The sequence below is a fragment of the Lytechinus pictus genome, chromosome 12, assembly GCF_037042905.1.
Source record: "Lytechinus pictus isolate F3 Inbred chromosome 12, Lp3.0, whole genome shotgun sequence".
NCBI lineage: Eukaryota > Metazoa > Echinodermata > Echinoidea > Temnopleuroida > Toxopneustidae > Lytechinus > Lytechinus pictus.
The window spans coordinates 6,191,722-6,335,900 of NC_087256.1; the positions used below are offsets into that span (position 1 = coordinate 6,191,722).

Below are 144,179 nucleotides of genomic sequence, written 5' to 3' on the forward strand. Positions count from 1 at the left end.
CTTCTTTTTAAACATACATTATCTGTCTGTATGTCTTTCTTTATATCCATCTTTTTTCTTTCTCTCTTCATTTATTTGTTGTTTTTTCCTCCATCGCTCGATACCCATATCTCCCCCGTCCCCGCCCTCTCTCATCTTGCCTATACATATTCCCACGTTTTCCCCATCAGCCCTCTCTTATTATAGACCCCCTCACACTCACTTTACCTTCCCCTGAACGGTCCTTTGGGATTAGATCTTCAAGCATTTCTCACCTACTGTCCAGTAGGCAATATAAACCGTGTTCTCTCTTTTTTTTTCTTTAGACACACTTTCGAAACCACAAGCTAATTCATGTCAATAGGACAAGTGCTTGGAAACCGTATGTGTCTGTTTGCTTAAAATAAATCCTATTTTACCACAATAGATACAAATCCTGTACCGAGCTATCCAAAGCATGCGAAATACATATATCATTATGTACCGTTAGATAATATTATATCCACATAGGCTTAAATCAGCCTTCTTTGGCTATACACATATATGATTTACCCCTAAACCAGGTAAACTCTAAAAAACACTATTTAAACGTGGATATTTTTAGATTAGCTGTCCTATTAAGTTTCTAATGCTGTTGGTAGGTTAATTAATGTTCATCATTTTACACTGTTTAGTAGCTGTTTACAAGAAGCCCTTCAAATTATTAGCATACACAACAGCATCATCGTCCATGTTCGTCCTTTATATATATATATATATCATATATAAATATATATATTGGCACAATAATTAGATTAATCAATTAATTTGATGAAATAAAAATTTAGTTTAAAAAATACAATTGTAAGTGACCGAAATGGTGGAAATCTGACAGTTCCGTCGTAAAAAAAACACCCGAATTAAATGTATATGTTTATTATTTTTTCAAATATTGTGTCGAAATCTAGTACAAATCAGATTTCCATTTCAAAATGGTCAAATAAATTCACTTAATCGCTTCGCTCTCTTGCAGCTTTGTACAAACTTTGCCTCTTATTCAACATGTTGTAGTGCCCCCTAAAATATATGGTTTATTGCGCCACTGACGCGGACAGGGCCAAGAGTGGAACTGGTACCTATCATGCCTATATTAAAAGTGGGGAAAATATAATTTTCTATTTATAAGGAGATGTGCATACAGAGGAACTCGCCTGAGAGGAGGCGACAGGAGCTGTGGAACAGGAAGCGGGGACTGGGGTCTAAAACCGTGTCTTTCCAAAAACGTAAAAGATGACCGTCTCGATTTGATTTTTTTTCGCATTGTCCCCCCCCCCCAACCCTTCAAAACTAATTCGCGGCCCCTGGTGTATATGAACTCCTTGGATCTACTCGAATGTAATGCACGAATCTAATTTTGATCGGCACTTCTGGTAGGATATATTAGTTCAGGGCCCCGTGTTACGGAGAGTTAAGATATATGAAAATCAAACTGGGAGTGCTTTGTGTCGTAATAAATCAATAAAATGTCATTTTCTAAAAAAAAATGATTGTTTTTCTTTATTTTATATCACATGACTTTTGACGTCACAAGCCAAAGACTTTGAATTTTAATATTTTTCTTAATCTTTCCTGGATTTTGCCTCAAACCTTCACCAATGTATTTTTATTATTTTTTTCGAAATTTTTACAACAAACTGTTCGTCAGGGTGAGTTTCCTTTTTAAGACTGGGTCCAGGAAGGTTATTCGAAGCCAGATAACACGATACTTGGCAGTGAAGGCGTGGCAGGGAGTTGAAGATACAAGATATCTCGTTTTCCCCGTCATCATACAATCGGCTTGATAAAATACGGGATCATGACTTGACTAAAGTGACCAGACGGGGTCAATCTTGTCCTCTCTATATCAAGTTAACGGAAATACAAAATCTTGTTTTTTTTCTCGATATGACCTCATCCTCTGGCACTCTAGTCAAGTCGATGTTGTCTTTTTGTCTTATTAGCCTAGCCAGGGTGACTTGACTCTTGATCGTTTTCGGGTTCTCGGTCGGTCAATAATTATAATGAAATATACTTAGTCCTTTGATATTTCACCTGAATTTGAGTTAACGAGATCCAGTATTTTTTTCTCGTCATAAGCTGACTTAAAGAAATGTGATATCGTTGCCTTTTCGTCCTCGTTAAGTCGATTTATCGACATATTTTTTTTCTTCTTGTTTCTCGTCCACCTTATGTCGACATGACCATGTTGACGAGGTCATGTCTTCTCGTTCAGAATTTAGTTTTATTATCTCCTCGTCCTCTCAAAGTTGACTTTCGAGATTCTGGAACTTGTCTTTTGTTTTAGATTATATTATGGGTTTTTTAGTTAGCGAAGACGACTTGTACGACTTATCTTTTTTCTCTCGTCGTGAAACTTCTCGTTATGTCGGTGTACTTAAACTTACCGTGTATGACCCACTGTCAGTGGTATGACCCACTCTCCTGCAAATAGACATCCTTGACATCCTTCTTGTCCCGCGCGCGCTAGAGGGGGCGCACTCTACATTTCTAATGAAACTGACATCAATCGAAATAAAAGCTATTGCTGAAGTTTACAAGTAAGATCTATCTATTATTGGTTATGATAATCTTGGCAATAATTGTAAATGTGTGAATCATTCAATGATGATTAATCTGATATATTTCAACAGGTGTTAATATATACGTATGCTTACCTCAATAAAAGGCAAAGGCATGATTTTTGCTTAAATTTGTAGATTTGATTCACTTCAATTCACTTATTTCACTCGATAAAATAACATACTGTATACAGGTAAATACGAAATTACATAATGGCAAGATAGAGCGATAATACATAGTTACGAAAATGGCAATACAGTAATTTAATGTACAAAACAGACTTCGAATGTGGACTGACATTAAATATCAGGGGGGTGTTTCACAAAGATTTGAGTATGACTTATACCGTGTTTACACTTAATCGGCTTTTGGCTCAGAACCAAAAGCCGATGCAGATGCCGATTTGGCTCAGAACCAAAAGCCGATGCAGAATCGGTTTTTGGTTTATCTTGCACCGCGTTTACACGCTGTTACATCTCGCGGTTCAGAATCGGCTCGGGTGTCAAAAACCTGAAATGATACGCACACCAACAACATACGCCATAATACAGACAACGCTGGATCCGTGCGCTTACAATTACGTCACAATGAAATGCGTACCAATTGCCGATGCAGAATCGGCTTTCTGTACACCGTCGTAGTAAAAAAAGCCGATTCTGCATCGGCTCGCGGTTCTGGGGGCGTTTCATGAAAAGACTTGTCGGACGTTTTATCCGACAAGTCCCATTTCATCCGACAGTTACCATAGTAACAGTACCTCTCAGCCAATCAACATCAGAGAAAGATGTCAGATCTGACAACTTGTCGGATGAAAATGTTGATGAAACACTCCCCTGAACCTACTACTTTGGTGGTGCAAAATTGCCGGTTCTGAACCGCGAGCCGGTGCAAGTTAATCGCGTTTACACGCTATGAAAAAGCCGATGCTGCATCGGCTCGCGGTTCAGAACCAATTAATGGAGAAATCAATGAAGAATCAATGAAGCGGTTCAGAACCGCGAGCCGATGCTTTGTGCGTGGTATAAAAGCCATGACAGCATTGGTCAGATCATGCAAAGAGGACGCGCACTATTGCGTATTGATCAATTAGTACCGTGTTTACACTTAATCGGCGTTTGCATCGGCTTTTTCATAGCGTGTAAACGCAATTAACTTGCATCGGCTCGCGGTTCAGAACCGGCAATTTGCACCACCAAAGTAGTAGGTTCTGAACCGCGAGCCGATGCAGAATCGGCTTTTTTACTACGTGTAAACAGAAAGCCGATTCTGCATCGGCAATTGGTGCACATTTCATTTACTTTACCATTGTGATGTAATTGTAAGCGCACGGATCCAGCGATGTCTTTATTATAACAAGAAAAAACGAATTAAGTCAAGGTCAAACGCCTTTGAGGTCAACAAACTTTTGAATTCATGAAATAAATGGATTTTTTCTCTCTTTTCAAATAATCTTTTCAAGGTCATTTCAGACAAAATAACTTATAAGAATTTTTAATTTGTATATTATTTCAAAACTTGTATGAAATATTAATGGATATCAGCATTCTATGAAATGAATAACAAGTTCATAAGTCAATGTCGGAATCTATTTGGCATACCTTTTACTATTTGTATTACAAAGTCAGCAGCACTGCTCCTGAATCCATAGGGTTCATAATCTCTCATAGCGCTCCACACCCTGCTCAATCCACTGCGGTCATGGTGGTCATCGTCGAAGCCTTGGTCATCATCGAATTTCACTTGCTCCTATACCAGTGTCTCGAGTCAGCGGGGGAGTCATTGATATCCCCCAGGGCGTGGTCGACATAGGGGATCTAAATTTACAGGCTAATACAATTTTAGAGGCCAAAACCGAGAAGAAAATGATAATTAAGAAATTTCAATTAATGGAGAAATCAATGAAAAAGTTATTTTGGGTTAGCTTTAATCAGCACCATACCAGCGCCAGGCCCGCGTGGCAGAGTTTTTTTTAATGGTGATCGTAAAAGTAGCTCGGCTCTGCTATAGTTTTCTGAACGCATTTTTTATTGTGTGGTGCGGACTATTTTAGCGCGAGCCTGCAGGTTCGGACCAAAATTTAAAAATCATGAGTTACTGAAAACGGTATTAGACCAGTCGGCCGGCGCCACGAAACCTCCAAATCATTTTGGAAGTGCGCCCTCTTCAAACATTATAAGGGTAGATGAATCAGATAATCTGGACAAAAGGTAAACAAACCTTAACTGGTTGTCTCGAATCCCTTATTAATGTTAAATTTCAGGATTTTATAAGGGGCTTAGACTTTGAACCCAAATTTATTTGTTTCATATATTTCATCGTTTTATGAATGTATGTTTTTCGTTATTTTGGAACATATTCTGGAACTATTTTGCGCAAGACATTAAAATGCAAAGTTGGAAAGCGACAGAGGTAGAGTTGGAAAGCGACAGGGGTAGTCGTGAAATTCGTCGAAGGGTTAATAAATATGAGGGTTAATGTGTGTGTGTGTTTTTTAATGTAATGCCACAATAGGACTTGACCTCATGGTTGTCCTGAGACTTTGATCCTCAGGGCCTAGTGCAGGTCTTCTAAAACTTAAGGGACATCAATATATTCTTAATTTCAGGGCACTTTCAAGATTAGATTAATCGGGCTGTCCCCATTCCCTATCTTTTTGTCAATCATTTGGGTTTTGGGGACAAATAATTTTTTAAACCAAGATGCTTATGTTACTAGCATGGTGCTCACTCACTTCTACTGTATGAAATTTCAATTTACTTCACCGTGGCACCTTGCGCTTAGTGATACAAAGAATGTTTCAAACGATTTCGAGCTGCTGAACGAGATTATTGTTTATGGTTCAAGGTTCATTAAATGTAATAATAGGCAATTTAGTGATGATGAATGTCGAGGATAGAATAATAATTGATAAATATTAATTAATTTACTTATTTAGAATTTCTTCATATACCTATGCACAATAAAATATCAACGATATGCATAAACTGAATTTATCTAAGGACATTAAACACGTGAATCAAAAAAAATATTTTACTTTCCAGAAACCTGCTCCAGGTCAGTCGACTTATTCCATTTAGTTTTGATTTACACGTACGCATTCTTTGTCTGGAAAACAGATCTATTTAAATGATTTATCTTACCTATACACAGTCCACTCGTTGCTTTATCTTGCAAGCTGAAAATTTACACTGCAGGCGTCTAACGCTTGATAAATTGAAATAAAAATTGAAGGGTTTTGCCAACACCAATATAATATCTGTCGGTTTTCTTTCTTGTCATAATTTTGTTTACACTCAAGTAGCCCCCGGCCTCGGACGACTACATGGATTGCGAATCAGTCGTTCGAGCATAGCTCCATGGTTCGAGCTAGCTTCCACTCAAAGCCCTTATTCATGTTCTACATTCCTCGTGTGCATGTTTATCTAAAAGCATTATATTTACGTGCACTGTCTCTATTATTGCGAGGGAGAAATCAAATTTCCCGCCATTGTGCGCTCGTGTCGCCTCAGTGCGCATTACGTAATCGCCAAGTTCAGCGCCAGACAAGAGCACCGCTAATCTGTTTACAAGTCCACCCCAACAAGCATAACACTGAAAATTTCATCAAAATCGGATGAAAAATAAGAAAGTTATGACATTTTTAATTTTTGCTTAATTTCACAAAACAATTATATGCACATCCCGGTGTGTATGCAAATGAGAAGACTGATGACGTCATCCATGCACTCACTTTTCCTTTTCTATTTTAGTATATGAAATAGGGAATATTCTATTGATTCCTCCCTAAACATGTGGAATGAGCAATGTTTAATACTATATGATTAAGTCAAATTGGTCCTTATTGTCAAATCTATAAAAATGAAATATTGTATAATTAAAACAATAAGAAACAAAAGAAATAGTGAGTGATGGACATCATCGACTGTCTCACTTGAGTTGTGCATATCGCTGTTTTGTGAAAAATAAGTAAAACTTTGAAATGTCATAACTTTCTTATTTTACATCCGATTTCGATGAAATTTCCAGTGTTATGTTTGTTAGATTTTTCTCTATTTATTCAAATCAACACTTTTCTAGGGTGGACTTGACCTTTAAGTTCGGTAAAAATTCGATTTCGGCTATTTTATAACATTTCGTAAATTCATGATGAATGATAATATAAAACTTCAACAATTATTTATCAGTGGCAGATCCAGGCGGTATGTAAGGAAGGCGCCTCCTCTATTTATTACTCATGGACAATTTTGGTCAAATGACCTTTCATTTCTTTCATTATGATAGGCAGATTTCAAAGCAAGATATTACGTAAGCTTGCCTTACATAGCAGGATGAAGAAATTGAATAGACCAGGTGACTAGAATAGCACACCAATGAACACTTTATGAACTTTTGTTGCATTCCTACTTTGAATGCATAATTTATCATAGCATGTTGCACAATGTACTTGGCAAACTGTGAAATACCAGTCGTTCGTCATGTTCGTGGACGCATTGTTGTTTTTTGTGGATGTAAATGAAAACCACAATTCAAAAGAATACATGAATAATCAAGACATCAAAGTTGGTGCTTATCTCATTAGATTTTAAACCACCATGTCACTTTAGTGGTTCCATGACAATTGCTCCGCCGACATTTGCTCCGCCGACAATTGCTACGCAAAATACGACAACTGCTCCGCCGACAATTGCTCCGGACAGTTGCTCCGTCGACACTTGCTCCGCCGATATTTGCTCCGCCGACATTTGCTCCGCCGACATCTGCTCCGCCGATATCTGCTCCGCCGATATTTGCTCCGCCTACATCTGCTCCGATTATACGACAATTGCTCCGCCGAAAATTGCTCCGATTATACGACAATTGCTCTGCGACAATTGCTCCGCAGATATTTGCTCCGCCGAAAATTGCTCGGCCGACTTTTGCTCCGATTATACGACAATTGTTCCCCAACAATTGCTCCGCCGATAATTGCTCCTCCGACATGTGCTCCGATAATACGGCAATTGCATGAAACATCTTATTTCTCCAAGTTGGTCTCTGTTAAATGATAAGAAATACATCCTGATAGAAATTGTTTTGTTGTTGTTTTGTTCTTGTTATTCGTTAATGTTTTATTTAATTTATTCTCCCCCTATCATCACAGCTTTCTGCTTTAAAAAAAAAACAAATCGGTCTCCCTGCCACCCCACAAATTGTAACGGAGAAGGGGAATGACACACTCCCCATTGAAATTGTGAATCTGGATTTTTGTTCATAATTGTTTCACTCCGGTCTTGAGCGGGGAGAGATATTTTTTTTTTTTTTTTTTTTTTTTGGGGGGGGGGATGGTGCTAGACACAATATCTCTTCTGCTTTCCAGCAACTTACAGGGGCGGATCCAGCTTTCGCCAATAGGGGGGGGGGGGCAAAAAAAAATTACCCATATTTTCCCCTATCTGCCGCTCAAAGTTGATTTTTATTTGTTTCTTTGAAGAGTAGTCTTAACAGTCACGTCTTTGCTTTATTCTCATAAAACATGAATAAATAATGTCATATAAGCGCTAATTGAAAAGTACGAGCTAATTTTTTACGGAAATTTCATGTATTTTGTCCGGAAAATTGAACATTCTTAGCAATGATTGTGATCGTGAACAAGCTGTGTATGTAACTAAATAATTACTGCGAGCGCGAATTGCTAGCAGCAATTTTATAATATACGTTTTGGCCTGATGGAAAAAAGACCGTAAGAACTGTTTGCAGTTACCCATGAAAACAATACACTATTTCAACAATCAAATAATGCGAGCGCGAAGCGCGAGCTGAAAATTTATGACATTTTGACCTAAAAATTTGACATTCTAAGCACTTTTTGTAATCATATACAAAATAGGTATATACCTAAACATTTCATGCGAGCGCGAAGCGAGAGTGAAAAAAAATTGAAGGCGTTCTGAAGAGGGTCAATTTAAGCACTATTTCAAGCATCGTAGGAAAATTGTAAAGTGGATATGGATCGTACTTGAATGATGCGAGCGCGAAGCGCGAGCCGATTTAAAAAAAAATATTATTTAGACCAAGCACCCGGCAAATTGTAAGGACATTTTATCATCATATGAAAATGAATATTTTTCCTATTCCTCTTCCTAATCGTGAGATGAAACTTGTCGATATCGATATTCCATTCTGAAAAAAGTGACGATTTCATTATTAGGAATTCATGAAACTGTAATTACCTTATTTATCAATCTAATATTAATGAGAGCTCGGAATCTAGCGGGAATGCATTGATAAATCAACTCTCCTGGCAAACTATTGACCAACTTCGATATTATTTTCTAGCTATTCTCATGTAGTGTGTAAGGGGCCTTGCCCCTCCCCGCTTATCAAATGAAATTAAAATGTACTTCGATCGCCATGGCATGAACACTAGGAATGCAAATTCACTAAATGTAGTATTACCCAAACGTAACATATCCCTATTTAAACAATCCTTTAAATATGCCGGAGCAGTAACTTGGAACAAACTCCCGCAAGATATCCAGAATGCCATTTCTGTTGAAAGTTTCAAATATCATTACAAGAAATTTCGCTTAAATCAATAAGAATTATTTAACTGTTCTATATTGGAGTGGAGGGGCCGTGGTGTAGTGGTTCTGACTCTCGCCTTGTAAACAGAGGGTTCGAATCCCACCGCGGTCTGGCGTCCTTTGGAAAGGCGTTAATCCACACTTTGCCACTCTCGACCCAGGTGCTAAATGGGTACCTGGTAGGATGTGAAAGTCATTGTAGCTTGTCCAGTACTGTGTGCGCCTCACCGGCGACTGACTGGAATACTCCCCAGGGAGTGGAGGATGTGCACACATTGTGTGCGGGAATGACTGATTGAATCCGATGACCGGGGTAATAATATATTTGTAAAGCGCTTAGACACGTCGTTCCGATGTATTAAGCGCTATATAAAAAATGGATTATTATTATTATTATTGGTCCATATATATTTATAGTATTATTATTAGCATGATTACCCAATAATACACATCTACTTATTATCGATTATTATGATTTCCTATCAGTATTGATATTGTTACAATTCTTTAAATTGAGGCCCATTCCTGTTTTAACTTGATATCGATGTATAAAACCTCTTTCTTTTTCCTTCACTTCTTTATCTTACTATAAGATAAATCTTGCTATTTGTTCTTTTTTTCTGATGTTTCACTTAAAGCATTATTTGTATTTTAGTTTTGCTGTATATAATTACATTTATTCCTAATTATTTGTTATCTTTTCTTTTTATATGTGTATAATTATATCTTCTTTGTGCAGGACCATTATGTGAAACAGCCTGCGAGCTGATTAATGTTTTATCCTGTTGAAAGATGTTTTAATAAATAAATAAATAAATGAATATAAAACTAGACTTCGGTTGTATTTTTTCTATTCTGTGCAAGAGCGACAACTTATAAATATATTTTGACAAATGAATTATGTATGTATCTCTCTCTTAACGTCTAGACAAATAATGCTATTTTCAAAAAAAATATATTATATATACCAGTAATAATATAGTTACAAATTCATGAAACCCAATACGCATCTCACTGAATTTATAATGCGAGCACGAAGCGCGAGCTGTTATTGACCTGGAAAAGGGACATTCATATGCATTTTTAAAATTGTAAACATGAAGCATATCTCGGGGGGGGGGGTATATTTACCAGAAAAGGGACAATATGTGATCGTGAACTTGAGACTCTTACAAGGAGTGGACCAAATTTCGCCAATAGGGTTGGGGGGAAACGTTTTCATCCACATTTTCGCCGATCAGCCGCTAAAAGCGGATTTTTATTATTATTCTTTTTATGGTTAGTCCTAACTAAAGACTTTAGTTTAAAGTGGAAGCGTCGTGGTGTGGTGTAGCGGTTCTGACTCTTGGTTTGTACTTAAAGGGTCGTGTTTTCGAATCCCACCGCGGTGTAGCATCCTTTATTGGCAAGCCGTTAATCCACATTTGTCATTCTCAACCCAGGTGCTAAATTGTAAGATGTGAAAGTCATTGTAGCTTGTACTGCATTGTGTGCGCCTCCTCGGTGACAGGCTGGAATACACCCCCAGGGAGTGGAGGATATGCATACGTTGTGTGCGGGAATAGCTGATTAAAATGATGACCGGGGTGATAAAGATGTAAGCGCTTAGATACAAACAATGTCTTAAGCGCATTATAGATAACCAGATGATTGTTATTATTATTATCATTACTATTATTATTACTATTATTATTTCATTATTATTATTATTATCATTACTATTATTATTATTATTACTATTATTATTTCATTATTATTATTATCATCATTATTGCTATTAGTAGTAGTAGTAGTATTTGTATTATATTTCATTCTCCTTCCTTTCATTTTAAAAAAATATTTCAAAATACTTTGATATCCGTTCCAGAAATTAATTTAAAAGGAAAAGGTTCCATTTCATTTTCTTTCTTGTTCTCTTTTTTCTTGGTCGTGAAACATTTGGGGGCACATGGCTTCCCAAGCCGCCCTCATTATAACATCATAATGAATATAATTCGACTATTGGCGGACCATATGGATTTTATTTTTGGATTACAAAAAAAAATAATTATCCTTTTTCTATCAGGGAAGAAAACAATCATGGTCAACATAAAACACAAAAGCAACTCAATATTTATATATTATCATATTTATCTAAAAACCTACTATACGGTGTATATGACATGATGTGGATGTGGAGACCAGAGCACTGTGTATACGAGAGGATATGAAAACCAGAGTGGGGGGGGGGGGTGTGCCGAGAAGGTGACACGACATGTAGCCTTTCACAAGTTGGTATTTTCGTGAATATTAATTTTTACTTTATCTTGGTCATGTTCGTGTGGGACAAAATTTGCCGACAGTTAAAATTTTGCGTGACTACAGTACAGGTTTTCGACAAATAATACCTTGGTCACATTTGCTCTACGGCGGCCGTGCGGCGAGTCGAAAACAGCCGTTTTTTTTACCAACTACATATAGGTGGTTTGAATTAAAATTAATAAAACGGCTGTTTTCGACTCGCCGTAGAGCAAATGTGACCAAGGTATAAGGTGGGGTACCGTTGAATTTCACCTGAAGCAAATATCTCCACTTCGGAGCATGTTTCGCCAGAGCGATTTTGACGCTAACAATGGGCGCAGTGGCGTAACTACGGGGGTGGCATGGGGGGGGGGGAAGAAAAACGTAGTGGGAAAGAAGAAATTATTGTTCATTATAATGTTATATTATATTATATGTATGTTGTTATATTACATGAAAAACATTTTTTTTTTCATAACTTTATGAAACATAATTTGCTCAGGGCCTTTGTCTTCATTGTTCCTGGTGCTCGCATTGTCTGTTTAACGAGATATATAACCCTGTTGTACTAATACCTCCCGTTTTTAAGTCAATATACACCAATATATTTCCTTGCACTTCGAGTTAATATTGTTTTATGTACAATAGACTGCTTCTTTTTCCTGACTACTTAAAGTGATTGCCCCATTTAAAGGTCTTAATATAAAACATTTCCTGTCCGTGCTTACGTTCGCATATTAGTGGATTGGTGAGATATGTCCCCTTTTTTATCTGAATATCAAAACTTTTCAGCTCGCGCTTCGCGCTCGCTTCATTTGTTTAGTGAAATACGTATGGTGTAAGTGAATTCCTCCAACAAGCCTTAGAATGCCCCCTTTGAGGTCTTAATTTCCTAAATTTTCAGCTCGCGCTTCGCGCTCGCAATATTTAATTAGTGAGATGCGTATGTTAATAATCATGATTACAATGATTCAAGTGCTTCATGTGTTTAGGTGTAATTCTAACAAAATCAGCAAGCGCTTGGCACTCGCATTAAATGACTATGGTGATATATGTATACTCTTAATGGATTCCTAAAATATAGTCCTTGAAATCTCCGTTTGGGGTCAATATATACAAAAATTTCAGCTCGCGCTTCGCGCTCGCATTGTTTAGCGAGACCGGTACGTATCAAGATTTAAAAAATTGGATTATAATGTCCCTTTTTAGGTCTGAATATCCAAAATTTTAATTTCATGATTACAATGATTCAAGTGTTTCATGTGTTTAGATGTAATTCTCTAACAAAATCAGCAAGCGCTTGGCACTCGCAATAGATGACTATGGTGAGATATGTATACTCTTAATGGATTCCTAAAATATAGTCCTTGAGAATCTCCGTTTGGGGTCAATATATACCAAAATTTCAGCTCGCGCTTTGCGCTCGCATTGTTTAGCGAGACCGGTACGTATCAAGATTAAAAAAATTGATTATGATGTCCCTTTTTAGGTCTGAATATCCAAAATTTTAAGCTCCCGCTTCGCGATCGCATTATTTGATCAGTGAGATACATATTCGTTTAATGGCACTGTCCTTAAAATGTCTTTATTAGGTCAGTATACCTGGCAATAAGTGACTCAAATTTTTGCTGGTGCCCCCCCCCCCCCCCATGCCGTGACCCACGGTACGCCACTGCAATGGGGTATATCTAAGATTTTTGTACTGTCATAACAATAAGCCAGTTCGTAGTTCCTTTCTGCGCATGATCAAAAGATTCTACGCATGATCAGAGGAAGGTCATTTGTACTAAAGTGACATGGTGGTTTAAAATCTAATGAGATAAGCACCAACTTTGATGTTTTGATTATTCATATATTTTTTTGAATAGTGGTTTTCATTTACATCCACAAAAAGCAACAATGCGTCCACGAACGACTGGTATTTTACAGTTTGCCAAGTACATTGTGCAACATGCTATGATATGCATTCAAAGTAGGAATGCAACAAATACCTTCATAAAGTGTTCATTGGTGTGCTATTCTAGTCACCTGGTCTATTCAATTTCTTCATCCTGCTATGTAAGGCAAGCTTACGTAATATCTTGCTTTGAAATATGCCTATCATAATGAAAGAAATGAAAGGTCATTTGACCAAAACTGTCCATGAAGTAACTACGAACTGGTCTATTACATGAGAACGCGTTTTTTTTTTCATTTTAATTACCAGGCACGTAATAAGACTTTCACAAATGTTCCCCCACGAAAGAGAATTAGGAATATATATCCCTCCTTTGTGCTTATCCCCTTTTTTCTTTTTCTTTCTATGTTATGTATCAGGGGCCGCGGAACCAAGGACTGGGGGGCTTCACCCCCCCCCCCCCCACTTATTTCCAAAACCGTGTACAAAAACTTAAAAATGACCATATGATTGTGATTTTTAGCATGGTTAGCCCCCCACTTTTGACTCAGCCCCCCAATTCCGCGGCCCCTGTGTATGTCATGTAATATATCATGCAAGCATAGTTTACTTTGCAATAATTATTATAATATACAAATTTGTAAATTGACGCCTTCAGCCTGTGCTACAATTGTTATGCACATGAAAGTACGAATAAATTGTCGCATTATCGGAGCAATTTACGGCGGAGCAGATGTCGGCGGAGCAAATATCGGCGGAGCAAATGTCGGCGGAGCAAGTGTCAACGAAGCAACTGTCGGCGGAGCAATTGTCGACGGAGCAAATGTCGGCGGAGCAAGTGTCAACGGAGCAAATGTCGGCGGAGCAATTGTCGTATAATCGGAGCAAATATCGGCGGAGCAATTGTCGTATAATCGGAGCAGATGTCGGCGGAGCAATTTTCGGCGGAGCAGATGTCGACGGAGCAAATATCGGCTGAGCAAATATCGGCGGAGCAGATGTCGGCGGAGCAAATATCGGCGGAGCAAATATCGGCGGAGCAAGTGTCGACGGAGCAAATGTCGGCGGAGCAAGTGTCAACGGAGCAACTGTCGGCGGAGCAATTGTCTTATTTTGCGTAGCAAATGTCGGCGGAGCAGATGTCGGCGAAGCAATTGTCGGGTCACCCACTTTAGTACAAATGACCTTCCTCTGATCATGCGTAGAAACTTTTGATCATGCGCAGAAAGGAACTACGAACTGGCTTATTGGGCACGTCATTGAGTGCGATTACTTGCACGGATTATTTCCGTGATTGCTTGTCATGACATTGTGTGCGCCCTCTATTTTGAAATCCTGGATCGTCCACTATTCTCTCATCCAAGTATACAAACTCGGAGTTAAATGCTGAGTAATTATCCTTGTCAAAGATATAAAAATGTGCAAATTATGTCAATTAGCAAACAGATATTTCATATGATTCTCTCGATTGGTCTGAATTTTGAAATATTATCTTTTTTTCTCGATATGATGTGAAACATGTTGTGATCCCTCCCTGAGCGTGTGGAACTGCCATTGATGTGATCTATTTATATTCAGAAAACTGTATATATATGTATATCATTCTGCAAAAGTGATTGGTTCATACAATGAAATACAAGATAAAGAGTGCATATGTGACATAAAGTCTCTCATTTTCATATAACTGCAATGTTATTGTTTTGTGAAAATTAACCGAAACTTGTGAATTTCACAACTTCTTGTTCTAAATCTGATTTGATTAAATTTTCGGCAATGTGGTTATTTGATTTTTCTCTTTTTATTGAAGTCAACGTTTTGTTGGAGTGGACCTGCCCTTCAGTTATCATCGTGGATTATTGCCAGTTATGTTTCTACAATGCAGTTCCTGATCAACACAATACACATTAGGGACGGATTTAATTGACGACTAACCACGCCCATAATCCACTTCTCGCATCGCCTCATCTCTCTGCCCCCCCCCCACTCTCTCTCTCTCTCTTTCTCTCTTCTGCCCCCTCTCAATGATAATTTTTTATCTCCACGGGCCCTTGTCTAATTGTGATATGGTGCGTATCTCTGTACAATTGTATTACAGATAAAATTAATGTAATATCTAGCAATCCACATGTCAACACGTACATGTATATCATGGGAAAGGACCTTAAAATGCTAATGACACTCGGTGCTGTATTTTTGGAAATATAGAGTTCCAAAACCAATCTTTGGGAATGATGTATAACTTTCACGGTACCCAACTCTAGTATTTATTTTTATGTTAAATAAATACTCATTGTACTTATCGCTCTAGTCACACCCCACTTTTCCACAGTCTTTCAAAATTGCACTCTTGTCATGCTTGTAGAACTCACTTCACTCAACTCTATTTCACCCCCCCCCCTCTCTCTCTCTCGGTCTCTCTCTCTCTCCCTTTCCTTCTTCCCAAGCTCTTTCTTTCTCTTGGTCTTATCTCCATCTAACCCTCTCTTTTCTCTCTGTCTCCCTTGCTTCTTTCTCACTATCCAACTCTATCCTCTAACTCTATGATTACATCTTTTAAATGATAGACTCAATATACACTGGAATCAATTACTTTGTAGACATTCAGCTATTTATTGCCCATGAATCTTTATAGTATATCAGCTATCACTAATAAGGCTGTAGCTAGAACACTGAAATGAACATATGTCTTCCGTTTTCAATCTAAACGCAATTTTCGAAGATTAAAGACACGTTAACTTTCATTAGTTTGAAAATTGTATGTTACCCTCGTCCGGGTCTTAAAAAAAATATATAATTCTGCTCAATCATGCTTGCTAGATTTCATTATGATCAAGCAGTCATTCCCAGCAGTTTATAAGATAGATTTAAGGGACAATAAAATATTACAACTATCAATACTTATCACAATGCAATACAAAAATATAGAGATGATATTTTCAATTTTTGGTTTCAAATTTATATTGAAATCGTGCTCTCACGCCACGACGGAAATAACATCCTTATTACTAGTTGCATAACAGTGCTATGGGCATGTTCGTTGAATTTAGTTCATAGCTCATTTTATACAAAGATAAAATAATATATATATTTACAATTTCGTTGCAATTATTTACACTGTACATCATCACACACGCAAAATAATGAACCACTTCCCAATTAATAAAAAATACACCATGTGTGGAATATCATCAATTAAAAATTAAAGAAAAACATTTATATTTTTTTTAAAGAAAGTCTTAAAAAATGAAGTGGATGCGAAAGACATAAGGGTTTCGACTATAATCATAATTGTGAATTTCTAGCAAAGCACATACATTTCAGTGAAAATTATTAAATAGTCATGGTGCGCTGGCAAACATTTGACACAACATGCTTACAATTCTCACCGATAAAAGGAATCCATGATGGATTTAAAAAATATTTATTTAATTGGAATGTAACGACATCTCATTCAAGTACTTGCCGATTCTTTACAAAAATGTATCAAGATTCATTCCTACGATCAAAATACCTATTTATTGCATTTGAACAGGTCTGACAATGGTAATTAGAAAAATACAGAATAAATTAACAGCTCTGCATCTCTACAAATAATGTCCAATACAGAAGGTTATCTATTTTAAAAATCGGATTTTTTAAAATCTGTGCTAGTAACAAGCCTCCACGAAATCTAACATAATTTCACTTTTTCACTATCTGTAGAACTTTGGGGTGAAAGGTTTCAAACATTCCGATGAATTTTCGACATGAGAAATTATTTTATCAAATAGAAATGAAATCAACATTAACAAGAGGCCGAAAATTTGTGCTCATTTAGCATAAATCGAACATTACATGTCGCTATGTTAGACAGGGCTCAGCGATTCCCTAAGAATACAAAAAAGGGCGAATAAACTTGATTATATTTGGTGACTGAAAAAAAAAATCACATTCCATTTATTGTTCATCTTTAATACCGAACTTGAGTTTTTATCAATAATATGTTTAGTAAATATCTGACGGACAAGATGCGTGGGAGCTTAGATCTAAGGGTAATTTGGAATTCGTAATAGAGGAGAATATATATATATATATATATATCATTTATTTTCATAATTGGTCTTTTTTTAGTAATCGATGTTAAAAAAGTGTAGATGAAATGAAAGCATCTCTCGTAAAATTAAATGCCGAGCCCTGTATTGATTTCACTTTTTAAAACTTCAATATCAATTACGAACCAGCACGAATATTCTTAGTCCGTGACAATTGTCAAGGAGTCAGATCGGCGTTCATTCTTTCTTCATTTTCAGCCCTTGTACCATGTGACAACGATAAGGCATCCCTTTGGCTATATTGCATGCTGTCATAACCTTTCGAATTCGCTGCTCTCGCGGCGATGGACGGACATCTTGAGAAATAGACGAACAGCAATACAGCAGCCCTGTCTTCAGTTTCATTCCAATGCAAGGCCGAGCTAACCCACCGGTGACGTCGTGGGCGGACGAAGAAGTTTTGAATTTGATAAGAGGCCGTCATTTGGAGAATGGAAACGCTAATTCAGGGCTAGCCTAATTCATGTTCGAATATTGTTCATGAGTTTTTATCTGTGCAAGTCCAGTATCATCTACGATGAAGTTAAGTACGCCAGCAACGTTGATACAAGGAGAGCGATAAAGCTGATTCTAGCCACACATCCTGTTGGAGAAATCGAAAAAAAATATTGCGTTATAAATCAAATCAGACAGAGGTATTATCCATTCACTTCTAGAATAATCATTTTATTCATAACAGCAGGGTAAACTAAGAACTGAACGACTATCATTCACTTATATCAATATTACTTAAATATTAATCTAAACGAGACGCATCTCAAATAAATGAGACAAAAATATCGTGTAGGTAGAGAGGGTGAAATTCAAGTAAAGCAACGATTGATCTATAGGGCCTAAGAATTAAGATTCAAATTAAACAAATATATGTAAATAACAATACAACCTCATTTTAATCCTCTAAACAATGACATAAGACAAGATCACGAAATCTTCTACTAAAACCTTATACTTCCTGTAATTGATTTAAACAATAAAGAATAGTTTTCTCACCTGAACATTCCAGCGTACCAGTGTACCCTTCTGCAACATCACCAAAGCTTAGACAATAGTAGTTATTGGTTGAACTGTCATCAGTGTAAGAAGCTCCCGAAGCCTTTGAGATCTCGATACAAACGTAGCCATTTTCGTAGGATGAGCAATCTTCGGAAGCGACGTTGATCATGGTGTGGACGTTTTCGATGACGATAGATCCTCCGGCAACGATCCCGGCATCGAGGTTGGTGGCTGACGTCAGCAGAGGTGTGATATCCTGGGTTGTCGCGCTGCTTGACGTCGGGTCGGCGTTATCGCTGACCACGATGAGGAGGCTGTAGAGGTCGGAGCTGGTGGCTGTGATGTCGGTTCCTCCGGCGTTCTTGATGGTGACGTTGTAGGTGACGATGTTGTCGACATCCAGTGTGAACTCGCTGAAGCTGTTAGTGATGACGAGACCGAATGCCTGAATATCTGTTGAGAAACAAAGCAATCGAAATGTTGAAAAGCAATTTCAACGTTGGGCTTTGGACTAATAAATTATGATAACAGGTCGTATCGATTAGGCCGATACTGTGTTGCGTACGAGGCCCACAAGTTCTTTGTAATCCGTAACCACGATTTCACTTCGAATGCCGAAACATAGATGAATGTCGGGATAAACATGATGGTGAAATAAGAATACTTTGTATCTATATCTCATTTCTTTTTTAGGTGCTCCTCATATAACCCATTACCCCCGACTAAGCTATAGGCTACCAATTGCGGTGCTCTAAGTTTTCTGATGAATTCCTCACTGCCGGTAACTCTAGCATGCCCAGTAAAATGATATTCCAAGATTTACAAGTTAACCAAAACGATGACAATCTTGAAAAAAAAAAAAAAAAAATCTAATTACCTGATGGGTCTGACTCGCCATCAGTCACCACTTCGGTGACGACCTCAGTGACGTCAGTGAACATGGATTCCGTTCCAGAGCCATCCCCTGATCCGTCGTCTTGACAATATCCTGAAAACAAAAGAAGAACACGAATGTATAAAGCATAAATGAAAATTCTTAGCTGTCTTTCTTGGGCATATGTCTGCATTGGACATTATTGTAAATAAATACATACCAAGTATGATGATAATCCCGTTAAGAAAAACTATTTATGCAATATTTTTATTTTATTCATTTTGTTGGTCACGACTAGTATGTTTCAACCCAGGTTCCGCTTTACATAGCCATGGTCGAGGAAAGACCATGATAAATATTATCAGGAAAATCATAAGCATGTCAATTTTGTCGACACTTAAAGGGCAGAATATTTTGTCTAATTATAGATCAGTTTGTGCGTAATAGCAATAAGTGGAAGATTAAATACCAGCTCAAAACATGCGTAAACATTACATATTGGCCTCCATTGTAAAGTTGGTATCATTTTCGAGATATACTTTGGGAAAGAGAATAATTAACAAAAAATAAAACTGCTTGATGACGTATCAAATGGAAGATTTCAGGAAAAGTTGCAACAATTATGATATCTTACCTGTTGTCAATAAACAGATGAGGGCAACAAAGAGAAACGTCAACTCAGTAAGACTGGCCATCTAGAAATTAAACAGAACAAAATAATTCGTTTATTATAAACTTGAGTGTAAACAAAACATATTTGTATGGAAAGGAATGACGAAATGCTTCCGCGAAATAATTTATAAAAAAACGAAGACGAATCCGAAATGACGATTCGTTCAAGCATCATCGCCGCGCAACCTAGCAACCGGTCAACCAAACTCGTTTCGCCTGCTTTTCATTATTATTCCTTTCATCAGATGAGACGTGATAGAAGTGGGCGGTGTTACGTAATATGGTCATTGGTACGATTTCATTATAATATCGAAGATGGCCAAGGTATTGACTGGATTGGATGTTAATCCTCGGTGTTAATACTTCAAGGCTTAAACTAGACAATGAACCTATCGCAATGATTTCTTTACTTGCATGAATGGGTGAATTTAATGAAAAGCAAGGCCTAGTATCAGGCTTTGATAGGATCTTTTAGTTTTGGAGACGAAAGTCACAATTTTTGTTCTCGTTGGTTACCGGAACAATGACATTAATTCACAGGAAAACAGACTATCCAGGCAAATGAAAACGTATATACCAATCATTTTTTAAGATTGATTTTATTTTATTTAATATTACTAAAACGATACCTGATCTCCTATCAATAACAACTATAACTAACAACTTTGCATAATGATCAATACTTTGGTTGTGGGCATCAACGAAAAGACAAGGCAAAACGAACGAGAGAATATCTTCATATCAAACTCAACCAGTACAAATTCGCGAAGTATATTAATGACACAAGTAGGCCTACCTCTCGGTGAAATCATTAACTAATGCGTAACATCCACATGCAATATTGTGATGTAATCATTAATACTAAAATGTGAATTATAATTATATTTCCAAGTAAACAGGTACTGTTTGTCTATTATTTGTAAAAATTTCCCGCAGGATCGAGAACATTTGATTTAAAAATAAATATTGAAATGAAAATTGATGTAAACCATAATTACGGTTAGGTTATATAGACTTGATGTAGCCGAAAGTATTTTCAAGTATAAGCTTTAGAATTCAGCAAATGGGTAATTCTTTTTCGTTCAATTTTTGACTGAAGACTAAAAGGAATACCAAAGGTTTTTCAAAATGTTTATAGAGGTTGATATTACGCATTCCTTTCATCGTTGATTTAATGAAATTAGCTTTAATATAACGTTACTCTTTAACAAGCATACACAGTTACGATATATTTACATCCGATTAGTTACTTTGATTTTCGTTCACTGATTAAATCATTGTATCGACAATGGTAAACTATAGAGCAAAACCCGATGAATCACTTATATAAAAGCAATGTAATATATACCAACATCAAAAGCAATGTACAACAGGCAAAAATGTATTAAAATGTGCTCTAAAGATAAGTTTGAACAAACACGTCAAATATTATGTGATTGCAGGAAAGCAAAGTTTAATGAGGAAAAAAATATTTAACATGCCAATGTACTAATATAAACAAAAATGAAACTCAAAGTATACTGCCGATAAGGTAAAGCTTTCTCAAATTTGAGTCATATTTCGATGTCGTAAAAGTTGGGCCTAAATTTTACCACGTGTGCCAAGTCGAGTTCCCGCCATGTGCCATGGTAAATAAAAGTATCAAAAAAAGATTTAAATTTCCATCAAAATTATACAAACTGCAGTGAAAACAAATATCGAATACTCACTTTTGATATTTCGTTTCCTTGCTACTATTTCCGTTGAGAAAGGTGAGTTATTCCGTGTTTTATTCGGTTTGGCAGTTGGCGTTGAATAAAATTCCTTGTGTCGTCGCTCGGAGTTGTACAGACAGTGTCGCCTCCCCGGTCGGTCTTGGTTCGTTCGGGCGTCTTCACTCTCGGTGGCTGAATGTTTGGGAGAATCGGGTGCGTTGCTAAGTAATCGCTTAGCAACCACGACAATATTACCGCAATCGCTTAGGTGACTCTACAACGTAGCGAAGGACGCTAAAAACATGGGGGAATGAGGACGATACGCTTCATTTGCATCAGAAAGAAAGAAGGATTACAAGTAATGTCCAGATAAAGGAGCCTCTAGAGGGGACAATTCGCAAACTCTTATATCTGGGTCACATTCGATGAGAAAGACCTTCAAAGTTATGTCGCTTACAACGAAAACCAAATATCGTCTGCGTGAGATTTCAACCACCTTTGATCTAACGTAGATGTTAAACACCTCAACCCGGTTCGAGCGCGCTCATATGCACTGATTTATCGAACGCGAAAGTTTAACAATATATACTTCATAAAATATTCATAGGAATATTGAATTTCCTCAAATCTTTTCCCCTTCGGACAACCCCAGTCAAGAGAAGAAATCGACCAGTCCTTTGGGTGGGGGTACTCATTCGGCGTAATCCCTTTTGTAAAGATTCTTGTCCTATTGTATTGTCGAAGACGGAAGACCAACGTAAAGGATTGTGGCATCGCACAATGGCTTTTTTTGTGGGGAATGCTTGAATAACATGAATAAGGAATGGCAAAGTGGTCAAATGTGTCATATGAAAGACTTTTCACAACTTTCGGGATAGTTATACTGCACAGTTTTGTGTACACCTTCTATTTCTTTGACCATACCAGTGAATTAAGCCCCAATCCACTGTCGTTCCTTTATTTCTGACTCCCGCTAGTCATCCATCCCTCGTTCAGATCAGTAGATGTGTTCAAATCACATCTATTTCATAATCTCAACCAGTGTCATATATCTAGATTATTTTTTCATTCAATGCGGCACCCCCATGTTTCTTATTGTCCTTGTCAATATTTTACAGATTTCTAATTCCCTCTTTCTATCCTTTAAACGTTCTATATTCTTTATGCGGAAATAAAACTCAAATGTGTTTTTTAATTGGTAGTATATAATCTGATCTCCATTCTATTACTTTCACATGTTTTCATCAACAAAAAAGGACCAACATCAATGATGATAAAAAAGTTGCACATTACACCAAACAAACAATCGTTATTTTTCCATTTTCTTCTTATCTTCCCCTTATAATTATTTCATTTTTAATATTTACACGTTTTGGAGTCACTCATCTTATGCTTCATCGTATTTTCTTATGAATATAAATTGACGCGATTTACATGAATAAACAGACACCTCTTTTTAATATAAAATGTAACCTAAATTCATATTAATTTTGTCCTGAGAGAGATACAGTATTTACACTTTTCGTGAAGAATATGCACAATGTCATTTTAAAGGTATCTGATATACATCAGACGCTTTTCAATAATTTTGTTCAATAATGCATGTATTGTCTTAGAGTTTGTCTTAAAACAAAAGTTCATCTTATGAACAAGTAGGCTTCAACTTCAAGTTATTTTCAGTTGATTCCAATGATGTATGTATTGATATTTTACAATCAACACAAAATTCATATCAACATACATGAATTGTATAAGGATATTTTCATATTCAATTAAATCATTATTCGGAACATATAAAGAAAATAATATAATCTCAACGTCGAAAAAAGTCCATGCAAAACCATGGGACTGAAGAATTAAAACAATTATAAGTTGCTCTTGTTTCACAAAATAATGAAGGAGTCGGTCATTTAATCGTTATTGTTGCTATGGTAATCCTTATTCAAAGTTTTTATCCAATGATGGAAGACTGGTTAAACTCCTAAAGCACACGTTTAACCGTAATGTAACTTATTGTGATTCAGTTGATAACTTTTCCATCATAGATATATTGAAATTACATAAAAATAGAGAGTATACGTATGACATTAATACACCGTGAGTGTTATTGCACGTCACTACTATTGTGAATATCACCAGGTTGAGAAAATTAAGCGAATGGCAATTTGAATGAGAATTCCACACGTTTCTTATTTCATATCCGATTTTTATAAGACGCTACAGCCATGATAGTATTGTAATTGTTTGATAATTATTTATCATTTAGATTCAGTTTGAAGTTAGAATAGGCTGAATTAGCTAAATGTCCAACTATTTAAGCATTTCGGAAGCAATTCGAGAAAAAAAAACTTTTCGATTTCATTTCCCAGTACAAATTTACCTTAAACCAACATCGATATTATGGCTACAGATAAATGCTGTGAAAGTTTTAAGTTGCTTCAACATATTATGGTACAAAATATGAACATATATATGTTTTCCTCATACTCAATTCGGGTAATTTTGCTGAAGCTTTTTTTTTTTTAAGGACAAGTCCACCTCAACGAAAAGTTGCTTTGAATGATAGAATGCAAATCCAACAAGCATAACACACAAAATTTCATCAAAATCGGATGTAAAATAAGAAATTTATGATATTTTATTTGTTCGCTCAATTTCACAAAACAGTTATATGCACATCCTGGTTGGTATGCAAACGAGAGGAATGACATTTCCTTGTATTTCTCCTCATTGTCATGTGAAACAAATATCTAGTCCTCCCCAAATATGTGGAATTACCATTGTTTTAACATGTTATAGTTCAATCAAGTTGGTCATTATTGTTAAATCTGTACAAAATGAAATAATATCATTCAAACAATAAAAAACAAACAAAGGAAATAGTGAGCGAGGAACACCATCGACTCTCTCATTAACATATCACCGAGTTGTGCATATAACTATTTTGTGAAAAATAAGCGAAACTTTAAAGTGTCATGACTTTCTTAATTTACATCCGATTTTGATGAAATTTTCAGTGTTATGCTTGCTTGAGTTTTCTCTGTTGATTCAAATCAACATAATTCAGGGGTGGACCTGACCATCTAGGTCTGTTGCATAAAAGTTACTATTATGATAACGCTTCCACCAAATTGTAAATTCTTTGAAATCCTTGATTCTGATTTGGGTGTTGAGCCTGGTAACCATGGTATTTGCCCCTGGATGACAAAGTTACTGTAATTGTCAATTTCATGCAATGGGGCCTGGTATGATTTGGGTAGACTGAAATAAGGAAATTTGAGATAATCAAATAATGAAATGTCATTTCTATCTCTGTTATTTTTCATATTTTAAAATGACTATTAAGAATGCTTTTCATCACAAATTATGCCTTATCGTTATGATATTATGAATTCAAAAGAAAATTCTAATCATTATCCTTAAAATTAGGTAACGGAATAAAAGTTAAAAATAATATGCAATATTATTCATTTTAAGCACAATGATATTATTTATAATCAACCACAGAACCTGGACCGAAAAAAACCTAACAGGATAGGTTTGGAAAGTCTCTAAAACAACTTGAACAATAATGCCATATCTGACAGTCGAACAAAGAAATATAACGAAGACTGAATACAATCTAACGGGACATGGAGAAAGCAACCGTGTCAATATTTAGAATACACCTTATCAACAACTGCGTCATAATTTTAGAGACTATTCCTGTAGGCGATGGTTGATGTATCAAGCCGAATCTTAATTGACTATCTTGTCATCATGTGTTGTGTATCAATATTCCTCTCGTTACCATTGGTTGATGAAAGTGATAAAGAGATCACGCACCCCCACCCTGCATCGCATTATACCTGGTCACATCAACGAACCCAACTCCAAACCGACCGATGATGTGTAACGTATTAACGTAATAGATTTGATTGGCCTGGAGTAGATTGCGCCGATATGACTGTTCTTAAGTAGCATTAAAATCCATTGCCCTCGATGGAGGACCAGACGCGTTTAATACCCATTTGTGTTTGATTGTTGTCCCTTTTTGTTGATCTTGTTGCCATGTAAATAAAACTAAGTACCGGACAAAGACAAGTCCCATACAATGACCAGATTTTGTCTGGACAATATCCGTGTAATCGCACTGTAAGGCCTGGTCCAGGGAGGGTCTTAAGGAGGATGTTAGAGGGGGAGGGGGGGGGGGCAACGGAAATGTCACGTATGATAACTAGGAGTTATGAGAGCATAGATCACTGATCATTGTACAAACAAGGTAGCGGCCAATGGCCAGGTTTCATAAAACCGCCATAGGCTTAAGTTCTTGGTCTTCTCACTGAGACATGCTATATGATGAGCATGAAGAAAGATGAGAAACGGGAGCACTTTGTTTTTCAGACGTGGGGACCTGCATGCCCTAGTTTGCATAATGGCATGTTTTTCCACTGACGACTGACGTTGAAACATCAAAACAACATCATTGAAAAGAGTAAGCTGAAAGAAATAAGATACAAAGGGAATTTGAAAGTGAATGGAATTATGCATGGGGTAGTTTTCTCAGAGCACTAATTAAGTTTAGCTTATAATCTAACGTATACCGCAATTTTATGGAGTGCCATCTAATCCACAAAGGAAATCTTGCAGCGAAAAAACTATCCCCAAATAAAGTTTGTTGTAAAATAAGAAGAAATTATGAAATGAGAAAAAAAAATCATGAGTATAAATTACTCAATTAATCCGTTTACAAAAATGTGTTACTTGTTTTGTAAAATAGCAACTCCGTAACTTTTCAGTAAATGTTATCTAAAAGTAAATTCTCATATCATAATAATAATGATATATAGCATTTACGAGGCGCCGATTTATCTAGTTTCCTATTCAACGGCGCAATATACATGTATATATCCCTGGCTGCAGCTTCAGCTGCCAAAGGCGCTTGGTTCATTTAAGGAATTAATTATGCCGGGCACCCATTCTACCATTCACCTCACCTGGGTTGAGTGCAGCACAGTGTGGATAAATTTCTTGCTGAAGGAAGAGACGCCGTGGCTGAGATTCGAACCCACGCCCCTCTCATTGAAAGACGAGATTCGTAACCACTAGACCATGACGCCCCAGCATGATACTGTTTGGTGTAGATTTTACTGAACATTTTATTATACATCATAAATCATGAAATGTAATGCAGATTCTTATTTTTAGAACCTATACCTACGTATAAGCAGGAGTAATAATATCAAATTCCTTTGAAAGCGCACAGACAATGACAGAGACCATAGAAACGTTATTAATCATACTGTGATACGCTCTTTACAAGAATTGTTTATCATTATTATTATTATTATCATTATTATCATTATTATTATTATTATCATTATTATTTTATTTGATTTATTTTTCTTCTACATAACAATATAATATAACATAAATATAACAAATATATATTGAAAATAAATCGGGCATAATATTATATCATTTAGCATAAGATCAGTAGCAGAAGATGGATTGCCATTGTAAGCAAAAAATGCTTGAAAATATGACAAACCGAAACATATATTAATTATATAATCATATTATGAGCAGAATGGAAAATTACGAATGATTAAAGTATCAATTAAGTATAATTTAAAAAATCTCACAAGCCAACGCTTGCTATAATATACAATCAAGAAAAAAACAATAATGAAAAATTAAGATGATAAGGATTATTATTATTGTCATTACTATTATTATTATTATTTCTACTACTATACCACCACTACTACTACTACTACTATACTACTACTACTACTACTACTACTACTACTACTACTACTACTACTACTACTACTACTACTGCTACTACTACTACTACTACTACTCCTACTACTACATGTCTGATGCCTAAATACTGTAAATTCCAAGCAGCTAACTTTTCTTCTTTTTTTGGTCAGCTAAATATTTTGTTTCCCAAATGTGTGGTTGTTATATTTTTTATTTAAAAGTGAAGGCTATATAACACATTCTATCCACTTAGATTTTATTTTTAATGAAGAAGTACACAGTGCACTCTGAAAAATATTAATCTCAAATATAAAGAGATAACTCTTTCAGAAAGACGATTAAAAGCATTATTATCGAAAAGTAATAACACGAATCTAGTCAATTTTCAACAAAAATGATATAAACTACCTCTCTGACGAGGCATATTTGAGTTGATTTTGTTTTCAGAGTATTAATATAATGACAGACAAGGTATAAATATTTTAGATGAAAGAATATTGTAATCGCGATAATGAACCTTTAGTCAAAGGTTTTCTTTTTTTATTTACATCGAAACCTTACCAAAGCTGCACGCAATACATCGTGTTGTTGTAATACCGCTGTCACACCCTGCCCCAGTAACTTTCTGCAGGGGCGTCACCAGGGGGTGGGAGGGGGCACGACAACATAAAGATAACCTCATATATTTTTCTCAATTGAATTATAGGGCTATATCATAACATTACCATGGTTACATGGACCAGAACCCTTCTTCCTCATTTTTCCGGCCCTATTTTCCTCCTCTTTTACACTTCTTGAAAATGCACAGGGGCCGTCGCCCCTGAATCCCACGGTGAACCACCCCTGCCTTCTTGATGTTAGGATTTCTGATCATGCTGAACCAGATCTCATATTGCAACAAAATATCAGGACGAGGTTCGTGACTCGTGACGAATAGCATACATGGTACAGTATATAGCGAATATTTACCTACTAAATGAACGCTGACCTAATTAACCTGCATCCAAAGAGGGGATAGTGGTCATTATTAACTAGCCATTAGTGAAGACTTAGGCTGCGTTTATCCGACCTCAAGCCAGAATCGTGATTTGAATCATGATTGGAATCATGATTCAAATCACAAACATGAATCACAATTACTACAGAATCAGGGTTTAGACGACCTTCGTTCCAACGCTGTTTCTCCTCGGATTCGGACCGATCCAGTGCGCATCACAGTGCGCAGTTTGACCCAGGAAGTATAGGTCAACGTTGGACACTTAATTGGAGGTCGGCGACGTACATGTGATGTGACAACGTGGGGCGCGCGCCTTGGCAAGAACCGGAAATAGCTCGACACAATGACGTCATATAATCATGATTCAAATCACGATATCGTTTATCCGAACATTTTCGTACGTGATTCTGCAGAAACGTCTTTCCAAACGCCCTTTTTTTCGTAGTTCATGTTTGTGATTCTAATCATGATTATATTCAATTTCGACTAAACGCAATCGTGATTCTGCAGAATCGTGATTTGAATCATGATTGGAATCATGATTATAGGGTAAGAAAGTGGCGGATAAACGCACCCTATGCCTCCATTCTCGCTCGTGATACGATGCGGGTGTATTGATTATTGTTTGATTTGACGTAGGACGTGTCCTTCTATAGAAGGCATATTTAAAAAAAATATGAACGCACTCCTTTTTAAGTTGTAAACGTAGGAAAATAATCAGGACAGTTTGCTACCTGACATCATGGAATATTGATTGTTCTATTATAAAATGTTTAAGTAACACTCATGAATGAATTCCTGGTTTTCGGATAAAATCTAACAAACTTTAATCACGACAAAAATGTGAAGTATTTTTTTTTTGTCGATGAAAATGGATATCATATAGCGCACTGATATTTCAAGATAATGGGATTAGGATTCGCATGATCTGACATTTTATTTTCTCTCAAAGACAGGGCCCATTTGTTAGACGCATGCCTCTATAATCAGTGCTTAATGGCAGAAGTTATGAGGTTCATGGTTTGAGCCCTGATTGCGTCTTTCGGATGGTGATGTTAAAGGTCTGCCTCAGACGCAAAAAATAAAAATATCTGATTGATAAACACGTCTGTTTAAAACTCAATCACATAAACACAACCCAATTTAAATGACTTAATCATGAGAACAAATTTCATTTAATCGAAATTTGACCACTTTCTCACCTCGACTAACAGCACAATGTCATTTCTGACAAGAAAACGTAATATAAACAAGTATGACTAAACCATACAGTTGCACCAAGCTGGTAATAGAATCATCTTAACATGATTGTATTAAAATAAGTAAATGTACATATTGCAGAAATCCAACTCTGCTCGAATCAAAATTGAAAAAAAAAAAGAATTATAGTCATCAGAAAAAATCTGACCACTTGGTCTTTCCTCCTGTACGAGTGGCACAATTTTAGCTGTAACTATAAGATGACTCATGTTTTACTCATAATTTTGACATTTTTAAGAAAAAAAATGACAGGAATTGATTAGCAGTCGATCGATCAAGTTGACGCCCGCGTATGTGCAGGTGATTTAGTCTCATTATTATACTCCTATTTTGCTTTTTTTTTTAAAGGATTGTGTCAGACTTGAATAGAGTATTATCGATCTGAGTGGGAATATGCCGTGGCCGAGTGGTCTAAGGCGCCTGGCTATACATTAAAAAGTCCGGGTTTGATCCCCGGCCGCGGCAGCTATGCCCGTGAGCAAGGCATTTAATCTACAATGCTCTTTTATCCTGCTTTAAAATAAATGGAAATGCTATATGCATTATTGGTAACTAGATGTGAACTTGTAAAAAAAAAAAACTTTAAAAAACCTTTTAAAAAAAATATGCCAAAGTTGATTAGCAAACTAACCAGTGAACATAAATGTGACTTGATCACGTTGATGAGGTTTTTCTGCGTGTTTTCTGAGATCTAAGGCTTGAATCAAATCCTGTATTAGTCAGTTTCATGCACACAGATTATGAACCATAAACGAAAATAAGATGAAGGTATCGATAAAGCAAACAAAAATGCGTTGTCTTTGCCGACGTATGAAAACTATTCACGCTTTTATTGATTTTCATAAGTTGCAAGTTCTTTTGAGAAAGACAAAAGAATATGGGTATAGGACCATGCTTCACCACAAGGCCATGGAAAATTGCACTCGATGTTAAAACGTAAACAATACTCTATAGGGACGGGGGCTCGGCAATAGCTTAAACAATAACATTCTCTGTGCATCTCTATTTCCAGCTATAAGCATATAACTACCCTTTGTTTAGATAACAATACTAATTCATAATTCTATGAAGGAAAAATATCATTTTGATTTTTTTCATTTGCACAAGTTGTATTTTTACAGGTCAAGTCCACCTCAGAAAATTTTTATTTTGAATAAATAGAGAAAAATCAGAAAAAAATAATGCTGAAAATTTCTTCAAAATCGGACGTAAAATAAGAAAATTTTGATATTTTGAAGTTTCGCTAATTTTTCACAAAATAGTTATATACACAATTTAGTCACGTGCAAATGAGAGAATCGATTATGTCCCTCACTCACTATTTCTTCTGTTTTTTATTGTTTGAATTATTCAATATTTCATTTTTACAGATTTGTCAATAAGGACCAATATGACTGAATCATAACATGTTAAACAATAGCAATTCCACATGTTCAGGGAGAAATAAAACTTTGTTTCACAGGACAAAGGGGAGAAAATTAGAATATTTCATACACGTATTTCATATTATAACATACAAAAGAAATAGTGAGTGAGTGATGACATCAGTTCCCTCGTACCAACTGGTATGTGCATATAACTGTTTTGTGAAATTAAGCGAAACTTAGAAATGACATAACTTGCTTATTTTACGTCCGATTTTGAGGAAGTTTTCAGTGCTATGCTTGTTGAATTTTCCCTTTTTACTCTAAAATCATTTTTTTGGGGGGTGTGGACTTGACCTTTAAATATCTTCTTTGCCATGTGTGCTATTGATAGTTAAATTTATATTGTACTTCTTTGTTGGAAATTAGAAAGACAAAAGTGAAACTGAAACTGTCGATTTTTGTTTTCATTAGGGGTAGCTAAATCGCCTTGTTTGCTCGAATTTTCTAGAAACATTGCAACGTATCCGAAACGGGGCCCCTTTAAATCATTAACATCATTACGTCACAGTTGCTTCATCAAAAAATTGTAAATTTTTAACAAAATTTTAAACAAAAGGAATCATTAAATCCTTTGCATTTTCACGTCACCATTTCCATTTTTCCACATCACATAATTATTTATTTTCTTCCGTTTTCCCAAATTTCATTTTCAATATGAATTCGTTCAAATCAATTTGTCATAACTTAAAAGAAAGTATACAAAGCAATAACTTGTGATGAGATACATACGCGTGTGACACATATAGGCTTCCCTTACAATATTAAAGGGATGGTCCGGGCTGAAAGTATTTATAGCTTAATAAATAGAGTAGAATTCACTGAGCAAAATGTCGAAATTTAATCAAAATGGGATAACAAATAACAAAGTTATTGAAGTTTAAAGTTTAGCAATATTTTGTGAAAACAGTCGTCATGAATATTCATTAGGTGGGCTGATGATGTCCCATCCCCACTTGTTCTTTTGTATTTTATTATATGAAATTAGGTTCATTCAATTTGTTTTCCTCCAAGAACTAGAAAAAATGGATTGACAACTGATTTAGTGCATTAGATATTTATTGCTGTAATTTATTTCATTATAAGGGAGACATATTATTCACACAAGTAATAATGAAAAATATATGATTTTATGTAATAACATAAGAAAACGGAAAGTGGGGATGCGACATCATCAGCCCACCTAATGAATATTCATAACGACTGTTTTCACAAAATATTGCTAAACTTTAAACTTCAATAACTATATTATTTGTTATCCGATGTTGATGAAATTTTCGGTTTTTTGCTCAGTAAATTCTACTCTATAATTAAGATATAAATATTTACAACCCGGACCATCCCTTTAACAATACAAAGAAGAAGAACAATGAAAAGGACTGGGAGAAATTTCCTTTCATTCCAAAAGTCACCTGTCATCATCTATCAAAACATATATTTCAATCAAAAAAACATATTCTTGTAATTCGCTCAGACGAATATTTATGTAAAATCGATATTCGTGCAATGTCACTGCAGCTCGAAGGGGGGGGGCGTATATTACTATGTTACTAGGATAACAATACGAACGAAGTATTTTATGAGTTACCATGGATACGAGGACATCACAGGAAGTAATTACTATGTTTTTTATTCTTGAATGACAGGATGCGGCATTGAAATTTATTACTTGCACCTTTCGTGGTTTTGTTTAAAATCCATGCCATCATTTTTGTATTTTGCATGTACCTATTTGCCAATCAACCTATTTTTCTGTTGCATTCAGCGTCTCTTTTTCATTTCATCCTCTTATGATTTCACAAAATGAAAGGAAAGCATGTCTATAATCCATTATACCCACAGTAAATATTAAAGAATAAACAATATATGAGAATCCTCCGGAGTTTCAGATCTTAAACAGTTGAAAGCTAACTTGGATCCCCTTCAGGATTTCAGTATGCTCCGGAAATGGTTTAATGACATAGCTCCGGCGACAATTGCTTAATTTATGCAAAATCTGCACGTTAAGTCAAACAAAGCCTCCAAAACTAAATAAATCACAATCCTTTGCATTATTCTAAAGCAAAAACTCTATTATAATCATAACTATAACCTTATACCCTCTGATATATTAAGACCGGATCAAATGTCGTGTCACTCAGGAGGTGTATAACATCCAAGAAAATGAAGAAAAAATGAGTATACTAAAGAAATACAAAGAGAAATTTGCTCCATACCGATCGTTAGTTTGAATGGTTTCTCATCGTTCGGTTTGGCGTCGGATTCGTTGGTGTGACCAAGCATTAAAGGTTCCACGACATTTGCTCCTGCGACATTTGCTCCGCTCTAAATTACACACACTGAGACTAATCGAATGACCACCTTCAACTCTAGGTTTAAAGGGATGGTCCGGGCTGAAAATATTTATATCTTAATACATAGAGTAGAATTCACTGAGCAAAATGCCGAAAATTTCATCAAAATCGGATAACAAATAATAAAGTTATTGAAGTTTAAAGTTTAGCAATATTTTGTGAAAACAGTCGTCATGAATATTTATTAGGTGCGCTGATGATGTCACATCTCCACTTTCCGTTTTCTTATGTTATTACATAAAATCATAATTTTTTCATTATTTCATACTTGTGTGAATAATATGTCTGACTCTCCCTTATAATGAAATAAGTTGCAGCAATAAATATCTAATGCACTAAATCAGTCGTCAATCCAATTTTTCTAGTTCTTGGAGGAAAAAATTTGAATAAAGCTAATTTCATATAATAAAATACAAAAGAACAAGTGGAGATGTGACATCATCAGCCCACCTAGTGAATATTCATGACGACTGTTTTCACAAAATGTTGCTAAACTTTGAAATTCAATAACTTTGTTATTTGTTATCCGATTTTGATGAAATTTTCGGCATTTTGCTCAGTGAATTCTACTCTAATTATTAAGATATACATACTTTCAGCCCGGACCATCCCTTTAACACTATATACCCTACCCTAAACCTTATATAAAAACCCATCGCAACCCTAATCCTAACCATACAGCTTAGACGAAATTGAGATCGGAGCCATTATCGCTGGAGCAAATGTCGTGTTACACGGATTACATGTAAGCTTAGAATAATGGTGATATGTGAACTGAATCAAGAAAATAACTAGAAGAAATGAGAAATAAATTAAGTCATTACTAAAATAAAGAAATCAACCAAATTACAAACAAAGAGAATGAAAAAATCACACACGAAACAGATGCGAACTGAATTTTATGTCAGATATCACTGATATCACCCCCCCCCCATGCATAGGCCCTACATTATACGAGATGGCGTGCCTATAAGCATGGTCCATCATGCTTAAGCTAAACAACACAAAATATTGACACCTTTACGTGCAATAACTCTTGACCTTGCGGGGAGGAAAGGATTGTTGGTTTGTTTCCATGGAGATGGTAATAACGATTTTTTTTTTAATTTTTTAGATACGATCGCATCCCTGATTATTTGTGCGTTCAGAACACGGTGTCCATGGTCAGAAATCTACGCATGCGCACTTCCGCATGAATTATGTTACTTGCATTAAAACTCGATCAATATTATTAGTATTGTCTATTTTCATCTCACTGAATACGTCAGTCCTTGTTCTGGTTTTACCAATAACCTGCTTCTTCTGCGGGTCAGAAGAACTAGATAAAATGCAATATATTGATATCAATATTGATTTTCTATGGTAACATGATAAATATAAACAATTATTCATGATACAGTACGGTAGGAATAAATGAGCATATTAAATTATTTCATTTTGTAATATATTGATATATTTTTCATTAAAATTATAAATTGATCAAATAGTTATTGATGACAATGATGTTGCTGTCGATTATGAAAATTATAAAAATGATAAAAATAATGATAATGGTGATGATGATCATGAAGATGAAGAAGATCATTATTATCATCATCATTGTGAAAATAATGATTATAGTAATAATAATAATAATAACAATGATAATAATAATAATAATAATAATAATAATGATAATAATAATAATAATACATTAATGATAACAGTGAAAGATTTTGTTTTCATTTATTGCATGTCTATATCCTTTAATGGGATTGGATAGCTATTGATGTAAATTTCACAGAGAGATGGATATCAGTGATATTTTGCAAACCATCAGCTAATTCTATACAAAGTATCCGGAAATAGTACATTCAGTAATTCAATCAGATACATTCAGAGCGCTTCATTAAAGGGTTTGGCCAATTCGTTTTCAATGGGTTACATCAAGGCGCACGTTGCTTTGTTGGGCAAGGACAATTCAAAAGAAACTACAGAAACGTTGTGATCCACTTCAAGCGAATTAGCCACATTCTATCATAGGATATTTTAGCAATATCTTCGCAGACGCTTTCTGTAACACTGATAATCTTTTTTTGTCAAAAGCCCTTCATAACAAAGCAGTCTTTGTCGAAAATCGGCGAATCTGGACAAACGACATATTTGCAATTTTTCGTCCGGTTCGAATCTTAAGAACGATGTGTTGTGCCGGTTCACCAAATTTCGACAATGACCTCTAATCTGTCCATTATAATTTTGACTTGCACATTCAAAGGAATAGGTGCGTTGTAGAAAGCGTCTGCGAAGTAGATGCTAAAATACGCTAAAAATGACCTATATGATTGCATCAGACTTCGGGGGCAAACCGCCGTGAAGTGCTTATCTTAACCGTTGATCTGTGATCGCCCATGCTAGAGGTGCCATGAGCCTAATTACATCAGGAGGGCTAAAGATATTCGTTCGACCCAACCCATTCGAATTTTTCAAATTTGATATTGCTGATTGACAAAAGTGTATGAATATGATTCAAAATCTAACACTGATTCTAGAAATGGTAACTACTGAACTTCCTTTGCCCAAATTGGGAAGACATATCAATGATTTGGAACTATTTTTTGACTGGCGGAAGAATTGGGGCTATTTTACTGTTTCAGTTGATGAATTTGATCCCGTCATAGTTATCTTCATAAATGGCGATTTATTTTTAAAATGAGCTGGCTACGATACCCTTCTCTGGTCAGATATGGAATGTCAGATATATATCCTATCCAAAGGTAGTAAACATTCGACCCTCTAATTTCACATTTATTTTTTATGAATTTTTCTTAAGTGCCATTTTAACACACAAGTCTATGGGGAATGTTTTACGCGCGTGAGACCGTCAGTCCGTTTCTACCACTAAACATGCTAAAGGTTTCCAATCAAATATTTCACCACTATGGTGACGTCTGAGTCCCGTTATACAAAGAGTTGCGATTGATCCGAACATCATCGAGTATAATATGGAAATCCATCATTGCCATAATTTTCCCGACAGGAAATCTTGCAAAAATGTCCTTTGATAACAAAGAGGAGAGCAATTACAAGGAGACAATTAACGTATGAGTATACATCATACCATGGAAACATTTTGAACAAATATGCATTTTCAGATGTTGGCGTTACCAGCTTTCCATAGTTGTGATTGACTGGATCAATCCGAACTCTTTGTAAGAAATTTGCCCTGATGGCTGTAATTAGTTCGGAACGTTTCAGTGGCGGGAAAAGTGATATAGAGTTCATCAATATTAATGATTGACAAGGTCTGTTGAGCGTATTTTTTTGTTCTCGTGTAAAATAGAAAAGTTTGAGCTATTAATTCATTAAATTTTCATTAGAAAAGCACGTGGTATATTTTGCCCGTTGCCATGGTATTACAGACTTCGTGAAAAATAAATAGGCCTGCCTGTACATACGGATCACTGCTTTCCATTAGCAAAATTGGTGCGCGCAATGTTTTTGTTGGCTACTTCACTGAGGAATGACCTGTATTCGGACTCAATGAATTATGCTTATTCCTTTCCATGTTTTCTATTTTACACTGCTTCTCTTTGCAATACCAATCCGTTTATTTGTATCTGATTTATATATTACTTTGTATTATGTTTTTTTTTTTAATGGAAATAAAAATTAAGAATTGAATTGAATGGCATTGAGATCCACTGTACATAATATGACAACGTATTTCAAATCTGGTATATCTAACTATAAATGATCAATATCTCACTTGTTGAGTCTATTTGACATGGAGAGAATTTTATTCTAAATCGGGCTTGAAATGATGTAATCTATACATTATAGGAAGCGCTGGCATCGAGAAAAGGCACGTGTAAATAATAACAAAATGAGAATCTGTGACAATAGAGATTGTAGAAGGTAACTGAAACTGGAAGAGAAAACACTTAAAGCTTGCAAACTATATATTCCTTCTCGGTGGCATATCCATAAATACCATGAATACCAAATTTGGCAATGTTGAGTGGGAAGAAAAATCTGAAGTTAGTAGAATATCCCCCCTTGTGTAATCATGGTCATTGCATCTGCTGTTGAAAGCAAAGCAATATCATTCTTCTTTTTTTCTGAACATGCTGAATGTCTAATTTCAGCCGGTTAAGTATTTTGCTTTTTTTGTACTCTTTGTGTGTCGATAATGTTCTTTCCATGTGAATCCACTAACGTATTAGTGATTCAAATTTCATGAGATTATATTGGAATCGTCTTATGTAAGTTATTTTAGTAAATCTCTTCCTTTATCGATGTTATTATCAACCGAAATTAGTCAATGTTTTTTTTTAATATTGTTAGGACTTTGGGATATTCCCCCAAGTGACGTCATAGTAGAATTAAACTTAGCTCATCTCGTTCAAAAGTTCGCTTTTAAAATTTATTTTATATTAACCTATTAACTTTTATTTTCAGCATATTGATACAATTATATTATAGGACTAATACTACTATAGTCGAGATGAATATAAAACAGTGAAATATATTACAAAGTTAATACAAATCTATTACAAAATAAGTATCGCCCCATTATATCTGTATTCTAAAACATTTTTTAATGCATCAAAATGAACTATTTGATTAATTTTTTTTTAAAGCAATCGCATGGGAAATATAAGAGATTTTGGATAAGAAAAAAATATGTCACCGCAATCATGCAGCGATAAAAGATCCACATCTTATACTATTATTTTGTGAAAATTGACTTTTGCCAGTGGTTCAATTAGGATGATGATCTGAGGAGCTAAACAATTGATACAATTATAATGAGAGCAGAAGTCATTGTAACCAGACATGCCCTTCATTTTGTATCGATTAGCAAACCGATTTCATTAATATAATAAAAAAAGACAAGGTAAAGAAAATAAAAAATGAAAATAAATTAATGGATTTGTAAAGCGTGGAAACATCTTTATTCATCAGATCATTAAAATAATGATTCCGGCAGTTGGAGGCAAATGTGAGGCCCACCATTGGCGGTATTTCTTTCTGCCACACTGCATTCTCATGTATTTTATTTGTTTTGTTGTAATTTTTCATCTAATTCCTATAGAAAATACAAAAACGGCGTCATTAACAGGGACTGCTGAACGAATTTGAAAGTGAAGGGGGGGGGGTGAACGTAAATAAAATTTTCACAAATATTGTACATGGTTACTGGAAAAGTGGGTCAGTCCCCACCATTTTTTACCTCACCATTTTTACTTCTGCAATTTTAACCCGACACCGTATTGTAGGCCTATACTTATTTTATTTTATCTAATGTAATTCCAAGATGGGGAATCGTACTCTATTCAATATCGTCAAGAGGGATGAAGGTCGAGAATAATTACTCTATCCGTACCAGTCGGTTACGAATATACGGTCTCATGCAAAACGGTACTTATCGTTGACATGCAAAATATACTACAGTTAATTGGGCATATATTAATGGGCAATTTGATGTTCAAATTGTTTTGTTTATCGACGGCGAATGCTGGAAGGTGAGATATAATTACTTCCTGCAGTGTATAACACCTTCCGTAGTTTAAACACTATATTTATGATGTTCGATTTCATAGTTTCTTCTGCATTTTCTACTTTAAAAAACAGTAATTGCATTTGTGGCAATAAATCAAAAGTAGAGTGCAACAATTGATATCATTCTAAATAAACACAATTTACCTCCTTTATAGTCAAATAGTAAAGGATTGCAAGGAGAAAAGAAATTGTTTTGATGAGCAGATTAATGCTAGAAAAATGGATTAAAATACGTTGAATACATTTACTATAATTCATAAAGATAAGAATCTAATTGCGTAATCTCTTTTTTTCGAACTTCTGATATCATAACCCACCCAAAAATATTTGAATCTGAGTTAATGATATTTGCTGGCTGCTTAAAGATAATCAACTAATATACTATTTTCACAGATTAAAGCAAATTAAAATATGTACCGAATATATGATAGGATAAATAATAAACCTCACAAGATCTCGACATTTTTTTATTCTCTTAGCTTCAATCGCTCACCATTATTGCCATTGTACCGGATGGGTCATGAAACCATCGACCCCTCCTCATCCCCATTAGCCTTTCTCCCTTTATTTTACCATATATTTTAAAATGCCATTTTCACATTTCATTTTGTTTTATTTTATCAAACCAGATCTTTTTTGTTGAAGTAAGTATAGTATTAACATCATTTACTACTTTATCTTGTAGTGGCGGTCTTCCCCTCAGTGTGGGTGTGTGTATTTTTCCACTCCCCCACCCCACACACACACACCCACATAAACACCCACACCCTACATACATACCTATCTATTTGATACATATATACGCACACAAAAAACGTTCTTTTAAAAACTATACATTACGTAAGCGGTATTCTTATGCAAATTCCTGCCAAATTATTTTTAAATAGAAAGTTTCCTATTTGTGGTGAGCAAATATGGAACATGGATAGCTGATGGTTTCCATCTCTTGATAGTCCGTTACGTAACAGGTGCCCTTTCCATTTGCAGCACGTGAAGGCATTGTATGTTCAATGCAGCTCCGTGACATAACGTAGGTCAATGGACACATGACTGCGCCATCATCCGTCACATTCTTGTGCCAAGGGGTACCATGAATGCTTATAATTTTATCTTTAAATAGATATTGATATTGATAAAGATAATGATAATGATAATGATAATGATAATGATAATGATAATAATAATAATAATAATAATAATAATAATAATAATAATAATAATAATAATAATAATAATAATAATAACAATAATAATAGTAGTGATGATGATGATGATGATGCTGCTGCTACAATGATGATAATAATAATAATGATAATAATAATAACAATAATAATAATAGTGATGATGATGATGATGATGCTGCTGCTGCATTGGCCTATTTAGAATAGAAATTAGTACAGCATTAGTGCTTAAGGGGCAAGATGCCTAACTAACGTGTGTTGCAAAAGTAATTATTCTTCTCCTTCCCTCCTTATTATTCGTTATTATCATTCTGCTCTTCTTCTTCCTCATCCTTCTAATCATCATCATCATTATCATCATCATCGTTAAAATCTTCTTTGATTTTCTACTTCTCCCTCCTTTTCATTCTTCTTCTTCTTCTTCTTCTTTTGCTTCTTCTTCTTCTTCTTCTTCTTCTTCTTCTTCTTCTTCTTCTTCTTCTTCTTCTTCTCCGCCTCCTCCTCCTATTTCTATTTCCATTTCTTCTATTTATTCTTCTGCTTCTTTATTTTGCTGTACTCGTTCAACCCGCCGCTGGATGTCGAGTATAACCACATTTCTTTCTATAAAGACCAAACTAAAACAATGGTCAGGAATTGTTCAGTTTAGTACGCAAAGGTAAATAAAAATCAGAACTGAATTTAGTAGACGAATACATTCTTACAAATTCGGTGCTGAGCAGGAAGAGTTCACTTTAAAATCTGCCAGTGAGATACTGTATCCATTAAAACAGCGCCATCTCTCGTTTAAAACAATATTGTGATTTTGAGACTATGTCGGCTTGATTAATTCGTATTTTTTTAATGCGCAATAATAATTGGATCACCGGAGAAAGGAAACTTTTAAGCTCGGAAGTTAGAAGTACCGATAATTATATAGGTATATTTTATTCAATCTGCATAATCAGAAAAAGAAATGAAAAAACATCATTAGTATGCTGAAAATACATTTATTTTGTCAAAAACATTATTTGATTCATGTTGTTATACGGTTCGATTAACTGAATATAATTATCGTTCAAAGTCCATGCCTTAATTGCATGACAGCTATTTTATGTATTTAAACTGAATTATGTTTATATGTAAACCTTGTCTTAATTGTTATGATCTTGCTATGTTGTCATTTAGAAGTATATTTGTTCAAACTGAAATCAAGTCTTCATTGACTAATTATTTGTGTACAGAAACTTTCTTAAAAGAAATAGTTCCTTTCGTCTAAATTTTAAATGTAAACATTCTTCAAAAGAATTCAGTACCTCTGATGACTCGTATAATTATTCATGAGTCTGTGAGCAGTAAAATAGGGCTTATTTTATGTAAATTATCGCCTTATATCATTTGCTCTCAAAAATCGTAAAGGGGGGTCCAGGCTGAGAGTATGAATAGCTTAATAAATAGAGTAGAATTCACTGAGCAAAATGCCGAAAATTTCATCGAAATCGGTTTACAAATAACAAAGTTCTTGAATTTTAAAGTTTAGAAATATTTTGTGAAAACAGTCGTCATGAATATTCAATAGGTGGGCTGATGATGTCACATTTCCACTTGTTCTTTTGTATTTTATTATATGAAATTAGGTTTATTCAAATGTTTTCCTCCACGAACTAGAAAAATTGGATTGACAACTGATTTAGTGCATTAGATATTTATTGCTGCAACTCATTTCATAATAAGGGAGACATATTATTCACACAAGTATGAAATAATGAAAAATTATGATTTTATGTAATAACATAAGAAAACGGAAAGTGGAGATGTGACATCATCAGCCCACCTAATGAATATTCATGACGACTGTTTTCACAAAATATTGCTAAACTTTAAACTTCAATAACTTTATTATTTGTTGTCCGATTTTGATGAAATTTTCGGCAATTTGTTCAGTGAATTCTACTCTATTTATTAAGCTATTCATACTTTCCGCCTGGACCACCCCTTTAAGATTCAAAGTAGATAAAAGACACATTTCAGGAAGTTTATAGGATAAATATTCCTCGAAATAGGCGGATAATCCATGTTTTTTGCATTTACATTAGAAACGTTTGGATCTCCGTTTAAATTATATCATCATCATTTGCCAGATGTCTAAGCTTTAGGTCGATACCAAATTTAGCTGCCCGTTTTGCCCGTTTTCATGTTAGAGCCGATTTTATTTGACACAACACCCCCAAAACCTATTCAAAAACGGTCATTTTTATACCATGCAGTCATCGCAGCGCACCGTGTGGGGTGTACATTGCCGTTCATTTTTGCACGGCGAGGACGATTCCCCTTCCATTCTATGAAAATGACATGAATTCCAGGCATAATGCAAACAAAATAAAGGTTGATAACGCATATAAGGGGTACCCGCCCCTCTTCCAGAGATAAAAGTTACTTGTAGAATAATTTCTACAAAATCCCTCCTCATAGTAAAACATTCGTGGTGTTATATACCCTGCGTTTTACCCAAGTCTACACCGCTTGATAAAGCACGGTTAATATTTTCCAGATTTTTAAGTATTTTTTAAATCTAATGATCATTTTGATGCCATAAAATTATTTTCAGGATCTCATACACACTTTTTAGGCATGAGAGAAGTATAAACCAACATTCACTCTCACTGGTCAATCTTAAAGTAACACATAACACAAAGTTTATGTACTGCACATTGTTTAGCGTAATTTGTCTTTTCACAGATAGGTTTTAAGTAGCCAATCAAAATTTGGTATCAAAGTGACGTCATATCGGTTTAAATCATGTTCAGTCGATTCTACGCCCAAAATTACCTTTAATCAACATGTTAAAGTAAAAATATACCACGGAATATAATTTTGGCGCACTTTCAACTCATTCTGGCCCACTGTGCGCCGTTTTAACTTGCTCTTCTACGGTCTACATGAGGATCCTAACGAGAATATATTTTAAGTCATCCGCAAGTGCATCGTTGACCTGGGAATAGACGCAGACGAAGCGGCCAACATGGCGTTTGTTAACGCTCATCGCCTTCTCCGACGCGCAACTCATGACGCAATATTTCAACCCACAGCGCCCAACCCAATAATCGTCAAACTCAAATTTGTGTATATGACCGACCGAAATAAAGTTCTGTCGGCCTTCGAGAATAGAGATCGACGACCACGAGTCAACGTGCAACCCCTACCTGGTAGTCCTACTCCAAAACGCATCTCGATCCGCACAGACCTCTGCCCTCAAGGCCAGACGCGGTCATCTCGCAAAGGTTGCATAATTATGACATGAGAAAAAAGGATGGCGTGTCGACCAAAATATTTCTTAAGAACACCAAGGTTTGTCTTCAATGGAAACCAAAAGGAGCATCCACTTGGAATGACTACCAGCACCAGGATGAGTAAACGAAATTCTTCTTCATGATTATTTCCATGTATGCTTGAAAAAAAAAATGTTATCAAGCAAGAAAAAAGGAAACAAACAATGATTTGCTGTTTACCTTAAAATATTCAAGCAAGTTTTTGACAGCTATTTCTCAATTATTCTCACGAAAATCGATTTTCTGTATTTATTAAATATGAGCGGTAAACAAATACATGTATTTATTATGACTAGTAGCTACATGTACTTACCTGCATACAGTTCAACCTCTCAGATACTTTAGTTACATCACTTCCAGTAATGGTGCTTTGGTTTACAATTCATACAGGAAAAAACAACTTTGTAGCATCTTCTTTAGGGGCATTTCAGACTCAAGATGTATGAACAGTAAACCTATGTTTCTTTATGTACTGTCTAACCCCTCAGTTACTTTGGTTACTCCATCTCCAGAAATGGCTGCTTTAGTCATGTTTACAATTCATGCATTAAAAATGTAGCATCTTACTTCTAGGGATATTTCATACTCTTCAGACTTAAGATGTATTCACTGAAGATACATACCGATATTTATCATACTTTTGTTGTTTAACCCCTCAGTTGCTTTGGTTACTCCACCATGCAAAAATGGCTGCTTTTGTTTATAATATAAAAATAAAATTGTAGCATCTTACTTCCCAAGGGATATTTCATACTCTTCAGACTCAAGATGCACCAACTGAAAACATATACCTTCATTTATCATGACTAAACTTGGTTACTCCATTTCCTAAAGTGTTTGTTTTGTTACAATTTGCCAAAATATTTGTCTACGTTTTATTCAGCATTTGACTTCTTTGGGGTTATTGAAGCCTTTTTCAATTATTCTAATTCATTGGAGTCCACCTCGTTGATGTTACCGAGATATTCCTACATTGCTAATGTTTTGCTTAAACTTTTTCTTAATTCGTTGTTATTTTGTTGTTGACATATGTCTTTACATACGGACGATAAAATATACCTGTATTTCATCACGACATACATAATCGAATCTGTCAGTTAGTTTGGTTACTCAACTATCTGAAATGGCTGCTTTTGCTTACATTTTATACAGAAAAAAACTTCTTATCCATGTCTGTATTTATCATGAATAAAATATACAGTTGGGTATGCCAAATACTTTGGTTATTCCATTTTTGGAAATAGCAGATGTTTGTCTAAAGTTCCAAGTTTCCTTTATTTTATTTGTCTAAAATCTATTTAAAAACAACAATTTATACAGTCTAACTATTGTGTGGGTATTTCAGACTCTTTTGGGTCATACATTGAAGTATATCTTGTTGATGTTTTCATTGGAGTTTCTCTCGTTAATGTAATCGAGATATTCTGCTTTTTTGCTTATAACCCTATTCTGAATGATTTGTGATATGTTTCATTATCTGGGCGTCAATCTGACATTTATTCACGTCGATTCAATATTATACGAAGATTATCTGATTTTAGAGGTTATCCCTTATGTACATGTACTTACTTTTGAAAAATAAAAAATCGTCATTGACGCCCATCAGGTACGAAGACATTTTGAATATGCTGTACCAGAAAAGTGGTCTAACACATTGACAACGGTTGATACTTACATTCAACACTTAACCAGCTAAATGTACTATTCTGTATATACTTTTGGAATTGCCTATCATATTAACATGATCAGATGTATATATCTTCATGTATAGTCATATCTGAATTCTGGTTATTTCAAAAGCCTTCCCAAACTATTCAAGCTGTTTCGTAACTCAACTGTAGTCAGGGTTAGACATTTCCCTTTTATTATATATTTTATTTTCTTGACTTTTTCAGGAGTACATCTTTTTTCAACATAACCGAAATGTTTGATATGCTGACAGAATAGATCTACATGTAATTTCGTCTATACATGTACATCTTTGAATCATATTTATCATGACTCAATTTGTTTGTGATAATATGACAGTTTACATTATCATGTCAGCTAGATTAATCTAACCATTTCACCACATTCAAGCCAAAATTAAACCAAAGAGTATCTGTTTATTATTCTACTTTCAAAATTGTCTAGCTTGTTTGTAACTGAAGTGAAAAACCTTTTAGATATTCCTCCTTTCGCAGGGTCTATCCATGTCTATTTCAAACAGGACCTATATACAGAATCTCTCTAATATGGTCAAAGTAATATTGATAAAAAAATAGATATATTGTGATAGGTTGACAGTTTATGTCAGATCAGTATATGAACGTGAATTATAAAATACGCATTCTCTAATATCAAAATCTTGAGATTTGTTTTTTATTTGGGAAATGTATATATTTAAAAAAAACAATCATTTTTGCATCTATTCAAGAAACGTTGATCTTTCTGCAAAATCTGTAACCAAATAGGAAATATAAAGAATTCGAGCCTTTTTTCTGTTATGACGATTTCCGAAATGGTTGACTTTTTCAACATATTTAGTAGGATTTCATTGAATCGGAGCTAGTCCTCGTGTATCATACTCATTTTTTTTTTTAAATACGTTCTTGAACATAACTATGACATTCTAAAGTCGATGACATTTTTCAATTCTCAATACAGGACTACATTTTTTTTCTCATTCTCCATAAGAATTTTCTGTTGTCACGATATGTAACCCCTGGTATCCTGAATTTATTTATCAAAAGGACTCTATGACACTAAGCGATTCTTTTATTGCAATATTCTCAAATGGTCACTTTGTTCTCTGTTGAATTGTTTTCTGATTTTGTTTTATTAATACTGGTTTTTTCCACATTAGGGGTCTATTTTAATTTTAATATGCTCAAAATATCTGATAATCTTTTAGCTTCGCTTGAACTCGCTGCACACAGCAGTGTGTAAATCTAAGTGTTGCAACCCATTTTCCCGAGAAGCTTATATTATGCAAGATTTCCTTTGAATAGTCGTGTGGTACATGTGCATACTATTACTGAAATTTTCTCACAATCATTAGGTAAATGAGATCCCTTGTCGAAAGTAATTTCTGTAGTATCTATGCCCTTGCTGTATTTGTATCTCCCTGCTTGTATTAATCATTTGCATACTTTCTATGTTCCATGTCAACGTTTGCCTATTTCGATCACCTTGTTCCATTTACTATTTCACTTTCACTGTGAATTTTCAATGTATATGTAGGCTACATGCATGTTAACATACTCGACAGTATAGGCCTATACTGTAGATTAATGACCTGGACACACCTTTCACCCCAAATTCACTACTCCTTATTTCAAACCGAAGTTTATTCAACCTTTTATGAATATAAATGACATATTCATGAATAATGAAGTGTTTACACTGCGAACGAATTTAATTCAGCTTTCAATACAGCCAAAATTGATAAACCAACCGACTTTAGCTTTATGCACATAAATATCAGAAGCTTGCAAAAAAAATTGATACTTTCAGTGAGTTTCTATCTATTGTGAATACATTTCCCTTTACCTTAATCGCCATATCAGAAACCTGGTTACACTCAACTTCACCAACCATTTTTAATATTGACAATTATACATTCAAACATAGTGATCGTAAACGTGGAATGTGAGGGGGTGTCGCTTTTTATATTCATAATGATTTACATTTCAAAATAAGACATGACATTCAACTTGAAGGTATAGTATCTTTATTCATAGAAATTATTGATGATTACAATAAAAACAAATTAGTCGGTGTAATCTATAGACCACCAAATAACATCGCTAACATATTTTTCGATAAATTGGAATCCTGTCTTGAAACAATATCACACGAAAACAAGGATATTTATATCTTAGGAGATTTCAACATAGACATATCAATGCCTTACTCTCCTCTTGGCCAAAAGTAAATTAATTTGTTTTCATCATTTTCCTTTAAACCTCTCATAAATAAATCAACGCGGATAACAAGTACATCACACACAATAATATACAATATATTTTGCAATGCAAATTTATTAAAATAATAACCTCAACGGTAAAATTTACTACGACATTTCTGACCATCTACCAATCTTTACGATATGCCGAGATTATAAACATTTACATAAACCACACAATAAAGGAAAAGTCACCCGGCGAAAAGAAACTAAACATAACATAGATGCTCTTAAACTGATTTGAGTGCAGAGGGCTGGGAAGATGTTTTTAATGAAGATAATGTTAAAAGATCATATGATATACATGTATTTTTAAATAAACTTCTTCAATAATATGACAAAAATATACCTCTGACTAGAATCAACCCAAGTAAAAAGAAGAATAAACAACCATGGATTACCCAAGGTATAATTAGATCAATATTCATTCGTAATCGATTATATAAGATATCGCTTAATGTCCCACTTAAGAACATAATTATAAACAAATACAAAAAATATCGAAATAGATTAACATCGGTAATCCGTCTAGCTCGTAAATCGTATTTTTCTAACAAAATAGAAAACAACAAAGATAATAACAAAACATGTGGAACACAGTCAATGAAATGTTAGGTAAAAAAAACGCATGATCTTAATAATGTTGATTTCCTTCTAAAGGGGGCATAAAACGCAAGATCCTTCCGAAATTGCTAATTCATTAAAAAAAAATTCACCAATGTTGGCCTGCATTTGTTTTTTTTTCACTACTTTGTCTTATCCTTAAATTGTATTCATGTCTATATTTTGTTATGACACTGCTATCAATTTGTCACATTACAATGTACTTTAATGTCATACTACGATTATGTTTATGTATTGTAAATTTATATTGACTTCACAATAAATGCAGAAACTCCTGCAAAAAAAATTGTTGAGGAGATTCTCTTCACGGCCACATTGAACAAGAGATTCAAATCATTGCCACACTAAACCACATTAAGGTATAGCAAGGAAAACAAAATACCACATCATTGTCACACTAGAGTTGTTTCAGATATACACGAATCGTTTATGACATCTCTCTTTCTGTCATTTTCTTGTCTTCTTTTTCTTCTCTTTTCCTATATCTTTTCCCTTTATTTTCCTTTAATTTCTCCCTCACGTCTATTCTTTTTCTTTCTCCCCTCTTTCCTTTTCACCCTTCCATTTCTTCCCTTGTCCCTTTCCTTTATTTCCCTCTCTTTGTTCACAGACTCTTTCCTTTCTATTAATTCATGTTTTCCACTCTCTTTCCACCCCCTCCCCTTTATGATATTTTTGCTCCATAGTCCTCACTGGGATGGTTCTCTATGACTTGATCCACCATTTCGTTTGATAGGACATATTTCACCCCCCCAAAAAAAATAAAAAACCCACACAATTATACGGTGATATACAGAAACAATCAAATGAATACAATAAATTGACAGCAATACATTGTAAAAATAACGATATATACAATGCACATAATGGAGGTCGTTACCTCTATGACGAACGTTGATGTTTTATTATAGTAGACCGGCCAAAAGTAAAAAAGTGCTCTAGATAAGGATTCGACGGCAAAATTTGTTAATGCTTGGCATCCCAGCTAAAAGTCTTGCAAAAATACCCAGGAATAGCGTACGGCCGGATGCCAAGCGCAATTTTGCGTGAAAGTGTCATTTTTAGCGTAAAAACTGAAAGAATGTCGAAAATCACGCATTTTGATATTTTGACGGATTATCATCATATTTTTAATTATCTTTGATATGAAATTATTTTTATTCAGAGTTACAAATTATAAGTTTCATAAATATGCATTTTAAATTTGAATATTACACACACATATATGGCACAGGGAAACATAAAACTGCGATTTCCTCAAAATAAAAGTTTGTGAAAACTATCAATAGTTTGAAGTTTTTTTACGCAGCTTAAATTCTTCGATTTAACTGCGTTTATCCATCAAATGTATAGTAAATGTCCTAATGTCACAAATATTTAAAGAATTTTCAAGTAAGATGGAAGATATCTCACTTTATGTTATGCGAAAGGAGACAATGTGCATTTTACCAGGCGCGCATTTTGAAAGAAAAATTGAAAATACCGTACATTATGTACATAATTACATGTATAAGTACATACTAAAGCGAGTTTTTAATTACATGTATAAGTACATACTAAAGCGAGTTTTTAATTGAATAGCACAATTTGTCAATTCTTTGCATCCCAGCTAAAAGTCTTGCGGAAATACTGAGGAATAACGTACGGGTGGATGCCAAGTGCACTTTTGCGTGAAAGTATCATTTTTAGCGTAAAATCTGAAAGACTGTCGAAAATCACGCATTTTGATATTTTGACGGGATTTGTAAGAAATTGTGATTCCCTTTGATATGCAATCATTTATATTTGGACTTTCAAATTATAAGTCTACTAAATATGCATTTCAATTTGGAATATTACACACATATATATGGCAATATGACATAAAAAAATAGTGATTTTACTAAAAATAAAAGTTTGTGAACACTATCAATAGTTCTAATTTTTTACAATTTAAATTCTTCGATTTAAATTGGTTCATCTATTGAATATCGATCGTTTCTAATGTCACAAATATTAAATGAATTTTCAAGTAAGATGGAAGATATATTTTCTGAAAGGGGACATGCAAAATTTATCGGGAATGGGGAGGGGAGCATTTTGAATGTAAAATTGAAGATACTGTAAATTATTAACATAATTACATGAATAAGTACATACTTAAAACGAGTTACAAAATTTCTTGCCGCAACTGCCTCTCCCCCCCCCCCGCTGCCTAAGGTCATGTATAGTGTCCGAAAGGATTACATGGAGCTGAAAGTGTCCCGTTTTCAAGATAATATACCACTAGCGTAAAGGGGGGGGGGGCAGACTGCCCCCGACGAGTCACAACTCATGCAGGGGATGTACCCCTCCCCCTGGCTTATTTAGTCCTGCTCTGCTATGCATGCAGGCGAGACAAAAATAGGTATTGCCTTGGCAACGGCCATATTTTTTTAGACTTTGATAATCCAATAATTGAAGTAAAATGTAGATTGACAGAGTAGTTTAAAAATGCTAATTCGATCGTTTTATTCATACATGTTTATTTTCTATGCACTAGCGTACCTACGGGGGGGGGCAGAGGGGGCAGTCTGCCCCCCTGACGAGTCCCAAACCCATGCAAAAGATGTATCCATGCCCCCCCCCCCCGACGAGCTTGAAGACCTTTCCCCCCCCCCCCCTGACGAGCTTAAAGACTTTTTTTGCTTGTCAAATTTTTTGGCCGACGGTTTTGCCCCCTCCCCACTGTGGAAAATCCTAGGTACGCTACTGTTTCTATGATTTTGGATATAGATATTCCTACAAAATTAATATTACCATGGTAACGGCAAATTAAATATCAGACTTATTTATGAATATCGCCACAGGTAGATTTACGTTCAGCACCAATTAATTCGCGGAAATAGCAAGAAGATCGAACTCTACAAAAGTAAACATAATCCTATATACTATCATGACGAGTATCGCACTGATTAATATTAGTATGTGCAATATAGATGTAATATTGTGCGCTGTTTGTATTTTATCAGAAATGCGCATCCGATAAATGTACATTGTTATCTTTTGCATATATAACATAAAATGATATATCTTGCATCTTATTTCAACATTTGTTTTCACTTTATGTGCCATGACAACAATTATTATGTATTTATTCGGTTAGCGCTAAAATTGACGAAATTGAGATGCAGAACACAAACATTATACTATTGATAGTTTTCACAAACTATTATTTTTAGTAAATCACGATTTTATATTTCATATTGCCATATATGTGTGTGTAATATTCCCAATTTAAATGCATATTTACTAGACTTATAATTTAAAACTCGGAATAAAAATAATTCCATATCAAAGATAATCAAAGATATGATGATAATCCGTCAAAATATCAAAATGCGTGATTTTCGACATTCTTTCAGATTTCACGCAAAAAATTATACTTTCACGCAAAAGTGCACTTGGCATCCGCCCGTACGTTATTCCTCAGTATTTCCGCAAGAATTTGAGCTGGGATGCAAAGAATTGACAAATTGTGCTATTCAATTAAAAACTCGCTTTAGTATGTACTTATACATGTAATTAAAAACTCGCTTTAGTATGTACTTATACATGTAATTATGTACATAATGTACGGTATTTTCAATTTTTCTTTCAAAATGCGCGCCTGGTAAAATGCACATTGTCTCCTTTCGGATAACATAAAATGAGATATATTCCATCTTACTTGAAAATTCTTTTAATTTTTGTGGCATTAGGACATTTACTATACATTCGATTGAGAAACGCTTTTAAATCGAAGAATTTAAGTTGCGTAAGAAACTTTAAACTATTGATAGTTTTCACAAACTTTTATTTGGAGGAAATCGCGGTTTTATGTTTCCCTGTGCCATATGTGTGTGTGTAATATTCAAATTTGAAATGCATATTTATGAGACTTATAATTTGAAACTCTGAATAAAAATAATTGCATATCAAAGATGATAAAAAATATCAAAATAATCCGTCAAAATATCAAAATGCGTGATTTTCGACATTCTTTCAGATTTTACGCTAAAAATGACACTTTCACGCAAAATTGCGCTTGGCATCCGGCCGTACGCTATTCCTGGGTATTTTTGCAAGACTATTAGCTGGGATGCCAAGCATTAGCAAGCATTAACAAATTTTGCCGTCCAAAGTATAAAAAATCGTTTTGGCCGGTCTACTATTATGATACATAAATACAAAATGATTAAAACAAAATAACTGTATAAACCCATATGATAATCTTATCACATGGATACTGATATAATAGTAGTCCTAAGTAACACTTTGACGATATATACAATTCGGCAACTAAAAGAAATCAGTTTATTGAAATCAATGAAATAATTCCGATGTAAAAACGAAAATGAAAGTTAACGGCGTTTATCTTTTTAAATGAAAATAATTATATTTAGATAATGTTAGTAAAAAATTCATTAAGAAAAGCACTGAAAATTTCATCAAAATCTGATAAAAAGAAAAAAAAAGTTATTGTATTTTCGAGTTTTAGCAATTAAATGATTAATAATATTTATTCTTATCTATTTATTTGTTAAAAAAACAGGGAAACCCATTCAACGATGTGTTGGTCTCCCATGGGGCCCTGTGACAGTGTACATAGCATAACATAACAATTATAACAATACCTTTAGACATAACAGCATCATAATAAGAGAGGCATAGATAAATTGGTAAGTACATGTGAAGGAATCTTAAAGCTAAAGTGGCAAGTAAAAACAATCAATTAACAATAAAAGTACATTGATGTAAAAAGCAGATGACGTGAAATTATTAAGAACGTGTATTGTTACAATTACAATAAGCCGAAATCTGTAAAAATTAAGAAAGAAAGCTGGAGTTGTGAGTCGAACAAAAATATCAAAATAGAGGGCCGAATGTTAATTATGAAAGTGACTGAGGTACAATTTGAAAAGAGGAACGCTTATGGGTCATGACTCATGAGTAGCTAATGCTAAAGGCTTCTTCAAATGAAATTTGAATGATGCAAGGCTAATTTGAGATCTTATAATAATTACTAAATAATACTGTTCAAATAATGGCGAATCGATAGAAGGTCGTCCCTCTTTGGAAAACATTTTATTGCGTCAGATGTATAAAAGTAATAATTGCTTGCAAGCAATTGCTAGCCAAGCAAAATATTATGCCTTAGCATTTGCTTTATTTCGTAGACATAACCCTTTGATTGTGCTTAACCCTAGCTTTTCTTGCCTCCAGAAAAGAATTGCTAGCGGTTTTAACAATAGCAACATAACCATGGTAACGCTGCACAATGGGCCGGGGCGAAACCATAGTGCGCCAAATGTCATTTTGGGCAATTTCAGATTTTTCATTTTTTTTCATGGCCAGCTGAAAAACAACACTTTGAAGAATACCTCTGCAAAATATTACATTCCATAAGGTTGTTAATTTCCTGTTTGAAATCGTAAAATATGACATTTTGCGAGTTGCCTCGTATAATGACAACCTAAATGATACACAATTCATTTCACAGGAGGTTTTTAATGTATGAATCTGAAATGGCTTCCACATAATCCTGATATATTTTTTTTCGTGTGAAAGGATTAAACGTAGATAAAAGACACATTTCAGGTGGTTTATAGGATGGTTATTCCTCAAAATAGGCTGATAATCCATGTTTTTTTGCATTTACATTTGAAACGTTTAGATTTCCGTCTAAATTTTATGACCATCATTTTTCCCAAAGTCTAAGCTTTTTGTTGATACTAGATTTAGCTGCCCGTTTTTATGTTAGAGTCGATTTTGCTTGACATATTACCCGAAAATACGTTCATTTTTATACCTCGCAATCAAGTCGTCACAGCGCACCGTATGCATGGTATGGGGGCGCACATAATCATTCATTATTTTCATTTACACGGTTAGGTCGAATACATGAAAATAAGAAGTTGCGCATAATGTAAACAAAATTAAGATTGATAGCGCATAATTTCACTACCAAATTAATTTCATGTGGATTCCCACAAGGCTCAATATTAGACCCGCTTCTTTTTCTTGCTTACATCAATGACCTTCTTTTCCCAAAAGGGCCCAAAGCATTTACTTGACACAGTGAACGGGTCAACCAAGAATTGAAACAAGTCTAGGAATGGATCAAAGCCCCGATTTTAGCGTTGCCATGGTTATATTTTGTTGAGCTGCAGCCCGTGCCATACTCCGGGCTGAAGCCCTTGTTATGGCCCGGACTGGATCCGGTTTACTGGGGCCTTTGTCTCGGGCCTTTATCAGTAATTTACCCAGATATGACAATGTTGCAAACAGTTGGTACAGCACGGTCCTTCTTCCATTGTGTCCGAAACTAAGGTTGGACGTCGCAACCTCCACTTCCAAGAACGCATTCCTCAGGAATACATCCAAGTCGTTCAAGTTTCTTTGCAGTAACTGAACGCCTGGTCCACAAATTTTACCACACATCATGACAAGATAAGAGTTTTTAAAGGCTTTACCTTGTTGATTTCTCAACTGTTCCATCTTCAGTTTGTACCTATCAGGTTTGCTCAAATCTTCGATTGATGTAAAGTCGTGGACTATAATACATACCCTGTCTCGACCTGCGCAGTTTCGGTAGAAGAAAGAATAAATTTGAAGAAAATTTGAATATTTTCATTATATTTCAATTAATCTATTTTGCCTATTTCTCGTTTGATATTTATTTCACAAAAAAAGAAAGAAGCAACAATAATAGGCCAACATAAAAAAAATTAAAGGTACGCAAGTAACACAGTCAAGTTAAGTAAAAAAATATGATGGGACCAATTATGGAAGCTTTAAAGTTTGTTTGTATGTTTGTTTTATTTCAATACGGGATACAAAAACTTGCTATCAGCTATCAGACTGTTTTCAGCAAGACCGTCTATACAAATAATCATTACAAATAAAGAAATAAACAAAAAGTTAAACAAAACTAAAATAAAACATACGTGATAACTAGTAATACACAATCAAAGTAATTCGAGAGATATTGGCAGAAAAGAATAAAAATAAATGAATGAAATCATAGTTCAAGAATAAAGGCAATGTGAATAGTACTGTGCTGTTTTTACTATAAAAAAAATCTTTTTGGGTTTGACGACTAATCGAGATATTATACATTTATTTTGGCAAGATGGCTTTTATCCATAGTTTGCCGACTTGTAAAAATATTGATCAAAGAACTGTATTAACATCAATACCCTTTGTTAGTTGATATGGCGACGTAAGGAAAGCTGGAAGCATTGTTTATTTATTTCTAGAATCTTCCTTTTTTAAGGGGGATAAAATCTCAGGGGGGGGGCTCACCATTTTGGGGCGGGGACTCATGTCACAATTTTTCGACCGCAACTAGGGCCGTAAAAACGAAGAATTCACCTTGCTTTCGAAAAGGGTTATAAGTTGGTCGAAAATATTTATCTTCGTGATATGTATTACTGCATATAAGTTGACATTTGATTATTGAAAAGTTTTTTAAAGAATTTCTTCTCATTTAGTCTAAATACAATCCAAAATCTTGGCAACTTAGTGGTTAGTCACAATTCAGTTCATCCAATATCGCTATTTGAGTTGTCTATACAAATTTAGCTTATTTTTGGTGAAAATGTATTTTAAAATTATCAAATTGTAAAGAATTCACAAAAGAAAATGTTTTGGAAGATTCTCGAAACTGTGAGCTGTCATTTGAATGTATATTTTTTGTACGGTTAGAATTCTCCGAGGCAACTTTTGTTTTCAGACTTTTATTTCAAATTGATGATAATGAAACTGTATATTGATTTTTTTTCCATACATTTCTCTAAACTGACCTGAATTTGAGAATGGGCTGAAACTGAGTTAGTCATAAAATTTTACTTACGATGTGTGTCATCGATTCAAAAAGTCTTCAAAGTGATAAAGAAAGGAATAATCATCCATGGTCGATACAAATAATGGCTCCCATTCATAGGCAACTTAATATCTGTATTGATTCTAAACAATGTCTCTCGTTCACTCAAGGGTGAACACATTTCACATGACGATTCATCTTCAAAATCAAATTCAATTTAAAATGATACCAAAGATTTTGTTAGCCCGAGTACTTTCATAATTTTTCATAATTGTGAGACATTGGTAGTTTGAGAAGGTTATGCTTGAATAAAAATGTATGAAGGAAAATTTTTATTTCTAAAGTGAAATCTATATGAGAAAATTACAAATAATCTTTCTTCTCGGTGGTGTTGTGGTTATTTTTTAAAGGCGTGGTGCCATTTAAACCTACCGACGGTTTCAGCAGTGTAGTTCAGGAATTCATCGTAGAGGGCGCCCTGGACATCAGTGATGACAATTCTTCTGTTCCCGATAGAATGACATAGTAGCACGAGGTTGGTATCGGATGGTAACTTGAAATCATCAATATCATTGCGATTGTACGGTAGTTCATGGTATTCGACTTCTAATTCAGGGTAAATGCGTAAGAGCATATCAAGCAATCCCTGCACCCTACCTCTGTGACCAGCCGCACATACAGCCAATCGTAGCTGCAAATTAGAGTCAAACAAGAACATTTTCAGTGCCAGATGGAATGAATTTCTCTTTTTTCCACTTTCACTTATCTGTTCCTATCAATCATTTCGTTTTAATTTATTTGTCATTTATTCATCACCCAATGTATTCATGTATTTATTCATTTATCGACTCAAACATTGATTGATTGATTTATTTATTCATTCATTTATTTATCTATATATTTATTCAATTATTTATTCATTGATCAATCACTGGCAGCACCAGGATTTACAAACTAGGGGGGGCAAGCGGGGCATTTTTTTGCCTGTTTCACGAATTCGAGCGCGAAGCGCAAGTTAAATTGTTTTGATATAGACCCTACTGTTTTGAAAACGGACCTGTTAAGGATTGTTTGCATTGACTCGTGAAGATGACATTCCACCAAATAAATACGAGCGCGAAAATGTTTGATATCCTGAGATGATAACTGGACGTTCTAAGCATTTTTTGTTAACCATCTTTGATATTCATCTCTTTGATTTTGGGGGGAGGCGGGGGCATTTAACCGCGCACTGTCATGTTTTAAAAGATTTGATAGTACAACTTTGGGAAAGAAAAAGACTTCTGTCGTTGCCAATTAGTACAAAATATTAAATTTACTTTTGCCAATAGTACGGATGGGTATGATTTGAGTAATCGTTTAAATCCTTTTGTGGACGGAAAGGGTTGATGGATTTTTAGAGATTTTGTGTTAATTTCTTTAAATTGATACGCAAGCCATTATACAAATCACCTCACTCACCTATGCAGACGAGTCACTTTCACGTAATTTATACATGTAATAAGCTGATATTGTGAGAGAGTAAAGGGAACGACGAACAAAATAAAAGTGACCCTTATTGAAGGGCAATACAATTTGACGAAATTTCTTCCTTTGCCCCCCCCCCCCCCCCAGATCAGCCTATGCACGAGTCTGCTCTTCAAGTGACGAAGTGAGGCAAACAAAAGAGGGGCTGATTTTTTGGAACATTGTGAAGTGTTCATTCGTCCTATATACTTTGTCATATTTGGCGTGGCAATAAAGTTGTATTTGTGCTCGCCTTGTGTCAAGATCCACTTGTAGATTTAACTTTGATTTAGTGTCTGTGCTTGCAGACTAGTATGTAGGTCGAGTTCACACTTTCCGTCTCTATGAGGGGGCATGATCCAATCCTCTAATCCCCTCCCCACTTCAATGATTTTTTTTAATGTCGATTTCAATATAATAGTAAATGTGCAAGTTTCGGGTATTTTCTAAAATAGATGGTGAAATCGAAATGCTGTTGATTATTATCAGTTTGTCATAATCATAACGTTTTCACGTTTTTGTACACGTTTACTAAAACAAATGGGGAAGCTGAACCCCACCCCCGTTCCCCGGTGGCCCTTCATTATATTAGTAATGCGGAAGTGCAATCAACTCAAAATTGTTATTTTCTTTCTTACCTTGACTGTTTCGCTTTTCCCATCCATCCTGTTGATATCATCTTCTTCTGATTTTCACATATCATAAAAAATGCTTTTTATTTACATCGAGTTCTTGTAATAAGTCTTTTTTTTAACCCGACATTAACTCTGTACTTTGCTCGTGTAACACAAACATGATAAACATGGCGACCGTGCCAAAATGGAATTCCCCGCACAAGCCGCGTAATGTCGTATTTTTAGCGCTTTTTGAACGTTGAGAGTCTATTAAAAATGCCCGTCGAATGACAATGGAAAGATATAAAGTCATTGGCGAAAGTTGATGGATCGGGACAGCACACCGGACCGGAAGAAATATTGCAAATATGTTGTTTGTCCAGAGTCCAGGACGACACTGTTGTTTTGAATCGACGATTTTCGAAAACGGCTGCTTTGTTATGGGTTATGAAGGTCTTTCGGCAAAAAACGCGTTAAAGAAAGGGTCTGCGAAGATTGCTTAAAATGTCATATTAAAAAAATATCCGAGAACATATATCAGTAATGCTTTCGGCATATACAAGCTCGTTATGCCGAAAATTTGTTATTTTGAAGATTCATTTTGTCGGAGGTTCGTTATTCCGAAAATAAAAAAGGGTTCGTTATTGTGAACATTTGTGGTATTATACTCAAGGTTCGTTTATCATAAAACAAAATGGGTTCCTTTTTCCAAAAATCTGTTCATCCGAATACTATCTAACATTATGAGTGATAGAAACAAAACATAAGTGCAATTTTGATTAAGAGCAACTGTGAAATAAGGGTTTATAAATGGTTAATGCTCACTTATAGGAAGGGAAAAGTGGGGTGAAGTTCACGGCTATGGCCTACCATCAATGCCACCAGTTATCATGGTTATAATAAATAAATAAGTCCATGATACCAAATGACAGTGACTGAAAACCGCGTCATATTCATTACATTATTTCTGATATCCAATGAGAATATCACACATGTTTCATTCAATTTGATCTACTACTTAAAAAAAGAGCAGAATATAGATTTTGTCATTTAATTTCCTGAGCTTTGAATTTGACCCAGCAGTGACCTCAGTTATGCAGCGGCGTACAGATGGGGTTTGGGTAGGCTTGCGTCCCCCATCCCCAATTTTTAACGACCAAGAAAAAAAGGAAAATCAAAGAAAATTAAAGAGAGAATAGTAAGATATATAATTTTCTGAATATTATATCAAAGTATATCACAAAATTGGATTTTTGTAAAAAAAATGTCGACAATTTTACTTGATCGCAACGTTTTATAAACTTTGCCCGATACGCCATATCTAGCCCCCTAAATCTTTTTGGAGTATTACGCTACTGAAATAAAGTAATGATAACTGGTAACCATCATATCCAAGTTTAATGGAATAAGGATTCACGATTTCAGAATTACTTTGATAATTCAAAACCTATAACTTCGGTCAAGTTGTCTGACCGCCCCCCCCCCCCACCCCGAATGAACTTTCACTTTGGCTTTAATGACCTGAATTTTCCGATACACCAATTGGCATGATTGGAGGTAAGTGTTATGGAAAAGGGACTGAAACTTGCAAAATTATCTTGAAAAAATCTTAACCTTAGTTATTTTGTATGTTGATATCATATTAATCAACGTCATCGACCCTATTGAAGTTTGACCTTAATTAATTATAACTGGTGGCAAATAACAATACTCCATTGCAGGCGAGACTACAAACTAAGAGTAACTTTATCAAAGTTTGCTAACTATGCTCGTTCGCAATATCAGATTATATAGTAATAATTGAAGGCCTTTTCTCATAAAATACCCCTTCACACTCTTGGACACCATGTAATTTCAAACTTCTGCAAATTTCTCAGTCGCATAGGTCGCTTGCACATTACACAAAACAACAAGATCTTGAGAAACATCGAATAAAGCGTCATGAATTTGTGTATCCCCCCGAAATAGACCTTAATTTGGGGTAACCCCCAAGTCTGGAAATTTTAAATACCTAAAGTAGGCCCAATTATGGCCGAAAGCTTGTGATTAATTTTGATGAACTGAACCCCGGCTAGGTCTCATTGCTCATTTTTGCTCTATTTATAGCATCCTCTAATATATATATATATATATATGTGTGTGTGTAACATTATACATGTACAACAGCTTTGGCAACTCTTTTTATTTAAATATTGTAAAGAAATGGATGAAGAGAACAATGGTAGGCGTAGCTCAAATTAAGGTTCCCCAGAGCTATCTACCCTTTGGAAAAATTGGTGATGCCGAAAAATGTATCTGCCGGGAATCGAACCCGGGCCCCCAGGTCTATCTGACTATCTGACGGTCAATCGGATCGGGGTCGCCCTAGCCACTAACCCGTCTCTGTGGTCTAGTGGTTAAGACACCGGCGTTCAAAGCTTGGGGCCAGGGTTCGATTCCCGGCAGAGACATTTTTTCGGCATTACCAATTTTTCCAAAGGGTAGATAGCTCTGGGGAACCTTGATTTAAGCTACGCCTACCATTGTTCTCTTCATCCATTTCTTTACAATATTTAAATAAAAAGAGTTGCCAAAGCTGTTGTACATGTATAACTTCACACATTTGTATACTTTCTCCCATACGTGTACTCTATCAAAGCAATACCTTTGATCCAGCTGAGGAATGGCGGCTTGTCATTGTTCAAAACCCACCTTCACCCGACAAAGGAAATTATAATTGGTATGATGTCGAAAATCTGTCTATCTGACGGTCAATCGGATCGGGGTCGCCCTAGCCACTAACCCGTCTCTGTGGTCTAGTGGTTAAGACACCGGCGTTCAAAGCTGGGGGCCCGGGTTCGATTCCCGGCAGAGACATTTTTTCGGCATCACCAGTTTTTCCGAAGGGTAGATAGCTCTGGGGAACCTTGATTTAAGCTACGCCTACCATTGTTCTCTTCATCCATTTCTTTACAATATTTAAATAAAAAGAGTTGCCAAAGCTGTTGTACATGTATAACTTCACACATTTATATATATATACATATATATATAATAAACACAAGTTCACAAGGTTGACTGGAGGTTCATCAAATTTAATTGCAACTCTGCGACATAAAGATTATCATGCACGCGAGGAAGTCTGTCCTGTTCGACAAAGACACCCCATGGAAGAAAAAGGATAGCGGGAGCCTGTTCGACGTCACCATGGGCAGCTTTGACGGAGCAGAGGTCTGCGAACTTGTTGGCCTCTACATTCTGAACATCCTTTCCAAACAGCATGGCAAGGAGCACGTTGGCCTCTACAGAGATGATGGTTTGGCTGTCTTCAAAAGTATCTCCGGTAGTGAAGCTGATCGTATCAGGAAGAACTTGACGAAAACCTTCCAGCAGCTCGGCCTCAAAATCACCATCAGCTGTAACCTCAAGATCGTGAACTTCTTCGACATCACTCTCAACTTGAACAACGGCAAGTTCTACCCGTACCGGAAGCCAAATGACCAACCCATGTACGTCCACAAACAATCCAACCATCCACCATCAATCATCAAGAACCTACCAGCTTCCGTAAGCAGACGAGTATCAAATATCTCCTGTGATGAAGAGACCTTCAAGAAAGCCACTCCAATGTATGACAACGCCCTGAGATCCAGTGGATACGCAGATAGCCTGTCCTACACGAATGACCAACCAAGACGGAAAAGAAAAAACAGGCAGCGTAATATTATCTGGTTCAACCCACCATTTAGCAAGAACGTATCAACCAATATCGGCTACATCTTCTTAAAGCTGGTCGACAAACACTTCCCAAAGAAATCCAAACTCAATCGCATCTTCAATAGAAACACCCTCAAAGTGAGTTACAGCTGCATGCCGAACGTCGCCAGGATCATCAAAACTCACAACAAGCAAGCCATGAAGGTAGACAATAAGTCAAACAGCAAAACGTGCAACTGCCGGAAAAAAGACCTCTGCCCTCTCCAAGGGAATTGTTTGGCTACCAACGTCATCTACAACGCGGAAGTAACAACCCACAGACAAGAGGATGACCTACATTGGCCTCACGGAGCCCCCTTCAAGTCCAGGTACTATAACCACCTCCAATCCTTCCGACACGAACGGTATCAGAACAGCACGGAACTGTCGAAGTTCATCTGGGACCTGAAACGATGCGACACGCCGTATACCATCAAGTGGTCCATCGCCAGCCATGCGCAAGCATACTCCAACGAGACAAAGAGATGTGACCTGTGTCTCACCGAAAAACTTCTCATTATGAACGCTGATAAGCAGTCACTGCTGAACAAACGCCCAGAACTCGTTTCGAAATGCCGCCACCAAAACAAGTTCAAGTTATGCAATTTCAAAGACAATCTTCCGTAATCACCATGCACGCACATCGTATAATGCAGTGACATCACCAATACTAGTGATGCAGCCTTTATAGGCATAATTTTCATTTTCACTTTCATTATTATCAATTCTATGGCATCTCATCTTATTATCGATAAATCGATCAACCACCCATCGCGAAGTATCGATTATTTGAAAAACATTTGAAAAACATTCAAATTATAAAAACCTCAGCGCGCACTGGTTACCTAGTTTCATGCGCCCACTATGTGCGTGTTTGGTGTAACGCGCTTTGCGCGATCGCGACATGCATTGTTCAATGGTATTGAAAAGTTTTATCAGTTGCCTGAAGATCGCACCTCAAGTAGGTTGCGTGAAACTCAGATACCGTGTTTACACTTAATCGGCTTTTGAATCGGCTCGCGGTTCTGAACCGCGAGCCGATGCAGCATCGGCTTTTTCATAGCGTGTAAACGCGAGTAACTTGCATCGGCTCGCGGTTCAGAACCGGCAATTTGCACCACCAAAGTAGTAGGTTCAGAACCGCGAGCCGATGCAGAATCGGCTTTTTAACTACGTGTAAACAGAAAGCCGATTCTGCATCGGCAATTTGTGCACATTTCATTTACTTTACCATTGTGACGTAATTGTAAGCGCACTGATCCAGCGTTGTCTTTATTATGACGTATATTGTTGGTGTGCGTATCATTTCAGGTTTTTGCATCGGCTCGCGGTTCTGAACCGCAAGCTGTAACAACGTGTAAACGCAAACCAAAAGCCGATTCTGCATCGGCTTTTGGTTCTGAACCAAAAGCCGATCAAGTGTAAACACGGTAAGAGTTGCAATTAAATTTGATGAACCTCCAGTAAACCTTGTGAACTTGTGTTTATTATCCAAAGCTCTTCCTGTGAAGGACATCGAGCACTCTATACAAGGATAGAATTCCCGAAGTATATATATATATATATAAAGAAATGAATGAAGAGAACAATGGTAGGCGTAGCTTAAATCAAGGTTCCCCAGAGCTATCTACCCTTTGGAAAAATTGGTGATGCCGAAAAAATGTCTCTGCCGGGAATCGAACCCGGACCCCAGCTTTCAGCGCCAGTGCCTTAACCACTAGACCACAGAGACGGGTTTTTACCAAGGGTAGATAGCTCTTGGAACCTTGATTTAAGCTACGCCTACCATTGTTCTCTTCATTCATTTCTTTACAATATTTAAAAAAATAAAAGAGTTGCCAAAGCTGTTGTACATGTATAACTTCACACATTTATATATATATATATATATATATATATATATATATATATATATATATATATATATATATGTGTGTGAAGAGTAGAGTAGAATCAAGGATGAAGCAAAGTATACACTATGTTGTAAAGCTTTCGGCCCTGGCCTTCTTCAGTTTTTATTTGCTGACATGGGTCATAGCAAATTCTTCTGAATTAGGGTTGTGTTGTGTACCGTGCGTGTACCGTTGTGTAACGTGCGTGTGTTATTTACAACGTGCGTGTACCGTTGTGTACCGTGCGTGTGTTATTTACAAAGTCTTTGTAAATAACACACGCACGTACAAATAACACACGCACGGTACACAACCATTGTGTTATTTGCTTATAATAGGTGTTTTCGCCTGAAAAACGGTAGTCTCTATGGACAGAATTTCAGAATATAAGCAATATTTTGTGAAAACACTTATAATATTATGCATGCTTTCATGAATATGCGGTAGGTGTGTTGATGACGTAATACCTCATTTCCCTTTTCTTATTACATTATACATCATGCGTATAGATAGATAGATAGATCAATTTTATTTTCACACCGTAAAAACCCAAACAGATACAGAGTCTGATTTGCATTGGGGCCGTGCCACGAATAAAATGTACAAAGTAAAAGGCAACCAATAGTCATGAATAATACATAAAACATAATAATCGTAATTATTACCAGGTGAAAATACAAAAAAGTTAAGTTTATACAAATAATTACGAATTGTAATCAAATGATAAGTTGGAAATATACAGAATATCTTCAATATGAATGCATAATACAGAAAATATAACATTATTATAGCGGGGTGAAATATTAGTCAGATACATAATTATAAATGGATTAATTTGAATTATTGAGAAAAAACACTCAGTCTAACAACACTGCACACTCACCCTTACACACAAACAGATACACACCATACACCCTTCCAAACACCCGTCATCATTAAGTCTCATCCCTATGATATAACGCATACAGGCATAGTGGGTAAAAAAATCATGTAAAACATTTTTAAAAAAGAAGAAAAGGCGAAATACCCCCCCCCCCTCCCCACCAACCTATCCCTTTGTGATTCATTTCTTTGAATTAGCTAAAGCCCTTTTGAAACTGGTAGTGGTATAAGATCGTTGCATTTGAATTGTAGTGAGTTCCAGCATTGAGCCCCCCTGAACGTAAAAGTTTTCTTACCAGATTCGGTTTTTGCTTGGGGGATATTTAAAGTTAGTGGACCTGGGGTCTGTTGTAGAAAGAGTTGCGTTTAAACGAAAGTCAAAATATCAATCGCAAGTCCGAAATGCGCGCTGTTGATTGGTTGAAAATCAAGTTGCGCATGATTTTTAGAGTTGCGATTGATTGCAACTCTCTCTGCAACAGGCCCCTGACCGTGTATTATAAGTATGTATGCCTATAAAATGAAAATCTTTCAATTAAATATGTTGGTGCCTGTCCTGTCATTATCTTAAACATCATGATAGCAATGTTGTCACTTCTGTTTTCTTGTAGCGTTACCCATTTTAATTTATTTAAATTTTCTTTGGAAGATGAATACCATGGAGATCGATTTATTATTCGGGCAGCCCTATTTTGTAGCTGCAGAAGAACTTTCTGATTAATCAACCCGCAGTTACCCCATACAGCATCACAATAGTTAAAATGTAACATTATCAGGGAATTATAAACAATGATCAGATCATTTTCGTCGACGAAGTTCTTTATAGACTTTAACATATATAATATTTCTCCATTGTGAAGCAAAGATTGGCTTCAGCACTGGAGATCTTACGAATCGGATCAGTACGATATTCCATTTTTACATTCTCCAATGACAACATGTGAACAAATATAATTTCATAAATAGGATAAAAAGAAAAAGAGAGGATATGACGTCGTCAGCTCGTTCATTGTATATTTAAAGGGGTACTCCAGGCTGAAAATAGTATGATTTGAAGAGAACAATCAGACGAATAAAGCACTGAAATTTTTATCAAAATCGGACAAGGAATAACGAAGTTATGGCATTCTAAAGATTTGCATATTCAGATGAAACAGTTCTAGGCATGTCTTCATGAATATTCAATGAGCAAAATAATGATGTCATATCCTCACTTGTTCTTTTGTATTTTATTATAAGAAATAAGGTTCATTCAATTTTTCCCTTCAATAACCAACAATACTGGAAAAACAACTGATTAAGTGCACAATATATTCATTGCTGCAACTTATTTCATTAAAGGAGACATGTCATTTACACGTGTATAAAAAAGGAAACAATTATGATTTCATGTAATAACATAAGAAAAAGGACAGTGGGGATGTGACATCATCAGTCCATCTAATGAATATTCGTGACGATGCGTGCATAACTGTTCTCACAATATATTGCAAAATTTTAACATTCAATATCTTTGCTATTTGTTATCAGACTTTGATGAAATTTTGCTCTTTGAATTTCACTCCATTTATTGACATATAGATATGTTCAGCCCGGAGCATCCCTTTAAGAAGACATGCATTGAACTGTTTCACCGAATTTTGTTTTAATTACCATAACTTTGTATTATCCGATCATACATACGTTTAATTATATATATTATGTAGATATACACAATGTAGATCGCAACACATTAAAGGAGGCCCGTCGGAGCAAATTGTAAAGCGTTACGGTATGATATTAATTCTGAAATCCCATTTTCTATAAAAAAAAAAAAAAGCTGTAAGAGATTTTTTTGTGCTTGGAAATACCATCATTTGATACCCCCATTCTGTAATTAAAATTTAATATTTGTATCTTGTATTTTATTTTTTTAAATGGGAAATTTATATTACATAATATATGGGGAGGCTGCTGTATATGCCGTCACAGATTTAAACTTTAACAATTAACGATTCTTATTCTTTGATTGATTTTCATCAAACCTTCACTAGTATTTTTTCTCTAATTTTTCTTCTTTTATCAATACCAAGTTATCGTCAAGATTAACTTCCCCTTAAAGCACTTTTTGAAACACATCCGCAGTGACAGGTATGTATGCATCTAACCAAACAATAATGCGAGCGCAAAGCGAGCTGAAACTTTTTATATACTGGCCCGAAAAAAAGAGACATTTTAAGGGCTGTTTGTCGGAATTCATGGAAATGATTCGTTTCTTATTCATTAAATCAACGTAATGAGAGCGCAAAGGGTGTGTTGAAAAGTTATATTATTCAGACCGGACCTGAAAACTGGACATTTAAGCACAGGCTCTGTATCTCAAAACAATGAATGCGCGCGCGAAGCGGGAGGTTACATTTTAAGGCCTGTAGCAATTCATGAAGGGGAATCACTAATCAAGTTATGCAAGCGCGCAGTTCGAGTTGAATTGTATATATATATATATATATATATATATATATATATATATATATATATATATATATATTCAGACCAGACATTTCAAGCACTGTTTTGTAATCAAGAACAGAAGTCCTGAAAATGTATCTTTTTCAATTATTCCCATCCCCTCTTGATTTTAGTAACTTTTCTTCCTTTCTTCTCTCGCCTGAATTTTGTTTTTCTTCTGCCTATGCAGTCAGCCGCCTAACATCTGCCTAGGAACACGATGATACAAGTTTCCTCTCTTATTTCGTTGTCAGAATTTTTTTCTTTTTTCTTTTGATTTATTTACTTTCATTCTCCATCTTTCTTCTCATTTTTTCTCTGTCCTCACATTTTTTTATACAAAAGTGGTACGGTGAATACCGTACCACCTGTAATGAACCCGACGGCCCTGTATTGAGGGATATTTGACATTTCATAATAATTATATGAATATTTACAGAATTGTATAGTTATCATTATGTACTCAAACTGCTTTGCTCTTTCACTGCAAGTATACATTTATGAATTTTTTATGCCGGTAGCTATAATTTGTACGTTGTAACCAACAGCAAATTCATGAAAATAGAGGAAGAAATGAAAACTTTTTTTGCCTTTAATTAAGCCTCATTCACTATGATATGACAAAGGTCACTATCATTTTTTTTTTCATTTCTACTGTCAATAAATCAATAAATGTTGATTATAATCGCATGAATTATACGTAAAAAACATTTGCAGTTCAAATCTGGCAAATTATGGATATTTCTAGAAAAATATCAAAAATTACAAAGAAGCCATAATGGAGATGAAGATGGGGGGGTTCAATTCCAGAAGGGTACAGATAAAAAAACACACACACAACAACCCACAGACACATACACACAAATCATTATGTAAGATATTCGATGGCAGTTGTCATGGTTGTAGAATTAGATAGTGTTTGCTGTAGAGGAAGTTTTTAGAATCTCAGTGGTTGTATCTGAAGAGATGGTTGAGGGAATCATAGAAGTTGGTCCTGGTGGGGTAGGGGTGGCAGTGGTGGTTGTTGGAGGAGGTGTTGGAGTGGTGCTTGTTGGAGGAGGTGTTGGAGGAGAGCCTGTACCAAACGCAACACCAAGACCAACAGCTAAAGCAATAATAGCAATCAAAGCGATCAAGATGGCCAACTTTCTCTTATGTAGGCTCCACCAAGGTACTTTTGGGGTGGGAGTCTTCGCAGCGTTCACCAGGAATGTCTTCAAGTCATCCCAGTTGCTCTGTTGCATCTCGACCGGTCCATCAAGCTTGCCACACATCATGGTGAGAGCAGAGTTCTGGAACGCTGTACCCTGCCGGCTTCTAAAATCCTCCATCTCCTTTTGGTACTTCTCGGGTTTGTCCAGTCCCTTGCTTGGAGGGAAATCATGGGCGATCACGCATACCCTTCCTTTACCTGTGTAGTTTACAAAGAAGAGATTAAGGACGAATGCAAGAACTAGTTATCAAACGGTATTATGCCAATGGTGTGTTGACAATAATTTTGACATGTTTGAACACTGATGTACCTATGGGTGGGACAGGAATATTGATAATCTTTTTTCATTTGTTGCTAATGGTTATAAGAAATAAATGACGGGAAAGTGCTTCTGAAAACGGTAATGATCTTTGACCACTTATGGAGGAGGGGGAGGAGATTTGGTGTGTGTCCTGACGTGGTTTGTCAGGTAGGCCACTGGTTCTGGATGCAACTTTTCAAACCAGTTGATTTTTTTTTCGCTTCGTCTTCTGCACGAGTAGTTTACGAATATCTTGTTTAACCGACGAAACCAGACCAGCAAATGCTATTTCCAGTGACATAGGCATACTCCTCGGTTTTGAGTCGGGTTTTTTTTTTCCTTCTTCTTTTTAGGGCACCAACACTTTATTTTTTGAGGGCTGGATCAAGCATATTTTTGAAACTCTTATTTTGAAGGCAAAGAAATGGTAACTCCTCGCCCCCATTTTTAGGAGGAGATTTTACGACTTGTTTATTCTTAAGAGTTACCCAAAAATTAAAGCTGTAAACTAACCTAATTTCTTTGCGGAGTATGGCAAGAACTTGTCGTAGAGGGCATCCATTACATCGGTGATGGCGAACCTTCTGTTGTTGATAGAATGGCAGAGTATCATGGTACCGACATCGGAGGTTTTGAATTCAAAGTGATCGATGTCGTTGTACGGCAGTTCGAAGTGCCGGACATCAAGGTCAAGGTCAGGGAACTTTATGGATAGCTCATTGATGAACCCCTGCACGTTGGTAGCAGTAGCAGACGTACACACAGAAACCTTAAACGGCTAAGCATGAAAGAGAGTTGGATAAAAAAACGCGTGTAGGTGTCCGGGTGGTTATTATTAATATTATTATTCTTTGGAAGGACTATTTACAGAAGTTTTCAATCATCATCAGTTTGGAGGAACAGCTATATTTATTTCAAATACTACAACATAAACACAGTAAAGTGTAATCTGGTTTAAGAAGGGGTGGGGAGATAATCCAAACAGGATTAAAAAGTTTCAATAACGGTGATTCCACATGTGAAGTCAAGATCTTGGAAATGTATTAATGTCAAGTGTCTTACAATTATAGTGAGTGTGTGGAATCATTGTTTGAGCATATTCGTAAGTCATGAGAAAACGGGGGTTAAAGGGTCCAACTAAAACTTACAGGTGGATCACCAAAAAGATGGGGCTGGAGTCAGATTTCCATCCCATTCTATACTAAATACAACTGTGACCAGGCCCGACTAGCACTTGTGCCATGTTCCGGTCTCATTTACCAATATGTTCGATGTCGTGTGGTCCAGTGATTAGAGCATTGGACTCATAATCGCAAGGTTATGAGTTCGAACCCCCACTCTGCCATTGTCTCCACTTTGATAAAAAGGCCCGAGTGTGATATCTGTCGTCTATAAGGTCAGCCATTATGAATGATTAACCTAGACGTAAAATTTTTCCTAGGTAATTGGTTATATACCAGCTTGGCGTTTACCTGCAAATAAATGTTGTCCTGTCGAGATCCTACGGGAGTTACCATAAACAGAAACAGACTGAAACAGATGTGCAATATTCCGCAATTTGTTTCATTGCAACCTTGAACATGTGAATATTGTTGGCTTATAAACAAATTGAATCAAACAATACGCATCCAACCGCCCCCCCCCCCTCATGGAGGTCTATACTTTATCTATCTATTCTTTCCCCCCCCCCTTCCTCTCCGTCGACATCTGCTCTTCTCCCCTCCCCACCCCTCTATATCCCTCTCCGTGCATGTTTGGTCACATATCACCATGGTTGGAGATATCCCCTTTTCACTTTTTGTTTTGTTTCCGCTCACCTTTCTACCATCACTCTCAAGTGATCCATAGTCTTGGGCTTGGCTCGGCATCACTGCTGTCATATGATGTAGACCAACTTTAGATCCAAATAGATGACGAAACGAATGTTGTGATTTTATGATGTTTCAGTTTTAAACACCCAGGTTCGCAAAGCTCTCATATTCTCCTTTCAGTAATTTGCACTTGTACTGTTACTGAAGAAGAAACGGTGTGTCAACATGGCGAACATGAACGTGGAAATACCCGCACACCCATTGTGTAAAATAACATTTAACCTTTGTATTCGACGGCTTGCGCGTGCGCATGAATTCGGGGATTCCCCAAAAGTCAGATCATGGGTATACCCTAGTTTGCAGACACAGACCTTTGATTTTCAAAATTCGGATAGTGCACAATGCAGTCTGAAGAAGTGAGACTAGATTGACTATGTACTGTGGCGTAAATATTCACATCTGAATGATACGCGCCTTTTAACCCAATTAAACAACAACAACAACAATATGTATCAACCAACCTCTTATTTGACAGAGACAGAGAATTTTCAGTCTAGTCTTCACTTTTGGCATCTAACTAGGTTTAAGTGTCAAATACTATTCTGTGTTTGCAGACTAGCTATACCCCTACTTGGGGAAAGGGCAGACGTCCATGTAGGCTCATATGGTATACAGGCTCATATAAGAAAGAATAAGACTTTCGACAGTTAAAGTTGACCATAGATGCTTATAATCGGCAAACTAAGACTAAGCAGTGGCGTAAATCCCGGGGGATTGGGAATATACCCGCCCCCCCCCCCCAACACACACTTTTCGGAGAGGGGGGATGGCATGTACAATCATCTCCATTCACTTTTCAAGACGTAAATGATGTTTTTTAATCATCAAATGATTAGTAATGCATGGGTTCACCTTTAAATGCGGCCAAAGTGCTTAAATTTGCAAAATTTGTCATTCCAAAAATGTCAAAATTTCTCGCGCGGTCGCTCCGCTCCAGCACCTAATCTAATCTTACAAGATTTTAGCCATTACAAATCCCAACGTTTAGCATAATTATTGCAAATGTTATATTCCCTACATCATGAGAGTATGGTTATAATAGTCCATTTATGAAATGTATGATACCAATGATTTTTAAATATGGTTATAACTTTGATCATAAACCAATCAAAACATCCTTTGAATACACTGGCGTAAATGGGGGGAGGTATGCTATTCTAGCATCTTTGTGGAAGCGGGGAATAATACTTTACTTCGAGTTTAGTATATACGATGAGTTACTAATGACATTGACCAAATGAAACACAGAGGAAAGGTAGGACAGCAATATTTCCCACACACTTCACATTCATCATGAAATTTGCTAAGAATTTGAATGTTGCATCTCCCAATGCAGGGGCGGATCCAGCCTCCACCAATAGGGGGGGGGGGGCGAGATTTTTTTTCACCCATATTTTCCCACATCCGGGCCGCTCAAAGTTGATTTTTGTTTATTTCTTTCAGTTTCAGTTTTATTTTTTCTCATTTCCGACAAAACAGAGACAAAATCCATCATAAATACAGTTATAACAATTGAAATGTAATCAAGAAACATGTAACACAATATATGTATATATATTCATCTAACTTATACATTTGAAACTTAATATGGATCATGAAATATTTGTGGTTGAAAATAACATGCTGGAAATGGAAAGGTCCACTGTGAAGCTATGCTTGTAAATCGTGGACCCCTCAAAACAAATTATTCATTAATATTAAATTACATAATTAAAATAATGATAGTGGCCAAAAGAGGGGCAGAAAATGTGAAATAAACAATAACATGATGTATGAAATGAGTAATTAACGAAGAATAACTAGGAGAGACGATGAGGAGAACATATCTGCATGTGGACTAACATAAGAAAATGTTTCACAGGTGATGTATAACGAGTATGAAGTAAACGCGCAAAGGAAACGATCAAAGTGTATATGCCTGGTTGAGCAGTGGTGACGAGTTCTTCGATACCAATAATAATAACAATGACAGTAATAAAAGAGATAATAATAATGTTGATGATATTGATAATCACAATAATAATAGTAATCATGATGCTAATAACAAAAATAATCATGATAATAGTGATAATAGTGATAATATTGACAATAAAAGAAGGGACAATCTAAGTACAACTGGGAGAGCTAGGTTTTATACGTAGCCATGGGCGGAAATCTGTCCCGAAAGGTAGGGGGGACAACAGGGGCTGATCCAGCCTTCACCAATAGGGGGGGGGGCGAAAAATGTTTTCAGCCATATGTTAATCCCCGATCGGCCGCTTAAAGGTAATTTTTGTCTGTTTCATTGAAGGAGTAGACCTCATTGTCACTTTTTAGCTTTATTCTTATAAATCAACATAAATATATAATATCATTGTCCTTATTTATATATTGCGAGCGCGAAGCGCGAGCAAAATTTTTGGGGCAAATTTATGTATTTTTTCCTAAAATTTGAACATTCTGTGCAATGTTTGTTATCCTGAAAAAGATGTATAATATAACTTAATATTTACTACGAACGCGAAGTGCGAGCAGAGGTTAACTGATGGAAAAGGTACCTGTTAAAGACTGCTTGCAATTAGCTATGAAGACGTTACATATTTCAACAATCAAATAATGCGAGCGCGAAGCGCGAACTGAAATTTTTACCCAAAGACTGGAAATTCTAAGCACTTTTTGTAACTTAAACATATAATAGGTATATAACTAAACAATTGTTGCGAACGCGAAGCGCGAGCGGAAAATTTTGAGATTTATAGACCTAAGAACGAGACACCCTATTCATGTTTTGTAAATCATGAAAAGGATGAGTAATTGGGGGTTTTCCTTACACCCGGTCCTTACATTAATAATGCGAGTGCAAAATGCAGCCAGAAAACAATCATATACGTTTAATTTGAATCGATCGAAAAGGTACTTGTTAAGGACTGCTTGCACTTAGCCATGAAGACGTTACATATTTCAACAATCAAATAATGCTAGCACAAAGTGCGAGCTGAACATTTTTGACATTTCTACAAAAAGAATCAAAAATTTTAATCAATTTTTGTAATCGTGAACAGGGTAGCTATATAACTAAACAATTGATGCAAGCGAAGCGGGAGCAGAAAAATTCGAGATTTAGACCTAAAAACGGGACACTCTATTCATGTTTTGTAAATCATAAAAAGGGTGAGTAATAGGGGATCTTTCTACATTAATAATGCGAGCACAAAGCGCGAGCAGAAAATTTTTGATATTGTGATCTGAAACTGGATTTTGATCAAAATAAAGAACAAGTTGAATATCTAAATAAACATGCGCGTGTTTCCTATTTAGACCTAGAATCTCGGCATTCTACACATTTATCAGCGAGCGCGAAGCGCGAGCTTAAACTATTTGATATTTTGAGTCAATTTCAGCTTTATATTTCAGGCACTTTGTAGGAAAATTGTGAGGTGGATATGGATCATTAAATTAATATCTTATGTATTTATGCCTAATGAGGGCGAGAAATCTGATGATATCATGGCCTGAAAACTGGACATTTCAAGCACTTTAGTAATTATGAATAGAATGCATCAGTTAAAATATTTTTTTACCATTAATGCGAGCGCAAATCGCGAGCCAAAATCTTTGATAAACTCTCATGAAAATCAATATTGAGACATACATAAATCGCCAATCAAAATGCGAGTAGCGCTATCTGCTACGTTTTGACAATCAGACTTGAAAAGGGATATTTTTCAAAACTAAATGGAATACACAAAAATAATAGGTTCTGAATAAATCGAATTTTGCAAGCGCTCAGTGCGAGTAGAAAATGTCAATAATCAGACCATAAAGCTGTCTCTTTTACAGAGCACTTTTTGACAAATCAGTTTGTAAAGTTCGATTTCCGAGGTAAAATGTATAATGTATATTGACTTCCAAACTTGATATTTAAGCTCCATATTGAAAAATCATCTTACAGGCAATGCGAGTGCGAAGTGTGAGCGAAAATTTCATATAGTGACATGAAAGATTCTTTTTATTTTCCAAGTCTTCCCCTCATCTTATTTTATTCACTCTGGAAAACTTGACAAGCAAAAAAAAACAAAGGTTTTCACTCAAAATGTAAGGTCATTTAGTCCAAAATACATGTATTATTTCGAATGTGAATGATGCATTTTTATCCATCATAAAATACCAAAAATAGTAGGGGGGACATTTGATATTGTGTCCCCCCTACTATTTTTGGTAGGGGGGACACGTCCCCCCTGTCCCCCCTGGGATTTCCGCCCATGTACGTAGCCAATAAAAATGTCTTAAGTTTTCTTTTGAAGACTGCGAGTGAAGGGGAGTTTTTCAAATCTATGTGCAAAGTATTCCAAAATTTAGGACCTTCAAAAATGAATGTATTTTGTGCTGAAAGTGTTTTTAGTAAAGGTAAATGAAATTCTTCAGACTGTCTAGTGGGATATTTATGAATAGTTTGATTCTTTATAAACATGTCATGAAAAAACTAAGGGAAGGGCACCAGAATTGAATTTAGACATAAATTCTCCAAGATGAAACAAGTAGAGATCGTTTACTTTGAGAATATTATGTTCAAGGAAAAGTGGATCTGAGTGGGCACGAAACGGAGCATTGCAGATTATACGAATTACTTTTTTTTGTAACAATATAATTTTTTGTAACAGAGTTGGATGAGTGTTTCCCCAAAGCAAAAGTCCATAATTTAGGTAGGGTAAAACAAGAGAATAATAAAGAATAAGCAAAGATCGTTGTGGAAGATGTGATTTTAGTCTGTTAATGATACCAATATTTCGAGAGATTGTTTTGCAAATATTTTCGATATGTAATTTCCAGGAGAGCTTGCTATCAACCAAAACACCTAAGAATTTTGTATGCGAAACCTGCTTAAGTGGGGGTATTGTCAAACATAATTTGAGTCGGTAATGAAGCTAAGGAGTTACTAAATAATATGTAATTCGTCTTCAAAAGATTTAATGACAGTTTATTGGTTCTTACCCATTCTAAAACATTTCGCAACTCTGCATTGACGACATCAACAAGAACATTTGGATCTCTGTGTGAAAAAAATAAGTTAGTATCATCTGCAAACAAAATGAATGACAGTGAATTGGACGATTTATGAAAATCATTTATATAAAGAATAAACAACAAAGGGCCTAAAAGACTCCCTTGCGGAACACCACAAGTAATATTTCTAAAATCAGATTGTTTTCTGTTAGAGAGGTAACTCCTGAACCACTCCAAGGCCTTTCCACGGACACCGATATGATTGAGTTTATAAAGTAAAATGTCATGATTTATCGTATCGAAGGTCTTGGAGAAGTCCAGGAATATACCAACTGTGTGAGAAGAAGAGTCAATTGAATGGGCAACCTTTTCTACAAAAGTCATTAAAGCGTGAACAGTACTATGTTTCTCCCTAAAACTAAATGGGAAGTTTGAAAATATATTATTTTTCTTCAGGAAAGTTATCATTCGAGTGAACACTATTTTTTCTAAAATTTTGGAAAAAGAAGACAATAACGAGATTGGCCGATAGTTACCTACTTCAAGTGTGACACCCTTTGAAGGAGTTGTCCCAGTGGCGTAATGAGCCAAAAAAAATTAGGGGGCTCGATACGGCGTATTGCACAAAATTAATAAGAAGTTGCGAGCGAGCGAAGCGAACGAGCAAAATTTTTGACATTTTTATTACAAAAATCAAAGTTTATGATAGATTTTTACATAACACTTGGAAAAAATAGGCCTATGGCTATATTTCACCCTTATCCCTTTCCTTTTCTCTTTTTTTTTCTTGGTCGTGAAAAATGGGGGGGGGGGGGGGGGTCAACACGCCCATTTCCTAACAGTCATTTCTTAGCTTTATTCTTATAAAACGACATAAAAAGTGTAATAATCTCATAAGCCCTATTTTTTGTTTGTTTGCTTGCATTTATTTCTGCGTTCAAAAACACAATACTAAAATATTTACAATTACAATATACAAAATAATTCACAATATAAACAATGTAGTCATATCACATAATAAATACAAATAAGGATGTGAGTATAAATTAATCTTTTATAAATGTAAACATATATATATAATGTAATAAATGAAGGCAGGAGACCGCCATCGTGAGCGGTTAGTCTTGAATTGATGGCGGCTAAACATCTTGGGAGTTTCATGAATTTTGTCCTGAAAATTGAACATTCTGGGCAATGTTTGTAAACCTGAACAAGATGAGTATGTAACTAGATAAATTTGTAATATGGGTTCTGGCTTGATCGAAAAGTGACCTGTTAAGGAAATTTTGCAGTTAGCCATTAATCCCTTAATCCCGATAATCATTTTTATTCTCATCTCACCTTTCACCAATGAGCAAATGAGTTTTCATCGAACAAAGTTCTTGTAAAGTTTAATTTGTTGATAATTTTCCTTTATCATCATCTGTAATATGCACATCTTTTTAAACGACTGGATGAACTTTTCAATGCTTTCCCTTTACGCTCTTTCGCTGCATTTCCCCCATTAACACCCCTTGAAAGACAATTTTGGTCATCATTCTGTCTTCAAACTATTGAAAATTAGCTCGCTAGATTCGCTCGCTCGCATTTTTACATATACTGTAATTCATTACTCTATATCCCAACAAATCTATTACGATATAGCCATCGAAAATGATACGTAAATGATTATATACCACCGTATACATAGCCCTTGGTGGGGGGGGGGGGTGCCTCCCAAATTATGAATTTTCAGATCAATATATTGCTATCACCCCCCCCCCCCTGCTCGGACCGGATTTATGCCAGTGCCGAAAAAGTAGTACTTCCAGGCAGCCGCGCCGGAAACCTTCAACTAGGAGGGATGGGGGGGGGGCTGGAGCAAAACACAAGTAGGAACCACGTTTTAATACCAAAGAACGAACACAACCCCACCCCTAGTTGACTGAATGCAAAATACATCTATCAAACAAACATGTTTTCTGTTCTTCATCCACCGCAATTCTTGTTTAATGGGAAAGTTCACCCTGAATAAAAGTTGATTGTAAAAATACCACAAAAAATATTGGTGAAAGTTGGAAGAAAATCCATCAAAGATAAAGAAAGTTAATAATTGTTTTTTTATTTGTCATGTTTGTGGTGGCATAAAGAAGAAACTGCCCCACGTTATGTGATATAAAATGCATGAATTTCAACATGGAGGTAAAAAGGATGGAATGATGACAAACTGCAAATTAATTCGTGTAGCTTCCAAATTACTAAAAGAACCACAAATAAATAAACAGGTGCATTGTATTCTTTTGTGGCGACCTGTGATGCCGCCAGTGTTATGAAAACAAGTTAAGTACAAAACGTAGATATTAATCACATGACGAAATATATCTCAAAGACTTATCATGTCGTGAACATTGGGCAAAAAATTGTATTATAACAGTCTGAAAATGTGAAAATCCTCAGACTGTGACAATCTTTAAATCAACATTTTATAAATATATATTTTATAAACCTTTTATAAATTTGGCCAGGGTGAACTTCCCCTTTGAAAAACTAGACTGCTGCATATAGTAATAACCGTCTTTTGTCTGGAGATTAATTAGGAGCCCCCCCCAAAAAAAAAAAAAATATATATATATATATATATATATATATATAATCTGACATTTCAGTCACTGTCTTCTGCGGAACAACTGATCTCAGCAGCCAATCAAAAATCGATCATGTTTAAGCGTAGAAGCTTTATTTTGTGTACAAAGGATGAATGATTAAACAAGCTCGATTTTGATTGGCTGCTGAGCCCTGTCACCAAGGTAGTAACCAAGGCAAAGTTAAGGTTTGCTCAAATTATCGGGATCTAAAATTGAATAAAGGGAGGTATAGTTATTTTCCTTTTTTTTTTTTTTTTACTTCCGATGACATTCAAAAGGGCAGCAGTGTCGCCAACTTATTGCATTGAGAACAGTCAATTTTGGTGTCTTGTTTCAGAAATATTTATCAATATCAGAGAGTCATGAGCAATATGACCCACATTTAAAAGTCACAAAGAAGAATACACGAGATTAATTTTTCTATGAATGCATCGACAGAGTCGGCTATATTTTAATCCACTCAAAGCCAATATAAACATTTGAAACCGTTGATACAAACATTTCAGCGAAAATAAAACAGACAGCACAAATTTAGTTAGTTTCTGATTCATAAATACAATAGAATATACATGACATGTATCGTCGCACACAATCTAATCATGCATAATTATATGTTCGAGTACTGAAAAAATGAAATAATGACAGCGGTGATACGTCATGACAAATAAAATGTCACAGATATATAACTCTATAATATCCCTATCATTGAAATAATGAAGTCGTCTTACCCCCCCCCCCTTCCAATCTGACACCTCCCCTGGTGGGGGTAAGGTCAAGTAGAGGTATGTGAAATATTTTTTAAAAGGATGGGCCATGAAGTTGCGTCAGAGTTAATGATTGCACAAAATGAAAAAATAAAAACATGATCGAATGAAAATAAATATTCTATAAAGCAAAATGGGTGGAGTCTGCACCCCCCCCCCCTCCTCAGGGGATTGGTTGGCAAGCTTTCACCAAACATCAACGACCAGGGTATATCATTATAGTTTTATAAACAAACATCGAAAGTTATATCAATGAGAAATGTATATGATATACTAGATTATGAATTGAAAGCGGTGATAAACGGAATTTTAAATAATTACAATTTCATTATTTTGTTTAATTGAATTATAAATAATTTAGGTGTGTAGGTATAAAGATTATCAGTAAACGTAGATCTTCTGACGTCTAGTGACCGTGTGAAGTAAAGCACTACATTCTGTATCGGCTTCATTTTCATCACAGCGCCCCCTATGTACAATCTTTAACAGTAGGAATCGTTATGAATGCGTGGCTTTGAACATGAGGATACATCAGTTTGCCATTTGAGGTGTCCAAAGTGTGATATTGCCATAGCACTGTTGAATTTGTGCATTTTAACAATGCAGATTACATCTTAACAAAGCCCACAAATCATTCTATGTGGACTCAATGTGAACAAACCGTATCCCATTGTGTTCTTTCCAGAGAAGAACATAGGTCCGTTTTAGAATTGTAAATAAAAGAATGACATATTATCAATTACTATTACAAGTATATTATTAGGCAAATAAATTGAATGATTTTGGTAGCTTTAAACTGTTATTGCAAAATTGTTATTATTACGAGTTATATGAAACGGGCCCGAAATGGGTAGAAAATGTCGTTTAAACCGTGTGTCTTCGTCGTATCCTACTGCATGGGAAGAACACGCGTGTACCACAGTGTGTGCCACAGTGTGGAACCCAGTGCAAAATCTCCTTCACACTGTTAAATGTGGTCATTTCAACGGCGTGGATCTCATATTCACAGAGTCAACCATGTGAACATGCTGTGAAACCGTCACACTGTCGAGGTGTCCAAAGTGTAAAAATATCTTCGCCCTCTTGAATTTGAACATAATTTTGAAGAGTATGAATAATAAGTTCACACACTGCAAAACTCTGGTGTTGATTTAACACCAGCCCGGAATCTATATATGTCCACGCCAGAGAAGTATTAAACAACACCAATTAGTAGTAAAACAGCATCGGTTTGATTCCAAACTGGTGTTGTTTCAATACTTCTCTGGTGTGGACATAATAGATTCCTGGCTGGTGTTAAATCAACACCAGAGTTTTTGCAGTGCATAGTTCACTTTTTTAATACACTGTGATCAGACAGTGTGTCCCATTCAGCAGGGATAAATAATAAATAAATTTCCAAAACCCATCCCCTTTTCAACTCAATGAAAAACCAACATGGTATCAACAAGGGAAAAAGATGTATTCTATTTCAATTCGGCTACAACGATCATGCAACTTTTAAAAAATACTGAGCTACATCCATGAGGCTGTTCACACCGCAAGGGGGGACCGTGGGCGGACCGTGGATCGCGCTATCGTAGCGCGATCCACGGTCCGCCCATTGGCATTCGCCGGATTCACACCGCAGTGAGATAGCGCGGTCTATCGTAGCACCCCCTTTTTTGAGAGGTCCTGTTGCCATGACGCGTGACGTCATGAGGTCAGAGCGGTCAAAGATTTCGCGCGCTATTACGAACCCGTACTAGTTAGTTGAGAGCTCGATATCGCTGTGCCTATTATGCTAGCCGGCCTACGTTTATTTCATGGCGTTGTATACATTGTGCATGTATTTCTAATTTGATTAATCTAGATTCTAGACTCTTGTTTTTTAACTGTGTTTGTGGACGTGATCACAGCAGGATCGCAGCACGATGACTTCCGGCGTGCTATCGTAGCTCGGGTTCACACCGGCAGAGATAGCGCGATCTAGCGCGCGCTAGACCGCGCTATCTCTCGTGGACCACCCCCAAGAGGTGCTCCAGTGGCACGCCGTTTTGGCTCGCCGTGGCTCGCTGTTGGGCGGACCGAAACGACGTTGTACCTTCCACACCGCAGAGATAGCGCGATCTAGCGCGCGCTAGATCGCGCTATCTCTGCCGGTCTGAACAGGCTCCATGACAACAATGATTTGCAGATTTTGCAGGTTCACTTTTCGAATAGAATAGCTGTTTTAATGGGTAGAGCAACACGTATCTCGATAACCAATATTAGACAAATGGAATTCATCAGATAAGTAGATAATGGGACGAATTCAAAATTAGCTACTGGCGCCGTGGAAGCGGCTTAACCTGACTCACTAAATTTTGTTGAATTTTATTCCGAGGTAAATGTCGTCATTTCACACAATATATAGATAAAACATAGTTTTGTGTATGTTCTTGCAGTAATATACATGGTTAATTCTAATCAATAATTACACAACACACTGTAAAAATATTGTGTTTTTACGGCGAAATCGTAATTTTGGCCAGATTTAAAAGTGAAAAATAACATAAAATATGCAAAAGACCAAATTATTAACGGTATGCTGTACTATGATAAAACCTTCACAATTTTACGGTTAACTACAAACATTAAAGAGGAAAATCAAGCCCCAAGATGCCGGGAATTTGCCTTTTAAAAATAGGGTAAAATTCTAGAACTGCTGCTCGACTTTCCACAGTAACTATTATAGTTTACCGTAAAATTTTGGGACTTTTATAGTCACCGTTAAATATTGGGTGTTTCGTATATTTTACACTATTTTCCCCGCAAAAACTGAATAAAAAATACAGCATTTTATTTTAAAGTGAATGAGACTTTATGCGATGCTTCTCTCAAACAAAGTAAAACAAATCACGGCAACCAACTATACAATTTTACATGTTAGCAGCTTTTATAATCGAGGCAACCCTGTTGGTCGATGTATTAAACATAAATATACCCATGTATAATGATGGGTAACATAATTTTGTCTGATAATGTGCATGCCTGTTTAAAAGAAAAAAAAAACGAGAGGTAAAAATTGCACATGATACACCAACATAATCGTCTCATTATACACTCAAATTGAGAATAGATACTTCATACATGGGGCAATAGATAGAGTTTTCATTCAAGAAAAAATCCAATCTATTTGTGAGAATTGCCCATTTTATAGGTTATTAATGATATTTTTCGTTTTGTGTTTGTCTTTTCATCGTAAATTGGTTTGATAATCGATGGACCAAAATCAAGTCAAGCATCTGTCAATGAATACAAACACCTTCATTCATGATTTGAGCATGTTGAGTTATATAATAACAAACTAACTTCAGTCAGTTAAACCTTCTATAGATTCTGGTAAATAAACGTTTCTTCACCTGATGACTGCTCTGGTACATCATAAGATGTTTTTTTTAAATATCGAATTATTCATACAGAGTGGTCACTTCCATCTTCTTCACGGAATGTCACTTTCTCGCCTTCTTCTCCTTGATCGGGAGAACAATTTAAAATTTCATCTTCCGGTAAAATCTGGCAAGGCATCTCATTCTCCCCACCATTTCCACCTCGCGAACCTCTGCCTTCCGAATGGCGCTTCATGAGGTTCAGCTTGATACCGCTAGCGCAAAGAAGGGGGCTTCCGTTCGGATGGCCGTTGGACGACGTAGAAAAGCGATGGTGCGACGATGCATTCTTGGGGAACACCCCCTTCTTGTTGTCCAAGTAGCCAAACGTGATAGCCTTGAGGATCCTATGCGCGATGACACGGAAGGCATAACGAAAGTCGCGATTCCGAAAATTGTAAATGAGTGGGTTCATGAGGCTGTTGGCATAACCAAGCCACGTGATGGCGTTCTCCGCGTGGAAGGAAAGATGGCATGATGTACAGAAGTTCATAATGAGGTACATTAGAAAAAAAGGTAACCATGATAGAATGAAACACCCCATAATTAGTCCTAGAGTTCGGACAGCTTTGTATTCACGCGTTATAGACCTTGACCGCCTCCTATTCGGTTCAGCAGGAGGTTGCTCACCGTTTTCAGTCGTTTTATTAGAAGGTATTGGCGCCCTCATAGATTGTGGAGGGGACGTTCTTCCCAGATATTCTGTTCTATTCATCTCTTCTTTGATTCGAATGGCTTGCGATCGAGCGATGAAATAAATGTGACAGTAGGTGAATATCATTACCGCAAGAGGTACGTAGAAAGATGTCATACTCGATACGACAGCGTAGTACCTATTTACAGAGAAGTTCACCCCGCAAATGTCGTCCGTGGAGATATTTGATCTGTCTTTGGCATAAAGTCCCGTGAAGATCGGCACGAAAGAAATAATACCTGAACAACCCCAAACAAAAGTTACCATGTAACCAGTTCTCCTCCATGACATATCACTATGGTACGAGAGAGGACGTGTGATTGCCCAATATTTGTCTAATGATATCATACAGAGAGTAAGTATAGACGCCGTACAGCAAAGCACGTCCATGGACATCCAAAACTTACACATGAAGGATCCCAGTAACCAATGACCATCGCTTAGTAGTCTCATCGTAGAGAAGGTCATGACGAAGACTGATACAGTGACATCAGCGATGGCCAAATTCAAGAGGAGAGCGTTTGCTGGAGTCCTCAGTCTCCTGAACTTGGCAACTGCAACAACCACGAAGGTGTTTCCCACAAGGACAACCAAGAGGAGTATTCCACATACGATTCCTACCAGGACCTTACCGGATAAGGTCATAATAAAGCCATCGTCATAGTCCAAAGTGTAGTTTGTTGATATCATTTCGGTGGCAGCGGTGGGATCATCCAGAGTTGCCGTGGATATCGAAGTATCGCGATAAACCCTATGCAAGGAAAACCCCATGGTCGGCGATAGAGGTCACGTTGAGACCATCAAGCAGAGATCCGTTGTTAAAACATGAGAGAAAGTGGTCATTCTTGGTTGCAGGGTGCTTACGGCCTCATGAGTTAAAACCCCATTTTCTATGGCTATGATGGTGTTCAACTGCAAGAAAATAAAGAAAGAAAGAGAGGGAGGATAATAAGTTTGTATTTAACAGAGAGCAATTTTCCTACCTCACCAAATACTTTAAAATTCCCAAGGGTACGTATGAACTTGGTGTGTTCTATCAAAATATCATGAATTTGTTTCGTGAATACCCGGAACAGAATAAATCCAATGGGAATGATTTATCTTTACGGCCAAACCCACGATTTCGACAAATCAATGTGTGTGGTGTTTGTAGGCCTTTATTGGTTAACATGGTTAATGGATACCAGTGGGCTATCAATTTTCGCGAGTGTACGGTGTTTAGATCATAAACCTTAGAGTGGGAGGAATCAATCAGATGGAGGGTGACGAATACAGAAAAGGGCAACAAGATAGGTAATACAAAACTTGGGATGGGTCAAGACTTTAAAAATAAAGTCAAGATAAAAGATATAGGGTGTTTAAGAATGGGCATACAATAGTAATGTCGCTGTCCCATTTCCCAGCGAGTCGAAAACAGCCGTTTTAAAGGGGAATCCAACCCAAATAAAAACTTGTTTTTATAAGAAAGAGAAAAAACAGACAAGTTGATAGGTGAAAGTTTGAACAATATTGGACAGACAACAAGAAAGTTATGAATTTTTAAAAATTGTAATTATTGGTAATCACTATACCCATGGAGACTTCAAATTGGCCGCATATGGGATGTCATAGTGATGTAAGGCAAGGACTACTCTTCTATGTACTCCAATACATATTATGGCTAAAATGTAATTTTTCCCAAAAGTTTTATTTCAAATTATATTTTTCTTTCATGAGGACATAAAACAATATACTACCTGGGTTATATTTAGATTACTGCCCCAGGGGAATGGGTACTTAGGAGAAAACCACAAATCCCTGATAATAAAGTACATGGCCTACGGGAAAGTTGTCCTTGCCCTTTGTCATAATTTACTTACCCAGTTGCCAATTTGAAATCTACATACTATTAGGGATCTCAATTTTAAAGCAGCTATAACTTTCCTATTGCTTGTCCGATTTCTTTCAAACTTTCACCATTCTGTTTAATTTATTTTTCTCCTTCCCAACACAACATTTTATGGCCAAGGCTGGATTCCCCTTTAACACTTTTTTTGTGTGTATCAGCTACATTTAGGTGGTTTCAATAAAAATGAATAAAACGGCTTTCTTCGACTCGCCGTACGGCCGCCGTAGGAGAAATGTCACTGCAGCATAAAGATGAGACAGGGATGTGCTATAAAAGAATAAGAGTTTATTAGTATTATTATGAGATGTTGTACGGACAAGTTTAAAGAGAAAACAGAATCGAGAGAGTTTGAATACAATTATGTTTTCAGAGGAGTGGGTCATGAAGGGGGGGGGATGAAAAAGAGGGATGAAAAAGAAAGAAAAAAGGTGAAAGGGTGAAATGCACTTCGAGAAGCGCAAAGTACAGACGCATTATGGTCTAAGTTCAGAGAAAAAAATATCGGAAGTGGGCACGGTAGGTGTAAGTGTTGCGGGAGGGGTGGAATGACTTTCAGAAATAGAGCCCATGGGGTGGTAAAGAGTAGAGGGGCAGAAAAGTGGCGTGACCGGGTGGCACTGCACTTCGAAAAGATAGGATGACCAAAGTTCAGTACTTTGTTCCCTTCGTATTCTATGATATTTAAAAGGAAGAAACCCCTGCAGACCAGGTGACCCAAAGACCTTTGAAAGAAGTCGGATATTGGAATATCGACCCCCCAGTTAGGAAAGGGGGGAAAGGGTCTTTGCTGATTCCAGTTTCAATGCCCCCGCTCGGCCATTCCGTGTCATGCCATTTTATATCCAAGATTATTACCACGATTGGAGTCTATTCAGGAATGCATTTGAACGAGCAGCTGCTTGTTTTTTTTTAATTATTTATTTGTATTCGTTTTCTTCTTTTTTGTAAGGGGATCTCGTCATTCCACCAAATCACACTCTTAGCCATTCCTATATCATTTGCTCTACTTTTTCCGTTTGAAAAATATAATAGCAACAAAAATTCAGAGAAGAGTAAACTATCAAGAGGAGGTTGAATGTGAGGTCACGAAGGTAGGGCATTGAATAACTCAAATGTTTTATTGATGGTTTTACTTATATATTCATACATTATTATTAGATATTATGTTAAAATTATGTATTAATATGGCTCTTTTGTATCAAGGAGTTAAAATTCTAATCCACAATAACGGTCTAAGTTTATACTGCATGATAGAGGTAGAAGACAAATGAATGCTGTTATGTCAAACGGCATTGGCCGACATGAAGGTGTCACGTGTCGCATAGTACTGTTGTGTTTACACTGGTTTATCAATAATTAAACATTCCACAACCCATAATCATGTATTTCTTATTAGTTTCCTCCTTCTATCCTCATCTTCATCTCATCAACCTTTCCACATTTTACCTCCTAATCTGTCTTTATGCTACCTTAATGGATAACGTACAGTACACCCAGATCGATGAGAAATCAGAGGATGCCTTTTCAAAGCTGTGTCATCAGAAGACATGCCCCCTACCTCCCTCCGTGTTCAAGAGCAAATATGTGCTTTGTTTGAGTTACCTTAACGGCTTCAACATCAAAGGTTTCTGCTGGAAAACAGAAACGGCGGCTTTTCAAGGAGTTCGATGCATCGTGAGGAAAAGAAGTATGATTTTCACCGACAAGGTTGATAAACACCACGATGGGTTAGTCATTGAGCCTTAGAGGTCGGGTATTGATCAGCCAAGACCATGGTTAGACAGGTGGAATCAATTCGCAAGAGTACAGAGACATTTACAACAACCTCACCTTTGGGTCGTGTTTCACGAAACTAATTTAGGCACAAGTTCAGAGGTATAGTCAACAATCGAACACACATTTGAATTACTTGTCTCTGGAGTTTTGTTTACAGCAGGTTGGGGGTTGTAACTCTTGATGGTGACTTTACCAGAACTCTGAATCAAGTTTTTTTTTTAAACGTACATTACTAGGATTTTCAGCAGAAAGTGGCTTTGTCCTGAACTAATTGGTCGCAATTCTTCTTTAACATTCAGTGCCAAGTTTCAGGATGATCAAGAAAAGATTAAGGATGATTGATTTTTTTTAAACAATTATCATCGCCATTTACAATTTTAAAATATGGATGGCTATATTACCATACATATTCAAACATGAATTCATATATGGATGTATCATAATTTTTAAACTTAATAAAAAAAAAACACGTTTGAAAGAATCGTACTGTAAGTTAGACGATAATTAAACATCTTAGATACTTATTTTCTTCATAAAAGTAAGAACACTTATATTACTCTCTCATCATTACAAATCTATAAGAAATGCAACTTGCAAGTCGCGTACTCTTTGCATATTTTTAATGATTAATTATTTCTATACCTATTCAGGTTTTCACATCGCTGTTTCCATTAGAAAGACTTTTAACCAACAGTTTTTCAGTAACTAAACGAGATTGTAAAGAAAAAGACATGAAGTATTTCAAATTGAGCGCGGCGCTTCAGCCGAACCAATCTGTGTCTTCATCACACGACCAATCCTACCCTTTGATAGTTGAATTTAATAGAAATCATATATAGAGAGGCAAATAAACGCATAATACAGTTAAATTCATTAATATCGGTTGCAATATAACCTACAATAACAATCTGGCAATACGTTGCACTAATCACGGTAATTAGACTTTTTTTTTGATAAACAAAGATAATTATGCGAATTTACCATGTTTCATATTCCTACCTATTTTTTAAATACTATTTTGTAAACACATTCAGACTTTCAAAGATTGCAATTCAAATTGATAAGTTTTAATAAAGGCAGTTATCCCGATAAAAAGCCTGTCCATAAGATCGACAACTTGAAACACCAAATCGCATGACCGTATGTCACGCGATAACACAGAACATTTTGGTAAATGCGAATTTACCATGTTATATTCCTACCTGTTTTTTATTTTTTATACACTATTTTGTAAACACACTCCGACTTTCAAAGATTTCCAATCAAAATTGATAATTTTGAATAAAGGCAGTTATCCCGATAGAAAGCCTGTCCATAATATGATCGATAACTTGAAACACAAAATCGCATGACCGTATGTCACGGGAAGAATAAACTGTGGCAGCATATGATATATTCACCATGAATAAAGAAAGTAAATCCAAGATTTAGGAAGCTGTTGGACAGTATCCATCCAATTACGTTCAGCAATCTGTCCTGGTCTATTGAAATCCATTGGCGAATCTCTAGAGGGGATAAGTACAGCTGGTCTCTCGGTCAACTGGATTCAAGACTCTCATTTATCAAGGCCTAGGAGATGTATCCGAAACAATCTTCACTTACCGTTCAATGATTTTCCCTTATACTCTTCGATGACACCCTTTCTGCTTCTCGTTGGCAAGCCAACAATGGTTTATATTAAGCGACCGCGACCCAGATTCCCCATGGCATTTGTATAGATACAGATATTTCAAAAACACAAAACATTGAAATAGACACCAATCAGTATGACAATAGTATTGATAGGTTTGATTATACATAGATACTGTTGTCGAGCAGTGGGGGTATTCAATTAAGAGGAAATTATTTTTGGCCATTCTACAGAATTTAGACCCATCAGACCATCGTGATCATTGAAACTTAATGAATTCATGAAAATATAGATCGCGTAAATACACAATACCCACATTACTAAGTTTGTTATTTTTTTCAAATCATATTCAATATGGGGTCAAGATGTCCCCTTTTAAAAAAATATCCTAGCGCTGCCCCTGACTCCCTAAGCCAGAATATCATGAATACGATGAGGATCAACAGTTAAAGGGTATCAAAATTAAAAAGAAAACTCACTTCTTTCACACTGAAAGCTAAAAACAATACAAGAAATTGATATGGGCCAATCATTGACCTTAAAATGAAACCAAAAAAAAACCGTGGAAAATATATATGACTAGAAAAATAAGTCAGATAAAAATAGGTCAACTCCGGTATCTTGGATGATAAAAACTAAACAAAATTTATAAAGCCTGACCTCTGTATAGCCTTACGTGCATTCCGGTTATGAAATAAACACTCGAGACTTGCATTCTTTAACAATTTGTAAACAGGTCGGGTAGTCATTGATATGATGATGGATTATATCCGTTTCCACCTGAGCAAAAATGTATTCAATTGTTTAGAAGAGCATTCTTTCCATGCTATTCATAAATCTCAAATTGAAGACTGGAAGTATTGGCCTTCCTTTTGTCTTTGATTTTTTTTTCATCAGAGCTCCCTTGATCATGTTGTTTGAAACACATTAAGTTCGATGTCCACGTTAGATACCATTAAGTTTATGAAACGGATTGGGAACGTCTTGGCACCGTTCTTAGAACACTGCCGCTTGGGGCAATGGTAAAGTTGGTGTGCCTTGTTTTCTTCTCTTCGGTGAATCGTGGTTAATAGTTAATGAGATAGACCTGAGAAGTTTGAAAAGCACACATCTTGGTGACAATATGTTTGAGTGCCCCTTTACCATAGGGCTTCAGTCTCAGCTGAGAGCGACGACCGACCGATCAAGCGCCCCTGGAATTTCGGCATTGCCAACGATTTGTGCAGAGTTCGAGCGAGCTGTAAAAAGACTTATCGGTGGCCGAGCAGTGCCCTATCGATTATCTATTACTCAAGACCAAATCTGGGTCAAATCGGGGGAGCTTTTCTGTTTGGCGTCCGAGCAGTGATCGGCTGACGAACCACTGATTCCCGGACGGTCTCACATCGGCCACCGGCCCATTTTTAAGCAATCGCCCGGCGGATCTAGCGACCAGCGGCCGGCAACCAGCCGGTGACCGCTCCATAGCCTTTGATCCAACGAGTTCGATTTTTGACCTAAATCGTTCGACGGCGACCGGTCGATTACGTCGGCGACCACCCGGGCACCGAGCGTATTGAGGGCGGCGAGGTAAAAGTGAGCAGGCGTCGCCAAAATTTTAGCTCCGCGCTAAATCTTTAGCGGCGACCAAGCGATGCCCCTAGAACCAATGGTGCCCGGACGCGGCCGCCGCGCAGTGCCCGGGTGAAATTGGCTAAAAACTCGCCACCCGGTCGCCGAGCAGGCTAATTTTTGTGGTTGTGACCGTAGCCTAAATTGGCATACCTTGCCGCAACCACAGCTCCGCCACTAACCCACACACTCACCCACACGCCCTTGTTCACACACACTGACACGTACCCCTCAGTAACCTGGAGAATGAGAGTCAAAGAAGATCATGACCTATTACACTTTACAATATCAAAATGCCCTCAAATCATGTCACAGCCATGGCAGTACATTGATAAGAATATAAGATTGTGGTAAATACTTTCCTCCTTATGAGAGAATACCTTGTATTTATCGCCACGTGTATTGATAGGTCTGTCTCACAGTTGCGATATACTTACCTCAAACTCAAGTGAGATTGATCTCAAATTGTATTGTGTAATTTCATGAAGGAATGGAGGTATCCCCTTTTTGCTCTCTTCATGCTCCCAGGAAATACTTCCGTGACATCCCCTCTCTACTAAATCTGAAGATACCAAGCCACGGCAAGTGGATTTTGAAAAGTTTTCGGCATCTAGGTCTTTTACTCCACGGACCTAGTGACTTTATCAGTCTTTATGTCAGTTCGTGATTCTATACCGAAGGAGCAACATTCTTCATCGTGTCAGCGGGGTAAGATCCTGACTAACCAAAATAGTGTAAGATCTCGTTTGCCCAGGAGAGCCGAAAATGAGAGGTGGACGCTTTCATCACTTATTAACGAGCAGATAGGTTTACCTACTCTCCGCCCTGGTCAACTCTTTCCCTGCACGTATCTTTGAAAATATATTGCTTTTTCACAAAGTCATCTCCGAAAATCATTCACTTCCAATTTGCCAACTTCTATCCGAATAGGGAGCTCGTAATTTATTAAACTGACATTTTATCCATTATTGATTCACGTGATGAAATCATTATTAATATCACTGAAATGAGATTGACAGAGCATAATTATATTGAAAAAAAATATATAGAGAGAGAGAGAGAAATTCATATGATATATTCACTATAAATTTTTAGAGTAATTTTGCGTTTTAAATGGGAAATTCATTTTGAACACAAGTTGGTTTGAATAAAAGCAGGAAATTGAATAAAATACTGGAGAGAATTAGAGAACTATTATTTTTCCAAAGCTTTGAATTTGTGACTTCATATTTTGTCATGTAGTTCTTTGATAATATATTAACTATGATAGTCACTATAACGTAGCAACCTCAAAATGTGTCTATATTTGTGCGGTGTTGGTGTGTGTTATCGTTATTGTGCGTTATCTGGCTTAAGCTATCATGGCTATAGGGTTATACCAAAACCGAATTCTCCCGGATAAATTTGGACTGATTCTGCCCGAATATGGCCTGATTCGGATGAATTCGGTAGATTCGGAACCTATTCGGGTAGCTCTTCGAATAGAGGCGAATGGGTCCCGAATAGGTCCTGATTCAGTGCAGTGCAGAATCCAACCGAAAAATTCCATTCGAATACATTCTGAAATTTGTCATGGCCACATTCGGGAGTATTTGTTAGGGTGCTCGGCTGGTTTTGAACATTTCAAAACGAGCCGAATCCCTGCACGAATGGTCCCAAATCCCTCCCGATCTTTTTCGCATTCGGGGAGGGAGAACACAATAATCCCGAATCCTCCCGAATGCGTGTACTCTGATTCGGGGAGCTCCCCGAATCCACAGAATCTATCCGAGTCGGACCATATTCTGGCAGAATCGGTCCAAATTTATTCGGGAGAATTCGGTTTTGGTGTAATCCTGGCTTAACGTAGCCCAGACGGATCAAAAGTACAATAGATTCTGTATCGAATTACATTGATTACTCATGACACACATTTTGTTTGCTCAATAAGCAGACAATTAAAATACAAGTTGAACAAATAAAAGTAAAGCAATTACACCAGTCTATCCATCAAACAAACAAAGGAAGAAAATCATTGTAAGGATACAACAGGACGTGAGGGACATCAAAAGGATGAGGAAAACTGGAACTAAAAGTTTATATACTGCTTGCGACGGTTTAACGAACGATAACTTAAAAAAAATGAGAAATAAAAATTGCAATCATAGGCACGCGGTTGCCACGGTAGCAATTCACCTGGAGGGATAAACAACTAGCCAGGTGGTTTAGTAAATACCATGCAGTCTCACCCCCAACAATAGTACAAGTTTATGCAATACCTAATAGAATAATTCAAACATTATTTTGAATGAACCAAGTCACAAGGCACGTTTTCATTGTCTGTTATCTATGTCACACTCTAGTTCTATGAGCGTTTATAATAAAACGTTTCGCTCGCTTTTCAGCATTCGTGTTTTCTCTATTATTTGATTTACAGCAATGGGAGTCTGAATGTACGTATGCTTGATGGAGGGAGGGGAAGGGGTGCAATTTGGCTGCATTCGGCAAGAAAGTTTGGTAATGGAAACGAGTCCTAAATCTGATTCTATGCCCCGGGAGATATGAGATGGGGATGAATTGTGCCGGATAGAAGAAAGACTTTAGGGGAGCAGAGGGCTAAAGAGAGTGCGTCAGAGAGGATTTTAAGCGGCAGTAGAGGGGCTAAGTTTAGAAATTCAATGTCGTCCTATCTCATTTCGTCTCTTAAACGGAGAACTTGACCCACTTTGAACTGAACTGGGGGCCAGCTAAAAGCGGGGGTTGAGGATGCAGCCAACGGTTATGAAAATTATCCTTGTTTACATTGCCAAATGTGGTTGTTCCTCCTCTTCAAAGCGAATACATTTTCCGCTTCCTCAAAACGACTTAAGAACGGAAAAAGAATCTATATTTAAACCTTCCCTGTCACTATGTTAAAAAGGGGTTTGTGTTCTTGTTACCGGGAGTTAGGTTACCATAGAAACATAATTTTCATTATTTGGCACATTTATCATAAAAAGTGTTAAAGAATCACTCACTCTTGTAATTACACTTCTTTCGAAACATGAAAAGAACAGTACTGCAAATAGTTTCAAAATAACTATAAGCATGATAAGTAAATGACTTATATTTTATTACAAATATCACTTGAATGCACTCAAAGATTGCGAATGCTACCACTTCTACTACTACTACTACTACTACTAAATATGATATTTCCTGACAATTATTTTGACAGTCAAATTAGTTTACAAATTGAAATTTTGTAAAATTTCAAACTTGCAAAATTAGAGATTTTAGTCACTGTTGGCTTTCCATAGTTAAACCACAAACACCGGGGTTGGAGTAAAAGCCAGGTGGGTGTTTCATAAAGCTGTTCGTAAGATAAGAGCGACTTTAAGAACGACTGGTGATCGTTTCTTTTGGTAAATGGTACACCATTGGCGATGGTTTAGCGCGTAAGAAAGGTTCACCAGTCGCTCTTAAAGTCGCTCTTAACTTACGAACAGCTTTATGAAACGGCCCCCTGTGTTCAGAATACGGGCTGTAATATCTGCTTATAATACCAGCGATGTAATGAGCCAAAAAAAAAATGAGGAAGCAGAATATGGAGCATTGAGCTTGTTGAGGAAAAGTGTCTAAAATGTCTCGGGCAATAAAAAAAAATTTTAGATGAAAATCTAAGTTCGCCAAAATTTTAAGGACTTGATGTCCATAAATTAATTGTATTTTTTCATTTTATACTTTTCCCTTTCTTTTGCTGTCTTTTTCTTTTCAGTTCTCTTTCTTCCCTTGATCAAGGAACTTTAACATGTTAAAGGAACAACCTCCCCTACCCTCCCACATATACACCAGTTTATGATACATTATTCATTGTTTTTATGCATCTTATTAAGAAAATGTTTTATCGTCATGGGAAAATGGCGATTATCAGACCACCACTGGTAATGTATCATCATTTACTAAATTACCCTTACCAAATCCAAGAACACACTAAACGTTTCGTTTAAAATACAATAGCCACCACACCTGTGCCTCCGACAAACTAATGATACCAGATTGTATCTAAAACTTAATATCTTAATACAGCACCTAACTGAAGAGGAGTTGTAAAAACCCAATAGGGGGTTCTGATTATAAAGGAAATTATTATCTGTTGAGATTGTATCGTGATCGAGCCCTCTTCCGTGCGTTCAACGATATCGGATCTGATTAAAACATCTTTTTCACAATAAACACTCGGCGAATCTGCCCGAAAACGATCTCTCGCGCCGAGAATCTTTGCAAGATTTACATGATGAAAGTTTTCCGAGGTCTTCAAAGCTCCTACCCTGGATCGGATTCGAAGCTATATATTCCCCCCTCCCCCTCCCAACTCTCTCTCTCTATCTCAACTATCATTTTTTGTCAAATGAGACATCCGCTCATCCCAGGCTTGAAATGTTTGATTACTTTTAGTTGAAAGGGTTGCATCCTGAGAATCCCCTTATAATTAGCATGGTATATCATTCATAAGCCTGGCATAGAAGGGAGAAAAGCAAGAGACAAATCATCATTTTCTTGTATTTTGCGTCGAGGTTTCGGTCAATTTTTTCACTTCTCTCCTTCTAATTTATCGCCCTGTTTTCCCGTTCTTACTCTTCCTATCCCCATCCTTCAATTATGTTCATCCTCAATTTTATCCATCTCCATTAACCTTAGGTCCTCAGCTGCCTTTCTTCAAATCTCATTATGTGCCCCCACCCTTTCTCCCCCCCCCTCTCCTCTCTCCCGTGCTCGTCTTTATTTCCGTCTCCCCCCCCCCTTCCCACATCCTCATTTTCTTCCTCATCATCATCCTTTCATCTCTCACTCCTCAAACGTGTTGCTTGTTGAGTAAATGAGTCGGCTGCGTCTGGCCTAGCTTCGAGCATGGACCTGCTAGTAGGTCCATGAGGAGACCAACTTACGAATTTGTTTTTTTTTTTCTTAATCTATCCAGAACATTGTTCTGATTACCCGTTAAATAAGCATGGAATGATCATACTGCATAAATATATTGACAATTTTACAGTGAATGTCATAATAATGTCATGGCCTTGCTATTCATGCAATCTTTCTTCTTGTTTTCGTTTTCGTTCCTATATACAAATTTCTAGGTTAATTCACGGTTACTACACCTTATATAAATTAAATTTTCGATATTCTTTGTTTCTTATCAGTTTACCCTGATTCTACTTGTTTTAAAGCCCTCGAAAATTGGCTACCCGTGGAGATCTATTTTTCACCTTATCCTCGTATTCATTGCAGTCATATAGCTACTGTGCAGATTCCATTGAAACGTCTATACAAAATAATGATGATATCTATACGAGTTTGCATCGTCACGAATTGCGGATATAGACGAAGTATCCACTGTATCATTTGACTTTTACCCGTGACGCACAGATTTCGTCTCGTTCCAATTAATTACTTTCACTCCCATGTCATTATCGATTCCTTTACTCGATACCGGGTGAATGAATTCATGTTCCGTCCCCATGAAATTAAAGAGGGGAGACAGCTCGTCATGTGAGACACAATCCCCATCAGTATTATTTGACCCCCCCCCCCCGGATGGAAAAGAAATGCATGGGGCTGATCGTTTCATTTGTAATTTTGTCTGTCATCCAAAAATAGGTCAATTTTCACAACCTTTTACATCTTTTCGCCCCTCCCCATAACCGAGTCAATTCGGCATTCATTCGGTCTTCGTTCGATTTCTAAATGATGTGATCTGCATTAATTTCAACAGGATAATGTCCATAATGGATGGTAATTCCAAATTTCTAGATGGGCGACATTATAAAATCTACAATAACATACCATCACTTATTTCCCATGATTTCAAATATATTTTTGATTCCATTTCCTTTATGAATTGCGCACTACAAACCACTACTGATAAGAACCCTATGCGAGTGGATGCATAATTCATAGACACGATCGTATAAACGCGAGAATGGTTTATGGCGGAAATGATGATGAATTACATTAAATGCAAAGTTTGTTATTGGTAAGATGACAAGACCTAAAAAGGCAATGAAGACAATTAAAGTTTGTATGATTTAGCTGATGAAATAGCATTTTATTCATTTGTATTTTTCTGCCGCTGTCTCAGGGAAACGTCTCATCAACATTATTTCGTCTGACGTGTTGTCAAACTGTTACTACGGTAACCGAGGAATAAAACATATTTCTCGGATAAAACATCCGACAATTCATTTCATGAAACGCTCTAAATGTCTTTATTTTAAGTTTTCAGGGGAGAGTAGGGCCTAATATTCTTCCTCGTGGGGCACAACCAACCCCTACCCCCCCCCCCCCCCCGCACCACCAAATATGCTCACAGCCCCGACAGCATAAATACCTAGTTCATTGCTCCAATATAACCCAGCCTGCTTCTTTAGTAATGTTCTGGTGCCAAATTCCGTCAAAAAACAAGAAAAAGACAGAAGAAATAAATCAATATAAATAAAATGTAATGACAACCTTTGAGCATGCATGTCTACGTGATCATAACATGTATAAGATGGAAGATGTTCTTTCCTTAGCAACCAAAGATTGGTAGACAAGATGATGGGATCGGGGTAAAATAATTATCTTCCAAGTGGTTTCGGGTGTCTATTAAACACCTCATTACGATGATTACTAACTCCAACCATTATTGGATCATGCTTTCGATCTAATCTCTTTCCATAAAGGTGTCTAGACAAATTACTGGGTTGTTAATCTTGGTAGGAATGATTCTTTAAAATCATTATACTTGTATCCAACTTTTCTTCTCACTGTTTTGAAAATCGGTGAATTTTGAATAAATTCATATACTTGAACACATTTTTGTCTGTTTGTTCGTTTGTATAATTACCTGCCATCACCCGTGTATTTGTTTGTCTGATTGTTTATCCTTTTGTTATGAACTACAACTAAACCGATGAGGGCCTCATTCGTATTGTGCCTTTATTTCAATATAATTTATTTTCATTTAATTCAATTTCATTTCTATTCTTCAGTCAACAAAACAATCAAAGTAAGCATGGATGGATAATAGGATAAAACAAAATGTAACCTTTGAAGATGGAAATAAAATCATAGACCAACAAGAAGCAAAGCTTATGAAGAGCTGCCCCCCCCCCCCAAATATAGAATTATTCGAAAATCACCGGTCAGCTAAAATAGCTATATTTTTTAAGAAAGGAACATGTAGAATATACTGAAAATTATTTTAGTAATAATGTTTACAACTTAAGATTAATACCCTATTCCCAATCTTTGATCATGAATGTATAATAAGCGTCATTCATAACCTTTGATATGAATATCTCAAAGGAAAGAATATGAACTACCGGTCGCTAATGGTACGAAAATGATATCAATAAGTTATTAGTAATTGACGTCAAATGAAGAATGAAATATGAGTGAAGTTCCCATTTTCTGTATTCATTGAATCCCCGAAGACAGGTTTCTGTGAATTTGAAGTCTGAAAATACGCAGTTCATTATACTGCTGTCACACCAACGAAACGGACTCCACACCGACCAATCGTGTGCCATTGGGAACAATGTAATGGCTTTGGTCGGTCAAGAGTCGGTTGAGCTAGTGTCACTGAGGCATTGCATCATGAATAATTTCGAGATGGAAATAGAGCAGCCGATATATTCTTTCTTTATTTCCTCTTCTTTCTCTCGATAATCATCTCCGTCTCCCATTAAACGGAATAAAAATTTGCAAGAATCAAGACAAGAATCAATTGAGAAATTAATGAATCTTTGTTAGCCTTCATTTTTTTGGAAAACACAAGCCCGGACGATGTATATCTGGGCCGTGGAACGAATTTGAAAGTTCGGGGAGCTGAACATGCAGTGCATGAAATGGTTGTTGATGATCCGCTTAGAATGAAAGCAAACAGAAAATAGAAAAAAGTGGGTTTAGACCAAATGACAATTTAACAACATAGTGACCATGTACGTGACTATCGCAACTTGCCCGTCAAAGACTGCATCAGTTTCAAATGTATCCTACGTCAGTAACTACGTCACGTAAGATCAAGCTGCTTGAACTAGGATCGATAGAAGAGATTTGATGACAGAGACATGCATCAAAACTTGCATTTCAAAACAGAAAATACAATTTTTTAATAATTATGGTGTTATGCAGACGAGTGAGGCGATTATGTCACATTTTCATTCAGTTACTATTAAATCTCTATAAATATATGATCTGGTTTCCGATTGTCATGTTAAGGTCATATATTGTTCAATTTATTGTTACACGAGAGCAATTGATTATTATTATTATTACGTAATATGAAAAAATGCACTTTCTTCAAACAAGCTTTAACAGAGGCTCACAATCAAAATCCATTTTATGCATTTCAACGTTTACGTAACATTAGGGCATTTACCTCCGACCCCCTATACGTGGGACCTTTATGAAATTTCTTGTTCTTTTGATAGTCTGTGATGCTGTCAAATGACCATGACTTGGTCAGTATGATGAAGTGAAGTAAGACTTGAGAAAATGGGGGTCGAACGTACAAAAAGTTTGATCATTTTATGGAATTGCCAAGTAGACAATATTTAAATGCCCCAACTTATATTGCTCTTCATTTGATATCGCTGATCATATTTTCTTAGCCCTGTTCGCATTGTTTTCTTTTACAAAGCCAATATAGCCCTGTAACACAAACGATATATACTGCATACAGTCAACATACAATTTATTGTAAATCTGTGACAAACCATGAAAGACAATTACAATCAATTGATATTATTGAAGACAGTCTACTGGTTTGTTTAAAAGATACAAAAATATCAAAATCTGTTTGTATTATCAAAATCTGTTTGTATTATCAAAATCTATGTATGGATTAATTATATTTAAGTGCTCCATCGTGTCAACTACAATGGTTTAATCTTTGCCGTAAAAGTTTTATACATAACGAATTTCAGGTGGGGAATTAACACATTTCTGGATATTCACACACTCATCGTGTCACATTCAAATATATCGAAATATAGTAACGTAACAATGATTTACAAAATAATAGATATATCTTTCTTACCATATAAGGAGCGCACTGCATGTTCATAAGTACCTGCGTTATAGAGAGTGCGAAACTACACTTCTGCATTCATCCGTACATGTACACCAATTATGACAGTTTAGTTTAATTGCGTAAATGTTTAGCACTGGTGCGTTCGTAACGTAAGGTATCTAATGATCGTGTCCTTGCAAAAATAAAAAGGGACAACGGAGGAAGAGGGATTTCTTTCTTAGGACGCTCATACACCTCTCAACAGCCGAAACAAGACAGGATAAGAATCGGTAAATAAAAGAGCTGTGATGAAAAGGAGATCACACTGTCGATAACCTCGGGGTAGTATTGCATCCTTGTCTACGTCGAACATCAAATAGAATGGTTTCTTCGTGTTTATTCCCTTTTGCTTACAGAATCCATTCCTCACGTATAATTGGACGATCAAAATAAGAACGAGCCCCCCCCCCCTACCCACCCGGAAGAGGGTCTATAGCATAGGACACGATTGTTATTATAGTGACCATTCAAGTTGCAGACGATACAGATATCAAATAGAATTAAAAGATTTCTTCATATCCATTCACTTAATTTCTTTTGTGTTACCTTGATCACGAATGATGAATGATTTAGATACCCCCCCCCCCACACACATTCCACCGAGAGGATCTCTATGTGTTGCTGTATATTAAAGGGGAATCCAGCCTTGGCCATAACATGTTGTGTTGGGAAGGAGAAAAATAAATTAAACAGAATGGTGAAAGTTTGAAAGAAATCGGACAAGCAATAAGAAAGTTATAGCTGCTTTAAAATTGAGATCCTTAATACTATGTAGATTTCAAATTGGCAACCGAGTAAGTAAATTATGACAAGGGGCAAGGATAACTTTCCCATAGGCCATGTACTTTATTATCATGGATTTGTGGTTTTCTCCTAAGTACCCATTCCCCTGGGGCAGTAATCTAAATATAGCCCAGGTAGTATATTGTTTTATGTCCTCATGAAAGAAAAATACGATTTGAAATAAAACTTTTGGGAAAAATTACATTTTAGTCATAATATGTATTGGAGTACATGGAAGAGTAGTCAAGTTCAAAGTTCAAATTTATTCAAACCAATCAAGAACAAGAGACATATCACATTGTTTAACAAAAATGAGAATACATGATAGGTTTGGGACCCCATAGAAGCAGAGCTTGTGAGAGGGGCCCCTTATAAAGTACATTACAACAATAATGAGATGAAAAAAATATTTACAATGATAATCTAAAGAGTAAAATGAGAAAATACATACAAACACAACACGCACACACACACACACAACACACATGGTCTATCAAGAATCAATTTAAGATATTTTGTAATCTTTCAAATAAATATTTTCGACATGAATTTTTAAATATGGGCAGTGTTGGACTGGATCTAAAGTTTTGTGGTAACTTATTCCATTCTTTTGTACAAACTATCACAAAAGAATTCAAAGCAGTATTTGTTCTTGCAAGTGGCTGGTGGATAAGATTTTTCTGCCGTGTATTGTACAAATGGACATTTGAGTTAACAACAAATGCATCTTTTAAAAATGAACAGTTTTGAGAGGATTGTGATTTGTACATAAATATTAAGCAATTGAGGGAGACTAAATCATCAAGAGGCAAAATCTTCAATTGCAGAAATAAAGGAATACTTGGACATCTGTAATTCGAATATGTCATGAGCCTCATAACTTTCTTCTGAAGAACTAGCAGTTTGTTTAAATGGTTCCTATATGTATTTCCCCATGCAACATTACAATAATTTAAGTGTGGCATAATAATAGCATTGTAAATAGTTACTAAGGTCTGCTGAGGGAGAGAGAAACGTAATTTATAAATGACACCAACGCTCCTTGATACCTTAGTACAAACATAACTGAGGTGATTTTTCCATGATAAGTGATCATCAACTACAACTCCCAAAAACCTTACATCTTGACTTCGACTGATCTGATGGCCTCCTATTGATAATGGATTAGTATCTTCAGGGACTCGTTTACCCCTTGTTCTAAAGACAATAAATTGAGTTTTACTAGCATTTAATAAAAGCTTGTTACAGCAAAACCATTTAAATATATTTTTAATTTCATTGTTAGTTGAGAGTATGAGAGTTTCCATATCTTTGTGATGGGAAAGTAAGCAAGTGTCATCTGCGAATAGTGAATAAGTAAACAATTTTGATGAATTTATAATGTCATTAACATAAATCAGGAACAATAAGGGACCCAGACCCAGTCCTTGCCTTACATCACTATGACATCCCATATGCGGCCAATTTGAAGCCTCCATGGATATAGTGATTACCAATATTTACAACTTTTAAATATTCGTAACTTTCTTGTTGTTTGTCCAATATTGTTCAAACTTTCACCTATCAACTTGTCTGAATTTTCTTTTCCTTATAAAAACAAGTTTTTATTTGGGTTGGATTCCCCTTTATTAATAATAATAATAGACAGTTCTTGTATAGCGCATAACACATTATAAATAACGTCTCTATGCGCTTCCAAAGGACTTGGATATTATTACCCTGGCTTTAGCCCCGCAGCCTTTTACAGCGCTGGGGGCATTTCAAGGAATAAATTCCTGCCAGGTACCCATTCACCTCACCTGGGTTGAGTGCAGCACAATGTGGATAAATTTCTTGCTGAAGGAAACTACGCCATGGCTGGGATTTGAACCCACGACCCTCTGTTTCAAAGTCCGGAGACTAATCCACTGGGCCACAACGCTCCACATTAATAATAATTTTGTACCAGATCTGAAAAGTAATACTATGCACAAACATCAAATAACTTTGAAGGATGTCTTCACATTTATTCACCTTTCTCGAACACAATATGTTCAATTGCTAACGCATTTGTACAGACCCCCCCCCCCCCCGATGATTTCTACTTCCATTAAATGCTAGGTCTTTGTGTCTATTTTTATATCAGATCCGGGGAGGAAAGATATATGCACAAACATTGAAAGAATTGAACAATCTATTCGAGTTTATCAATTTTGCTTCCCTTCTCGAACACACTATGTTCAATTACTCACGTATCAAGTTAAACCAGGATTCCCAACCAATTACGCAATGGAACCTGTATTACTGAATGCTATTGTTGTCTACCAAAGTATCATATCTAAGAAATGATACATAAACATCAAATAGAATAACCATTCGTGTCTGTTTCCCTTTTTCCATTCTTGGATTTTCATCACGTATCGAACGAATAAAAGCAGAGATGACCCCCCCCCCCCTCCCCTGGCCCTCCACCATAGATTGCGAAATGCCAAACCTTGGTGGCTATTCTTGTATCAAATTTGAAGAGGAAAGAAAACCACTCTCGGTTGTGCTTTGATGAAAAACAATTCGGTCATTCACACTATGCGTAAACAGTCATTGTTCATGGTCAAGTAACGATGAAAAAAATATTATTGATGATATTGACTGGGCATTCATTCATATGCACTAAGAAACCCCAATAAACTAATAATTTTCCGAGTACCTGAAAACTATTTACCATGCCAGGGCTTGAGTACTGTCAAGATATTTTGTCACCCATATTTCCCCCGGTCGGCCGCTCAAAGTTGATTTTTTTTGTGTAGGGGGGGTTCTTTGAAGGGATAGTCCTAACAGTCACTTCTTAGCTATAAAAAACATGAAAATATAATAAGCTCATAAGCCCTATTTTTGTCCTGAAAAATTTGACATTCTGGACAATGATTGTGATCCTGAACAAGATGCGTACGTACATATGTACTTACTGTGAGCATGAGCTGAATTTTTAAAGGACAAGTCCACCCCAACAAAAAAGTTGATTTGAATGAAAAGAGAAAATCCAACAAGCATAACACTAAAAATTTCATCAAAATCGAAAGTTATGACATTTTAAAGTTTCGCTTAATTTTACAAAACAGTTTTATATTCACATCCTGGTCGGTATGCAAATGAGGAGACTGATGAAGTCATCCACTCGCTATTTATTTTGTATTTTATTATATGAAATATTCTAATTTTTTCCTCATTGTCAAATGAAACAACATGTATTTCCTCCATGAACATGTGGAATTGGCATTGTTTAACACTATATGGTTCAGTCAAGTTGGCCATTAATGTAAAATCTTTTTTTTTAAATGAAATATTGTATAATTCAAACAATAGAAAACAAAAGAAATAGTGACTGAGAGACATCATCGACCGTCTCATTTGCATGTCACCGAGTTGTGCATATCAATGTTTTGTGAAAATAAGCGAAATTTTAAAATTTCATAACTTTCTTATTTTACATCCGATTTTGATGAAATATTCAGCGTTATGCTAGTTTGATTTTTCTCGATTTATTCAAATCAACATTTTGCTGGGGTGGACTTGACCTTTAATTACGTTCTGGTCTGATCGAAAATGGACCTATTAATGACTGTTTGCAGTTATCCATGAAGACGCTACATATTTCAACAATCAAATATTGCGAGCGCGAAGCGCGAGCTGAAAATTGTTGACATTACGACCTAAAAAAATTGCACTCTAAGCACTTCTTTTTTTCAATCATGAACAGGATAGGTATATAACTAAACAATGCGAGGGCGAAGCGCGAATAAAAAAAATGAAAGTTAGACCTAAAAGCGGGACACTCTCCCTAACATTAATCTTCCTAACATTAATAATGCGAGCGCGAAGCGCGAGCAGAACATTTTTGATATTCTGATGTGAAACTGTATAATTTAAGCATGCTTTAAATAAAGAACAAGCTGCGAATATCATTAAACATGCGTGCAGGCGTTTTAGATATAGGCCTAGAACCTGGGCACTCTAAATACATTTTTATTACGAAAATCAATAATGAAAATATTTCATATTCCAATCTGAAAAATGGTCAATTAAAGCATTAATTCAAGCACTGTGTGGGAAAATTGTGAAGTGGATATGGATAGCACTTAATAAATGATGCGAGCGCAAAGCACGAAGTGAGCTTTTCATTATTACTATATTTTAACCTAGGACTAGGATTGTCGTCATATGAAAATGATGACTATCTTCCTATTCCTCTTCTTAAGCGCGAGATAATACTTGTCGATATTCCCTTCTGAAAAAAAAAACAATTTAATTATTAAGAATTCATGAAAATGTTATCTTATTTATTAATCATGTTAATGTAATAAACCTAATGATAGCCCAAAATTGATGATATTAAGGCCTGGAAACTGGACATTTTAAGCGTTTTTGTAATTAGGACGCATGGGTTAATGTATAATGCGAGCGCAAATCGAGAGCCAAAATTTTTGACAAACTGTCATGAAAAGGGGCTTTTTAGTAGTTTCTTAAAAACTGCTTGCTCACCAATGAAAATGCAAGTGCGCAGCGTTAGCTAAAAGGTTTTGACAATCAACTCTGAAAAATTGATATTTTGATAACTTTATGAAATACATGAAAATGTTATCTTATTTATTAATCATGTTAATGTAATAAACCTAATGATAGCCCAAAATTGATGATATTAAGGCCTGGAAACTGGACATTTTAAGCGTTTTTGTAATTAGGACGCATGGGTTAATGTATAATGCGAGCGCAAATCGAGAGCGAAATTTTTTGACAAACTGTCATGAAAAGGGGCTTTTTAGTAGTTTCTTAAAAACTGCTTGCTCACCAATGAAAATGCTAGTGCGCAGCGTTAGCTAAAAGGTTTTGACAATCAACTCTGAAAAATTGATATTTTGATAACTTTATGAAATACATGAAAAGAACAGATACTTGACAAATTAAGTGCGAGCGCGCAGCGCGAGCTGTGAATGTTGATATATCAATAAAACGGACATTTTACAGTGCACTTTTTGAAAATCAATTTGTAAATCAAACAAAATAATGAAAGCTCAATGTCCGAGCTGAAATATGTTTTGTATATTGAACTCATATGAGCTCCATATCAGCCTATTTATTGAGCAAGATATGTATGTCATCGAACGTGCAATGCGAGCGCGAAGCGCGAGCAAAAAAAGTTATATAGTGACATGAAGATTTTTTGTTTTAATTGTCCAAGTCTTCCACTCACCTCATTTTATTCGCTCTTGAACTTTTTTTCAGATAAAGTGAAAAAGGTTAAACTGGTCAAGATAAGCATGTTCAGGATGTCGGATATGACGACACTAATGTCGGAAAATTACCATTTTGGTTAAGATAACAGTAATCGACGTTATACGAGCTCATTTCGTAAAATAATTTTACTAAATAATTTACTTATTAAAGCTAAAGAGCACAAAAGAGCTGATCATTACTTTTACCCAAAACGTCTGATACTCTGTGTTTCTTTCTTCCTTTCTCTCTTTGCCCCCCCCCCCCCCTCTCTCTCTCTTTTCCATCTGTCTATATGCTCCCCTCTCTCTTTTTCTATATCCCTCTTTCCTTTTCTCTTTCTCTCCCTTTCCTTAACTTGCACTAGCATTTACATGTATATGTAGTAAATTGTTATCAAAGACTATATCCTTTGGGAAATATTACATGCTTTCTTACTAAAGTATTGATATTAGGCATAATAGACATGATAGATAGCGTAATACTGGCACTGTCAAATCAATACCCAATACGAATTGCCTCATTGGTCTCGAGACCAACATTTTAGAATTTATTTGTCATGAAAAATTATGAGATTGTCATTAATAGTAATCCGTGCTCCAATTCGACTCCGTTCTCTTGTTTTACAGAGTCAAAATGCTGTTTAAAATTGCACGCATCGTTCTTTAATATGAATGTTACAGTAGTTATTAACTATTATAACAACCATTCTTGATTAATTGAAGATTAAATATATTATCAAAAATCAGACTTTTTTAAAGATTTTAAACGCCAGTTCAAACTAAAAAAAAAACGGTTAAAACGCTTATGCAATAAACAGCGTCGCATAGAAAATTTTAACGTTGTTTTTGTTTACTCTTTAGCTTACTATTACTTATTATTACTGTACGAATGAGCAGGTGAAAACCATAAACCAATAAACGCAAAGGTGATTAGCTTGTATTGAGCGTACTCTTTAAAAAAACAATAGAAATACTCAGTCGCCAAAAAGTAATATGTTGATTAAATGGGTCAGGCTTTTCATTGTTAAAAAAACGATTTTCACATAAAATTCACAATCAATATTGCTTATGAGAAGAATGTTAAAAGAACAAAAACACCATAATCAGGGTTCTTCCAATAATTATTTGGTTCTTTGAATTCAAGACCATGCATGAGCCTTCGATCTGGGTCACATTTAAATTGAGTAATGTGCTTCATCGGGTACTATTGGGTCCTCAGACTCCATTAAAAATGTAAAGCAATATTGTAAATCTAGGCACGAATAACAAATCATATCCTTTTTTTCAACTTCGTATCTATTGTTTAACTAGATGAGACATGCTGTCATAAAAAAGATCTTTATGCATCAGAAATTGTGAGAAAAAACAGGGAAACCTAGATTTATACTTTGTGTTCTTTTGAAAATAAATTGAAAATCGAAACCTGTGTGAATATGAATATTAATCAATCAATGATACCCCTTGGCTACTGTATGCATTGGTATGCCTATTATGAAATATCATAAAATCTTATTCCTTTAATATATATTAAGACATGTGGGAGTATAAGAATTAAAACAGATTTCGTTAATTTTTTCTATTTTACCCATGTAGTGGTTTTTTAAATCAATATCAATAACAATAAAGGAATGAAAAGAAGAAACCCTAGACCGTCCTTTGTTTTTTTCGACAAAATAAACGTGATAGATAAAGATCTAAACATCTGTAAACATGAATAACAAATCAATCAATTATATATAAAAGGGCTTGCACGCGGGTTAAATATTTTAGTTTTCGTAACTGCTTAATCACAATCATTTCATGATTTCAGTGATATAAAAGGGGTGTGCTAATTGAGTACACCTCTTGTATTCCTTTTCATTCATTCAAGAAAGCGAAATACTAGACATTTTCGAAAAATATTGATTTCCTAATTGGATTCATGAAAATTGGATGGACCTCAGGTTATTTTCATTTTCAATTGAATATAGTGATTTCTTTCGACATGATCTTAAGCATAAATGGTATATCCATTTCGATAATAATATAAACGATAATTGTCACTTTTGTCGCTCTCTTCCTCATTCCATAGAAGTCATGTTTAGCATGACACCATTGGATAATGGGGATTTTATGACACAAAGAGAAATATTTCGTCAACAACTTCCCTTATTATTTTGTCACGTTGAAATTCATCATCTTTCCCAATTTGTATCGGAGGATTTTAGTTGACAATAACTATGGTATGCTTAAAATTTGTCAATACTTGAGGGAAAAAAGCTGTCTGTCATGATAAGTCATCGAAATGGTGCTGAACGTGCTAAAGGGGGTTCATTTTTGCTGGTCTATAAGGTTGCATCTGAGGGAAATGCACCTGAAATCAAATAAGACACCAAGAAAATGAAAGAAGGTGTGATCTCTTCCACAGTGTAATATTGAATATTAGGAACTTACGTGTTGAATAAGACACATGGGGGGGGGGGAACTATATTACATGCTCTAGGAGAAAAAAGTGGTGTTAAGCAATAAAGTAATGACCTATATACATTGGACAAAAGATATCAAGTGTAATACGCAATAGCAGGGCAATGGTCGATGAAAGTGAGGGGTGTTGTAGGGCTAAAATAGTATTGCATTGAAAGCATATGATGCTTATCTCCGGGGGGGGGGGGCACTTACATTGACGAGTGGATACCATGCGCGACCAAAAAAAAAAACACGTAAAAAGGATGTCTTTTTCAAGATAGGGCACGTTACATACGTAACGTAATAAGGGTCTCAAAAACACTAAAATAAAAAAGGGGGTATCTATTTCGCTAGGAAAGCAACGTATTTAGGGTCAAATTTGCGAGGGTATAAAAAAGACTAAAATAAGGATGTACTTTTTGCCCCAACAGTCAATACTACGTGTTTAGAGTCCGATTTGCGCGAATGTGGAAGGTGGGGCCGTACTAAACTGAATGATGTAGGTAAAGATAAAACCGACGACCGACGTCTGTGACAAAATCAAAATATCGCTGTACTTGTTTAGGGGTTCAATTCAGGGAATACTTGCCGAGGGTATCATTTTGTTTCCAATACTTGTTAATGGTAGGGTTTTACACGCCAATACTTGTTAAGGGGTGCATTTTCAGAATATGGAAAATACTTGTTTGGATGTGCTTTTCGAGACCCCATGGTCGCGCATGCTATCCACTCGTCAATGGAATTGCCCCCCCCCCCCCCCGGGGGCGGCTTATCTGGCATTCACTTTCACATTCGTGCTGGTAATCTGAGGGAGGTCATCATCTACGTGCTCTGGGGAGGAAACAACAATGTGATAGATAGTAAAAACCACGAGAAGTGATGTAAATTGACACTGAAAAGTTCAAAAGTAATCTTCGTCACATTTTTTTTTTCAGTCAATGATGAGGAGAATCAAAACAAACTTGATGATCATGAGGGAGGCTTATCATGGTGACAATAATCATTCGAGGCAAAACATACACGTGTAAAGGACACTATTTACACTGGAAGTTTTTGTTAACAGAAGAAACTATAGGTCTATTATTGCTAATTTCTGTTACACACTTTTTGATAATGTCATTTATGAGTTTCAGTAGCCAACGCTGTTGCCTCCTATTCGTCGTATAGGTGGAATGATCGTTCTGCTGGGCATCAAGATTGGAGGACACCTTCTGTTGTTCTCGTCGTCTTCATCGTCGTAGTAAGTAGTTATCGTCCACTGGCGGATCAGGGGGGGGGGCAAAGCCGGCCTTGAGAGGCACAATTAAAATTTGTAATGCAAATATGGCGTTAAAACAGATGTGTGCCCCCCCCCCTTTGAAAGTGGAGACCTTTCTTTTGCTTGTCAAACTTTTTTCCTCGGGAAGATGTGCCCCCCCCCCCCTTGGAAAATCCTGGATCCGCCCCAGTTGTCGCCATTGTCTGCAAGTCCACTACGAGGACAATGAATTACCATGTTACATGACTTAAATTCTTCACCAAGAAAAACAATATGAAAACACTATGGTTGAGTGGTCTATTGTAAAGTTATATACATATGGATTTCGATTTTCGAATTGGGGGTTCAGTTCCCAGAACGTTATGTCTGCGTCTGAGCAAGACATTTGAGTCCCGGTCCTCTTTTATCCGCATATACATGATAAATGAAAATCGTATTTGCAAACATGCGCACGTGGGGTAAAAGCGCCTACGTGGAGTAAGATGCTGCTGCAAATAAAATAACGTTCTTTTAAGTTAAAAATTCTGTTCGACTCTGTAACCGGTCGCATGACATTTGCTCCGGCAACAATTTCTCCGCAGCAAAATCCACACACTAATGGAATGAGCAACTTCAACACTGGATTTAACGCTATACCCTGTCCTAAACCTAACATAAAACCCTATTGCAACCTTAACAATCATCTCAAACGAAATAAAGCCGGGAGAAATTGTCGCCAGAGCAAATACCGTGTCAACCTGTAACCACATTTCGATTCGATAGGTCAGCCATTTTATAGTACACCTTGACATCGGCGCATTTGCTAAATCCGTCAAAGATGTGCCGCGTCAAGTTCAACCAACCCCGATGACCCAGACCAAAACTCACATTCTATACACAAAAACTTCCAGCATCACCATTGAAAAAACGAAAACGTTGTCAATTTTGGTGACGATTGGCAGTTAATTTGGTCTGACTCTTCTGAAGCCCCCTACATTGACATACGAAACCCCATGTCGAGTTCGGGGCTCATATTACCCGTGTCTATAATCAGCAAATATATATGTTGCCATAACATTTGAGCAACGAGCACTATGACATTATTTTGAGTACACAGCACGTATGTAGAGGCTTTTTTTTTTACATTGCTATCCCCATCAAATCCCAAATGATAAGATTTCGCATCTTCTGCTCCCGAACCGTGCGATTGAGGAATGTCGTATCTTAGTGAAAGTCTTTCGAAAATTGCTTGAGAAACTTGAAGAACTCTTGATCATATTTTCGATGTGATTTGAAAATGTTTGTTTGGAATTCGAGAATCATATCCCTTCTTCTTTCTTATGTTGAAGTGGTCTTGTAATACGTGTAGACCCTCCTGGAAATTCACAGAGTAATCCAATAATCTGAAAATATCATTGTTGTTTAGTTTGTCTTGGTTGATGGTTACAAGAGCATCACAGCACTAACTTTCATCAAAGTTTCCTTCCTAATATCCATGTTTTTGTAGATTTTTGAAGAAAAAAATAGACTGCTCTAACAACTTAATCACGGACAAAGTTTTAATGGGGCGAATTATTTGAGGGAAGGAGTTTTCATTAACTATTCTCGAAGATTTCCCAACGAGACGAGTGGAGAAAGCGAGCCCCAAATCATTGAAATTATATTTTTTTATAATGTATGGTCAGCAGAGAAGATAAAATTCTGATTTTGTATACAGTAATTAATACATCGGAACTACGTATGTGTTTTGCGGGTTACCCCGTCATCGGATCCTGACTTGCCGGCACACAATGCATGCACCTTCTCCACTCCCTGGGGAGCATTCCAAAAGAGTTTTCGAACTGATTTGCTTAGGCGTACTGTATAGATTTTTTCGCATCGTACCGGGTACCGATTTATAGCACCCGGGTGGAGAGTGACATGTAGTAAGAAGCTTTGCAGATACGCCGCGTTTGGCACACACTGAAGGCACACACTGCCGCCACCTCTCCTGCCCATCCCCGACCCTCCCTCTCTCTCTCTCTCTGTCATTTGCTCTTTCAATCTCTCAAAACATGCGGAGTGTCTCTTCGTCTTGAATAATTTCTAAGGAAATAATCATGACCTTGACATTCAAAATATTCACATTTTTATGTTTTCGAGGGGAAAATGCTACTAAGGTTTGTGTACCTGGGTATAAAAACTCTCCACGTTATAACATAACGAAAACTGCATATCTTTGTGTATATCTCTCATGTACAACAAACACGTTGCCGCACACCTAATTTTCCCCCATCCACTGTAAGTACATTATTCATGGCGCTTCTTTGGAATGAAATGAGATACCTCCACTCACATAATTATTTCATCTCGTGAAGATCGAGACGATAACAAGATTTAATGGTTAACGACCACGAAGCTTCATTATGCTGCAGTCACAATATCCGGCTCCAAACCGACCGATAGTATATCATTTGAATTAACATTTAACAGCTTTGGTCGATCTGGAGTCGGTTTCGCCGCAGTGTGACTTGGCATCAACGGGAAGAATCCGTTCAAGTTGTATTCATAGAGCATGCAAGATAAGGGTTTATCAATTTGTGGTAAAGAGGAAGCATGCATGTGACTTAGGTCAATTGTCGTAAATATATAATTGTCGTAAATATGAATGTGAAATCCTATCAATGATTTCTTGTCCTTAATCATGTTAATAGTTTACCCAACAAACAAGAACAACTTAAATGCTGCCTTGCAAACAACACTGGGTAAATTTTTGCTCATATGTTTTCAGAAAGTGAGGGATGCCTGAATAATGCGATGGCGGTATACCCATATCAACTTTCCAATCGACCAAATCGAACGGCTTTCTCTTTGTTTCAGATCGAAAATGCAAAGTCTACTTTATTCTTAGTTAATTTTTTTTAGATATGTATATTTAAGGTATTTCCTCGCTATCAAACACGCACTGTCAGACATTCTACACTCTAAATAAAAGCTTGACATAATTTGCATCTTTATAATGAGCAACCCGTGTACTGGGATCACTTTTAAAAGTGCAACCTCTCAGCTTACTTTGGGCATGATACCTTTCTCTAAAAGAGCATTGTTAATTATGCTACGTTTAACATTTTTTAGAGTATTTTTGCATTGCTATTAATAACATGTCCAAAATTATGTAAAAAGGATGATTCGTCTGGGCCCATATAGAACGATATTGTCCATTAACGAAACAGATTAAAAGATCACTGTTATGCATAAGGGCACCATCAATGCATTACTTACACCAGTAATTTCCCAGGACCAGCAAATGAAACAACTAGTAAGTGGTTTTCACCGACTATACTTATAAGCTGCTCCCAATTCCCAACTTCTCGCATTTGATTGGCTGAAAACAAATTAGTCTGTGAAAAATTACAGACAAAACTTTCCATGAACATGATGAAACGATCCCCTGGAAATTGCATCCAGTGTTAAGTCTGAGTCTTTATCATGTTTATACTTCACAAATATGATATTGGGTTCTTGATTGGAAGGACTTCGAAATTCCAAAAGGGGATTTTGTAGGAAGAAAAGGGGTAAATCGGAGCTTGTAAAACGATAAACAGATTTCCTCCGCCGTTAACCACTGTTCATGTTCTTCGACTTGCTATTACATTTCTCCACCAAGTCCACGAGTCATACTTCATAAAAGATTGGCGGGAAATCACACCGCATCAAATTTCTAATTTGTAAAGTTCTTACCATGATTGTGAACATCTTCGGTCTTATAACCTCTTCAAAAAGAAAGTTAAAAAGAAAATATATAATCTTATAGGGGAAAGAGTTCGAAGATCTCGAGAATCTTGCAGAAAGTCAGTCGATTTTTATTTGTTAGTTTGATTTATTTGTTTGGTTATTATTTTATTTATTAGTTCAAACTGCCTATAGAACTGAGCGCAAGGGTACAATGACCGATTAATCCTTAAATCCTTTTTGTTTGGAGGAATTGTTATAGTTTGTCAGACAAATTCGATCATTTTAATACGAATTATTCTTTGCCTCAACTACAACCTCTTCAACCTAAATGAGATTTAAAAACGAATAATTTCTATCAATCGATAGTGTCATTAAACTCGATGTTCCATTCAAAAGCAACCATCTTTGAAATATCACACATGACCATTATTTGACAGTGATAAGAGATTATCTGCTTCATCAATCTCTATCAAAACCAACATGAATCTCATTCGGCCCATCCAGACATGCAATAACAAAATTATAAAACTTTGTGAGGAACCGCGTTATTTTCTTTGCCACCAAACGCGAAAATATTGGTGTTGAAATTTTCAAGAAGAATAGTGGTATAAATAAACCAGATAGATCTCACAATGGATTAAACAATATATCTGGCGTATACACCGGGTGTGCATCGTACCTCAATCGTATTAAAACGAGCACCAATCCCTCGGAACCAATTTCAATGAAAGAGTTAATATCGCGATTTGCGAGTGCAGGTGTGCTCTTGAAAGAATATGAAAACTAATATTATAGTATTATCTAAAGAACAATGAACCAAAACATGAGAAATATCCTGATAATGATAACGTTTTAAAGCCCAGGTAGCTTAGCCCGCTTCAGTTAGAAAACTGTCATATAATAACGTACCATGCATAAATGATGTTAGCATTACTAACCTTAACATTTAAAGTTTGATATTATCATATTCCACTTCGATTTGCATCCGTGTCCAACAATCTCAGAAATGCATCCAACATGACGTAATATCAACCAATATTGTAAGCTCCAATTGGCCTAACACATGCGAAAAAGCCAACCGAAGCGGTGCGATTAGGAAAATATAATAATTCTGATATACACATTGGAAATGACTGATTTAACACACTCCCGCAATGTGCTTCTCAAAGTTTTTATTTTCCAAAAGATGTATATGGTATAGGATGCTTTAAATGGAACCAAATTTCGACGTTCATTTTCTGGGATGCGATTATAGCCAACGTTCAGAGTGACCCCCCTCCCTCCCTTCCCCCACCCTAAATGGGTAGGAAAGGTGATAAAATATTACAGTAAAATGTTTTATGACATCTCTATCATGTCTATAGTTCGCAAATGATCCAAGCCAGCGCGAAGCGCAAGCTGATTTTTTTTCTTCATATTTTGACCTGCAAGAGGTCCTAATAAAAACTGTTTGCAGGAACTTATGGATGTGATACATATGCTACTAATCAAACAATTTCGACCTGAACACTGGACATTATTCGTTTTTTTGTAACCATGAACAGGATAGGTATCTAACTGAAGAAAAATTAATCACGAATATAGGATGGGTGTCTAATCAGGCATGAATGCGAGTGCGAATCACGATATTTTTTTTGTTGGGGGGTGGGGAGCTTGTCAAATTTACTTCAGCACCACCGGTAAAAAACGAATCAATCCCAGGGCCTGAACATATTGGTACTATATCATTTTGCAGGGCATCTCTAGAGCAACTCAAAACTATCATTCTCATCGGAACTATCTAAACGTCTATGTTAGTCTTTGTTTAAATAGTCCGCATAGACGGTGAACTTCCATCGAACTTTTGGGAATAAAAACAATAAACAGAAAATGAATATTCCAGCTTTAATTCCAGAAATAACTGGGGCAGAGTCAAGCGCAAGCTGCGACCGAGTTTACTTTAGCCAACACACACAAGTCGTTCGTCATGCGATCGTCTTTCATTATTTTCGGGCGGGATTGGACCATGGACGCTACCATAGCTTCGTCTGTTGGCCGCCAATTCCAATCAAGGGTGCTCATTGATCAGCGAAAGTAAACAAATGTTTTCGTGATCCGTTAGGTTTTACCCGTCGCATCGAACTTGGGTTAGTATTTGCTTGTTAAGAAGAAGAAATGTACGTTTTGTCTAGCAGTTGAGCCTTTGGTGAGGAGGGAAATATTCCCGTTTAAGAATCCTGGTTGGCGGGCTTGTCAACAGATTTGGTTTGACTCATATGATTAGATTAGAGAAGACGATTCAAGTCACCTTCATGACTCACAATAAATTTTTAGGAGTTTTCTTGTATGATCGACCGTACACAGTGCAACTACCCCCCCCCCCCCCCACACCTCCTCATCTCCCCGGAGTGTTCAAATCCGGCAAATTTTCATAAAAATTTAAAGCGAAAAAACTGTGCACCGAAATCATTTCGCTCTACAAATGTTTATTTTTAAAAACCACCTAAGCAGGTTCGATTTGCTCTCTCGCTTAAATGTATTCTTGAAGGACCGTTATGGAAAGCAGTTTTGTAACTGAAAAAATGCTAACCTGTTTAAATGAAACTATATAGAAATGAATTATGGAATGTAATAGATTTTACCCACAAATAAAATAAACCCTGCATACAGTCGTGTTTAATGATATCATGATTGAAATGTAAATCGATCTCATACAAAAAAATGTCCATATCTAAGGTGGAGGAGACTTGATTGTATTTTAAGTCGTTTATCATATTTGTTTATTTATTTATTTATTTATTTCACATCTTTATACAGGGTAACCAATTCAGCTACATTAACAAAGATAAAAAGCTGGTTTGCAATTGGGTCCTGTTAATTAAATTACATACAAATTATAATGGTAAATATACACACTACATTATGTAAAATAGACAAGAAATAAATCTTTAAAAATCCCAACCCTCTGTGCCGTCATCAGATTCATCAGAAACACAAACACGAGTTTTTGGCAAACATTATTCCTCTGTTATATTGTGGCTTACCTCTGCATAAAAGTAGAAATTAAATTTGTGATAAAGCTATTTTTCATTAAAAAGACAGTCAAGGTGACCATGGGCCGGGTTGGCATATTCGCCGTCGCTATTTTGTTCGCAAATCGAGAGTGAAGTTTTGAGTTAGGTTTTTTGACAAGTAAACATGATAGTTCAAGCAAGTACATCAAGGGTGGACCACGGTCTCCGAACCGCCACACGCTCGAACTGGTAGAGGGCTTATATACCAACCGAATCACTCATACGTCAAAATTACAGTTAGTGTTTCATTACCTAAAAATCATGTTTTATTTTCGGAAAGCCTGCAGTTCTGGCCCCAAAAAATCTCTCCAATAAACCAAGGCACATTAATCTTGATAATTTAAGAAGTGCAGATCCGTAAGATGTGACAGTTTTGTAGAAAAACAACATTTTGTGAAATTAAATGAGTATTTGTCTCTACCTCCAGGATAATTATGAATATTCATAACTGCGCGCAATGCACGTCGATGAAAATCATAATGTTCGAGGAATCCCCACAAATGCAATCAGAGTGGGGAAACATTTTGCCAGCTGAAACTCCGTTGTTGCATTTTGATGCTAATATAAAGAGATGACGTCATTAAATGGACTCATTATCTGCATATTAGTTAGGGGAGGTATAATCGATGTGGTAAAAAGGAAAGAGAGTGGGTGGGGTGGAGAGAGAGAGAGAGAGAGAGAGAAGGGAGACAGAGTGAGAGATAATAAATACAGAGAGACAATTATGATGGGAAAGACTTATAAAGTACTATAAAAGGGAATAGAATAACATGAAATAAAAGGGGGATAAAAAGGTAAAGAAATAATACAGAGCTGGGGTATAGCAACATTTTCTTATTTCTTATATACGGTTCCATTTTAAGTCTTAAAACACACCACGTTTTTAACGGTTTTGAGCAGAAGGTAGAAATTTATTTATTTGTGTATTATTGTATTATACTGATTTGTATTGTAGTTGTTTTTAAGTGGAAATTAATTGAATTGAATTTACTTAACAATATTTTCTGAATTATTTTTTTTTTGTTCAATGTCAAATTATTTTTTCGGGTGAATGTTCAAATGCCGTCGGTGGTTTTCAGAATCTATCTATAACCATCCTACACTTTGATGTTTTTCATGTTTCGATTAACACAATTATTTTTAGAGTGGAAAATTTGAATAAAAATGTTATCTAATGTGTAAAATGGAACGCCCATGTCTATTGGATGAAACATTAGGTAAAAATATATCTTGAGTATTGTCACAAAACATTACAGCGTAAAATTGATACAGCATTTGGCGTTATTTTACGTAACGAACATGCAATAACCCAGTTCATGGTTAGCTCATTATCAACTTTTCTCAAATGACCTTTGCGGTTTTTCATTAGGATGAGCACTAATATTTTCAAATGGAGATGTTGCGTAAGTTAGAATAGTAGAATAGTACTAGAATAGTACATCAGAGGTAAAGTTTGGAAATCTGTTTGTTTTAATGTCTGCTTTTGGCATATTTGACTATTGTTTGGGGTACTGTCATATACCAGTGATTATGAAGACTTTGTTACTCTTTAGCTTGGATGTGAAGAAAATTACGTTTTAAAAGGAATAATGAATAATCATGAAATTATAAATGCCTATGTCAGTGAATTTGAAAACCACCTTCGTGGTTTATCTCAAATGACCTTTTACTGCTCGTGCGCAGTTTACAACCGTGAAAGTACTATTATAGGTGGATTAATGTCGGGGTGTAAAAAGTCTATTTTAAGACAGTTAAGGAGTAGTCCTAGAGACGGGGACTGTGCACGGACGTCCCAACCACCAATGCTGTGCCTTCTTTTTTTTAACTGACAAAATTCTCAATCTTTTTTTTTTCACGGTGACGATTTTCACTATCCGCGAACAAAGGGACTTCCTTTTAATTGTCGTTTCTATTTGAGACAGTTTTGGCGTGTACCTGCATGCTAACAGCATACAAATATCTTTCCTTAATATGTTTATTACTTTATTTTAGGCCAAAATCGGCCATTTTAATTGTATCTTTGACCAATTTGATAAAAAAGATTGAGCATCAACATGGCACAGTGGGCCAGTAATTGCACTGAATATTCAGAACGTCATTGCGGTGAGTACGGGGAAATCCCAAGTATGCATTAAACAAAGTTAACATAACTATAAATGCGAAGGTGCTCCAAGAGTGAAGCGTTTGTCATGTTTTTTCCGAATGACTTTGAGGGAGGGGGGGTCAATAAAAATATATATAATTTAAGATTCATTTTTATCGAAAACAAAGGATGTTGTTGAGAGAGGCTTGCTAGACACATAGTCAGTATAGATCGTCTACGTGTTCACAAAATGGAGTAAAAAAAGAAAACAACGACTTGAAATGATATTAAATCACGGGGAATTTAATTTTTAACAAAGTATATTCTGGCTTATAGTCCAGTATCATATCAATCCTTAAAATATGAACAAAAAATCCTGCGAAAAGTAAGATGGAATATGATGAGTGATTTTCATTACGCTTTCCATTTTTCTAGCCAATTGTATAATAATTCTAAATCGCTGATCTCTACAGATTTTTAGTGTTTGGATGTTTCATTTTACTCTCTTTATTCACTTTATATAGCATTTAGACTGGAGTATTTCATTCTATAAACGTTCCGGCCTCCATCGACTAAGACAGTTGTGATTGTTGACGAAACTACTTTTGAAAAAACTTGATTCCATGCAGTCTTCCGAAGCTTTTTCAGGTTTCATAAGTGGCATATAAACGGTACCTATATATGCTTTATTATTCGTCATACTAAGCACGAATAGATGAGAAACTTGTATAAGATGGTCTGCAGAATTCAAACGGTTAAATTGAGCTCGACGGGAGTAATCACCATGATCATGTTGGTTATGAAAAGAAGTGTACATATATAACTATAAAATTTTGAAAGCAAGAAAGTTAAACTACAATAAGGGGTTGCATTTAGCCCGACGGGCAACACATTTCCCTTTGATAATTAAAAAAGTGCAAATATTGAGCGTGTTTCTGGGGGGGGGGGGGGGGGGTTCTCAACCCACACTACCCTCCCCCCCCCAAAAAAAAAAAAATACAACAAAGTATAATTGAAATAACCAATGCCACATGATTTCAAGCCCTCAGAAGCTCCTCCCTCGGAAAATAATCATAAATGAATAAATAGAATGAAATAAATTAAATGAATAGATAAATAATTATAATAATAATAAAAATGATATACAACTGTAAAGTTTGAAAGCAAGGGGAAAAAAGACAGCCAAGGGTGACCATGGATCAATAACAGAAGACTTTGAGTAAGAAATGGGCTTGCTTGCAGTAGGTGATCCATGGCCTCCTGGCCGCCAGGATGATTTCTAGACAGTATTCTAAATATACCCATGATCTCAATTAGCACATACAAAATAGTTAACTTTTCAATTCTATATACTTTCAAAGATCTTTCAAATTGTTAAAATGGATGTAATTTCATCAGCTTTCACAAAGTAAGAGCACTTGCTTTATTTGACTTAATTATGTTAAACTCCATACACTATAAACAGTCAAAGATTGGCAGCAACTATGTTTTTTTAAATATATCAGTGGAACAAAATAATGTGAACGAAATGTGCTGGGTTATGATTTGCGTGCCAGCTGCTGAATATTCATGACTAACATGACTAATGGGAGAATCGCGCACCATTAACAGAGAACGGGGAATCCCCAAGCAATGATCACACATATGCTACATGAACTTCATAACTTGATACAAGCCTTGTATGAATTGGTGTGATTGTGACTCGGTACCTTCAGTTGGATTTGAAATAATATGTGTACTTCTTTGATATTCGGAAAAATAATTACATCGCCTTTTGAAAATGACCCCTTTAAATTACTTCGAAGATATGATTCACAGCTTTGATTTGGATTTCTTTTTTGATTTGGATTTCTTTTTGGTAATATTTATCTCTTAAAGCCGATGGAAAATTATGGCATTTACATACTTGTTTGATTCGAATCGAGCAGATATGATTATAATGTTGGCTGTGCTATATTATTCATACCACGCAATCAACATGTTTTGAGACCAACACAAAGCTAAATGTGCATGCGCTCTGCGCATAACGGCGATCATAATTCCGCAAATAGTAATATACATGTAGTCAGGATTGTTTAATGGCAGATTTAGATTCATTCATGGATTAAATATCTGTTAAACTTCATCAGTAGAACATTCAATACGCGCCTCTTGCACGCGATTATAAAAGATTCCATAATCATTGTTAACTGATTGAGCCTGATATGCTCCGCCCCGCCTCCCCCCCCCAAAAAAAAAAAAAAAAAAAAAAAATCGGTGAATATTTTATTTAACTTTCTTTCTTCTTCTGTTTTTTCTTTGTTTTCTTTCTTTCATTCTTTTTCTTCCTACATTTCAAGTCAGACATAGGCCTACACAATTCAGCATATTGGGGCCTATAGTAGTTTGCACCATAACATGCAAATATTAACCAGAGCAGTCTTATGCTAAATGGGTTAGCAGTACATTTTGCACTGTTTATAATACACATATTCTTAGTATGTGCTTTGATTATAGACCCCCCCCCCCCACACACACACACACACCATATTCCAACCCATCTCCTCTGTAATTACCAATAGAGGCATACCTTGTCTTAATTACACGCACGTTTGCCCACAATCTTTGGTCATTGTGATCCGCTTTTTGGGGGTGGGTGGGGGTAATTTTGAATCTTGAAATTGAAGGAATCCAAACGGTCTGGATACATTGCCTATACAAAGGTTATAGTTTAATACGATGAAGCGAGCGCAGGAATCCTCCATGGGCTCGGAGGGCAGAAACTCAATTCGACCACTGGTTAGGTGATGAAAGACAAGACAGAAATAAAATCTTGTTTAGTTTTAGTTTTTTTAGAGAGAGAGAGCAGCAATTTTCCCCGAGCGGACCTCTAGAAATCGATGAATATTGAATTGATAATTAGCTCCATTCGTGGGGGTAACATATCAAATCAAAGAGGAATAAGGCAAGGTAGGCTGGTTGGACAGCGAAAATATGCCCCTAAAGGGGTATTTCACAAGAACGAAGTGACATGTATGATGTATCCTCTGAAATACAATGACGACCCCCCCCGCATTATTGTTTAGTATATGATTGTGAAACTAACGAAAAGTGTTAGACGCATGACACTGTACACAGATGAACATGGGTACAGGGGGCAAGCCCCAAGATATTTTCAAATATTTTTTTTTTGGGGGGGTGGTGTCTCCTATGAACTTGTTACCGGCTGGACGAATGAATATTGTTCGCTGTAATAATATAGGGTATTTATATTGCGCACACATCCACCTTGTTAGGTGCTCAAGGCGCTCCTATATTACCCGGCTAAGCTAGGCGTTCATAGCGCACACAGCTTTTTAAGGAATTACTTCCTACCGGTACCCATTTACCTCACCTGGGTTGAGTGCAGCACATTGTGGATCAGTTTCTTGCTGAAGGAAATTACGCCGTGGCTGGGATTCGAACCCACGACCCTCTGTTTCAAAGTCCGAAGACTAATCCACTGGGCCACAACGCTCCACGTTGTGATGACCATGAACAAATAAATAAATAAATAATTTATATCATTGATTCGGTTGCCCTATTATGTGCGCTTTGTGTAAATGCCTAATCACTTTTATCTTAAAAAATTGAAAATTAAAAAATACACACATTCGTTTGTTGTGTATTTTGTCTTATAATTTCATTTCAACAGTGATTAGAGGTACAACTAATTCAAGTTTGGAAATTTGACATGAGGGAAAGTCCTCCACAATCCAGAAACAGGTTACCCGTTTTCTTCACTACGTTCACTATTTTTCCTCCGAAACTTATAATTGCAACATCTAATTGGATTTATGCTATAATAGTTTTGTTACGTAAAAGCAATTTTAAGTATGGTTATTGTTATTATGGGAAGAAATAATATGAAAATATGAACTGCCCCCACCCCTTCCCCAGTAGAAACTCCATGCGTATAAGACCTTGAGGGATGTAATTACCCTCCCTCCCCTTCCCCTCCCAAAGTACACACCAATCAATGAACATAATGAAATCGTCTGGCACGTCTGGAGTGGTTATGTAACATTTTTACTCATGAAAATCGATATTAAAACGGTGCCATGTTATTCAGTTATTGATCCTTTCGTTTGCCTGTCTAAATAAATTTTGTTTGTGAATGATACGTGATCTATTCCATGTATCTCCGGGTGTTTCACTTTCTATTATGCATTTCACTTTCTGTTTTCTATCCTTCACCCATTAACATCCTAACTCCACCCAAACAACATTGTTTCGAATAGAATAGGTAAAGATCAAAATGACATTTTCATCAAGTCGGATATATGAAACGAAAAAAGTTGAAGTATTTCAAAACTTCGCTTATTTTCACTGACAAATTTCGGTACATTTTATGATGATGAAACATGAAAGACATATTTCATCCTATATAACTTGTGCAAAACATGATTGAAATTCTCCTTGAGTAATGGCAATTGTTATTGTAACTTATTTTGGTTTAATCAAAAGAGTTTTCTCATCAGATGTACAATAAATTAATCATTCATAACAAGTGGAACGCCTCTGGCAGTGTCGCCTGCTTTACGCGATTCAATATAGCAGCAGTGCAGACTTTGAAAACGACTATTTAATAATTATTCGTAAACAATACCCTTCACATGATAATAAAACACTAAATTAATTTACCCTTAATGACCTTAGACCTTGATCATGTGATCTAAGACTCGTGCAAAACAATAAGTGATACTTGATTACCGCTTCGTCCTTGTTTCATGAACTTTGAAACACACAAATGCACATTGCTCCGGTCTGATCTTCAACTCGCTATCGTCTCATCTCATTAGTAAAACATTCCAAAAACTTTGAAAGTTAGGATGGCAATTCAACAATACCCCCAACATGCCTAAGTTCATTTACCTTAAATGACCTTTGACCTTGGTCATGTGACCCGAAACTCAGGCAGGATGTTCAGTGCTACACCATTACCCTTATATCCAAGTTTCATGAACAAGATCCATAGACTTTTTAAGTAATGACGACATTTCAAAAATTTAACCTTGATTAAGATTTCGATGTTGATTTCTCCCAACATGGTCTAAGTCCACTGACCCAAATGACCTTTGACCTTGGTCATGTTACATGAAACTCAGGCAGGATGTTCAGTAATATTCGATAACCCTTATTATTTAGTTTCATGAACTAGGTTCATATTCTTTCTAAGTTATTTCATTTCAAAAACTTAACCTTGGTTAAGATTTCATGTTGACACCGTCACCGCCGTCGCCGCCGCCGAGGCCGCCGTCGGAAAATCGGCGCCGATAGTCTTGCTCTGCTGTGCAGGCGAGACGAAAATTATGACATTTGAATGAATACAAGAAGTTGCTTGTGAAATTAAACGAAACTTTAACATCATAATTTACCTAGTTTACATCTAATTTCGATGAAAGTTTTAGTGTTATGCTTGTTTGATTTCTTTATATGTGTTTTTATTCAAACCAACTTCTGTTGAGGTCGACTTGACGTTTAAAGGACGATTTCAAACATTGAAGATCAAACGTGAAATCGTTCACCATTAAAATTCTACAGTCCAGTTGACCCTTTTATATATATTTCGTATACACTTTTCCTTACATTACACTTTTGACAGCTGATGATAAAAACGTATTTGTGAATAGAAAGATTGTCTGACCCCCCCCAAAAAAAAAATTTAAGTCAAGCAAGAAGTTTCGTTTTGATTATCAATTTTGTAGAACAATAACCATCTCATTAGCATGATTAGCCCCCACCCCTCCAAAAAAAATGGTCAGACATTATTTCATTAATTTGATTATTATAAGAATTTTTTTCTATCCTTTATTTTTCTCATTGTAAATCCAAAATCATTCAGTGTTAGCGAGATTAATTTGGTCCAAAACACTATAACATATTCCGGAGAATCTCAAAATGTTATAATTGTAATTTGCTTTGAGAAGCAAATGGAAAAGTTGCTGTCGGGGGGGGGGGGTGTACAACATTGATAATAAATTCGATTTGTATAGTCAAAGACAACAGAGTGTCACGTTGTACATGTTGTAAATGTTATGAAAAGTCTACTCTATATAAAGAAAACTGTTTACAAGCGCGAATTTTTTGGCACCCACAGCGAGAAACGTAAATACAATTCGGTTTAGAAAATCTGAAATTTGAGCATAGGGTATTTTGGGGCACTTTACGATGTCAAGTTCACCTAGGCCAATTGATATGAAAACAGTGTGTCCAATAACACAATTCTGATCGATAAGCTCACTCTCCCTCTTTCACATGCACTCTTTCTCCCACACCTCTCACCCCCCCCCTCTCACTCTCTCCCCCTCTTTTTTTTTCTCACAGACTATCACTCTCTTGCTCTAACTAATTTTTTTTTTCGGGTGGGGGAAAGAATACCTCAGGTAATTTTCGTTGTCATATTAGATTAAAACTCAAATCAAAGTCATGATTAATGTTAGGTGGGGGTCAATTTGAATAACAAGTTTGAAGGGGGAGAAATATACTGTTCAGAGCCCCTTTCAGAGAAACGCTTCTAAACTCAATTATGTAGAGTCCTTGGAATGGGATGTTAATATCCGAGTACAAAGCTACAAAGAGATGTTTCATCCCTTAAGAAAGTTTATTCACCTAAAAAATTACAAATCCAAAGTTCATTTGGGTAAAAATATCTGCCTAGGGCCAAAAAGACTCTCAACAGAAATAATTTATTCTGTATTGTTTTTCCAAAGGAAAAAAAAAAAATTTCATGCCTTTCCAAACTGAAAGTTGCTCTTTTATTGTAAGGGATTAGGTCTGGAAATCCGACCAGTAAACTTGTTTTTTATGCCTTACTTCTGAGAATGTACATAACATGAATGAAACAAAATCAATTAAAAGATCTTTTTAATCATTATTTTGGGAAAATTATGTGGTTTCGTTATTATAGGTTATTCATGTCATTTGCTTGTCGGTTAAAAGTAAATCGATCATAGCCCGTTAAACCGTCACATGTCAATGTTATATTGTGTGATAAAAGTTGGGCATGCTGAAATTTATTTGTTTTCTCTCTATAATGAATTTAAATGAATTGAATCAATTGAATTGTTGGAACACCACTCAATTCGTATATACAGGGCCACACTTGCTAATCAAATCTATACATCGTTTGTTATAAACTTCTGACCTAGCGGAAACGTGAACACGTTTGTTTTAAAGGTATTGTTTAACTTTGTGAGCAGCCGATTTAAAAAATTCTCAAACCAAGATGAAACATGTGTACAAGTGCATGTATTAGAACTAACAAACCCTGAAAACAACCATTATCGAGAATGAAAAGCTAAAAACTACAAGGCAAACCCCGATTTTGTAAATAGGCGTCTTATAGACGCCTAAATAGTACACATAAGTGTATGGGATGAAATTAAGATGGTGTTTTCGGTCACTTTATATTTCAATTTTGAAGCACTAAATAATTATTTTCGACGTATCAAAGAATACGGAATAGTAAATGCTACAATGGATTAAAATATATATTTAAATACAATTATGTTATGTACGTTTATTGTATTACTTTAGAACTACTGTCTAAAAAAATCTGGTAGAGACACACACTCTCAGAGCTACACTCTTTAATCCAACCAATAAGTCGGTTAAAATGTGAACCGACCAACGGTTGGTTAAAAGTCCAAATTCATTTTGTATGCAATTTTGTTATTCAACGAATAGTGGGTGGGTTCACATTTAAACCAACATATATAGGTTGGTTTTAAAAAATTCTGAGAGTGCAGTTTCATGCCAAAAAATCAGACCTATTTGCTCCTGAGACAATAGGGTTGTAGGGTTAGGGATGCAATGAGGTTTTATTTTAGGGTGAGGTTTAGGGTAGGGTGTGTTATAAGTGTAGGGTTGAAGTAAGTACTACGATTAGTGTGAAAAAAAAATTACAACGGAGCCTCAAATAAAACGATACTTTTCATTCGCATTCAATCTGCGATTCATTCTAAGATCGGATAGTGGACCAGTCTTAAGGTGTGCGGTGGCCTAAAGTCACTCACCATGGACGTACAAACATTTAGCTTGGATGAATCTAGTGGTTGCCCCCCCCCCCCGCCTTTCATCGCCATAGCCAACATACAATCTACGTCCACGATCAAATATGACATGATTGATAATGAATTGATCTCATCATGACGACCTGAATGCTCTTCAGTCACAACTATTATTTTTTTTTAAAGATGTACCCACACGAACACCTGGAGAGAAATTTAAGAACGACTGGCGATCCTTTCTTGTTGTAAATGATATTCACCACTAAATGTTCATTGGCGATTATTAAGGTTCACCAGTCGTTTGTAAAGTCGCTCTTAACTTACGAACAGCTTTATGAAACATCCGCCCGGTCACGTCTTTCGGATGGTGACGTTAAAGGTCAGTTCCAGAAGTAAATAATCATATTATCTGATCGATGCACGTCTGACAAACCTCAATTAGACAGAGTAATGTCTGGATAACATTGATTTGGGACTGTAATTCTAACCCTAACCCTTGGATTTTTAGCTAAGCGAATGTACTCTCTGTAGACCACTGCAGGCCTGGCTCAGCATGCTCCCATCCCATCCCCAAAACTGCACGTTGAAGTACAAATTTAATTCAAATTCAAAGTTGTTCTGATATTCAAGAGTCATCATCAAAACAAAACAATAAATTAATTAAACATAACCATTTTGAAAACAACATGATATGTGCCCCATCTTTGATCAAGTTATACTCACATCAATTTCAAATTCTAATTAATCATGTGATCACTCTGATTTTAAGCATATCTGCATATCAAAGCATCAGACAAATCTCGTTAAAATTAGGTATTTATTGGATATACCTTATATATAGGGTAAACAAGCAGCAGCGCCACAGAGAGCATTCAGCGACCGCCCCTTGATTTCTTTGTCAAGTATTGAAAAGGGCGGAGCAGAAAAAAATCGAGAAAGGGGAAGAAAATGGGAGAAAGGCGAAAGAAGGGTATCTAAAAAGCAATGTCTGTGTCCTGTATTAATTCTATAGTACTCATATTTTTCAATTGAGAAAAAACTTCGTCGCTTTTATGTAGTTTTTCCCCCATCCTCCTATCAAAATACCCTGACGCCGCCCCTGAGAATGAAACATGAAGACAAATGGTAGAAATGAAATAATAGCTTACCTCAGGCAAGTACATTCGATGTCAAAAACAGAGAACTTTTCCTTTGCCCACAAGAAGAGATTTATAGTCAATATCCATCCAGGGCGTTCATCAGATGATTGTCAAAAATAAGCAGTGTACATTCAAAGAAATATGAAAAGTGCGATTGTTGAAACTAGAAAAACTTGTCTTGTCTTGACGTTTCCGAATTTGCTCAGTTTGAAGATCAAACACCGTGACCATCAAAGTAAGCAGCTCATATCGATGCAAAGCGTGTATAGCATTAATGTTCTCGCCTGACTGTCCTTATTTGCTAAAACAATAACAAATCTGATCACGTTACTAATGATCTCAACTTCCGGTAAGTAGGTCAATCTAGGTTGGAACACTTGACGATTCCGAGATCATTATTTCTAGTTGCAAATTATATTAATGAGGAAGTGATTGAGTTGATGGTTTATGAGCCAATTCCGTTGCGTTGTATTCCAAGACGATCGGAGTATATCTGAAATATGTCAAAATAAGGAAAGAAAGGTGAAAATATAGGAATAACAAACTGATATATTAGGAGCTGGATGGAATTAATGACGAAATCGCGTTCGGTATGACTTGGGTTTGGTAGTAGCTAGCTAATTCTGGGATCCTTGATCAACTTGCCAAGATGAAATGAGATACTCAACTATCTTCATTGAATGGAGTCCAAGATAAAAATGAGCTGTGACGTCCAAGGCAATGATTATCACTCGCGAATTCATGTTTAGAGCACGCCCCGCTAGCTGCTACCCTGCGCCTGGCTGGCTTCCCGGGGGCTTCCGGGGGGCCATACGGAAACAGGTTCCCAAATGCCACATTCGTGTCCATCAAAATCAGATAACTTAAGACTCAGTTTTATTGCTTAAACCTTTCAATGTTCATGATGATGACCGTTTGTATATATACCTATAGAGCCGTCCACAACTTCAAATGCTAGTCATGGCGTAAATCAACACAACTGAAATATTTACAGGAAATTACTGTCTATTCATGTTTCATTCGAAGGGGGTGATCCGTGGACCGTTTCATGAAACAAATTCCATCGACTATAATGTTATAAGCTATGGTAATCCTTGTATCTGATTGGCTCAGAGCAATGTTGTGAGCGAGAATCACTGACAAGTTGAATGTAACCAACAGTGCAAAATGAGACACGAATAGGGGCGCAAATGGCGGCGGTGATGGTGGGGGAGGGGGGCTTGATGGTCTACATGCACCAACACACCCTTTTCACATCAAGTCGCATTACTGATTGAAATAAAAATCAGGGAAATCAAAAGCATTGCTCCCGGGGCCAAACAACATTCGGTGTAGTGTCCATACTTTCTATTATTGCAAGTAGGCCCACCCATTCCCTTACCAAGTGCCCTTATTCTTTAGATACACCCCTAATTTATCTTTTCCCACTAATTCCATTCCATGTTCTTAGTGTCAAATTAGGGCCTGTGAGGTCTTTAATACACATGGCATTTTAAAAAAATCGAGGACTATCCCATTAACATATTGGTCACTCGCGTCGCTCGTTTGAAATTCATGACGTCATTAACATATACTGAAAACCTTGATGCCAAAATGTGGACCTATAGGAAATTGTAAAGATAGTTGAAAATATTGAAATTATTCTTTATGTACACTGCCGACCCGCCCCCACCTACACCCAGGCACATACACTTATACCATGTATACATTTAGTATAGCTTGGGGGAAAATTGTAACCCCGTACAATAAAACCCGTCCGTGACACTGAACCGCAACATGAAATATGAGTACGATTCCTGTTAAATATAGTCAGCCGCGGGTGCATCATTAATCCGATCTCAATAGTCAACCACCTTGATGGGATCATCTTTTTAAAGCATCTACTATTAATGGGAATGATGGCTATGAAGAGACAACGATTTTGAGCGACAGGTCATTATCATCATTATCGACACTGGGGGTAGTTTGAGGCAACGACCCATGGAAGCGCCTAGGGTCGGACTAGGACATTTTAGCATAATAATCATGTATATTGAATGGAGAAAGCAAGATATGAGTGAAATCGGTAAAAAGAAAATAATAATTATTTCGTACTGAAGAGAAAAGGCTACGTAGACACAGAATATAAGAATGAGGCATGAGTGGGAGGGAGACTATATGACATTGAAGATAATCGTCACCATTTGTTGTTTGGTAAGTTGACACTAACTATTCAAGCTCGAAAGAAAGTAATGAGAGATGTATTTTTCAGTGATGAATTTTGGCGGCTTTATGATGGGTGTATAAAATATATCGCACTCTTCTGCTTTTGAAAACCTTTTTTCGCCGAGCTCTAATCTTCAATCTCTAAAATGTATAAAGAAGTTTAAGAATCTGCATAAACTCTGCACTCTAAACGATTTTGAGTACTTCAGTATTGTTTCATCAGAGAAAATTTGCATGCTCCCCCTTTCCCTTTTTAATTCCGAATATCGTCAGTAAATCTGCATTCCCGTCGGGGTGAAAGAAAGAAAAAATGGAAAAGTGACAAAGAAAGGGGCAAGGAGGGAAATTGAAGGAAGGAGAAAGAGTGAAGGGGCAAGCGCATCATGGTTGTTGGCTGTCGGCATCGTGTTCATGTACCGTGTTCTTTTATCGTAAAATTTTCGTACTTTTTTGTATTATTTTTTGGCAATGCAACCGTTAGGAGCTTTCTGTGCTGACAGTTTTTAAAAGTCCGATTTGGGGGTATAAATTGCAAAAAAAAATCAGCTCGCGCTTCGCGCTAGGTTTGTTAATCTATTAAAATCCATTATCCTCTTTAAAATTTTCCTACACCATGCTTTAAAGCTTGCTTAATCTCCGAGAAGAAGAAATTTACTACACTGATATTTATTAATTTATTCTAAATGTTACATTTCAAATGCAACGATTTTTTCTGTATCGAAATATTCTCTCCTTCTTTCAGATTACTATAGAAACAGCTAAGAGCTCTTGAGACAACACTGGTTGATAATGACAATGCGAAATGATGAATTAAGCAATTGGACGTCACCTGTCATAATCAAGGCGCCATAACAAACTCATTAGGGGGAGGATGTAGTGGAAGAGGGAGAGAGGGAGGCGGCATGAAAGGGAGAGGGCGAAAAATGGTGTGTGTTTGAGAAGGGGGGGGGGCTGAAAAAGAAATCAATTGTGAGAAAAAAAAATCCTTCCATTCAACGTTTTGTGTGGGATATACTTTTTCGACTTGTAGGCGATCAAATCCAGGTTAGGTTGTTAATAATAAGTTTGTTAAAAATGAAAGAAGGAAGTCAGAGAAGCAGGGTGATGAAAGTTTGAACAAAATCGGACAAACAATGAGAAAAAAAATGTGTTAAAAAATTGTAATCATTTTTACCAATGGAGATTTCTAATTGGCCATATTTATGGTTAGACTATCGTGATGTAGGATACACAACACCTTTGCTCCAGTACACAGATACAGTTGTAATTCGCCATTCTGAATACAATATTCATTAAAATTATATGACCAAAATAATTATAAAAAGATAATAAAAACAAGAAGATCGAAGCCCCGTTTTATAAAGTCTGACATCAAGAATAAACATATGAAGAAAAAAAATAAAATCAGTCCCACTTTGCTAAATGTGACTATTTTTGTTAATCATACATGTAATATTGTTCTCATAACCAGAGTTATGAGAAAGAAGAGTGGTTCTTTTCCTGGAGCTTACGCTCATCTACCGTGCACAGAAATAATATCTGAATATTAATAGATCAAAATAATGGACCCATGATCAAATATAGACACACTGCTATCAAATTGCTATTCATATTTGAACAGCACTTCGTCATAATAAAAAATGCCTACCCCTCATCATTGCATAATTGCATTTTAGTGATCATATTTGTAAACGAATCGTCAGATTATATATAATATAGTCCGAGGACGGAGTGTGACGAAAAAGTTGTAGAACCTGGCCCATTTTAAAAGTAATTTATGCAAGAAATGGTGTATACCTACAAGAGGATACACTTTTTGTGTTAAAAATATAAAGAATTTGCCTGATTAATGTGATGTTGATGATTGATTGATATCGTAGAAATCACTGTTTTGCCGTGACCCCTTCTCTTTTCTAAAAAGGAGGTTTCAAATTAGAATAGTAATTGTAAAGTTATTCATTATCATAGATTCGGATGATACAATTATTGTCTTGTTTCTCCCGATACCACCTATTCACTTTTTATATAAAAATGTAGGTCAGAAACATGCCTGCTTATGAATCTACGGGAATCTTAATAATATATTTGGTCTTAATATCAGAACCACATCTGTAGCATTTGTTTCCATGACAACACACAGTCGGTTGTCTTTCGCGCCATTACCGAAGACATCAATCTAAAGAAGGCAGAATCAATGCTAAGATTTATTGATTAAGAACTACATCTAATAGCTAGGACCATGTCTCCTCTAATTGGGCGCCTCATATATCAGTGCGAGCTTCTGTTTTATTTTACAGAACTTTGCACTTTTCCCTTATACAAGATGATCATTATGACATAAGATCGAATTCTACTCCTGTCTACTGAAATGTTAGACGTGTTGTAGGAGAAACGACATAGTAAACAAAGCGCAGACTGTATAATTTATTCATTGATTTAGTTTGTATTCAGTTTTACATGAGCACAAGAACGTTATCAGGAAAATAATAACTTTTTATATTAATGCAATAATTAATTTTGTAATATTTTGATAACGAATAACATTTTTGTGAAAAGTAAGTGAATTCAAAGTTAATTGAAAGTAGAATGATATTATGCTTTCAAAGGACCAAAGGAAACAATTTTTGGTTGTTCTTTTTATCATTCATCTTAGGCAAGAAAATGATATTAAAGTTTTGCCCATGAGCATGATTAGTGTCTACAATGCCCCATGGTTAGGCCCGGTACGGGATGGGGGGGGGGGTAAGCATGTCTTGAGCCCCACCCCCTCTCGAGCTGCAAATTCTTATTCAAATGTATAAAAGGCAGCAAGGTTTGAAATTCCATTAGCAAATAGAAAGCCAACTAAACGACGCATAATGCCATGCAACGCTGAGCTGTCTTTGGAAGGTTGCAGCGGCGTACAGATGGGGGGATTGGGGGCGCTTGCCCTCCCCCCCCCCAAAAAAAAAAAATCACGACCAAGAAATAAAACGAGAAAAGGGAAGGAAATGAAAGAGAGAAGGATGAAATGTGATATCATTTTCTGAATATTATGTCAAAATCTATCACAAAATTTGATTTTTTTAAATTAAAAGAATGTCGAAATGTTTACTCACCCACAACTTGTTATATTTTTTCCCGATACGCCATATCTGGCTCCCTCAAAAACGTTGGCTAATTACGCCACTGGCGGGTTGAGATATGATTCATGGTCACAGGTATTTTTTTTAAGTAATGTCTTTTTTTTCATATCTATATCACCCGGATATCTATTGATGATACCCACACTGAGCGAGGGAACAACTTCCTCGAATATTAGGGTCATTACCATATCGGACAAAGGTGTGCATGTTGCGAAATGAAGTTGAGATAGATTTTTACAGAAACATAAGCAAAGCAATTTAATTTTCACCATCATCAATAATGCATCGTATGACGAAACCTTAAACTGAAATTATCCTGAAACTGAGAGTCCACCAAACCCATTTGACGAACAAATGTGTATTGACTGTGGCTCATTTATGTGCTACTTTTAGGAGACATTCCCTTTATGCATGAGGATAAATCTCATTATGATCAATTTTGTGTATACCTCGTTAAAATCTATTAGGACCTGTAATTTGAATTTACTAGATTTTTATTAGGGACGAAAATTTAATTATATAAAAAATTGAAACTTTTATTTGATTGATTCAGAGGAGGAATGTACGATTAGGATTACCATTGCGTTCTACATGCTCTATTTTGTTTCCCATCAGGAGATTTTTATTCATCATTTAAAGGGGGGGGGGCCCTTTGGGGGGATCATCGTTTTGTATGATTATGTAATGATGTGCACTTGTCCTGTGAGTGAACAGACTAACGTTACAAACTTCCAATTGGGATTAATCCCGTTTTAATAAGGACGAATACTGGTATGGGTCCGTTGGTTGTTTTTCTAGCAGAGAAATAACATGATCAATCAAATGTTGCACAAAAAACGAGAATAGATAAAAACTGACCTCTGCATTGAACAAAAACAGAGACATTATTTTTACGATTTTATTTTTACGATTTGATTTTGTGAAAATGTGGCAGTTATGGTACACAGCTACATGATCACATAATTCAAATTAAACGGAAATATAACTATGTTTTCCTTTGATGGGTTTCGTCAAACCGTCATTAATATGTTTTTTTTTATTTGCTATTATTGTAAAACCAGCTTGATTGTTATTATGGCGTACTTCCCCTTTAAGGCGAAAATGTGGCTGTCATTAATCGCTTGGTAGTGTGAATATTCGGACACTATTTCATATCATATTACGTATTTTAATTCTGTTTATAACAGTGTAAAATTTCTTAAGATGTACGAGAAATTACTCTACATTCCTTAAAACTTGAGGTCCAAAGTTCAAAAGCATTGTCCAATATCAGTGAACCTCGCCTGCATGTTTACTCAATCAATGTTCCTGCCGACTGTAATCAATAAGGCAAATTTATTCAGCTGTATATAGAGACAAATATTTTTAAAAGAGTAAAACAATCGACACTTCACAATTATTCATATAATAGTATAAATTTAGTTTAACTAAAAAAACACAGGGTTATTCTTGCTCACTCTCTCCCTCTCTCTTAATCTCTCCTCGTCTTTCTGTCTCTATTTCTAATTTCAAATATCAAGGAAACTGTGTTCTGATACATCCAACGTGTTAAAGTTGTATTAATAAAGGCTCAACCACATGGGCCATACACTTTCATGCTTTCCTCTATGGACGCCCGAAGATTCAATTTGGTACCTTCAAGAGGTGAAACCCAATGCCACACCAGGAGCACATTTCAAAAGTTGCAAATTTGCACCTTTCAGGGGAGTAAGACTTTTCGGACTTTTTATCAGACAAGTCCTGTTTTATCCGACAGTTAAAATAGTAACAGTGCTTTTCAGTCAATCAAAACTATGGAAAGCTGTCAGATCTGACAACTTTTCGGACGAAAATATTGATGAAACGCTCCCCTGGTCTTTGAGTACTTCTTTGCAACTTTAATACCACTTATAGGTATACCAAAGGTGCACATGTCATGCCTGTGAAGGCGCATTCTCCCAATATGCCACTGCGGATGGTGCAAAGTAGAAGTTGGGCAATTTTTCATCGGGTCTTCTCAAACAATAATGCACATGAGTTGTTGTTGCTTAGGTGGGGAGGGGGTAGTAAATCTCCAGAACTCCAATGGGGGCGCAAAGATATCGCCTGTAATTCTATTCAAACCAAGATTCTCTCACGAATTCGTGAGAGGAACATGGTTTAAATCGAATTACAGGAAGAAAAATAACATTGTATAAGGGAATTCTGAATAACAGCCGCGAATATATACTCTTGTGACCCGGCCCCTCCCAATTTCTCGAATGGACACAGCGTGGTGTTATTTCAAATGACCATCCATAATCTTGGTTTAAGGACGTTCCACAGTTAAAATGAAGTCCATGTCATTTTCACCCAATTTTGCAGAGAGTTACTTTGGTATCTATGCATTATAAAAATGCAAAAAATAATATTGGTTCATGTGCTTATTTTTTTTCTACGGGTCTTCAAAGTCGCCGTATTTGAATGATATGCAATCTTGCGCAATCAAGATAATTTTGCCTCTCTTAGATCTCACGAATTCACCAAATGAGTTTAAATCATCTTTACTCAGTGGATATCGCATCAAACTTCATCAAATTTTCAAGATATATAACAAAGTGTATGCCAAAGTAAGAGAAAGCATTTTAATTGGTAAAACTATATCTATTTGGAGTCAGCAGCGCCCTCATTTGGCAAGAATGGTGCAAAAACTCGGAAAAAGCAAATCTTCAAAGACGTGAATCTACTCAAAAATTTAAAAAGTATTTTGTAAGCTGCACTTTTTTCAAAATCCATATCATTTTCATCAAATTCTGCTTATTTGTAGAGGAATGCATATCGAAGGTGTAGGGAAGTTAAAAATATGGAGTCCATGGGCTCGTTTTTTAACTATGAGTGTCCAAAGTGATGCGATCAGGTCGGCATCGAAATCGCCGAAAATGCGCCCAAAACGTGCAAAAGTCTAATAATATCGTCTAAAATGCAAATGGTTCCATATTTCGCTCCCAAACATTCAAAATCCATGTCATTTTCATCATACTCTCTAGATTTGTAGAGGAATACATTATAAAGGCATTAAAATATCAAAAATATGGGGTCTATGTGCTCGTTTTTAAACTATCAGTGTCCAAATTGTTGCGAGTTGGCTTGAAAATATTGAAATGCACCTAAAATGCGCCGAAAACGTGCAAAAGTCTATACCCTCTAAAATGCAAATGGTTCCGTAGTTTTGCTCCCTAACATTCAAAATCCATGTCATTTTCACCATACTCTCTAGATTTGTAGAGGAATATATTCTAAAGACATTAGAATATTAAAAATATGGGTTCCATGTGCTCGTTTTTAAACTATCAGTGTCTAAACCGTTGCGAGTTGGCTTGAAACAGCCCAAAATGCGCCGAAAACAAGCGCAAGTCTTATAATACCGTCCGAAATGTCTAAAATACGAATGATTCCGTAGTTCTGCTCCCAAACACTAAAAATCCACGTCATTTTAATCATACTCTCTAGATTTGCAGAAAAATATATTCTTCTGACGTTAAAACATTGAAAACATGGGTCCATGTGCTCGTTTTTAAACTATCAGTGTCTAAACTGTTGCGAATTGGCTTGAAACAGCCCAAAATGCGCCGAAAACAAGTAAAAGTCAGATAATACCATCCAAAATGTCTAAAATACGAATGGTTCCGTAGTTCTGCTCCTAAACATTCAAAATCCATGTCATTTTCATCATACTCTTTAGATTTGTAGAGGAATATATTCTGAAGAAGTTAAAATATTAAAAGTATGGGCTCCATGTGCTCGTTATCAAACTATCAGTGTCTAAATTGTTGCGAGTTGGCTTGAAACAGTTTATAATGCGCCTAAAACCGTTCGGGCAAAAGTCTAATACCGTCTAAAATGTCTAAAATACGAATGGTTCCTTAGTCCTGATCCCAAACATTCAAAATCCATGTCATTTTCATCATACTCTCTAGATTTGTAGAGGAATATATTCTAAAGAAGTTAAGATATTTAAACTATGGGGTCCACTTGTGTGCTCATTTTCAAATGATCAGTGTCCAAAGCATTGCGGGTTGGCTTGAAACAGCCCAAAATGCGCCGAAAACAAGCAAAAGTCTGTTAATACCGTCTAAAATGCGAATGGTTCCGTAGTCTTGCTCCCAAACATTGAAAATCCATGTCATTTTCATCATACTTTGCACATAGATACTTTAGCACCTGAATGTTTCAAATATATAAAAATTTACATGGGTCCATGTGCTTGATTTTTTGCTATAGAGCTTCAAAGTTAACCCAAAATGGATGATGTTCTTAATAATTGCGCATCCAAAATAATTTGGCATTTTTAGACCTCACGAGATCACAACGATGAGTTTAAAGCTCTATTAATCAGTCAAAATCTATAAAGATTTCATCAAATTTTGCAATATGATTAATAAGTGTATCCGTAAGATTGATAATTGATTTATATTGCTGTCAATTGTTTGCTCATTGAAGTTTAACAACACTCTCAGTTCTTAGAAATTGCGGGAAAGATACTCAACCTCAAAAATTACAAATTTCAAAAATAAACTTGAGAAGTAAAAGAAATGCTGCACTTTAGTCAAAACCCATGTCATTTTCACCAAACTTTGCAAAGTTGTAGAGGAAGGTATACCTAAGAGGTGCAAACATTAAAAAATATTGGTTAATGTGCTTGTTTTCAAACTATCAGCACTCTTATTAGAGCAAATTTTCTTCTTAGAACACCTGAAAACGCGCCAAAAGCTTTGTATCTATGTGAGGAAAAATTCCGAACCACTTTTCCATTTATTCAAACTCGGGGTCATATTCATCATATTTTGCGGCACTTCAGAGAAACTATTTTGAAATTGTAGAGGGATAAAAAAAAATGGTCCATGGAATAGTTCCAGTTTATTAGCTTCGTAAAATAACTTATCGGATCTCCAGTTAGTGCAGATAAGGAGAAAAATCAGCTCACATTACCTACAGCTGCTGATTAATCACCAGTTCATCCATTGTGACGTCAGCGCGCAATCCTATCTTACGAATAGAAAACAACAAGTTTCAATAAGACAAATGGTATCAAATGAATGTTCCCTTTTCATAGGAGTTCCCCAAGGCTCGATCCTCGGACCTCTTCTTTTTTAAATATTCATTGACGATGTGGTCCGTGTCCTAAAAGATGGTAATGTAATCATGTACGCAGATGATACCACTCTGTATGTCACCGTTAGTTCTATTCAAGAAGTAGAATATAATTACAACTTAAATTTAATTCTATATGCAAGTGGATGACAGACAACAGATTATATCTGAATACAGAGAAAAGGAAAGTTATGGTTTTAGGGAGTAAACGAAAACGTCATTTACATATAAATTATTATATTCACATAATTTATAATGGTGACGAGATAAGTCAATGCTTTAGTATCACATGCCTAGGTGTAATAATTGATAGACATCTTTTGTGGCATGGTCAAGTAGATTCTGTTTGTAAAAACATTTGCTGGACTTGTCATGCTAAAGAATTCGTCCTTTTGTAGAAAATGATACTCTGAAATTATTATTTGCCTCATTGAATCACAAATGAATTTATTGTTGTGAGATATAGGGAAATCGTCTTCAGATTCATGTGGATCGAATTACCAAACTCCAAAAAAGAGCAGCCCGTTTGATCCTTAGATGTCACATAACCCCCATCTAAAGAAATATTTTCAAATTGAACGACCTTCAAGTACAGAATCATCTATTTTCGATATATATTTGTTTATAAATGTGTCCATGGACTCGCACCAGAATACTACTCAAATTATTTTCAGGATCTAAACAAAACCCATTCGAAAAATACGAGGCAGTCCGTCAAACACGATCTTGTTGTTCCGAGGTGTCTGTCTGATTATTGCAAACATTCCTTATTTTACGCCTGTCCGAAACTGTGGAATAACTTGCCGGCCATCATACGGGAATCGTCATCTTTAAATTCATGAAAATATAATCTTTAAAAACATCTCAGGTCGATTGACAATTAGGGTTTACGCTGGTACTTGCTACTTTGTTAAATTTATGTATTTGAATATTTGAATACCGTTGAAATAATCGCTCTAATTTTGCACGGTTTATTATTGATATCTTCGCAATTCAGCTTTTATTGCATTGTTTGCATATTATGTTATTTTGAATGTTTTTATCTGTAAATATTATCCGTTATTGCATTTTTGTGTTTAGGGACTCCATGGGAGATCAACAGTTGTTGAATGGGCTATCCCTTATTAAATAAACAATAATTAATCCATCGAGTAATTTAATCAACACAGCCATGTTTGCCTTGCAGTTGCAGGTGACCTCAATGACAGAGGTTTATATTCAAATTGTGCCCATATATTACACTCTCGGAATTATTTTCACCAACTTATTAGTTGGTTAGTATATGAACCTAAAACTATCGCTTAGTAAAAAGAAAACTGTATGCAAACGATTTTATGTTAACATGCGGTATATAGGTTCATATTGTGACCAACCAAATATGACCAAGATATTCTTACAACTGTTTTAACCAATCTATGATCTATGAGTTGGTGAAATTTGCAACTGTTGTTAAAACAATATTACATGGAAAATAAGATGGATATGCTTTACCCAACAGTTGGTGGGTTAATATGGTGACCAATCAAGAGAGGTAGATAGAAAATATCTCAATAGATTTGGACCTCTGAATAGTTCATAAACAAATAATCATGCAATTGACTGTATTGACGCCATTGACGGAGAGGTAAATTAAGCAATGGAACATTATATACCATCGCACATAAATGATATATAAGAGAATTCTTTCCTTAATCAAACCCTGACTATGACTCACTTTGTTGGAGAATAGCTCCTACTGAATGAGTAATGAATGTTAAAGGTTCATCTGAGAATGTGGTGCTCAATCACAAGAAGATGCATTCTATATGGAAATCTGGTCTTCATGTTCTTCAATGGGGATTATCAAGATCATGGATGGCGGGATGGAGGATAAAAGGCGGGGGTAGAGAAGGAGGGGGCGGGGTGATCAGTTTCGAATATGAATCAACACCTATTTCTTTGGGGTATATGACCTCGCAGAGCAAAATAAAGATTCCATTAAGAAGTCAAGAAACCCCGTGTATTTGAGCATTTTTAAAGAATTTTGATACGTTGTGTTGTACAGTCAACACTTCAAGTTGTAATCAAAGGCGATGCGAGGGTATTTCGACGAGGAAGGGGTGCAAGAGGACCAAGAGAAAGCGGTATTTTTTTTTTTTTCAAAATAGGATTGGGTTTTATATAGAGTTACAACCTATCCTTCCAAGATGGCCTACTTCCGCTCTTTTACCCTATTTTTTGAAAAATTGAAAAATGAATGGGCGGCTGTCTGTCTCTCAATAACAAATGGGCTCAGATATTAAATGTTCTATAATCCTTCATTGCCCTATACTGATCTTCCTTTTTCTTATTTTAGTTCAGTTTAACAATGCACTTTAACTAATGCATCCACTTGCGGTGTTTCCCCTACCTTTAAAAGACCCTGGGAAAATATTCCAACAAAAATTTTGCAACACAAGTCCCCCCCCCTCCCCCCCCCTCCCCCCCCCCCCCGGGGGATAATGCCCCCTGCCGCGTTTAACCTCGTGAATCCAACCCTGGCCCCTTTAGTATTGATAATTATCAATGTTAATTTTATTATAAAACAGAATAAATGAATAATACTCACAGTTTCCCTCTTGATTTTACTTGTTTACTTTGCCTTGCAATTTGAATCACTCAGCTGCCCGGAACAAGCCGTGTTTACAAATCTAGATCCCACTCGCTCCAAACTCACAAGTTTAAAGTGACTCTACAAAAATTCAATATTCCTAAGGCTCCGAACGTTGAAATGCCCCGGTGAAATTCGGAGAATGGTTAATCAATCAATAATGTATGGCCTCAAGATCAATGTTTTCATCGATGCATAATCATAACAATCCTAAATTTCACACTCGTTTAGTCCAATTTATCATGTACACAGTCATAAAACGCACGAGATCATTCCGTTTGATTAGTTCGTATCGAACTGTATACGTCGTAATGACCCCGATTTGAGTTGAGATCGGATTTTGTGAGTGTGCGTGTTTCGAGGCGAAATGAAAAGCTAAGCGCGGCGGCACTCAACCAACAATCAATTCTTTTCAAATTGTGCTCCGGTCCGGTGCTAGCATTGTTGCAGGTCACGGATTCGAAATTATGTTCAAGTGATGAAATTTACCAGATGGTAATTAATATAACGTAACCAAGCAAACTTTATTCAAGTTGCAATCATTTATTTTTATTAGTAATATCAATGACAATGTATTTGGTCATTTCAGCTCAACTTACCTTTCAGATATCGCCTGATAATGCAATGTGTTCCGCGTCCAGCCAGTTTCATAGGCGGCGCCACGGTGTTTTGATGGCGGGAGAAGGGTGGGGGATATCCCAGGGGTGAGTTTTGATCCTTGAGTTACCATGGTTACATGGGCACGCCATTTTCTGACTTTTTCACATACTCTTCCTTCTCTGCCTTCCTTTGGTTTCTTATTGTGTCCGATACCACTGACAAAAGCATATGGACAAACGGATGACCGCCAATGCCTAGTCTGAAGGCACAGACCCTGATTGAAACTTTGATCATCACGTGTGACTCCATGCAAAGACTAGCATACAAAACTTGCTGAACGAGAGGGCCTTCAGTACACAAGGCATGAGTAGGCTGCACGTTCAGATCCTTAACTCGAGTGAAGGGTTTGCAAAGTAGACTAGCCAATGCCCCCTGTGTATATTTGAAAAAAAAAAGACAGACGAGTTAACAGAAAATATTTCATTTAAAATGAAGATGTTACAGAAAGCAACAACAGAATTATTCTGTATTTTTTATAACAGGAAAATTTCTTAAATTTCACAGAACAAGTCTGTTAAAAGATGGAGGATGTTTTATTGTAGGAAATTTGTATAAGGTTCTATATATCAAATACCAATTTTATGTAACTTTACACAATTAAGATTACAGAGTGCAATGAGATTACAGTAATGTGTTTACAAGACTCTGCTGGAGGAACTTCTGTTAATAAGTTCTAGCAGTGTAATATGACCCCCTGTTAGATGAAATTTTACTTCGTTTTATTCGGGTAAAATTGACACTTGGGCAGAACATCATATCAAGCAGTCCTGAATTCATTTGGTTATTTTTTAGTGATATAAATGGTAGAGTGACTTTAAAAAGAGGGTAAACCTAATTCACATGACCTACTTCCGTTATGAGAGGAAAAGTTCGGATTGTTTCTCAATGGGTCAAGCCGCTATATATTGTTCTTAGGCAATTTACCAGTAACCACCCCACCCCCCCAAAAAAAATTAATAAATAAACAAATAGATAGATAAATGACAAGCTAAAGAATAAATTAATATCTAATAGTTGGATTTTATAATGAAATATAATATTGGCCTGGCGTTCATATCGTACTCATCATACCATAGAGCTATTCCATGATCACACTGTATATTTTCTTCTGGTTTGGAGCTAGAAGATGGGGGGATACCCCCTATAATCATGAACACGTTAAATATTGGTACAGCTTTAACAGTATACAGTAGCATATAACCAACCGACCCTGGGCCCCTTATCCTCAGGCTTCTAACACCATAGTAAATTTATTTTTACGAGCATAGTCCATATAAAAGAAAAATCATAATTTCCGTATTTATTCTATTCATACTTACTACATTTCCATACTTTATATGCCGCATGAAACACGATATAACATAAACCCAGATTCGTCAATTTTATATCAAGATATTGTCCCTGAATAAACAAGTTTAATTTGTATCCTAAGAATGAACCCGAGGTTTGTTTACTAATGGAAAGATTGTCACAGCTGCCGGTGACCTGAGGTTGAAATTAATATTTCTAGCAAATAATGATATGTAGACGAATGAATTAGTGGAATGGAGGTGGTGAGGATGAAAATGAAACTAATCATGATAATGGTTAGAGGCGGAGTAAAGGGGTGTTGTTCATCATTTTTTTTACAAAGCTGTCAATGCATATGAAAAAATTCACGTTATTTCAATTTTGTTCTTACAAAGAATATCGTAATGATTTACAATACTGATCCACAATGTCGTATGGGACGACCTTCACCCCCTCCCCGGAAAACTCTCTCCAAACGGGCATTTTAATGAAAATTATCAATAATGTATTTTCAGTATGATAATATCACTGTGACAGGATTTCCTCGAACGACAGGTCTATTTTTTACATACAAATCGACCTCAAGGGTTGTCGTTTTCTCTTCTTTTTTTGTTTGGTAATTGCATAAGAGGGTAAGACTATAAAGAGTTACATGCACGACTCGACCACTCTTTAGATACTCTTATTTCTTCCCCTTTCTTCATCCTATTTCTCTTTTTTCCCATTATTTTAACAAAAAAATCACATATGTACCGTATCCAAACCTTTCAGAAAATTATGACTTATTACTCGAGTGTTCTGTTCTGTTTACTGCAGTAAACATAATGAGACAAAATGGCAATAAGGTCTAAGTGGGAAAAGACATTTCAAGGTGGGCGACTCTACACAGTATACATGTCAAATGAGCACAGCTGGAGGAGAAAGAAGTTCTTGAGGACGAGGAGGCGATGGTTAGTCCGGCAGCCCTGAGTTGTTGAACAAGAGATGCTCATTATTTGTGTCAGGTTAGTACAATAATATTCATTGATACGGACAAGCAAATGGAGCACGCTCCGCAGATAATTATGATGTAAATAAAATAAATAATACGGATACGCAATGGTCACTTTTATTATGCTTCCATTGGCGTACCATAAAATATTTTATCAATAGCGCCCCGAAATCGTCATTTGTTATTATTTAGTTATATATTTTGGCAGGTATTAAAGTGAAAATCAACCAGATGTTTGAGAAAATTTCATGAAAATCACACATTACAACGAGTTTTTAAAAAGTATGTAGTTTGTTTGGGTTTTTTATGGAGGGGGGGGGGGCTCCAGCCCACCGTCGCCCACAATTCCCATTCCAAACCATGCAATCCCAGGTATTGCTGTACACATGCGTTACCAAAATAAAAAATCACGCGTTTAAAGGGGTGGTATTTAGGGTATTTTTTTCCAAAGCTTTTTTTGGGGCCATATTCCCGGCGACAACTTGTTTAGAGGCCAAAATGTGTGAATGATGCCCGCGAAAAACTTGTTTAAGGAGTTATTTTGCGCACAAAGAAAACCTCGTTTAGGGGGTGTTTTGAAATAATTTTTGAATACATTTGACTGCCCCCCCCCCCCGGGCATGCATTACGCCAGTTACAGGCCTACTACAATGAATTTACTCAGATACGATGAACCTGGCCTTTAAATGCAATGGTCACATCTGGCATTACTCCACCAAGATTACTCCAGGATCATTTAATAACCATTTATTAACAATTTGGGAAAGTAGTTAGGTCGGTCAGTACAGGCAAAGTCCATTCCACTAATACGCATCAAATAGTACCTTCGCTATGTCACGTACACCAGTCGATATGAAAATCTATAACGCGCTGCATGCTCTATATACTCTATATATTATTAACATAAGGAATGTCAATATTTTGACGAGTCTAGGGGTCATCTTGAGATGAGGTCACAGTGTCCAGAGGGGTCAAAAAGAGGATATCTATGCTGACCTATTGTGGTGAAGATACTAGAAAAGTGAGATAAACCAAGCAGACATAAATTATTTCGACCGAGTTGCATTTTGTGGCGTGAAAAAAAAAGATCAGCTGGATCAAGCTCAAATCATCTGATCTGACTTAATTTTATGTACTTCGCCAAAAGGTTAATGGGATTGGTGTAATAGGTCCATGGTGTAAGTCACGTAATTGTCGAACATTTCTTGATATTCGGAGGATCTTTATCATTCCCTTCTCCTGTCATGTAAAAAAAAATCCACTTAAATCCAAGTGTTGTCGTTTACCCCCCCCCCCTCTCTTATCCTCGACGGTGCCATGAGCCTTAAGAATATAAATAGGGTGAAAATTTGGATACAGTGAACTATTTCTTAAAATCTACATTATTGGCCAATCGAGCGAGCGAAGAACTTACAACTTTCACATCCCATTGGCAAGATTTGAAAATTATGACACAAAATGATATAGTTTGTCTTAATTGAGGGAGGGGCTCCAGCCCCCGTCTTTTGCCACGCAGTATTCCAGTGTCGCCCCCACCCCCTTTTAACCACGTCAACCTCTTTATCTAAAGTGTCGGTCATTGGGCTGCTTATGGCGGGCTTATGATATATTAATTTGCATTTCAGGAAGGAATGAAA

The 144,179-nt window shown here is 36.2% G+C and overlaps 4 protein-coding genes across 4 annotated transcripts; all 4 read right to left on the reverse strand.

Annotated features, from left to right (window-relative positions):
- Window positions 1-15,903: 15,903 nt before the first annotated feature.
- Window positions 15,904-22,343, reverse strand: LOC135156135 (uncharacterized). Its single transcript, XM_064107551.1, has 5 exons — window positions 21,657-22,343; window positions 19,910-19,970; window positions 19,279-19,389; window positions 18,399-18,854; window positions 15,904-17,991 (listed from the first exon to the last, which is right to left on the reverse strand). Exons 2-5 carry the CDS (start codon window positions 19,968-19,970, stop codon window positions 17,921-17,923), a joined length of 699 nt encoding a protein of 232 aa, XP_063963621.1. The 5' UTR covers window positions 21,657-22,343; the 3' UTR covers window positions 15,904-17,920.
- A 31,027-nt stretch (window positions 22,344-53,370) lies between these two features.
- LOC135156205 (uncharacterized) lies at window positions 53,371-58,169 on the reverse strand. Its single transcript, XM_064107890.1, has 3 exons — window positions 57,994-58,169; window positions 56,282-56,540; window positions 53,371-54,602 (listed from the first exon to the last, which is right to left on the reverse strand). Exons 1-3 carry the CDS (start codon window positions 58,018-58,020, stop codon window positions 54,145-54,147), a joined length of 744 nt encoding a protein of 247 aa, XP_063963960.1. The 5' UTR covers window positions 58,021-58,169; the 3' UTR covers window positions 53,371-54,144.
- Window positions 58,170-66,484: 8,315 nt separating this feature from the next.
- On the reverse strand, window positions 66,485-70,574 carry LOC129273243 (uncharacterized). Its single transcript, XM_054910267.2, has 3 exons — window positions 70,297-70,574; window positions 68,993-69,257; window positions 66,485-68,376 (listed from the first exon to the last, which is right to left on the reverse strand). Exons 1-3 carry the CDS (start codon window positions 70,357-70,359, stop codon window positions 67,874-67,876), a joined length of 831 nt encoding a protein of 276 aa, XP_054766242.2. The 5' UTR covers window positions 70,360-70,574; the 3' UTR covers window positions 66,485-67,873.
- Window positions 70,575-80,907: 10,333 nt separating this feature from the next.
- On the reverse strand, window positions 80,908-83,733 carry LOC129273439 (probable G-protein coupled receptor No18). The gene has a single exon (XM_054910468.2). The coding sequence runs from the start codon at window positions 83,594-83,596 to the stop codon at window positions 82,157-82,159; it is 1,440 nt and encodes a 479-aa protein (XP_054766443.2). The 5' UTR covers window positions 83,597-83,733; the 3' UTR covers window positions 80,908-82,156.
- Window positions 83,734-144,179: the final 60,446 nt, after the last annotated feature.

Coding starts and splice junctions, on each gene's coding strand:
- LOC129273243 (XM_054910267.2), bottom strand. CDS start 70,359: ATGACAGCAGTGATGCCGAGCCAAGCCCAAGACTATGGATCACTTGAG. Junction 69,258..70,296: donor TTGAGAGTGATGGTAGAAAG/GTGAGCGGAAAC, acceptor TTTCATGCTTAG/CCGTTTAAGGTTTCTGTGTG. Junction 68,377..68,992: donor ATACTCCGCAAAGAAATTAG/GTTAGTTTACAG, acceptor TAAACTACACAG/GTAAAGGAAGGGTATGCGTG.
- LOC129273439 (XM_054910468.2), bottom strand. CDS start 83,596: ATGGGGTTTTCCTTGCATAGGGTTTATCGCGATACTTCGATATCCACG.
- LOC135156205 (XM_064107890.1), bottom strand. CDS start 58,020: ATGGATGGGAAAAGCGAAACAGTCAAG. Junction 56,541..57,993: donor GGAAAAGCGAAACAGTCAAG/GTAAGAAAGAAA, acceptor TCTAATTTGCAG/CTACGATTGGCTGTATGTGC. Junction 54,603..56,281: donor CTACACTGCTGAAACCGTCG/GTAGGTTTAAAT, acceptor GAAACTGCGCAG/GTCGAGACAGGGTATGTATT.
- LOC135156135 (XM_064107551.1), bottom strand. CDS start 19,970: ATGGCCAGTCTTACTGAGTTGACGTTTCTCTTTGTTGCCCTCATCTGT. Junction 19,390..19,909: donor CATCTGTTTATTGACAACAG/GTAAGATATCAT, acceptor TTTTGTTTTCAG/GATATTGTCAAGACGACGGA. Junction 18,855..19,278: donor TGGCGAGTCAGACCCATCAG/GTAATTAGATTT, acceptor GTTTCTCAACAG/ATATTCAGGCATTCGGTCTC.